The sequence below is a fragment of the Danio aesculapii genome, chromosome 4, assembly GCF_903798145.1.
Source record: "Danio aesculapii chromosome 4, fDanAes4.1, whole genome shotgun sequence".
Lineage (NCBI taxonomy): Eukaryota > Metazoa > Chordata > Actinopteri > Cypriniformes > Danionidae > Danio > Danio aesculapii.
The window spans coordinates 45,114,244-45,258,422 of NC_079438.1; the positions used below are offsets into that span (position 1 = coordinate 45,114,244).

The window sequence follows — 144,179 nt, forward strand, 5'->3', positions numbered from 1 at the left end:
ATCATGCTAGAACGAGCTTAGCAATGAGCTTAAATGTTAGCATTGTGCTAATTCTTGTTAGCGTGTTAAATAATACTAAAAACCTGCTATTAAACTTGCACAAGAAACTTGCACAAGAAATGTGCTATACATCTTTTAAAACATGCTAGCATCATGGCTGTGTGTTAAATCACACTCTAAACATGCTAGTAAAATGCTAAAACATGCTATGATTGTGCTAAATTATGCTAATAAGATCTTAGCAATGTGCTGAATTATGTTAGTGTTTTGAATCATAAAAAACATACTTGAAACATAAAACATGACAGCACTGTTCTAAAACATGCTAGAAAGATCTTAGCAATGTGCTAAAATCTTAGCAATGTGTTTAAATTTGTTAGTGTGTTAAATGATACTAAAAACATCCTAGCAACATGATAAAACATGCCAGCATTATGCTAAATAATGCTAGTGTGTTAAATCACACACAAAAAAACATGCTCGACACCTTATAAAACATACTAACATCACGGTAGTGTTTTGAATCACACTTTAAACGTGCTAGTAACCTGATAAAACATGCTAGCATTGTGCTGAATTGGGCTATTAAGATCTTAGCAATGTGCTGAATTATGATAGTGTGTTAAATAAAAGAAACATGCTGGAAACATGATAAAACATGTCAGCACTGTGCTAAATCATGCTAGAAATATCTTAGCAATGCGCTTAAATCTTAGCAATGTGTTTAAATATGTTATTGTGTTAAATATTATTAAAAACATCCTAGCAACCTGATAAAACATGCTAGAATTGTGCTAACTCAAGCGAGTGTGTTAAATCACACAAGAAACATACTGGACATCTTTTCAAAACATGCTAACATCATGGTAGTGTGTTAACTCGCATCCTAAACAAGCTGATTACCTGATAAAACATGCTAGGATTGTGCTAAGTTATGCTATTAAGATCTTTGCAATGTGCTGTATTATGTTAGTGTGTTAAAAATAAATTTAAATGCTAGAAACATGATAAAACATGCCCGTACTGTGCTAAATCAAGCTAGAAAGATATTAGCAATGTGCTAAAATCTTAGCAATGTACTTAAATATGTTAGTGTGTTGAATAATATTGAAAAAGTCCTAGCAACCTGATAAAACTTGCCAACATTGTGCTAAATCACACGAGAAACACGATAGACACCTTGTAACACATGCCACCATCATGGTAGTGTGTTAAATCACAATCAAAACATGCTAGTAAACTGTTAAAACATGCTAGAATTTAGTTAAATTATGCTGGAAAAGTCTTAGCATTGTGCTGAATTGTATTAGGGTTAAATACAAAAACATGCAGGAAATGTGATAAAACATGCCGGCACTGTGCTAAATCCAGCTAGAAAGATCTTAGCAATGTGCTGAAATCGTAGCAATGTGTTTAAATATGTTAGTGTGTTAAATAATATTAAAAACATCCTTGCAACCTGATAAAACAAGCAAGCATTGTGCTAAATCATATCCTAAACATGCTGATAACCTGAGAAAACATGCTAGGATTGTGATAAATTATGCTATTAAGATCTTAGCAATGCGCTGTATTATGTTAGTGTGTCAAATAAAAAAACATGCTAGAAACATGATAAAACATGCCAGCACTGTGCTAAATCATGCTAGAAAGACCTTAGCAATGTGCTAATATCTTAGCAAAGTGTTTAAATATGTTAGTGTGTTAACTAATATTAAAAACACGCTAGCAATCTTAACAATAAACATTGATATTACAGAACAAAATCCACTCTTCTGCATGGTTTATCATGTGTCATAAATACAAGCTAAGCCTATACCACTAAATAATTGAAGTCATTCAGAAAGAGCTAATTTGGGAGAATGTTGAGCATGTTATAAAGGCTATTGAATTATTAAAAAATGTGTTCCCCGCATGTTTCATACCTGAAAAGTAAATCACAGCTGGGAAATTATTTCATAATACACAATACACAGTCATAACATCCCATGTAAACACACATCAGCATGTCTCAAACTGAAAAAAAAATATTTAACTCCGTGGTTCTTTATACAAAATGCATAAACTCGCATTGTGAAATGAAATGTAGCAGCGGATGTGGTGCGGTGACCATAAATCTCTTACTCTGCCACTGAAGGTCATGAAATTTTTAGCACCAAAAGTTAGGGATGTCCATCTGGATATGAGCTATGAAGCAGCCAGCCGATGCCAGACCCGGAGCCCACTGACGGATGAAGAAAAGAACGTTTTCAGTAGCGATAAAACAAAACAACAACAAAGAAAATCATCCATTTCATGACCAATGCCTGTGTATTTTCCAGCAGATCATTCACACGCAGCTTAACATCTTTGAGGTGTAAATAGTTTTTTTGTTTGGGTAAGCAGATGAATGGTGGGGTTTTACTGTAGTGATGGTGTTCAGTAATGACATATGAAAGGTGCTAACAGTTTGGTCTATTATAGTTAAGAGAGGGCATACATACATAATTATGAACACTAATATCATAGTCTTGAACAGAAATATCTTTTCAGGCTCTATCTATTCTGCTCTCTACCTTTCTCTATCTGCCTCCCACGCACACAAATAAAAAAATAGAAGCCTACACATTTTCATTCTCTTTCACAGTCTATGCCTAAGACACACACACACACTCAAACAAATGAGACAGCTTGAGTTATGGGCTCTATATGTATTTTGATTTAACCGTTCAGTGCTGGACAAACACCTGATGGCAGCTTCGGATGGGTCTATTTATTTTCTCATTACTGGAAGACCAGGCAGTATCGGGGTTTTATGTGGGGGGGGTTTTCTCTCTCTCTCTCTCTCTCTCTCTCTCTCTCTCTCTCTCTCTCTCTCTATATATATATATATATATATATATATATATATATATATATATATATATATATATATATATATATATATATATATATATATATGTGTGTACTTGTATGAGAAGCTTGCTGACAGTCTGCTTATGAGTCTCGCGACAGCTTGTTAACTTTGTCCTGTGAATTTAAATCACATTTTGGTTTGTTGTCTTTTTTCAGAGGAGGCTTTCAGTGATTCATTTATTCCAGTAAGTCTGTTAAATGAGAACGTAAACATCTTGAGGAAAACAATAGTGTAAATATGCAACTGCTTTTCTGGATTTCATATTTAATTTAAACTTGTATAAAAATATATAAGTGAGGTCATGGTTAGAGGAGCTCCAAAAACTGTTATATAATGCTGCCATCTTGTGGTAAACTAGGACTCTTGCTTTCATAATAATAATAATAATATGTTAAATAATAATGTTGTCTTGAATTTTTTAGGTACTAATATACACCTTTGAGGTACCAAATTTATATGAACCCATTAAGTACAAATATGTACCACCCCAGTGACAGCTCTTGTACCTTTATTTGTGTGTGCACATTTTAACAAATATATTTCCCTTGCAAAAATTAACAATAGTTTACCACACATATACATTTATTTTTTTAATTAAAACGTTGTTGTTGTTGTTGTCGTCGTTGAATTAACCATGGTTGTGCAACACTGACCATAGTATTATAGTAAAACTGTTATACAAATGGTAATTTTGAGTTTACAAATATTTAAGCTCCCTGACAAAAGTCTTGTCGCCTATCCAAGTTTTAACTTGACTTCTAGTTAATCATTTGGTATCAGAAGTGGCTTATATGAAAGGCAAAGGCCTCTAGATTATGCTTATTTTACCAAAATAAAATATGATCATGCCTTGATTTTTTTGTTATTTAGTTAGGACAGTCAGGTCTGACTTTGCTTAGACAAAAGTCTTGATGCTTAACAGAAATAATGTACAGTATAGAATATAAAGTCATGGTGCAGTAGAAAAAGAATGAATAAGCTTGGAGGATCCATACATCTCTGCAATGACTCAAATAACTTATTAATAAAGTCATCTAGAATGGCAAAGAAACGTTCTTGCAGGACTCCCAGAGTTCATCAAGATTTTTTGGATTCATCTTCAATGCATCCTTTATCTTACCCCAGACATGCTCAATAATGGTTATGTCTGGTGAGTGGTCTGGCCAATCCTGGAGCACCTTGACCTTCTTTGCTTTCAGGAACTTTGATGTGGAGGCTGAAGTATGAGGAGCGCTATCCTGCTGAAGAATTTGCCCTTTCCTGTGGTTTGTAATGTAATGGGCAGCACAAATGTCTTGATTCCTCAGACTGTTGATGTTGCATCCTCTGCAGATCTCTCGCACACCCCCACACTGATTGTAACCCCAAACCATGATTTAGTCTTCATCAAACTTGACTGATTTCTGTAAGAATTTTGGGTCCATGCGGGTTCCATAAGGTCTTCTCTAGTATTTGTGATGATTGTGATACAGTTCAACAGATGATTCATCAGAAAAATCTACTGTACCCTGCTACTTTTCCAAATGATCAACTGAAAGTCAAGTTATTATTTGTTGCTCTTACAACTAGGATCGTCGACAAGACTTTTGTCAGGTAGTGTACATATTTACTGTAATAAAATCATGAATGCTTTTCTATGCAAAATGTTCATAAGGCCACAGTTTTATTATAGTGAAAAAGCAGTAAATGTTTTGGTGAAACCACATATATATGGTTAAACTATTACAGAGCATTACAAGACCATAGTTCATTTGTGATTACAAAGGGTTAATGATTGGTTATTTGCTTTAATATGTAGTTCAGCCATTGTTCATTACATAAATAACAGCTTTTGATTCATGTGTATTTGAATTCTTGAGCTTTTTGTCTTATTACTGGTATGTCCTCATTTACTTTGATTATAAATGATCCTCTAGAACATAATGAATGCAAGTAGTCCTGAAAATCCAGGCGCTCTGCATTTCACAGCTGTGACTTTCAGTTGCCCTTTGTGTGCTTAGCATAACCAGATAAACAGGAGCACAAAAACACAGTCACTTTCCCCATTATATGACAATATAACAAAATATGAGCATACCAAGGAATGCTAGTAAGAAGCAAAAGGGCTTTTAAGTAATTAACTGGCAGCTTATAATAATAGCAGTGTCTCCTTAAAATAGAGTACATTATTATACAGAGAACTGTTGCAGAGGATCTTGATTAAGGGTGTGTGGCCCGGTAACCTCTAATTCACAAAGAAGGTTTAGTCTACTTTTACTATGAACTGCTGTATTGCTGGCTCCTCCCTGCTGAGTCTGTGGTTAATTTAACACACATGCAGGCGCAGCAACTGAATCAACACTATAGTCGGAGAGTATATTTATATAGAATGTCTGTGGGATGTTCGCAACCCCACCCTGCATTTGAGAAATTCCACTGCTTCCAAGATTTGTCCCAAGTGCATGGAGCTTAATGCCAGTGGCCTGCTTCTCTCAGCGTAGACTGCGCAGGGCTTTTCTGTCTTTTGGATGCCGCAGAAGGACAGCATATTAACATTTAAATGTCTATCTATACTGTTTCTTATTAAGGATATGATATTACAAATTGTAAAAGCATAATAATGTTCAATTTAAATTGAATAATGTTCAATTTAATTTGTTTGTTTAATTTCAGCTCACATAAATTGTCATATATATATATATTGTATATATTGTCATAAATAATGGGGAAAGTCATTTTTAATGTGTATTATGTATTATAAATACACCATATGTATTTGTATTTCATTTTTTTTTCTGTATATGTATTTTATTCAACACCATATGTGCCCTGTTTAGTATTTTTTGAGCAAATAATAATAGCTATTGAACATTTTTAAAATGCTTTAAAGGTAAAATGCCCATTAAATGTTACCTTATAGCAATTATTGAACCACAAATAAATGACCACATAATATTATACCTAATTTAACTGGATATAGACATCAAAATGTCTTCGATCCATATAAAGTCCCAATTTATAGCATAAAAATTGTCACACGATTATTTGGAACATAATTAAGTAAGCTACCTCACTACATTGTTTTTCTACTGATCAATAGGCTTATTTATTTGTTATTTACTTGTTTCAACCAACTTTTCTTAATTATTATTATTATTATTATTGCTGCTTATTTATAAATTTATTATAGTTATCATTATTATTTTGTTAGTTTTTTATCTAAAAATTTTCACCGACTCCAAACTAATAAATAAATATCAATATAATATACATAAAAGTACAAAAATACAGGATATTTACATATATTTACATATTTTGAGTGTATATATATATATATATATATATATATATATATATATATATATATATATATATACACACACACATACATACATACATACATACATACATACATACATACATACACACACACACACACATATGGGCTGTGTATATAGGCTATCTATACACAATATATACACAATATATACACAACACAGTGCGCCGCAGTGGGCGGGGCCACGTAATGACATCGCATGACAGGCATCTCAAATGACTGTAGTTCGTTCTCCGACTTCCGTGTTCTTTCACTACTACCATCAACCAACCGGCCGACGCGAGAGAGCCAGAATGTCTCATCAAACCGGCATCCAAGGTAAAACCCTTCGCGATCTTTCCTACCGTCGATTCAAATACGCCAGACGAAGTCTGTCACGTCGCTTTATAGCCCGTTTGTATATATAGCGCTTGTTTGCAAACAGAATAACCTGTTGTTGTGGTGGTCGCCGCCGCTGAGACTGAATTACCTTATGGAGTTTTATTGAGCGCTTGCAGTAAACAAACCAGAGTCAGCCTGTGAATCTGTGTCAACTCTACTCTGCCTTTTGTTGCTCTAATATGGTCATGCAAATAAACTCCGATTAGTCTGTCACTATCAGTGTGTAGTCAGGCTGAGGGCTGTGCACTTATAAGGAAGGCAGCAGGTTTCAAAGGTCCATCTGTAATAACCGTGTCACCTTAATTCAAAGGTGTTGCTAAGCGTTATGCAATGAACGTCTGTTTACATTAAGCTTTTACTGCAGTGAGGTTGTTTTACTATGACAATAAGAGTATGAATCAATGCTGAAGTTTCAATTGAAGATGATGACTTTGCAGGGTGAATTTGCAACCTGCTGCAGGAATGGACTGCAGTCTTTAAAACAATGCCTCTTTAGACTTCTGGCTTTGGTTTATCAGCCAAATTTCAATTTCGTTGTCTGTAGATGGTCAGCTTTGTTTCGCATCAGAATAAATGGTCTCATTGTGTCCTGTGCTTTCTCTTCTCAGCTACCGGGGAAGTGAAAGAAATCTTTGCAAAGGCCCGGAACGGAGAATATCGGCTCATCAAAGTAGTGATTGAGAATGGTGAGATTTCATGCATCAGAGTGCAAAAGCGTGAAGATAAAACACTGATATCGTGTATAAACATCTCTGAAAACTTGGCATATTTGATTTGTTTTTAACCTAATTACTTTAATCAAAAGAAATCAAAGTTTATGGAATAAAAACAAATACTCTTTAATCAAACTAAATCATAAATCCAGATAAATTGCTAATTTTTAAGGTCTACTTTTTTAAAATCCGTATTTCACATCATGATTATTACAGTTAACTAAAATGATCGAATGCTATTTTAGTAGAAATAAACTGCGATTAAAATTAAATGTATATAAAAATCTAGCTAGTTCAGCTATTTGATTGCTGTCAAGGGAAAATGGCTTATTTATATTTTGTTAACCCTTAGTTAAAATAAAAATGAGTGACATTTAATTTAACAAGTATGTTGAATCTTCTCCATGTCATGTAATTTTTCTGAAGATATATTATAAACTTGAAATAATGTTTCGGCTAATTCAGTGATTTTTATTTAGATTTTTTTCATCAGTTATTCCTGACATATTCATTATGATCTAATTGGTTCGTTTCAATTCAATCCTACTAGCCTATTATTTAAACTTTGTTCAGACGAGGAAGCTGAGATTTTGAGAAGTATTTGTAATGCTCTAAATCATTAAATACATTTCCTTAATTGTTATGCTGTTATTACCATGTTGTTGCTTTTTTAGTTTTAAGTTTTATCTAATGTTGATCAATACTGTTTAATAGGGCTGCACAATGTATAATTTGAGCATCGATATCGCAATGTTTGCGTCCACATTGTCACATCGTAAGATATGCAACGTTGAGTTAGGATTATAGATGACCAGAAACCACAGGTCAAAACACACAAGATCTATGGATACACTGCAGAATTGAACTGTAATAGACAGAAAGTTTGTCATCTGCATGTCATGTTTTATAAATCAGGGTATCTTCTGTCCATTCCATATCCATTTTCAAACAAAAAAAGAAAAACTAAGAAACAACCGTTTTTCTTTGCTCACAAAAAAATTAAAAAAATAAAATAAATAAATAATTTTGTAAATAAATAAAAGATTTTGGCTTGATTTTCGTTTTTTGTTTTATGGTAGGAAAACATTTCAGGACGTTTCAGCACTGCTTACATGTGTATAATGAATTTTAAAGTCGTTTATTCGTTTTCCTACCCTAAACAAAAAAACGAAAATCCAGCCAAAATCTTTTTTTTTTTTGTGAGCAAAAGAAATAAAAAAACAGCCATTTTCTTAGTTTTCCTTTTTTTTTTTTTTGTTTAAAAACTGATATGGAATGGACAGAAGATTCCCTAATTTTTTTTAAAGGCCTGTGTGTGCATTTGAAGAGCTTAAAGCATTTTGTAGTGCATAAAGAAGTTTCATAACGATTAATTTTATTCAATTATTTATATGGTGAACACTATACAGTACTATTTTACATTTGATTAATGTCAATATCTGCAATCTCAATATCTGCATCTGATAACTGTTGTTCTCTCCTGAAAGCCAAAAAGCACGGTTTATTTCCCTTTAATATTTGATATCATTGTGTTTATTTATGATAATATCATATGTAGTTTATGTATATGAGAAATTACATAAAATTATATTTATATTTCACTCCCCTACAAAATTATCCCAAGTAATGACTTTGCAAATAGAGGTATTTAAGTCATCTGGTGAAATTATATCTCAGAGAGAGAAAAAAATCGCAATGTAAAATTTTTCCAATATCACGCAGCCCTAATGTTTATTGCATTAATTTCATGTTTTACTAAACGCCATTATGGTGTTTAGTAATTAGTTTAGTTTTTCCAATATCGCGCAGCCCTAATGTTTATTGTAATGCTTCTTGCATTAATTTCATGTTTTACTAAACGCCATTATGGCCATCATTGTGTGATTAAAATTACATACATATTAGTCAATTTCACTGCTTATTTAAAACAGTTTGTAATAAGCTTTAGTTCGTCATATGATATCCACATCACTAAATTCTTACAGTTGTGTTTTTGTCAGTATAACAAAGGTGACATTTTTAGATGTTAGTACTTAAGTCTACAAAATAATGAAATGAACAGTAGTTTACCGTAAAATTTGATTTCAAGGTCTATACCGTATTTTTAACAGTAATATTCCGGCTACCACCGTGACTACGTACGACTACACGTACGACTACAAGAATCTCATCCCCGCTTCCTCTTTTTTTTATTGTGTTTACTCAGAGAAGTTAGTTCTTGGAGGAAGCAAGCGAGCTGCTAAGAAATGGGACCAGGAATGGGACGGTTGCGTTCTACCCCTCGTGGAGGACGACATGCCCTCATACCTCCTCTACAGGCTGGACACCACCAACAACCAGGGCTATGAATGGGTCTTTCTAGCCTGGTCTCCGGATCACTCGCCGGTAAAATTTAGTTTGCATGCTTTCGTCTTCTTTCAGGCCAAAGGAAATCATTAGAAGGCGTCGCTCAGTGCATTTTAATCCATGCACTCCATATATAGTAGCTCTGGTTTAAAGCTCTTTAAAATATCTGCTTCCCAGTTAAGCCTGTCCATAGAAAAGCAGCCTATAATAAGAGGTTTTCGCAGCACTATGTGGATCTGCTCATTATTGTAGCATTGTTGTATTTCTGAAGTAAATGTGTATGATGATGATGATGATGATGATGGAGATCCAGCTTTGATGTGATCAATTACACACTGAAATGATATCAGGTAAGCTTGTATTGTGCGTTCTTGATGGTAATCTACTGTTCACTGTGCTTTTTTTGTTCTAAATAAAAAGCACGGTGACGATGCAGAAAGCAGACAGTTGTGGTCCTGTGCTACGGATTTGCAATTCTAATTTTCTCCCTCAATGTTCAACGACTAGAGGGAAACAAAAATGTGGACACCCAAATGTGTCGCTCTTTCATGCGGATCCAGACCAAGATCAAATTGCTCAGACCAAGAGCTTTACTATAACATTACTCTTAATTTAATTTTAGGACCATTGAGATGCTATTCTAATTTTAGTACTCTCTCATTTTTTGTTATGTTGGTTTCTATAGAGCGAATATACAAGGCAAGTCATGTCAAAGCAGCTTTTTGGGAATAAATCAGGAATTAACCCTTATGAACTGTTGGGGATGTTTTCATCCACTCTGGGGTGATTTTTGAGTCTTAATTTGGCCATCACTTTTTCTGTGTTTCAGCTAGTAGAATAATTTTTTGGTGCCAAATCTTATTTTGACACATATTTTGAGGAAATGCTTTGAATTAAAAACAAAAAAATCAATGACACGCAATATATGACAACATCCACTAAATAAAACCACTGTAAAAATGCATCAGATCAATATTTTTTAAATTTGTTTTTGCATAAATCTGTTAATCAACCTCAGTCCTGATCAAAACTACTAAATTGCTTGTAAAATTACAGGATTCAACTCTCTAATTGCCAAATTCATAAACGATGTCACCGATTGTCAAGTTGAAACACACAAAATGGCATATTCTCAATATAAAAAGTAATTGGGAACTGGATTGTTTATTTATTTTTTTACCTTCGAACAGCGCACAAGAGCTAATGAGGTTACATCAGTGGGAAACAAGTTCAGTTCATATGATACATTCAGTTCCACTAAATGCTGGTTTTGCTTTAGGTTCACAGAATGCTGCAGTATGTTCACCGATGATTCTGTTCATTTTCTTTTCGGCTTAGTCTCTTTATTAATCTGAGGTCGCCACAGAGGAATGAACCGCCAATTTATCCAGCATATGTTTTACGCAGTGGATGCCCTTACAGCTGCAACCCATCGCTGGGAAACACCCATAATGATTCAGTTCAGTTCAATATAAATATCATACCCTTTTTTCTGATTCACTCTAGGGCAAAAATAGCTAGTTTTGTTATTATTATTTATCTTTAATTATGTCCATCTATTTATTTTATTTTAAAATTGTGAGTATATTATTTATGGTGTTTAACAGTTTATATATTAGTCAGTAGTCCTAGTTTAATGTAATAATCATCATATTAAATTAACTGAAACTTTAAAAATATCTGGAACAGTTTTAGTGTCTTATTGTATGTTAACTATAATAATCTAGAAAAAAAAATAATTGTTGTTATTAATGTTATTGCCATATTTTGTCTTGCTTTATAATATATAATATTTAAATGTATCACTTTATATATATATATATATATATATATATATATATATATATATATATATATATATATATATATATATATATATATATATATATATATATATATATATATATATATATATATATATATAAACAGGGTATCCGCAGGGTCTTCAAAAGTCTTAATCTTAAATCTCAAAAACTGCATTTTAGGCCTTAAAAAGTCTTAAATTTACTGAAATATTGTGTTGTAGGTCTTAAATCTTTTTTGAACAGGTCTTAATTTTCCTTTGTTCATGTATAGCTACCCAATCTGGCCATTAACACCCATACAATCACCAACAATCCATCTCAGTAAAACTTTAGGAGTGTAATTTGAACTATTTACCATCATGTTTCAATTATTAGCCTTACAATAACACTTGTTTCAAAGTTCTTCATTTATTTACTGCTGAAGAAGCTGACTGTTGAGCATACGTTTAGTTTATTATAGATTTTAAAACCTTTAAAACATCCTTTATTTTTTTACAGAAAGATTATGTTGAAAAAAAATGTATGTATACAACTAGAGCTTGCTTGTTTTGACAACATTTAAAATATTTGTTAAATTATTCAAAAAAAGTTTGGTAGGGCAAATAAAACTTTTCCAACTGGGCAATCCGAAAAACTCAAAGCGTTTAGCCCTGTATGAGTCTAAAATTTAATTCAAAATGGTCTTAAAATGTCTTAAAGTGTTAAATGTAACTTGCTGACACCTGCATCAACCATGATAAAGCATTTATTTATTTCTGTTTGCTTGTTTTGAGGATAATATTATTATGTTATAGACCATTTCTATTTGGTCATGTCATTGGCCCATAAACATTTCCTGTTTATCAAACAATTTCATAACTGTAGCAAAAAGCAATTCAATCATAACTTCATGTTAAAACAGCTTTAAAAACATTATTCATCAATATATGGCTCTTTTTGTATTTTTGGAAGCTACAGAAATTAAAAATGTAAAACAGGAAATACGTTGGGACCATTGTTTTTGTTTACATCCCTCAAAATGGTCTATAACAACTACAGCTCATAAATGCAGTGATTCAGAAGCCTTGTTTGAAAGCAAACCTTTTTTCTTTTCAGGTTCGACAAAAGATGTTATATGCTGCTACGAGGGCCACGCTGAAGAAAGAATTTGGCGGCGGCCACATTAAAGAGGAGATTTTTGGCACAGTGAAGGTATGATATATTGCACTTGAGCTGCCAAATGCTCTCCTGAACAGATCTGAGCCACAGGTTTCTCTCTAATGCATCTCTGTCTGCCCTGCACAGGACGACGTCTCTCTAAATGGCTATAAAAAGTACCTGAGCTCGCAGGCGGCGCCGCTGCCTTTGACTGCAGCAGAGGAGGAGCTGAGGCAGATCAAACTCAATGAGGTAAAGCTGACTTCAGCACAAACACACACACTCAGACGCCGTGAGCATCAGTAACGTCATGAGCTGAAGCTTTCAGTACATTATGTGCAAAATCCTCTTTAAGCTGGCGAACACAATGATGGATCTTTATGAAATCAGAATAGTCTTTAGAACGCTGTTTAGTGATCTACGATAATTAAGCACTTTGAGCATTATTTATTCTATTTTTTTCTATATGAGCACATGGTATTTCTTTTTTTTTTACTTTTTAATTAAGGCTGGGCGATATTGCAAAAAAAATTATCACAATATCATGTTTCATATCAATTGATATTGATAATTATTGAATATTTTTATAATACATTTAGGATTATTAGGATTATTACCACCTTATTTTAATTTACCAACATTACTAAGGCAAATAGATTTAATAATCAAAACCAAAAATATTTCAACAAAATATCAGATTTCTTTATAATAAAATGCCCATAAGTGTTAAAGAGACTCTTAAACTTGATAAAAAAAAACTGTTACAAAGTGTGTGCAATGGTAAAGGTAGATCAACATCTGTAAGGTGTCACTAATAATGATACAGTAAACCTCAAACTCTGTAAACAAAACAAACTATGATAATCGGATCTCAGCTTTCAAGTAACGGAACCAACCATCATTATTCAAGTACATACTGCAACATTACAAATAGTGAAGTTGATGGACTATATTACCCCCTATGCTAAAAAGTCTTTCAGATGGGAAGCTAGTGACTGGGATGCACAAGAAAAGAAACCAAAAAGCCACTCTGGTGACATACTTTTTTATTTACAATCTCCTCACTGCTGCTATACGGCACTCATTTTCGTGTTATTCTGATCTGAAGTGACAAGCGTGAGCGTGTACTTTGTGTTTGTCTGAGGTAATTAGTCTGATGTTATAACTGAAATGTGTGAAGCAAATCAGGGCATTTGTAAAATTCTGACGTTTTTTTTTCAACTAGGGGTACCTGGAAAATGTGCGTTACGTGTACGCGCCTCCATTGGAAATTACTAACTGACACCCTGAGCTTATTGGCATTGCTTCCAAGGCGCACGCTCAGCAGCCACGTTTTAAAAAATCTATAGCCTTCATACTGAAACTACACACTGATCTTTTTTTTATTATCGATATTGACAATGATGTTTGGTCAGTAAATCCCGATATCCATTTTATCGCCCAGACCTAATTTTAATTAGATTTATTTGTGCGCACATTTTAGTTTTAATAATTGTTCATCATTTGAATGGATATATTTTGATATTTAATTGCATTATATTTATTAAATATTCATGTGCACATTTTGGGGAAATATATATTTGATTATTAATATATGGACCTAGAAAAAAGTGCATTTTTATCTGGCATTTAATAGCCAGTGAAGCTGGTGAGGGGAAAAACATTATTACTTATAATAATAAAAAAAAAAAACACTAACAATGTTTACTGTTTTGATATCTATATACAGTATTTAAATTTTCAATATAATATTATACTTTTTTAAAATTAAAAATATTATATAAAATCTAATGTAAATGCATGCTTTTGCTATATATATATATATGGGTCGTTTTGATAATTATACTTGGCTATTTAAATCACATACAGTATATAATAAACATAACTGCACAATACACTAATCACATTTATTTTCCCATATGCGTTATACGTTTAGAAAGAAATCACCATGCACACAACCTTTTGCCATCTTAATGCTAAAAGCCTACTGTATTAATGTGATTTATGGAAGAAAAGATTCTGCCAAAAACATAAGCGCATGTAATATTTAACATCAAACATACGCAGACTAAAAATAGAAAAGCTGAGTCGCGTGCGCTGCTCTCTCATTTAAGGCAGCTTCTGGAACCACTGGTACAGGATGCTGCCAGACCTGCCCTCTGCAGACTCTTGCTCTCTTTATTGGCTGTTTCTAAATGACAGGCCATTAAATGAACCAATCAAACGGCTCACGGCTCTCGCCCAGAGCAGAAGCAGCTGTGGGAGGAAGATAATGCTACACTAATCTACATGTATGAGTGGGAGGAAAGCAGCTTTGGAATGTTTTATTTTTATTAATTTGTTGAAAGGGAGATTTTTATTGAGTAGATGGCAGGATGAAACGCTGCTCCCAATCCTGGCAGAGCTGGAAGTTCATTCAGCGGGCGCTTTATAGAATGCAGCCTGCAGTTTTAAAATGTACACTGTATTATTTAATTTAAGTGTACTCCTCTATAAGCTTGTTTTTTATACGTGCATTTGATCAAATAACTTTTAAAAATTAAATAATTTCAAACATTATTACAATTTGACTACAATACAGAAACTTATTTTAATTTTCACCATCATTATTGCAGTCTTCAGTGTCACATGATCCTTCTGACGTCATTTTAAAATGCTAATTTGGAGACTTAATGAATGAAAATATAAATAATTTAATAAGAAAATGCATGTTTGTGGCATGAAGCAGCAAAATGAGCTGCTTTAAGGGTTAAAATCAATGGAAGTGAATGAGATTAGAAGTCTCGACGTTCCATTTATTAAATATAGTACTGAAGAGGATTATATATTGTAGTTATATGAGCAATATCACACTTGTAGCAGTGTGATATTGCATTTATTAGGGATGCAACAATACAGTTAGCTTACGGCTCAATACATACCTCGTTTTTTTTAAACATGGTGTTCGGTTCTGATGGCATTTCCCAGTATTTCTCTGCTGCAACCGGTATATCACAATAATTTTCCCTGAAAAAGCCAAAGCAGCACAATCACTATCAGATTACTGTTGTTAAAGGAAAAATGCTAAAAATGAACCTCGTCAACCGACACACTGTCTTTCAGAAATTATAAATATTTTAAATACTTTCCTTCTACAAAAAATTAAACTGCCTAGTTGCAATCTATTCTTTTAATGATTGGTTTGCTGATTACAGACCAGTGCATAGACCTTGTTTAAGGATGTCCTGTGTGTTTCAGTTGCAGACAGACGTCCATGTGGACACAAAGCAGCAGACTCTTCAGGGAGTGGCCTTCCCTATGCAGAGAGATGCTATTCAGGCTCTGGAGCAGTTCAGGGACAAGAGGATTAACTACGTTCAGCTGGTACTTCAGGCCTTTTTTTTATTGCCTCCACCGCTCCCAGCAGCTCTGAACAATAGCATATTATCCTGCCTTTAGAACTCATTTGCTCTGTATATTTGGAAATGCATCATATCCGGATCTGTATGTTTACTTTACAGACTGGTTGGGTTGACCTCCATGTGATGTGACAGAAAAAGAGCTGGTTAATTATTACTGAGCTACTATGCGATGTTAATTGATTATGTTCTATTAACAGGAAATAGATTTTCCTAACGAATCCATTAAATTATCTGGTACGGCTCCAACGGATCTGAAAGATCTGCCTAAAAGGATCCCAAAAGATGCTGCTAGGTATCACTTTTTCCTCTACAAACACTCTCATGAAGGAGACTACCTTGAGTCTACAGGTAAGAGACACACATTGAATAGTCTTTGGCTGCATTTATACTGCAGATCTTGATGGCCAATTCTGATTTTGTGATTATCCGATTATTATTATTTATTTTTTGATGATCTGTTTACATCGTCTTTTAAAAGTGACTCGTATCCGATTGTCTGCATTTACACTGCACATGGCAAAGTAGCAATGATCAGGAAAAACTGACGGACAACTGATAATAAAAGAGCGCCCTTTTCTCCATTCCTGGATTTAATCTGTTTGCAGGGTTTCATTTTTTTTACTATAGTTTAAGACAGAAAAGTTTTCACTCAGCCATCTTCTTTTAATCTAGGCCTTTTTAAATCAGTATGCATTTTAATGTCATGTCCTTGGCGTGATTTATGCACGTGATGATTTGCAAATGTTTTATATTAGTTTATATTGGTTACACTCTCTCTCTCTTGTTAACATGCTTAAATACTTGTGCTACATGACAATATAAAAGCTTTTTTTAGTCCTCGTGTATGAGATTTAAGGTTTGAGACTCTACTAAAGTCTGTTCTGAAATAAAAGCGCCAGAGTTGATGTCATTCGCTATGGTTTTTAATGATGCGTGACTTGCATTGGCAGGTGAAAATCTGATCTACCTGAAACACAAAGGCACGGATCCGATTCATATCGGATAAATTTCCACATATGAGCAAGGCCTGAATCTGATTTAAGTAAATCCATGTGTTTTTTCTTCCTGCTTGCACGTCCACGGGCCATTTCCGATCTGTGCCACATGACAGAAAAAACTGAGTCACTTGAACCATGCAGTGTAAATGCAGCCTTTGAAATGGGTTAAGATGTTTACAGGGATCAAAATATTAAATATAGCTTTACTGCTTTATGTCATACATCTATTGAATTGATTTTACATATATATGTCATGCTGAGTGATAATAGTGTGTGTGGCATGCGTGTGTGTCTGTGTGAGATCATAGGAGATCATTCTATTTATTTGAGCATTAATACTATAAAATAATAATTGTAAAGTAATAGTTTTATAATTTAAAACATAGTTAAATATAAATATTTTAAAATGTTATTTGTTCCTGTGGTTTAAAGCTGAATATATTGTGAGTCTACAGTGGCACATGATCAAAACAACAAACATTTCTGGGAAAAATAATTATATTTACACACATTTTAGAGTGGCCTTTTATTATGGCCAGCCTAAAGCACAACTGTGCAATAATCATGCTGCCTAATCAGCATCTTGATATGACATTCATGTCAAGTAGAAGGATTAGCTCTGCAAAGGATAATTTATATAAAATAATTGTCTTTTGTAAGCCTCAATTTAATGCATCTTCATGAAATAACTATTTATATTCATAGAATTATGTAATTTAAATATATTCCTGATTTATCTAAATTGGAATTCCTATCAAATGCTGAGTACAGCTTAGGCATAATAAATAAAGGTACATTACACAAAATAAACTTATTGATTAGGAACATCTGATGATAGTCTCTGAACGCAGCCAATGTGATTAATCTTTTTGTGTCTGCAGTGTTCATCTACTCTATGCCTGGTTATAAATGCAGCATCAAGGAGAGAATGCTGTATTCAAGCTGCAAGAACCCTCTCATAGACACAGTGGAGAGAAACTTGGGCATTGAAATTGCCAAAAAGGTATTACATGTTACTTTAGTATAAAGTACAGCGTACGCCATGCTGTTTAAAGGGATGGTTCACTCTAAAAATAGGTACATTTCCTCAACCTCAGGCTATTAGAAATGTACTTTTATTCTTTAGAAGAACATCAAATAATATTTTTAGCTGAAACTATAGTGCTTGGTGATTTCATAAAGTCAAGTCAATGGCTATCAGCACTTTGAAAGTAAAAATATATACAGGCAAAACAAAATTAATACTTGCTGCTTCTGATAATACATTGAGGTCTTATGAAGCGGAATGATTAATATGAGAATATTGTTTACTGTTATACTAAGAAAAAAACTCCTGAATGACCTGAGAGTGAATAAAAAAACAGCGGATTTTCATTTTGTGGTGAACTTCCCCTTTAATTCCTTGAAGCTTGAATGTGTATTTAATGTTATAGCTTTTCATTTCGTGCTTCTTCACCTTTTCAGCTGGAAATCGACAATGGTGACGAACTAACCAGTGACTTTATGTACGAAGAGGTTCACCCCAAACAACATGCGCACAAGCAAGCTTTTGCCAAACCCAAGGGGCCAACGGGGAAAAGAGGAGGCCGTCGAATCACACGGGCACCAGGGGACGGCGGCGACGACGATTAAAACCCTCTTCCTATTCCACGACTGACACTTAGTCTAATGAATCCCGTCCTCAAGCCAATCCTATTTTTACCTTGACTCATGTAGACCACAGCGCTTTAGACTGATCTATGCACAAAGTACAACACTAAAGCCTGTGAAATGACACTTTGTAGCTTGCAATATGAAACGCTAGGTTGAAGAAAACAGATTGATGTACACTAGAATGTATTTTAAGAAGCTCCTGGTAATAGTTTTGTTTTTACGCTATTACGCTGTTTACCTGCATATTAGCCAATAGAGTGCAATACGGATGGAGATCCTCCATTTAGTGCTTATATTTTCCACAAGATAATCTTCAAAAATGAAACGCGTGTAATCTAGTCCAGGTGCAAACCGCACTTTCAGTGGTAGATTTACATTTTAGCATTAATATTTGTCTGGGAAATTGGTTTTAGTGGGATTTGTGTTTGGAGAACATGGACAGAAGGGTTAAATCTTTCCTTGTGTTGAAGGTCAGATATGTTTTATAAGGCATTATTAATCAACTTTGTGATTGATTCCGGGTAAAAAAAAAATAAAAATAAATTAAAGGGACGGTTCATCCAAAAATTAAGGGTTTGTGACTTGCTCTTCATTTGTTTAATAGGTAATGGTTACTAAAATTATTCAAAATATCACGTTAATAAATAAATAAATATATATATATATATATATATATATATATATATATATATATATATATATATATATATATATATCTATATATCACGAAAAAGCTCACGTTTGGACCCACTTGAGTGCGAGCTCATTTTAATTTTAAGATGAACTATCCCTTTAAAGCATGACCAAAAAATTAAGTTCAACAGTATCAGTATTTTTGCAGCCACTGAAGCTTGTATGGATTATTTCAATGAAGGATTTGCCAAGAAAATTGTGCTGAAAATACCTTTTTTTATGTATTAATTCTTAATTGTTATTCGATTCTTTTTTTTTTTTTAAGTAAGATTTATTATAGACATTATTATGATAGAATCCGTCACAACACAAATCAATCGTATCTATTTTCCCACGTTCTTCAAGTGAAGACTGAACCTGCAGAGATGCTATTTTTCTAAGCTGTTTGTCCAGACAATATTGTTGTCGAACATCTTCAGGGGTTTATGACCATCCTGTCTGTCTGAACCAATGTTTTCCATGTCAACTAATGGCCAGTCTCCATTTCAAGCCATCCGCAACCACACTAATGCATGAGTTCAGTTCACTTGGGATGCTGTTGTAACCACTCATAAGGGAAGAGACTGTACGAACCTCCATACACTGATTCCCAACAGGCAAACCACTATTAATGTGTCTCCTAGGTAGGGGTCTTGTGAAGTCTGGAACAGAATCATTATAGTCTTAAATGTCTTTTTCTATGCATTGTATAAGAAAGAGAGGAGAGAGAAAAATAAAAAAGATTTGAAGATACCTTTACATTTGGAGTCATGTGTTATTGTTTGTCTTTAAGAATTTGGATTTTGTGATGAGCATAATGTAATATTATGAAGTCTAAATTACCATAATTATATGACAAATTGAATATTGATATGACACTGATATATATCAGACTATATTATTTTGGTTTCATTAAGGTGCTACTCTCCTTTTTAATGGATGTGAGTAATGTGTATTTATATAGCGCAATTATTGTGTATGGCCATACACCCAAAGCGCTTCACAATCATAAGGGGGGAGGGGGAGGTGCTATACTCCAGCTATAGGGGGAGTGAAAGGAGATACTGTGAATTAATTTTAGATTATTTTCAGTTTTGATTATTGGCTAATTTAATTTTTTATTAACTTTGTGTATTAAATAGTTTATTCATTATTTAACTTTTTTTTTACTTATCCAAGTAACAATATTTAGGTTTAATTGTTTTAGATAAGTACACATAGTTAAAAATAAATGTTGGTAAACTGAATCTGTAAAATAATTTAATTTTTTTTTTATTAATAGTACAATTGTTTTAATGTTTGAATTTTACTGTTTACTGTTTTTTTTACATAATAACCTATTACATGCCATTTTGTGTCTGGTTCTTATTATAATAGGAGAAATTAATCAATAATATATAAACAAACTAATAAACAAAACTAAGATAAGCAACATAAGCACTGCATATCACTGCACTTCGTCTTCTGCGCTACTGTGCCTTTAAGAACGGGACCACGTGTTGCGGAAACTACCGACAACAACAACAGCACGCGGGTGAGTAAAGAAATTCTGGAACAAAACTAGATTTTAGTTAAAAATCTGCTTTGTTTCTGTTTTTATGAAACACGAGCCAATGCAATAATATTTCGACTGTTTATTTAATATAATCATCGTAACGTTTACACCCTCAAATCAAAAGATTTCATTATATATGCAAACAACATGTATATCCAAGTTAATAGACCACTAAAATGGTCGAGTGCCTTAAACACTAAGGTTTTTTTTTTATCGTACAGGACTCAATAATGGAGAGAAACACTCTTTCCTGCTTTATATCAAACCATGTAGGCTTCCATGGAACCATAAAAAACTCACCTCAAGATTTTGTTGTTATTGAGATAGACACCAATGGACAACTTGTCAACAGTGTAAATACTAAAGAAGAAAGACCTTGTCAAGCTACCAAAAGGATTGATATGAAATTAATACCATCTAAACCAGATGACACTGACAGTTTAATTCAGGATTGCTTTGATCTGAATCTAATCTTGGGTCCAAGTGTGAACAGGGAATTGGAGCATTTTACTAATAAACTGAAAGTGAAACCCTGTTCAGATGATCAAGAAAAGGTGGAACTGTTGTTGGGAACTTTTCCTGATAAACACATGAGAGCTGTGGTCCACAGAGCGGTTCGATTCAACTTCCCCTTCCTCCAGACGCTGACCAACCAATCTGAGATCCGGGTCAGAGAAGATCCAGACTTCCAGGAGCTCGCCGGTTTGGCCTCTGAAGGAGAAGCTGAGGACTTTTTCAGGTTTATTGATGCCAAAACACCTGGTTCTGTGTTCACATTTCTGCCCGATGACAGCAAGGAGCACCGGACGTCAGTTCATCATTTTGTTAGCAGGCGTTTTGGGAAGCTTGTGGAAACCAAGAGCTTCGTAGACCAGCAGAAGACTTGCATTACGGCAAGACTGAGGGAGAGAGGCAAACAAGCCAAGAAGAGAACAATGACAGACTTTCATATGCAGGAGGAGAGTTTATACACAGGTGAGTGAAGAAGAAACATCTCGTTGACATGTAAAACCAAGGTTTAGATGACAATCCTCTTTTCCTATCAGCTTTTACGCTGCGCAAGGAGAACCTGGAGACTCTGGAGGCCATCAGCTACATGGCTGCAGTACTCGGAGTGCTTCCCTCTGATTTTACTTATGCAGGAATTAAAGACAAGAGAGCCATTACTTACCAGGCCATGGTGGTGAAAAAGATCTCTCCAGAGCGGTAAACAGACCCATCACCTGATGTCAATATTTCCCCAATATTTGTTATTTATTTCTTTAACTTCATCAAATTCTTTAGGGATTTTTAATGTGATTATGAAGTACTTGGGAAGAGCCACAAGATGGTGCCAGAAATTAATTTTTAAAAACTTGCAGCGTATATTTTGCAAAAATATTCATATATTGAGATGATGGCTTATATAAAGAGCCTCTGAGTACAAAGCTTTAAATTTTAGTCTAATAAAAATTAAAACAAAACTAAAAAACTAGTTTCATTCTCGGTGTATTATGTGTATGCATATGTACACTTTACGTTCACCAATTTGATAAAATATCTATTTGCTTTCTAAAACTTAAATCATCAAATGAATTTGTAGATATGCTTATAGAGATTTGCATATAAACACATTTCTCTGTCAGGTTGCTGGAGAAAGGCTCAGAGTTTGAGAGGAGGGGAATGCAGATCTCTCATGTCCGTCCTGCATTTGAAGCTCTTAAGCTTGGCAGACTGCAGGGAAATCACTTTGAGCTGGTCATCAGAGACCTGAAGCATCATGGGAAACATGGTCTTGCAGAGCTGCCACAGCTTATAGAGGAAGCAGTGGAAAATGTGAAGGTAAATGTGTGTATGTTCACCAGTGTTTCATGAAGAAATGTACACACAGAACTACTAAATATTAGTTTTATTTTCCAGAACAAAGGCTTTGTGAATTATTACGGTCCTCAGCGGTTTGGAAGTGGATCGTGTGTCCAAGCAGATCAAGTAGGGCTTGCGCTGTTGAAGGAGAATATGGTAATAGAGTCATTTCCCTTGATCAGTTATATGTGATGCTCCGGCTTTTGTTAGAAACACTGTGTTTGAGCAGGAGGCTTCAGTTAAGCTGTTCTTCACCCCAGAGGATGACGATGACCTCCAGAACAAGGCTAAACGTCATTTTCTTCACACAGGTGAGGGCTGGTGAACTAATGTTGAGCAATGTGCTGTACAAAATAGATGAACATTAAGCTAAAACATATTATTGGTGATTTTTTCAACACATGCTGATCATTGTTGCTTAATTTATTTCAGTTTCAGTGCATCCAAGAACTACTAACTGTTCTCTTTGTTCAGGAAATGCCAAGGAGAGCTTGGCACTGATGCCAGCTTATAAAGCCAGAGAGCGGCTCATGCTGCGGGCGCTCCACCGGTACGGCAGTGGACAGGAGGGTTGCACCCGTGGCTGGCTCAGTTTACCCCACAGCATGAGGGTCTTCTACCTTCACTCCTACTGCAGCAGAGTGTGGAACCAAGCAGCCAAATACCGGCTCCAAAATCTGGGCTTTAAGCCTGTTCAGGGTGATCTGGTTTGGGCTGAGTCTGTAAAAGGGCTCAAAGATGCCACAGAGGAGCTCAGCGCTCCACAGGTAAGGGCCTTGATTTAGTTACTGCTAAATAATAGCCAGGAATGGTGTGTGTTTTGTTTGAATTGGGTAAAATAACTCATAGAAATGATATAATTTTTTAAAATAAACACACACTATATTCAGTGTAAATTTAAGGCTAATAATATCCTAACATTTATCCTGAAATACAATTTTAAGAAACATTTGTTTTATTATTTGAGTCTACTTTGTAAAGAAGTATTTAAAAAAAGAATATATAAATTAAACATGCATAAATCTCTTTCAAATATTTTATTGAAGAAGAGTGGGTGTACATAAATGCATGTGTGTAGTATGTTTGTACATTTGTATCATTATTTCTTGTCCTTATTTGTGGAATTTCATTCATTTTCATTTGTTTTCTGTGCTGTAGATCCATGTTGTGACTTCAGATGAGGAGAAGAATGAGGTTTTCTCATTAGATCAGGTACTGTTTCAGATGTCTTTATTTGCTCTGTATGTCTACAGTAACTCTTACCCATCAGTCTCTTACTGTGTCTCTGTGGTTTTTCATCCAGGTGATTCTTCCTATGCCAGGAAATAGTGTCAAGTATCCAGAAAACCTTTTGGGTCAATGGTATCAAGACCGATTGGCTCAGGACGGTTTAGAGTGCTGCCGATTCAGAGTGACTCCCCTTAAACTCAACGTTCCTGGATGTTATCGACCGCTGCTCGCTAAGCCACTGAACATCACATATAGCCTGCAGACGAGTTCATCAGACGAGTCTAACACACACTGTCTGTCACTAAACTTTGACCTGGAGGCGTCCTGCTACGCTACTGTGTGTCTCGGAGAGATTATGAAGACTAATCTTTCATAGGTTACTCAATGGCACTGATTAAAAGTGTTTACAGACTAAAAAACATCAAATATGAGGAGCTGTATTCTTAATAAAAAGTTTATTTACAATTGTCATGATGATTGTGTTTTTTACCTTACCTGGGACAATATTCCACTCATTTGTTTGTGAATGAGCTGTAATTTCAGCATTGAGCACTAGATGTCTCTCTCAGGTCCAGCTCAGAAGCAGTTGATCAGACTGACATGAGGACTGATGAACCATAAAGGATCTGCCAGCTGTGTTCAATGAATCACAAGCTCATCTAGAAGTGATTGAAAAATTAGGACAGAAATATCAGCCTGTACATCTGTAAAGGCTTATGAGGCAATTCATGGTTCAAGAAATGAAAACAGATCCTAAAGTTACAACAAAAAGAACATTATTTTCATAATATTTCAAAGTCCTCATTCAAACGTCACGTTTAAATTCCACAATGTTTGTCTAAATGTAACGTCAAGCTCAATAATTCAACATAAAGTGATTAAAAGTGGTTCAAATCTACTTCTGCTCATCCACTAAATATTGTACATAAACTCCTAATAAACAAATGAATGAGAGGAGTTTCAAATGCAACAATAGTGGTCTATAAGGGGCAGCTGTGGCCTAATGGTTAGGGATTTGGACTTGTAATCGAAGGGTTGCATGCTCAATCCCGGCAGGGCTTAGATCAATCAAAAGCAGGTTTGAGTATGGGTAATCATACTTGATGATACTCCACTTCATATATGTGTGTTATAAAACAGACAAACACAAATAAAACAAAACTGTGTCCTAAACAACTCTTAGTCTCAATATCTCTGCAAGAGTGGGGTTTGAACCCGGGTCTCAAATATTTAAAGCTTGATGTGTTAATAGTTGAGCTACTGAAGCTGTGAGGTCAAAATCAGTTTATAATGAGCATTTGTTGTTAGTTTTATAAACCTGTAAATGCTGTTTCAGAAAGCTGTCTATAAAAGAGACGTTCAAAACATAGGGTGAAACTGAGACTTAGTGGCTTAGTGGTAAAATCTTTGAGCTTTCAACTTGGAGACCCATGTTCAAATCCCACTGATGCAAGTGCTTAACTAAAAACTAAAAGTTTTTGGTCAAATAAATTAAATCTTTCAACAAAACCCTGTCCAAAACCATATAAAGCCAACAGATTCAATAGTTTAGTGGTAAAATCTTTGACCTTTCCTCTTAGAGACCTGGGTTCAAATCTCACTATTGCAGGTATTTAACTTTGTAAACTAAACATTTTTGGCCTTACAAACTACATTTTTTAACAAAATCCTGTTCGAAACAGCTCTGGCTTAAAGTTTCAATGGCCCAGTGGTAAAAACTTTGAGTTTTCGTCTTGGAGACCCGGGTTCAAATCCCACTATTGCTTTTATTAAATTCCTAAACAGCTGATAAAACTGCAAAAAGAACGACTTAAAGCACCACTAAGCCTGTGGCTCAGTGGGAAACTACTCAGTTATTGCACTTAAGAGTATGGGTTCAAATCCCGCAGTTACTATCTTCTTTCTTTCTTATAAACTCAGAATAGTGTATCACTAAATTAACTGAAAAAGAAGTTTCAAACTCCGGAGCTTCAGTGGCTCAGGAGATAAAGCACTAGGCTTTCATCTTGGAGACCCGAGTTCAAACCTCACTATTGCTTTGGTTAAATTGCCATCATTAAACAAAACAAAATGAGCCAAAAAGCAGGTGTCAATGTGAAAGCCAGAATGGCACTACTGGCTATACCCGTTGGTTGCGGACAAGGTTACGGAGAGTTGTGGGTACGAAACCCACCTCAGGTGTGTGGAGTACACCAAAGAAAATACCTGGGGCGGTATAACAGAACAGAGGGCGGAGCAGAAGGCGGAAACCAAAGGCTCACGAGCACATGGTGAAACACGGACCAGATTACAAACATACCTGATGCGGTAAGGCAAAAGCACGGACAATCCTGGGGCAGTAAGACAAAGCAGTGACGACTCGGACACACCTGAAATGGTAAGACAGTAAAGTAGGCTGAACTGAGAGGCGGGACAAGGAGAGAAGGGCGGTACAAGGAGAGAGAGAGGCAGGACAAGGAGAGAGAGGCGGAGCAGAGGGAAGAGAAGGCGGAGCAAAAAGAAAAAGAGGAAAAAAGTTTTTTTTTTTTTGGAAAAACCTCTTTTTTTGGCAAAAATTCCTCAAACTACTATCAGCGTGGTGATTTGAACCCTGGTCTGCTGTGTCAGGCTTGGATCTCTAACCGAGAGCTCTGACCACTAGACCACCAGTTTCTCATACTAACAACTGTTCGTTTGTTTTATTTAAAGATACAACTCCTCCACAGGTTTATAAAAAAAAAAAAAAAAGTGAAAATTGGATAAAACATTCATGTTTAAAGTAAAACTACATATTTTCATTTTAAACCTGTTCAATTATTTAATGTAATTACAAATAAAGGGTCTAAACATAATTACAATTAATTGAACGACTTTATTAAAATATTATTATTATAATACTTAAATACTTAAAATTACTTAAAGACATATTCAGAATTTAAAAGTGTAAAACATGACAACTGACGAATTAATCTTACTATAGACTGTTAAAAGTTCTATACTGAATCATGGGAATAAATAGCATTATATAGAAAGTTATGTTATTATTTTAGATCTATTTCATTATTTCCACGTCTTTTTTGTTATTTTCATGCAGTGAAATCCATGTCAAGCATTCAAGGCTATATGCATTACATGATTTTATATCTATATAAATATTTACTTCTATATTTAGTTTTTTTAGTACCATTTATAAGATGATTTACAAGAAGAAGAGAGTATTGCCACATAACACAATCAAATGGTAACTAGTTTACAGTGCTTAGTTTAATTTTAACCAATGCAGTTGCGTAGATGAGGAAAAGTGTACAATATAAACATGTATCATTATATATATTAAAGTTTAAAACATGAAACTGGACACACAAATCATTAATTCTGGATGAATCATAACCGGAAGCTTAAAAAATAAAGATGTAATGATGCTGTCATGCAGATGAAAACATGAATTCATTAGACTGCATACAAAAACAAACAGCACTACTGCTTAATATTATAATTCTACATGAAAGACTTTACAGGAATCACCTCAATACAAACGCCATTAACGATTAAATGCTAATTAAGCATTGCTATATAATCTTTTAACGACAGAAGTGTAGAGTTACTTACAGGTGATGGAGTGTCCAGCATTCCTGCACTTCATCCGGGGATAGTCGCGTGTTTTTGCCTGAAGGGCTGAAATGTGTGCTGATAAATGACATTTAAAGGCTCTCACTGACTGTCACCTGCAGGAAATTTACTTTTATATCTTCAAAACGGTCAGAAAGCTTTGTTTTGACTGTGGTCAAGCGTCGTGTTGTTTACAGAGCCAAAGGTGAGTCTCGTGCTGAACGTGAGGTCTCTTGCGCCTCTAGCGGAGCGGAAGAAGAACTGCACATTTTCTACAGGACAGACTGAAAATAACTTCCTGTTATCGACTGTCATTAAATATCTAGCTTGAATAGGCCCTCCTGCATATGACTGAATGTGTTTAGTGATTAACATTTTTTTCTAAATAATTGATTAAATAAATAAACAAACATTCTATCACTCATTGTATCTGCAGGGTCCCTCTTGTGGTCATCAAGTGTATCAATCTTCAAGCAGAAGTGGTTGTCTGCTTTGCTCTGCTGCAGGTGAGTGTGCACCAATTATTTCTTCTTTATTTCTGAACGAATCTGTCAGTTTTTCGAGCATCTGAATTATTAGACGAAAGTAGAAAGTCGGTAAAATATTGGTTCAGTAATGAGCTCTCAGAGGAACTGGGGTAATGGAGGTCGCTAAATGGCCAGTGTTTAGAGAGTCATCTGGACAAACACAAACAACACGAGACACAAGATCTTCAACACTCCTTTTGGGTGGTTTGATTATTGTTGGAGTGTTGTGATTGACTTTTTTGTACCCACATAAACATTGTTTTGTTTGGTTTATTTATTTTTCGTTGTTTTGTTTTTGACGGCAAATGACATGACACCGCGAAATGAAGGTAAATAAATAACTTCTTTCATTGCTTTCGATTGACTCAAAGCGGCAAAATGTAGCAATAATCTTGACTGGGGCTCATCTGCTAAAATAAATAGAAAGAGAAGTGTTGAACACTGTTCTGTCATCAGCATGTGGTGTTTTGAGCACTTCTGTCTGTTTGCAAAGCAGCTTTTCAAGAAGAACATCATTCACACACATTATTATTTCTGTAAATTCTGTTTAACAGATGATATTTAAAAGTTTAATTATGTAAAATGTTATCATTAATTAATTTAGTTTATTTTATTATTCATTTTGTTTTATTGTCTATAAAAATGTAATATAAAAATGCTTAGACTTGAGTTAAAATGTCTATGACGTGTGTTTGTTTTAAAGGCCACCAATGTAAGTATCAGTGTAAGTGTAGTCTATATGCAAGAGTCAGCCATGGTCAAACACAGGTTAGTTGAAGTGAAGTCGTAATGGATAAACTCAAAGACCACAAGAGGGAACTGAAGCTCACCTACTGTTGATGTTAGTAGAAGATAAGTTAGATAGGAAGTAAGGTAATGTAGATTTTTTTGTGCTGGTCCTGACCAGCTTAAACCAGCAACAAAACCTAAACCTTGTCAACATATGATTTTTCAGCAGAGGTGATAGATAACATTGTTACATTATTTTCTCTCTCTCATAAATATATAATATTTATCACAAATAAATAAATAAATAAATAAATAAAATCACAGTCTAGATGAGATCTCATTGTAACGACAGGCCTGTAGCCAGGGGGTGTTTGAGTGGTTCGAAAGATCCACCCCCCACTGATAAAGGGTCCAGTATTGTAACATACATGAGCTCATTTGTCTTATTTTGACCCCTGTGCCATCTTAAATTGTAAAAATAACCCATCAACGAAGGCCTCCACTAAATGCAAACTATTATTTTAACATTAACATCCAGCTGTGCAAGAACACATATAATATGACAAAAGTGAAGTCATCTTTCACTATCTTTATATTTTATGCACTGCATAGGAGAAGACTTGATCATCCCAGTCAATCTAAATGAAAGAAATCTTTCCAAATAAAGCTGTTCAAATCATCCGCTGAAATTATATCATTATCGCAATATATATATCGCAGCAAAACAAAATATGACCATGTCAAATTTTCCCAATATCATGCAGCCCTAGTTTCTACTGTTGATAGAAATTCACACATAATAATATCTGCAGGTTGTATAATGCCGTTTGTCATAGAAACAAAACGACTATGCTAAAAATAATCAATCATAATTGCAACAATTATCAGAGTAAAAAATGTCATCTATGCCAGCATCTTGTGCATCAAAACAAACATTTTATATTGTTATTTTACTTTGACTGATATTGAGAGCAGATGAATGTATAGTGGGAGATGATGCAAGCGCTAACAGGACATTTTACAATGCTTAGAGGGATAGTTTATCCAAAAATGACAATTTACTCTACTTACTTTCCCTCAGGCTGTTCCAAACACAAAAGAAGGTATTTTGAGGAAAGTTGGAAACCTGTAACCATCGACTTCCATAGGAGGAAAAACAAATGAAGACGATGATTACAGGTTTTCAGCTTTCTTCAAAATATCTTCTTTTGTGTTTGAAACAAGTGAAGGGTGAGTAAATTGTAGGGATGGTTTACAGTTTAACCCAAAGAATGACCAGTCTGTCAGATGAAGAAGAGCCGGAGTCAGAGTTTCAAATAAATAAATAAAGTTTACTGAAGATAGTTGCAGTTTCATCAGCAGAAGCCAGCTTCAACACTCACAATGAGTTCCTATGGCGCTCTGCTTACAATCACCAATCAATAACAATTATACTCTCACATAACGTCATTAACTGCATCACACATATAGGTGTTCTAACCTGATTGGTTAAAACACAGATAGACTAGGAAAATTTCTAGCAAAATCACTTTAGACAATTTAGATAGTATCAACTAAATAACAATAGAGACAGTTGCTTCCAGTCTTCAGCCCTCAGTTCCACTCGAGGTCTCTGTGACCTCTGACCTAGTTTGGTGGCTCCTAAAAAAGTTACACAGAGACAGGCAAATGCACTGAACATTCTTACATAGAGCAGTGTGTTAACTTATTCATTAGTTCAAATCATTTCAAAGTTAAATACTCATTAAATAATCATATTTAATAAAGATAATGAGAAACAGGATGATGCAAAAAGGATCCGAATCCTTCAAAATGATGACAGATTCTTCAGTTTTAGCTGTGGTGTGGGTGATCTAAAACTGTTTCTATTCACTGTGGTGTGATTTATGAAGTTACTCCTGAAATATATGTGTCAGTGTGTGAAGATTTCTCACTTGTGTTTGTGTTGTTCAACATGTCGGTTACCATCATTTTCTTTTTGGAGGGTCACTCCTCTAGAAAGGGAAGAGTGAGAACCAAAACAACTGGGGAAGAGACGGCGGAGCGTTTTAATTTTTTTGCAGGCAAAAGCAGAAGCCCTTCTGGACACAGTTCTGGAGCTCAGGAGGAGACACCACCGTCCTGTTCTCAAACACACCACAGCATTCGCTCATTGTAGAGATGTGGAGCCTGTGCCATGAAGCCAGATTAGTGGCTAGCCAGTTCAGTTTCAGTTAATTTGCATAAAATCTGGGTTTTAGGTACCATGAAGGAGCTTAGCTCTGCTCGACTGCTCCATGATACCAACAAAGAGTGATTGAAGTCCAGCTACTTTCATGTTACCTAAAACTAGAACTGTACAATATCTTGTTTCAGCATCGATATCACAATCTGCAAATCTGCAATAGTCACATCACAGGATCTTCTATGTTGAGTCGGGATTGTGATTAACCAGAGAACAGAGTTCAGTTCAGAACAGTTTAACCCTCACTGAGTGAAAGATTTTTCAGGCCTGCATTAGACAATGTAAGATTTCAAGTGAATTTAAACCATTTGGGCACTAGAAATGATCAAATGTGTAGCTTCAACAAAGAATAATTGCATTGAATTATTTCTACAGTGAAGACTAAAGTAGTCAACATTTGAAGTGTATCAGAAAAGTGTTTCAAAATGTTTCTAAGACCAGACGAGATGTTGTTAAACAGTTTGAGGACCACTTTAATGAAAGGTTTTCACTTTATAAAGTGATATTTTACATTTGATCTTTTAATTTCTGTCCCTCAGTACTGTTAGACTCTCCAGAAAGCCATAAAGCACTGTTTATATCATTTGTATATTTCTTCTATTTTATTAATTTATGCTTGTTGTATGTTTATTATATTTTATGCAGATTCACTCTCGATAAAATCATCACAATCAACATTTCTCCAAATTCAAATTATTATTCATATTGTGAAATTATATTCCTATTGCAGTATATATCGCAGAAAAACTAAATATCGCAATGTCAGTTTTTCCCAATATCCTGCAGCCCTACATAAAACCCAGAACTTGTGCAAACTAAACTGAAAGTGAACCGTCTAACCAGCTAATCCAGCTTCACACTACAGGCCCCTGACTGGACTGCTGATGTGTTTATTTTAATGACTCTTAGGACAGTGGTTCAGTTCAGCTTTGATTTGAGAGACTAAACTGATGTGGCAAGAAAACATTATTCCATGTAGTAAAACAAGAGATCTGAGTTATACAGCATCATAAAAATGCTCAGTAAAATATATTATCAAAGTAAAAAATATCAATAATTCAATAGTTTAAAAAATTGTTGATGTTTTAATTATTATCTGTGTCACAAGCAATGCAGCACATCAGTCTGGAGCTTCTAGTGATGCTGAAGGCCTTGATTAGCTGCTGCTGCTGTTTTTAATCAGGGCTGAAGTATAAAGAAGAATTTCTGATACATTATAAGACATTCAGAGAGATGAAAAGTCAAAAAGCAAAATATTTATATACTTTATTAGAAGATTTAGGATCGATATTTAGAGAACTTCAAATCCCCTGATGCTTATTCATCATTTATTTGAGTTGTTTTTATTATTGTATTTATTAATATGTATATTTTTGTATTGTTTTAATTATTAATGTGAAAGATCAGACTGTGATTGTAAATTGATTGTTATTTCAGTCTTTTGGGTAATTTAATGTGTTATTAATGCCTTTCTGTTATTGTTCAGGCACTCTTATTGAATAAAAAATCAGGGTTGCAGCTAAACTCAGGAGAGCGGCTCAGCAGGATCCAAAATATTTCTGATAGCTAAAATAGTTATAGTTCAGCCACAAATGTATATTTAATCGATAGACACCAATAGACAACTTGTTAACAGTGTAAATATTCAAGAAGAAAGACCTTCTCAAGCTACAAGAAGGATTGATAAATTAATACCATCTAAACCAGATGACACTGATCTGAATCTAATCTTGGGTCCAAGTGTGAACAGGGAATTGGAGCATTTTACTAATAAACTGAAAGTGAAACCCTGTTCAGATGATCAAGAAAAGGTGGAACTGTTGTTGGGAACTTTTCCTGATAAACACATGAGAGCTGTGGTCCACAGAGCGGTTCGATTCAACTTCCCCTTCCTCCAGACGCTGACCAACCAATCTAAGATCCGGGTCAGAGAAGATCCAGACTTCCAGGGGCTCGCCGGTTTGGCCTCCGAAGAAAAGCTGAGGGGTTTTTCAGGTTTATTGATGCCAAAACACCTGGTTCTGTGTTCACATTTCTGCCCGATGACAGCAAGGAGCATCGGACGTCAGTTCATCATTTTGTTAGCAGGCGTTTTGGGAAGCTTGTGGAAACCAAGAGCTTTGTAGACCAGCAGAAGACTTGCATTACGGCAAGACTGAGGGAGAGAGTCAAAATTTCTCCAATATTTGTTATTTGTTTCTTTAACTTCATCGAATTCTTTAGGGATTTTTAATGTGATTATGAAGTACTTGGGAAGAGCCACAAGATGGTGCCAGAAATTAATTTTTAAAAACTTGCAGTGTATATATTGCAAAAATATTCATATATTGAGATGATGGCTTATATAAAGAGCCTCTGAGTACAAAGCTTTAAATGTTAGTCTAAAAAAATTAAAACAAAACTAAAAAACTAGTTTCATTCTCGGTGTATTATGTGTATGCATATGTACACTTTACGTTCACCAATTTGATAAAATATCTATTTGCTTTCTAAAACTTAAATCATCAAATGAATTTGTAGATATGCTTATAGAGATTTGCATATAAACACATTTCTCTGTCAGGTTGCTGGAGAAAGGCTCAGAGTTTGAGAGGAGGGGAATGCAGATCTCTCATGTCCGTCCTGCATTTGAAGCTCTTAAGCTTGGCAGACTGCAGGGAAATCACTTTGAGCTGGTCATCAGAGACCTAAAGCATCATGGGAAACATGGTCTGGAGCTGCCACAGCTTATAGAGGAAGCAGTGGAAAATGTGAAGGTAAATGTGTGTATGTTCACCAGTGTTTCATGAAGAAATGTACACACAGAACTACTAAATATTAGTTTTATTTTCCAGAACAAAGGCTTTGTGAATTATTACGGTCCTCAGCGGTTTGGAAGTGGATCGTGTGTCCAAGCAGATCAAGTAGGGCTTGCGCTGTTGAAGGAGAATATGGTAATAGAGTCATTTCCCTTGATCAGTTATATGTGATGCTCCGGCTTTTGTTAGAAACACTGTGTTTGAGCAGGAGGCTTCAGTTAAGCTGTTCTTCACCCCAGAGGATGACGATGACCTCCAGAACAAGGCTAAACGTCATTTTCTTCACACAGGTGAGGGCTGGTGAACTAATGTTGAGCAATGTGCTGTACAAAATAGATGAACATTAAGCTAAAACATATTATTGGTGATTTTTCAACACATGCTGATCATTGTTGCTTAATTTATTTCAGTTTCAGTGCATCCAAGAACTACTAACTGTTCTCTTTGTTCAGGAAATGCCAAGGAGAGCTTGGCACTGATGCCAGCGTATAAAGCCAGAGAGCGGCTCATGCTGCGGGCGCTCCACCGGTACGGCAGTGGACAGGAGGGTTGCACCCGTGGCTGGCTCAGTTTACCCCACAGCATGAGGGTCTTCTACCTTCACTCCTACTGCAGCAGAGTGTGGAACCAAGCAGCCAAATACCGGCTCCAAAATCTGGGCTTTAAGCCTGTTCAGGGTGATCTGGTTTGGGCTGAGTCTGTAAAAGGGCTCAAAGATGCCACAGAGGAGCTCAGCGCTCCACAGGTAAGGGCCTTGATTTAGTTACTGCTAAATAATAGCCAGGAATGGTTTGTGTTTTGTTTGAATTGGGTAAAATAACTCATAGAAATGATATAATTTTTTAAAATAAACACACACTATATTCAGTGTAAATTTAAGGCTAATAATATCCTAACATTTATCCTGAAATACAATTTTAAGAAACATTTGTTTTATTATTTGAATCTACTTTGTAAAGAAGTATTAAAAAAAGAATATATAAATTAAACATGCATAAATCTCATTCAAATATTTTATTGAAGAAGAGTGGGTGTACATAAATGCATGTGTGTAGTATGTTTGTACATTTGTATTATTATTTCTTGTTCTTATTTGTGGAATTTCATTCATTTTCATTTGTTTTCTGTGCTGTAGATCCATGTTGTGACTTCAGATGAGGAGAAGAATGAGGTTTTCTCATTAGACCAGGTACTGTTTCAGATGTCTTTATTTGCTCTGTATGTCTACAGTAACTCTTACCCATCAGTCTCTTACTGTGTCTCTGTGGTTTTTCATCCAGGTGATTCTTCCTATGCCAGGAAATAGTGTCAAGTATCCAGAAAACCTTTTGGGTCAATGGTATCAAGACCGATTGGCTCAGGACGGTTTAAAGTGCTGCCGATTCAGAGTGACTCCCCTTAAACTCAACGTTCCTGGATGTTATCGACCGCTGCTCGCTAAGCCACAGAACATCACATATAGCCTGCAGACGAGTTCATCAGACGAGTCTAACACACACTGTCTGTCACTAAACTTTGACCTGGAGGCGTCCTGCTACGCTACTGTGTGTCTCGGAGAGATTATGAAGACTAATCTTTCATAGGTTACTCAATGGCACTGATTAAAAGTGTTTACAGACTAAAAAACATCAAATATGAGGAGCTGTATTCTTAATAAAAAGTTTATTTACAATTGTCATGATGATTGTGTTTTTTACCTTACCTGGGACAATATTCCACTCATTTGTTTGTGAATGAGCTGTAATTTCAGCATTGAGCACTAGATGTCTCTCTCAGGTCCAGCTCAGAAGCAGTTGATCAGACTGACATGAGGACTGATGAACCATAAAGGATCTGCCAGCTGTGTTCAATGAATCACAAGCTCATCTAGAAGTGATTGAAAAATTAGGACAGAAATATCAGCCTGTACATCTGTAAAGGCTTATGAGGCAATTCATGGTTCAAGAAATGAAAACAGATCCTAAAGTTACAACAAAAAGAACATTATTTTTATAATATGTCAAAGTCCTCATTCAAACGTCACGTTTAAATTCCACAATGTTTGTCTAAATGTAACGTCAAGCTCAATAATTCAACATAAAGTGATTAAAAGTGGTTCAAATCCACTTCTGCTCATCCACTAAATATTGTACATAAACTCCTAATAAACAAATGAATGAGAGGAGTTTCAAATGCAACAATAGTGGTCTATAAGGGGCAGCTGTGGCCTAATGGTTAGGGATTTGGACTTGTAATCGAAGGGTTGCATGCTCAATCCCGGCAGGGCTTAGATCAATCAAAAGCAGGTTTGAGTATGGGTAATCATACTTGATGAAACTCCACTTCATATATGTGTGTTATAAAACAGACAAACACAAATAAAACAAAACTGTGTCCTAAACAACTCTTAGACTCAATATCTCTGCAAGAGTGGGATTTGAACCCGGGTCTCAAAGATTTAAAATTTGATGTGTTAATACTTGAGCTACTGAAGCTGTGAGCTTCATATATATTATAATGAGCATTTGTTGTTAGTTTTATAAACCTGTAAATGCTGTTTCAGAAAGCTGTCTATAAAAGAGACGTTCAAAACATAGGGTGAAACTGAGACTTAGTGGCTTAGTGGTAAAATCTTTGAGCTTTCAACTTGGAGACCCATGTTCAAATCCCACTGATGCAAGTGCTTAACTAAAAACTAAAAGTTTTTGGTCAAATAAATTAAATCTTTCAACAAAACCCTGTCCAAAACCACATAAAGCCAACAGATTCAATAGTTTAGTGGTAAAATCTTTGCTCTTTCCTCTTAAGAGTCCCGGTTTCAAATCCCACTATTGCAAATGTTTAACTCTGTAAGGTAAAACTTTTTAGTCATATAAACTAAAGCTTACAACAAAAAGCTGTCCAAACTCTTCCTGAGCTCACAGATTCAATGGCCCGATGGTAAAATCTTTAAGTTTTCATCTTGGAGATCCGGGTTCTAATCCCACTATTGCCAGTGTTTAATTCAGAAAACTAAAATTTTTTTAGTCAAATAAACAAATTTTTGATCAAAACCAGCTCCAGAAGCACTGCAAGACTCCAGATTCAATGGCTCAGTGTTAAGACCACTGAACTTTCATCTTGGAGACCCGGGTTCAATTCCCATTATTGCTTTTATAAAATTCCTATACAGCTGATAAAACTGCAAAAAGAACAACTTAAAACATCACTAAGCTTGTGGCTCAGTGGGAAAATACTCAGTTATTGCACTTAAGAGTATGGGTTCAAATCCCGCAGTTACTATCTTCTTTCTTTCTTATTCAAACTCAGAATAGTGTATCACTAAATTAACTGAAAAAGAAGTTTCAAACTCCAGAGCTTCGGTGGCTCAGGAGATAAAGCACTAGGCTTTCATCTTGGAGACCCGAGTTCAAACCTCACTATTGCTTTGGTTAAATTGCCATCATTAAACAAAACAAAATGAGCCAAAAAGCAGGTGTCAATGTGAAAGCCAGGATGGCACTACTGGCTATACCCGTTGGTTGCGGACAAGGTTACGGTGAGTCGTGGGTACGAAACCCACCTCAGGTGTGTGGAGTACACCAAAGGAAATACCTGGGGCGGTATGACAGAACAGAGGGCGGAGCAGAAGGCGGAAACCAAGAGCTCATGAGCACACAGTGAAACACGGACCAGATTACAAACATACCTGTGGCGGTAAGGCAAAAGCACGGACAATCCTGGGGCAGTAAGACAAAGCAGTGACGGCTCGGACACACCTGGAGCGGTAATACAGTAAAGTAGGCGGGACAAGGAGAGAGAGAGGCGGCACAAGGGGAGAGAGAGAGGTGGGGTGAGGAGAGAGAGGCGGAGCAGAGGGAAGAGAGGCGGAGCAGAGGGAAGAGAAGGCGGAGCAAAAATAGAAAAAGGTAAAAGTTTTTTTTTTTTTTTGGAAAAACCTCTTTTTTTGGCAAAAATTCCTCAAACTACTATCAGCGTGGTGATTTGATCCCTGGTCTGCTGTGTCAGGCTTGGATCTCTAACCGAGAGCTCTGACCACTAGACCACCAGTTTCTCATACTAACAACTGTTCGTTTGTTTTATTTAAAGATACAACTCCTCCACAGGTTTATAAAAAAAAAAAAAGTGAAAATTGGATAAAACATTCATGTTTAAAGTAAAACTACATATTTTCATTTTAAACCTGTTCAATTATTTAATGTAATTACAAATAAAGGGTCTAAAAATAATTACAATTAAATGAACGACTTTATTAAAATATTATTATTATTATACTTAAATACTTAAAATTACTTAAAGACATATTCAGAATTTAAAAGTGTAAAACATGACAACTGACGAATTAATCTTACTATAGACTGTTAAAAGTTCTATACTGAATCATGGGAATAAATAGCATTATATAGAAGGTTATGTTATTATTTTAGATCTATTTCAGTACTTGCATGTCTATTTGGTTATTTTCATGCAGTAAAATTCATGTCAAGGCTATGTATATTACATGATTTTATATCTATATAAATATTTATTTATATATTTAGTTTTTTAGTACCATTTATAAGATGATTTACAAGAAGAAGAGAGTATTGCCACATAACACAATCAAATGGTAACTAGTTTACAGTGCTTAGTTTAATTTTAGCCAATGCAGTTGCGTAGATGTGGAAAAGTGTACAATATAAACATGTATCATTATATATATTAAAGTTTAAAACATGAAACTGGACACACAAATCATTAATTCTGGATGAATCATAACCGGAAGCTTAAAAAATAAAGATGTAATGATGCTGTCATGCAGATGAAAACATGAATTCATTAGACTGCATACAAAAACAAACAGCACTACTGCTTAATATTATTATTCTACATGAAAGACTTTACAGGAATTACCTCAATACAAACGCCATTAGCGATTAAATGCTAATTAAGCATTGCTATATAATCTTTTAACGACAGAAGTGTAGAGTTACTTACAGGTGATGGAGTGTCCAGCATTCCTGCACTTCATCCGGGGATAGTCGCGTGTTTTTGCCTGAAGGGCTGAAATGTGTGCTGATAAATGACATTTAAAGACTCTCACTGACTGTCACCTGCAGGAAATTTACTTTTATATCTTTAAAACGGTCAGAAAGCTTTGTTTTGACTGTGGTCAAGCGTCGTGTTGTTTACAGAGCCAAAGGTGAGTCTCGTGCTGAACGTGAGGTCTCTTGCGCCTCTAGCGGAGTGGAAGAAGAACTGCACACTTTCTACAGAACAGACGGAAAATGACTTCCAGTTATCGACTGTCATTAAATATCAAGCTTGAATAGACCCTCCTGCATATGACTGAATGTGTTTAGTGATTACATTTTTTCTAAGTAAGTAATTAAATAAATAAACAAATATTCTATCACTCATTGTATCTGCAGGGTCCCTCTTGTGGTCATCAAGTGTATCGATCTTCAAGCAGAAGTGGCTGTCTGCTTTGCTCTGCTGCAGGTGAGTGTGCACCAATTATTTCTTCTTTATTTCTGAACGAATCTGTCAGTTTTTCGAGCATCTGAATTATTAGATGAACGTAGAAACTATCGGTAAAATATTGGTTCAGTAATGAGCTCTCAGAGGAACTGGGGTAATGGAGGTCGCTAAATGGCCAGTGTTTAGAGAGTCATCTGGACAAACACAAACAACACGAGACACAAGATCTTCAACACTCCTTTTGGGTGGTTTGATTATTGTTGGAGTGTTGTGATTGACTTTTTTGTACCCACATAAACATTGTTTTGTTTTATTTATTTATTTTTCGTTGTTTTGTTTCATTGCTTTCGATTGACTCAAAGCTGCAAAATGTTGTGGCAATAATCTTGACTGGGGCTCATCTGCTTAAATAAATAGAGAGAGAGAGAGGGAGAGAGGGAGAGAGAGAAAGAGAGTTGTTGAACACTGTTCTGTCACCAGCATGTGGTGTTTTGAGCACTTCTGTCTGTTTGCAAAGCAGCTTTTCAAGAAGAACATCATTCACACACATTATTATTTCTGTAAATTCTGTTTAACAGATGATATTTAAAAGTTTAATTATGTAAAATGTAATCATTAATTAATTTAGTTTATTTTATTATTCATTTTGTTTTATTGTCTATAAAAATGTAATATAAAAATGCTTAGACTTGAGTTAAAATGTCTATGACGTGTGTTTGTTTTAAAGGCCACCAATGTAAGTATCAGTGTAAGTGTAGTCTATATGCAAGAGTCAGCCATGGTCAAACAGGTTAGTTGAAGTGAAGTCGTAATGGATAAACTCAAAGACCACAAGAGGGAACTGAAGCTCACCTACTGTTGATGTTAGTGGAAGATAAGTTAGATAGGAAGTAAGGTAATGTAGATTTTTTTGTGCTGGTCCTGACCAGCTTAAACCAGCAACTAAACCTAAACCTTGTCAACATATGATTTTTCAGCAGAGGTGATAGATAACATTGTTACATTATTTTTTTCTCTCTCATAAATATAAAATATTTATCACAAATAAATAAATAAAATCACCGTCTGGATGAGATCTCATTGTAACAACAGGCCCGTAGCCAGGCAGTGTTCAAGTGGTTAGAAAGATCCACCCCCCACCGATAAAGGGTCCAGTATTGTAACATACATGAGCTCATTTGTCTTATTTTGACCGCTGTGCCATCTTAAATTGTAAAAATAACCCATCAACGAAGGCCTCCACTAAATGCAAACTATTATTTTAACATTAACATCCAGCTGTGCAAGAACACATATAATATGACAAAAGTGAAGTCATCTTTCACTATCTTTATATTTTATGCACTGCATAGGAGAAGACTTGATCATCCCAGTCAATCTAAATTAAAGAAATCTTTCCAAATAAAGCTGTTCAAATCATCTGCTGAAATTATATCATTATCGCAATATATATATCGCAGCAAAACAAAATATCACCATGTCAAATTTTCCCAATATCATGCAGCCCTAGTTTCTACTGTTGATAGAAATTCACACATAATAATATCTGCAGGTTGTATAATGCCGTTTGTCATAGAAACAAAACGACTATGCTAAAAATAATCAATCATAATTGCAACAATTATCAGAGTAAAAAATGTCATCTATGCCAGCATCTTGTGCATCAAAACAAACATTTTATATTGTTATTTTACTTTGACTGATATTGAGAGCAGATGAATGTATAGTGGGAGATGATGCAAGCGCTAACAGGACATTTTACAATGCTTAGAGGGATAGTTTATCCAAAAATGACAATTTACTCTACTTACTTTCCCTCAGGCTGTTCCAAACACAAAAGAAGGTATTTTGAGGAAAGTTGGAAACCTGTAACCATCGACTTCCATAGGAGGAACAACAAATGAAGACGATGATTACAGGTTTTCAGCTTTCTTCAAAATATCTTCTTTTGTGTTTGAAACAAGTGAAGGGTGAGTAAATTGTAGGGATGGTTTACAGTTTAACCCAAAGAATGACCAGTCTGTCAGATGAAGAAGAGCCGGAGTCAGAGTTTCAAATAAATAAATAAAGTTTACTGAAGATAGTTGCAGTTTCATCAGCAGAAGCCAGCTTCAACACTCACAATGAGTTCCTATGGCGCTCTGCTTACAATCACCAATCAATAACAATTATACTCTCACATAACGTCATTAACTGCATCACACATATTGGTGTTCTAACCTGATTGGTTAAAACACAGATAGACTAGGAAAATTTCTAGCAAAATCACTTTAGACATTTTAGATAGTATCAACTAAATAACAATAGAGACAGTTGCTTCCAGTCTTCAGCCCTCAGTTCCACTCGAGGTCTCTGTGACCTCTGACCTAGTTTGGTGGCTCCTAAAAAAGTTACACAGAGACAGGCAAATGCACTGAACATTCTTACATAGAGCAGTGTGTTAACTTATTCATTAGTTAAAATCATTTCAAAGTTAAATACTCATTAAATAATCATATTTAATAAAGATAATGAGAAACAGGATGATGCAAAAAGGATCCGAATCCTTCAAAATGATGACAGATTCTTCAGTTTTAGCTGTGGTGTGGGTGATCTAAAACTGTTTCTATTCACTGTGGTGTGATTTATGAAGTTACTCCTGAAATATATGTGTCAGTGTGTGAAGATTTCTCACTTGTGTTTGTGTTGTTCAACATGTCGGTTACCATCATTTTCTTTTTGGAGGGTCACTCCTCTAGAAAGGGAAGAGTGAGAACCAAAACAACTGGGGAAGAGACGGCGGAGCGTTTTAATTTTTTTGCAGGCAAAAGCAGAAGCCCTTCTGGACACAGTTCTGGAGCTCAGGAGGAGACACCACCGTCCTGTTCTCAAACACACCACAGCATTCGCTCATTGTAGAGATGTGGAGCCTGTGCCATGAAGCCAGATTAGTGGCTAGCCAGTTCAGTTTCAGTTAATTTGCATAAAATCTGGGTTTTAGGTACCATGAAGGAGCTTAGCTCTGCTCGACTGCTCCATGATACCAACAAAGAGTGATTGAAGTCCAGCTACTTTCATGTTACCTAAAACTAGAACTGTACAATATCTTGTTTCAGCATCGATATCACAATCTGCAAATCTGCAATAGTCACATCACAGGATCTTCTATGTTGAGTCGGGATTGTGATTAACCAGAGAACAGAGTTCAGTTCAGAACAGTTTAACCCTCACTGAGTGAAAGATTTTTCAGGCCTGCATTAGACAATGTAAGATTTCAAGTGAATTTAAACCATTTGGGCACTAGAAATGATCAAATGTGTAGCTTCAACAAAGAATAATTGCATTGAATTATTTCTACAGTGAAGACTAAAGTAGTCAACATTTGAAGTGTATCAGAAAAGTGTTTCAAAATGTTTCTAAGACCAGACGAGATGTTGTTAAACAGTTTGAGGACCACTTTAATGAAAGGTTTTCACTTTATAAAGTGATATTTTACATTTGATCTTTTAATTTCTGTCCCTCAGTACTGTTAGACTCTCCAGAAAGCCATAAAGCACTGTTTATATCATTTGTATATTTCTTCTATTTTATTAATTTATGCTTGTTGTATGTTTATTATATTTTATGCAGATTCACTCTCGATAAAATCATCACAATCAACATTTCTCCAAATTCAAATTATTATTCATATTGTGAAATGATATTCCTATTGCAGTATATATCGCAGAAAAACTAAATATCGCAATGTCAGTTTTTCCCAATATCCTGCAGCCCTACATAAAACCCAGAACTTGTGCAAACTAAACTGAAAGTGAACCGTCTAACCAGCTAATCCAGCTTCACACTACAGGCCCCCTGACTGGACTGCTGATGTGTTTATTTTAATGACTCTTAGGACAGTGGTTCAGTTCAGCTTTGATTTGAGAGACTAAACTGATGTGGCAAGAAAACATTATTCCATGTAGTAAAACAAGAGATCTGAGTTATACAGCATCATAAAAATGCTCAGTAAAATATATTATCAAAGTAAAAAATATCAATAATTCAATAGTTTAAAAAATTGTTGATGTTTTAATTATTATCTGTGTCACAAGCAATGCAGCACATCAGTCTGGAGCTTCTAGTGATGCTGAAGGCCTTGATTAGCTGCTGCTGCTGTTTTTAATCAGGGCTGAAGTATAAAGAAGAATTTCTGATACATTATAAGACATTCAGAGAGATGAAAAGTCAAAAAGCAAAATATTTATATACTTTATTAGAAGATTTAGGATCGATATTTAGAGAACTTCAAATCCCCTGATGCTTATTCATCATTTATTTGAGTTGTTTTTATTATTGTATTTATTAATATGTATATTTTTGTATTGTTTTAATTATTAATGTGAAAGATCAGACTGTGATTGTAAATTGATTGTTATTTCAGTCTTTTGGGTAATTTAATGTGTTATTAATGCCTTTCTGTTATTGTTCAGGCACTCTTATTGAATAAAAAATCAGGGTTGCAGCTAAACTCAGGAGAGCGGCTCAGCAGGATCCAAAATATTTCTGATAGCTAAAATAGTTATAGTTCAGCCACAAATGTATATTTAATCGATAGACACCAATAGACAACTTGTTAACAGTGTAAATATTCAAGAAGAAAGACCTTCTCAAGCTACAAGAAGGATTGATAAATTAATACCATCTAAACCAGATGACACTGATCTGAATCTAATCTTGGGTCCAAGTGTGAACAGGGAATTGGAGCATTTTACTAATAAACTGAAAGTGAAACCCTGTTCAGATGATCAAGAAAAGGTGGAACTGTTGTTGGGAACTTTTCCTGATAAACACATGAGAGCTGTGGTCCACAGAGCGGTTCGATTCAACTTCCCCTTCCTCCAGACGCTGACCAACCAATCTAAGATCCGGGTCAGAGAAGATCCAGACTTCCAGGGGCTCGCCGGTTTGGCCTCCGAAGAAAAGCTGAGGGGTTTTTCAGGTTTATTGATGCCAAAACACCTGGTTCTGTGTTCACATTTCTGCCCGATGACAGCAAGGAGCATCGGACGTCAGTTCATCATTTTGTTAGCAGGCGTTTTGGGAAGCTTGTGGAAACCAAGAGCTTTGTAGACCAGCAGAAGACTTGCATTACGGCAAGACTGAGGGAGAGAGTCAAAATTTCTCCAATATTTGTTATTTGTTTCTTTAACTTCATCGAATTCTTTAGGGATTTTTAATGTGATTATGAAGTACTTGGGAAGAGCCACAAGATGGTGCCAGAAATTAATTTTTAAAAACTTGCAGTGTATATATTGCAAAAATATTCATATATTGAGATGATGGCTTATATAAAGAGCCTCTGAGTACAAAGCTTTAAATGTTAGTCTAAAAAAATTAAAACAAAACTAAAAAACTAGTTTCATTCTCGGTGTATTATGTGTATGCATATGTACACTTTACGTTCACCAATTTGATAAAATATCTATTTGCTTTCTAAAACTTAAATCATCAAATGAATTTGTAGATATGCTTATAGAGATTTGCATATAAACACATTTCTCTGTCAGGTTGCTGGAGAAAGGCTCAGAGTTTGAGAGGAGGGGAATGCAGATCTCTCATGTCCGTCCTGCATTTGAAGCTCTTAAGCTTGGCAGACTGCAGGGAAATCACTTTGAGCTGGTCATCAGAGACCTAAAGCATCATGGGAAACATGGTCTGGAGCTGCCACAGCTTATAGAGGAAGCAGTGGAAAATGTGAAGGTAAATGTGTGTATGTTCACCAGTGTTTCATGAAGAAATGTACACACAGAACTACTAAATATTAGTTTTATTTTCCAGAACAAAGGCTTTGTGAATTATTACGGTCCTCAGCGGTTTGGAAGTGGATCGTGTGTCCAAGCAGATCAAGTAGGGCTTGCGCTGTTGAAGGAGAATATGGTAATAGAGTCATTTCCCTTGATCAGTTATATGTGATGCTCCGGCTTTTGTTAGAAACACTGTGTTTGAGCAGGAGGCTTCAGTTAAGCTGTTCTTCACCCCAGAGGATGACGATGACCTCCAGAACAAGGCTAAACGTCATTTTCTTCACACAGGTGAGGGCTGGTGAACTAATGTTGAGCAATGTGCTGTACAAAATAGATGAACATTAAGCTAAAACATATTATTGGTGATTTTTCAACACATGCTGATCATTGTTGCTTAATTTATTTCAGTTTCAGTGCATCCAAGAACTACTAACTGTTCTCTTTGTTCAGGAAATGCCAAGGAGAGCTTGGCACTGATGCCAGCGTATAAAGCCAGAGAGCGGCTCATGCTGCGGGCGCTCCACCGGTACGGCAGTGGACAGGAGGGTTGCACCCGTGGCTGGCTCAGTTTACCCCACAGCATGAGGGTCTTCTACCTTCACTCCTACTGCAGCAGAGTGTGGAACCAAGCAGCCAAATACCGGCTCCAAAATCTGGGCTTTAAGCCTGTTCAGGGTGATCTGGTTTGGGCTGAGTCTGTAAAAGGGCTCAAAGATGCCACAGAGGAGCTCAGCGCTCCACAGGTAAGGGCCTTGATTTAGTTACTGCTAAATAATAGCCAGGAATGGTTTGTGTTTTGTTTGAATTGGGTAAAATAACTCATAGAAATGATATAATTTTTTAAAATAAACACACACTATATTCAGTGTAAATTTAAGGCTAATAATATCCTAACATTTATCCTGAAATACAATTTTAAGAAACATTTGTTTTATTATTTGAATCTACTTTGTAAAGAAGTATTAAAAAAAGAATATATAAATTAAACATGCATAAATCTCATTCAAATATTTTATTGAAGAAGAGTGGGTGTACATAAATGCATGTGTGTAGTATGTTTGTACATTTGTATTATTATTTCTTGTTCTTATTTGTGGAATTTCATTCATTTTCATTTGTTTTCTGTGCTGTAGATCCATGTTGTGACTTCAGATGAGGAGAAGAATGAGGTTTTCTCATTAGACCAGGTACTGTTTCAGATGTCTTTATTTGCTCTGTATGTCTACAGTAACTCTTACCCATCAGTCTCTTACTGTGTCTCTGTGGTTTTTCATCCAGGTGATTCTTCCTATGCCAGGAAATAGTGTCAAGTATCCAGAAAACCTTTTGGGTCAATGGTATCAAGACCGATTGGCTCAGGACGGTTTAAAGTGCTGCCGATTCAGAGTGACTCCCCTTAAACTCAACGTTCCTGGATGTTATCGACCGCTGCTCGCTAAGCCACAGAACATCACATATAGCCTGCAGACGAGTTCATCAGACGAGTCTAACACACACTGTCTGTCACTAAACTTTGACCTGGAGGCGTCCTGCTACGCTACTGTGTGTCTCGGAGAGATTATGAAGACTAATCTTTCATAGGTTACTCAATGGCACTGATTAAAGCTGTTTACAGACTAAAAAACATCAAATATGAGGAGCTGTATTCTTAATAAAAAGTTTATTTACAATTGTCATGATGATTGTGTTTTTTACCTTACCTGGGACAATATTCCACTCATTTGTTTGTGAATGAGCTGTAATTTCAGCATTGAGCACTAGATGTCTCTCTCAGGTCCAGCTCAGAAGCAGTTGATCAGACTGACATGAGGACTGATGAACCATAAAGGATCTGCCAGCTGTGTTCAATGAATCACAAGCTCATCTAGAAGTGATTGAAAAATTAGGACAGAAATATCAGCCTGTACATCTGTAAAGGCTTATGAGGCAATTCATGGTTCAAGAAATGAAAACAGATCCTAAAGTTACAACAAAAAGAACATTATTTTTATAATATGTCAAAGTCCTCATTCAAACGTCACGTTTAAATTCCACAATGTTTGTCTAAATGTAACGTCAAGCTCAATAATTCAACATAAAGTGATTAAAAGTGGTTCAAATCCACTTCTGCTCATCCACTAAATATTGTACATAAACTCCTAATAAACAAATGAATGAGAGGAGTTTCAAATGCAACAATAGTGGTCTATAAGGGGCAGCTGTGGCCTAATGGTTAGGGATTTGGACTTGTAATCGAAGGGTTGCATGCTCAATCCCGGCAGGGCTTAGATCAATCAAAAGCAGGTTTGAGTATGGGTAATCATACTTGATGAAACTCCACTTCATATATGTGTGTTATAAAACAGACAAACACAAATAAAACAAAACTGTGTCCTAAACAACTCTTAGACTCAATATCTCTGCAAGAGTGGGATTTGAACCCGGGTCTCAAAGATTTAAAATTTGATGTGTTAATACTTGAGCTACTGAAGCTGTGAGCTTCATATATATTATAATGAGCATTTGTTGTTAGTTTTATAAACCTGTAAATGCTGTTTCAGAAAGCTGTCTATAAAAGAGACGTTCAAAACATAGGGTGAAACTGAGACTTAGTGGCTTAGTGGTAAAATCTTTGAGCTTTCAACTTGGAGACCCATGTTCAAATCCCACTGATGCAAGTGCTTAACTAAAAACTAAAAGTTTTTGGTCAAATAAATTAAATCTTTCAACAAAACCCTGTCCAAAACCACATAAAGCCAACAGATTCAATAGTTTAGTGGTAAAATCTTTGCTCTTTCCTCTTAAGAGTCCCGGTTTCAAATCCCACTATTGCAAATGTTTAACTCTGTAAGGTAAAACTTTTTAGTCATATAAACTAAAGCTTACAACAAAAAGCTGTCCAAACTCTTCCTGAGCTCACAGATTCAATGGCCCGATGGTAAAATCTTTAAGTTTTCATCTTGGAGATCCGGGTTCTAATCCCACTATTGCCAGTGTTTAATTCAGAAAACTAAAATTTTTTTAGTCAAATAAACAAATTTTTGATCAAAACCAGCTCCAGAAGCACTGCAAGACTCCAGATTCAATGGCTCAGTGTTAAGACCACTGAACTTTCATCTTGGAGACCCGGGTTCAATTCCCATTATTGCTTTTATAAAATTCCTATACAGCTGATAAAACTGCAAAAAGAACAACTTAAAACATCACTAAGCTTGTGGCTCAGTGGGAAAATACTCAGTTATTGCACTTAAGAGTATGGGTTCAAATCCCGCAGTTACTATCTTCTTTCTTTCTTATTCAAACTCAGAATAGTGTATCACTAAATTAACTGAAAAAGAAGTTTCAAACTCCAGAGCTTCGGTGGCTCAGGAGATAAAGCACTAGGCTTTCATCTTGGAGACCCGAGTTCAAACCTCACTATTGCTTTGGTTAAATTGCCATCATTAAACAAAACAAAATGAGCCAAAAAACAGGTGTCAATGTGAAAGCCAGGATGGCACTACTGGCTATACCCGTTGGTTGCGGACAAGGTTACGGTGAGTCGTGGGTACGAAACCCACCTCAGGTGTGTGGAGTACACCAAAGGAAATACCTGGGGCGGTATGACAGAACAGAGGGCGGAGCAGAAGGCGGAAACCAAGAGCTCATGAGCACACAGTGAAACACGGACCAGATTACAAACATACCTGTGGCGGTAAGGCAAAAGCACGGACAATCCTGGGGCAGTAAGACAAAGCAGTGACGGCTCGGACACACCTGGAGCGGTAATACAGTAAAGTAGGCGGGACAAGGAGAGAGAGAGGCGGCACAAGGGGAGAGAGAGAGGTGGGGTGAGGAGAGAGAGGCGGAGCAGAGGGAAGAGAAGGCGGAGCAAAAATAGAAAAAGGTAAAAGTTTTTTTTTTTTTTGGAAAAACCTCTTTTTTTGGCAAAAATTCCTCAAACTACTATCAGCGTGGTGATTTGATCCCTGGTCTGCTGTGTCAGGCTTGGATCTCTAACCGAGAGCTCTGACCACTAGACCACCAGTTTCTCATACTAACAACTGTTCGTTTGTTTTATTTAAAGATACAACTCCTCCACAGGTTTATAAAAAAAAAAAAAGTGAAAATTGGATAAAACATTCATGTTTAAAGTAAAACTACATATTTTCATTTTAAACCTGTTCAATTATTTAATGTAATTACAAATAAAGGGTCTAAAAATAATTACAATTAAATGAACGACTTTATTAAAATATTATTATTATTATACTTAAATACTTAAAATTACTTAAAGACATATTCAGAATTTAAAAGTGTAAAACATGACAACTGACGAATTAATCTCACTATAGACTGTTAAAAGTTCTATACTGAATCATGGGAATAAACAGCATTATATAGAAGGTTATGTTATTATTTTAGATCTATTTCAGTACTTGCATGTCTATTTGGTTATTTTCATGCAGTAAAATTCATGTCAAGGCTATGTATATTACATGATTTTATATCTATATAAATATTTATTTATATATTTAGTTTTTTAGTACCATTTATAAGATGATTTACAAGAAGAAGAGAGTATTGCCACATAACACAATCAAATGGTAACTAGTTTACAGTGCTTAGTTTAATTTTAGCCAATGCAGTTGCGTAGATGTGGAAAAGTGTACAATATAAACATGTATCATTATATATATTAAAGTTTAAAACATGAAACTGGACACACAAATCATTAATTCTGGATGAATCATAACCGGAAGCTTAAAAAATAAAGATGTAATGATGCTGTCATGCAGATGAAAACATGAATTCATTAGACTGCATACAAAAACAAACAGCACTACTGCTTAATATTATTATTCTACATGAAAGACTTTACAGGAATTACCTCAATACAAACGCCATTAGCGATTAAATGCTAATTAAGCATTGCTATATAATCTTTTAACGACAGAAGTGTAGAGTTACTTACAGGTGATGGAGTGTCCAGCATTCCTGCACTTCATCCGGGGATAGTCGCGTGTTTTTGCCTGAAGGGCTGAAATGTGTGCTGATAAATGACATTTAAAGACTCTCACTGACTGTCACCTGCAGGAAATTTACTTTTATATCTTTAAAACGGTCAGAAAGCTTTGTTTTGACTGTGGTCAAGCGTCGTGTTGTTTACAGAGCCAAAGGTGAGTCTCGTGCTGAACGTGAGGTCTCTTGCGCCTCTAGCGGAGTGGAAGAAGAACTGCACACTTTCTACAGAACAGACGGAAAATGACTTCCAGTTATCGACTGTCATTAAATATCAAGCTTGAATAGACCCTCCTGCATATGACTGAATGTGTTTAGTGATTACATTTTTTCTAAGTAAGTAATTAAATAAATAAACAAATATTCTATCACTCATTGTATCTGCAGGGTCCCTCTTGTGGTCATCAAGTGTATCGATCTTCAAGCAGAAGTGGCTGTCTGCTTTGCTCTGCTGCAGGTGAGTGTGCACCAATTATTTCTTCTTTATTTCTGAACGAATCTGTCAGTTTTTCGAGCATCTGAATTATTAGATGAACGTAGAAACTATCGGTAAAATATTGGTTCAGTAATGAGCTCTCAGAGGAACTGGGGTAATGGAGGTCGCTAAATGGCCAGTGTTTAGAGAGTCATCTGGACAAACACAAACAACACGAGACACAAGATCTTCAACACTCCTTTTGGGTGGTTTGATTATTGTTGGAGTGTTGTGATTGACTTTTTTGTACCCACATAAACATTGTTTTGTTTTATTTATTTATTTTTCGTTGTTTTGTTTCATTGCTTTCGATTGACTCAAAGCTGCAAAATGTTGTGGCAATAATCTTGACTGGGGCTCATCTGCTTAAATAAATAGAGAGAGAGAGAGAGAGAGGGAGAGAGGGAGAGAGAGAAAGAGAGTTGTTGAACACTGTTCTGTCACCAGCATGTGGTGTTTTGAGCACTTCTGTCTGTTTGCAAAGCAGCTTTTCAAGAAGAACATCATTCACACACATTATTATTTCTGTAAATTCTGTTTAACAGATGATATTTAAAAGTTTAATTATGTAAAATGTAATCATTAATTAATTTAGTTTATTTTATTATTCATTTTGTTTTATTGTCTATAAAAATGTAATATAAAAATGCTTAGACTTGAGTTAAAATGTCTATGACGTGTGTTTGTTTTAAAGGCCACCAATGTAAGTATCAGTGTAAGTGTAGTCTATATGCAAGAGTCAGCCATGGTCAAACAGGTTAGTTGAAGTGAAGTCGTAATGGATAAACTCAAAGACCACAAGAGGGAACTGAAGCTCACCTACTGTTGATGTTAGTGGAAGATAAGTTAGATAGGAAGTAAGGTAATGTAGATTTTTTTGTGCTGGTCCTGACCAGCTTAAACCAGCAACTAAACCTAAACCTTGTCAACATATGATTTTTCAGCAGAGGTGATAGATAACATTGTTACATTATTTTTTTCTCTCTCATAAATATAAAATATTTATCACAAATAAATAAATAAAATCACCGTCTGGATGAGATCTCATTGTAACAACAGGCCCGTAGCCAGGCAGTGTTCAAGTGGTTAGAAAGATCCACCCCCCACCGATAAAGGGTCCAGTATTGTAACATACATGAGCTCATTTGTCTTATTTTGACCGCTGTGCCATCTTAAATTGTAAAAATAACCCATCAACGAAGGCCTCCACTAAATGCAAACTATTATTTTAACATTAACATCCAGCTGTGCAAGAACACATATAATATGACAAAAGTGAAGTCATCTTTCACTATCTTTATATTTTATGCACTGCATAGGAGAAGACTTGATCATCCCAGTCAATCTAAATTAAAGAAATCTTTCCAAATAAAGCTGTTCAAATCATCTGCTGAAATTATATCATTATCGCAATATATATATCGCAGCAAAACAAAATATCACCATGTCAAATTTTCCCAATATCATGCAGCCCTAGTTTCTACTGTTGATAGAAATTCACACATAATAATATCTGCAGGTTGTATAATGCCGTTTGTCATAGAAACAAAACGACTATGCTAAAAATAATCAATCATAATTGCAACAATTATCAGAGTAAAAAATGTCATCTATGCCAGCATCTTGTGCATCAAAACAAACATTTTATATTGTTATTTTACTTTGACTGATATTGAGAGCAGATGAATGTATAGTGGGAGATGATGCAAGCGCTAACAGGACATTTTACAATGCTTAGAGGGATAGTTTATCCAAAAATGACAATTTACTCTACTTACTTTCCCTCAGGCTGTTCCAAACACAAAAGAAGGTATTTTGAGGAAAGTTGGAAACCTGTAACCATCGACTTCCATAGGAGGAACAACAAATGAAGACGATGATTACAGGTTTTCAGCTTTCTTCAAAATATCTTCTTTTGTGTTTGAAACAAGTGAAGGGTGAGTAAATTGTAGGGATGGTTTACAGTTTAACCCAAAGAATGACCAGTCTGTCAGATGAAGAAGAGCCGGAGTCAGAGTTTCAAATAAATAAATAAAGTTTACTGAAGATAGTTGCAGTTTCATCAGCAGAAGCCAGCTTCAACACTCACAATGAGTTCCTATGGCGCTCTGCTTACAATCACCAATCAATAACAATTATACTCTCACATAACGTCATTAACTGCATCACACATATAGGTGTTCTAACCTGATTGGTTAAAACACAGATAGACTAGGAAAATTTCTAGCAAAATCACTTTAGACATTTTAGATAGTATCAACTAAATAACAATAGAGACAGTTGCTTCCAGTCTTCAGCCCTCAGTTCCACTCGAGGTCTCTGTGACCTCTGACCTAGTTTGGTGGCTCCTAAAAAGTTACACAGAGACAGGCAAATGCACTGAACATTCTTACATAGAGCAGTGTGTTAACTTATTCATTAGTTAAAATCATTTCAAAGTTAAATACTCATTAAATAATCATATTTAATAAAGATAATGAGAAACAGGATGATGCAAAAAAGGATCCGAATCCTTCAAAATGATGACAGATTCTTCAGTTTTAGCTGTGGTGTGGGTGATCTAAAACTGTTTCTATTCACTGTGGTGTGATTTATGAAGTTACTCCTGAAATATATGTGTCAGTGTGTGAAGATTTCTCACTTGTGTTTGTGTTGTTCAACATGTCGGTTACCATCATTTTCTTTTTGGAGGGTCACTCCTCTAGAAAGGGAAGAGTGAGAACCAAAACAACTGGGGAAGAGACGGCGGAGCGTTTTAATTTTTTGCAGGCAAAAGCAGAAGCCCTTCTGGACACAGTTCTGGAGCTCAGGAGGAGACACCACCGTCCTGTTCTCAAACACACCACAGCATTCGCTCATTGTAGAGATGTGGAGCCTGTGCCATGAAGCCAGATTAGTGGCTAGCCAGTTCAGTTTCAGTTAATTTGCATAAAATCTGGGTTTTAGGTACCATGAAGGAGCTTAGCTCTGCTCGACTGCTCCATGATACCAACAAAGAGTGATTGAAGTCCAGCTACTTTCATGTTACCTAAAACTAGAACTGTACAATATCTTGTTTCAGCATCGATATCACAATCTGCAAATCTGCAATAGTCACATCACAGGATCTTCTATGTTGAGTCGGGATTGTGATTAACCAGAGAACAGAGTTCAGTTCAGAACAGTTTAACCCTCACTGAGTGAAAGATTTTTCAGGCCTGCATTAGACAATGTAAGATTTCAAGTGAATTTAAACCATTTGGGCACTAGAAATGATCAAATGTGTAGCTTCAACAAAGAATAATTGCATTGAATTATTTCTACAGTGAAGACTAAAGTAGTCAACATTTGAAGTGTATCAGAAAAGTGTTTCAAAATGTTTCTAAGACCAGACGAGATGTTGTTAAACAGTTTGAGGACCACTTTAATGAAAGGTTTTCACTTTATAAAGTGATATTTTACATTTGATCTTTTAATTTCTGTCCCTCAGTACTGTTAGACTCTCCAGAAAGCCATAAAGCACTGTTTATATCATTTGTATATTTCTTCTATTTTATTAATTTATGCTTGTTGTATGTTTATTATATTTTATGCAGATTCACTCTCGATAAAATCATCACAATCAACATTTCTCCAAATTCAAATTATTATTCATATTGTGAAATGATATTCCTATTGCAGTATATATCGCAGAAAAACTAAATATCGCAATGTCAGTTTTTCCCAATATCCTGCAGCCCTACATAAAACCCAGAACTTGTGCAAACTAAACTGAAAGTGAACCGTCTAACCAGCTAATCCAGCTTCACACTACAGGCCCCTGACTGGACTGCTGATGTGTTTATTTTAATGACTCTTAGGACAGTGGTTCAGTTCAGCTTTGATTTGAGAGACTAAACTGATGTGGCAAGAAAACATTATTCCATGTAGTAAAACAAGAGATCTGAGTTATACAGCATCATAAAAATGCTCAGTAAAATATATTATCAAAGTAAAAAATATCAATAATTCAATAGTTTAAAAAATTGTTGATGTTTTAATTATTATCTGTGTCACAAGCAATGCAGCACATCAGTCTGGAGCTTCTAGTGATGCTGAAGGCCTTGATTAGCTGCTGCTGCTGTTTTTAATCAGGGCTGAAGTATAAAGAAGAATTTCTGATACATTATAAGACATTCAGAGAGATGAAAAGTCAAAAAGCAAAATATTTATATACTTTATTAGAAGATTTAGGATCGATATTTAGAGAACTTCAAATCCCCTGATGCTTATTCATCATTTATTTGAGTTGTTTTTATTATTGTATTTATTAATATGTATATTTTTGTATTGTTTTAATTATTAATGTGAAAGATCAGACTGTGATTGTAAATTGATTGTTATTTCAGTCTTTTGGGTAATTTAATGTGTTATTAATGCCTTTCTGTTATTGTTCAGGCACTCTTATTGAATAAAAAATCAGGGTTGCAGCTAAACTCAGGAGAGCGGCTCAGCAGGATCCAAAATATTTCTGATAGCTAAAATAGTTATAGTTCAGCCACAAATGTATATTTAATCGATAGACACCAATAGACAACTTGTTAACAGTGTAAATATTCAAGAAGAAAGACCTTCTCAAGCTACAAGAAGGATTGATAAATTAATACCATCTAAACCAGATGACACTGATCTGAATCTAATCTTGGGTCCAAGTGTGAACAGGGAATTGGAGCATTTTACTAATAAACTGAAAGTGAAACCCTGTTCAGATGATCAAGAAAAGGTGGAACTGTTGTTGGGAACTTTTCCTGATAAACACATGAGAGCTGTGGTCCACAGAGCGGTTCGATTCAACTTCCCCTTCCTCCAGACGCTGACCAACCAATCTAAGATCCGGGTCAGAGAAGATCCAGACTTCCAGGGGCTCGCCGGTTTGGCCTCCGAAGAAAAGCTGAGGGGTTTTTCAGGTTTATTGATGCCAAAACACCTGGTTCTGTGTTCACATTTCTGCCCGATGACAGCAAGGAGCATCGGACGTCAGTTCATCATTTTGTTAGCAGGCGTTTTGGGAAGCTTGTGGAAACCAAGAGCTTCGTAGACCAGCAGAAGACTTGCTTTACGGCAAGACTGAGGGAGAGAGGCAAACAAGCCAAGAAGAGAACAATGACAGACTTTCATATGCAGGAGGAGAGTTTATACACAGGTGAGTGAAGAAGAAACATCTCGTTGACATGTAAAACCAAGGTTTAGATGACAATCCTCTTTTCCTATCAGCTTTTATGCTGCGCGAGGAGGACCTGGAGACTCTGGAGGCCATCAGCTACATGGCTGCAGTACTCGGAGTGCTTCCCTCTGATTTTACTTATGCAGGAATTAAAGACAAGAGAGCCATTACTTACCAGGCCATGGTGGTGAAAAAGATCTCTCCAGAGCGGTAAACAGACCCATCACCTGATGTCAATATTTCCCCAATATTTGTTATTTATTTCTTTAACTTCATCAAATTCTTTAGGGATTTTTAATGTGATTATGAAGTACTTGGGAAGAGCCACAAGATGGTGCCAGAAATTAATTTTTAAAAACTTGCAGCGTATATTTTGCAAAAATATTCATATATAGAGATGATGGCTTATATAAAGAGCCTCTGAGTACAAAGCTTTAAATTTTAGTCTAATAAAAATTAAAACAAAACTAAAAAACTAGTTTCATTCTCGGTGTATTATGTGTATGCATATGTACACTTTACGTTCACCAATTTGATAAAATATCTATTTGCTTTCTAAAACTTAAATCATCAAATGAATTTGTAGATATGCTTATAGAGATTTGCATATAAACACATTTCTCTGTCAGGTTGCTGGAGAAAGGCTCAGAGTTTGAGAGGAGGGGAATGCAGATCTCTCATGTCCGTCCTGCATTTGAAGCTCTTAAGCTTGGCAGACTGCAGGGAAATCACTTTGAGCTGGTCATCAGGGACCTGAAGCATCATGGGAAACATGGTCTTGCAGAGCTGCCACAGCTTATAGAGGAAGCAGTGGAAAATGTGAAGGTAAATGTGTGTATGTTCACCAGTGTTTCATGAAGAAATGTACACACAGAACTACTAAATACTAGTTTTATTTTCCAGAACAAAGGCTTTGTGAATTATTATGGTCCTCAGCGGTTTGGAAGTGGATCGTGTGTCCAAGCAGATCAAGTAGGGCTTGCGCTGTTGAAGGAGAATATGGTAATAGAGTCATTTCCCTTGATCAGTTATATGTGATGCTCCGGCTTTTGTTAGAAACACTGTGTTTGAGCAGGAGGCTTCAGTTAAGCTGTTCTTCACCCCAGAGGATGACGATGACCTCCAGAACAAGGCTAAACGTCATTTTCTTCACACAGGTGAGGGCTGGTGAACTAATGTTGAGCTGTACAATGTGCTGTACAAAATAGATGAACATTAAGCTAAAACATATTATTGGTGATTTTTCAACACCTGCTGATCATTGTTGCTTAATTTATTTCAGTTTCAGTGCATCCAAGAACTACTAACTGTTCTCTTTGTTCAGGAAATGCCAAGGAGAGCTTGGCACTGATGCCAGCGTATAAAGCCAGAGAGCGGCTCATGCTGCGGGCTCTCCACCGGTACGGCAGTGGACAGGAGGGTTGCACCCGTGGCTGGCTCAGTTTACCCCACAGCATGAGGGTCTTCTACCTTCACTCCTACTGCAGCAGAGTGTGGAACCAAGCAGCCAAATACCGGCTCCAAAATCTGGGCTTTAAGCCTGTTCAGGGTGATCTGGTTTGGGCTGAGTCTGTAAAAGGGCTCAAAGATGCCACAGAGGAGCTCAGCGCTCCACAGGTAAGGGCCTTGATTTAGTTACTGCTAAATAATAGCCAGGAATGGTGTGTGTTTTGTTTGAATTGGGTAAAATAACTCATAGAAATGATATAATTTTTTAAAATAAACACACACTATATTCAGTGTAAATTTAAGGCTAATAATATCCTAACATTTATCCTGAAATACAATTTTAAGAAACATTTGTTTTATTATTTGAGTCTACTTTGTAAAGAAGTATTTAAAAAAAGAATATATAAATTAAACATGCATAAATCTCTTTCAAATATTTTATTAAAGAAGAGTGGGTGTACATAAATGCATGTGTGTAGTATGTTTGTACATTTGTATCATTATTTCTTGTCCTTATTTGTGGAATTTCATTCATTTTCATTTGTTTTCTGTGCTGTAGATCCATGTTGTGACTTCAGATGAGGAGAAGAATGAGGTTTTCTCATTAGATCAGGTACTGTTTCAGATGTCTTTATTTGCTCTGTATGTCTACAGTAACTCTTACCCATCAGTCTCTTACTGTGTCTCTGTGGTTTTTCATCCAGGTGATTCTTCCTATGCCAGGAAATAGTGTCAAGTATCCAGAAAACCTTTTGGGTCAATGGTATCAAGACCGATTGGCTCAGGACGGTTTAGAGTGCTGCCGATTCAGAGTGACTCCCCTTAAACTCAACGTTCCTGGATGTTATCGACCGCTGCTCGCTAAGCCACTGAACATCACATATAGCCTGCAGACGAGTTCATCAGACGAGTCTAACACACACTGTCTGTCACTAAACTTTGACCTGGAGGCGTCCTGCTACGCTACTGTGTGTCTCGGAGAGATTATGAAGACTAATCTTTCATAGGTTACTCAATGGCACTGATTAAAAGTGTTTACAGACTAAAAAACATCAAATATGAGGAGCTGTATTCTTAATTCTCAACAAAAAGAACATTATTTTTATAATATTTCAAAGTCCTCATTCAAACGTCACGTTTAAATTCCACAATGTTTGTCTAAATGTAACGTCAAGCTCAATAATTCAACATAAAGTGATTAAAAGTTATTCAAATCCACTTCTGCTCATCCACTAAATATTGTACATAAACTCCTAATAAACAAATGAATGAGAGGAGTTTCAAATGCAACAATAGTGGTCTATAAGAGGCAGCTGTGGCCTAATGGTTAGGGATTTGGACTTGTAATCGAAGGGTTGCATGCTCAATCCCGGCAGGGCTTAGATCAATCAAAAGCAGGTTTGAGTATGGGTAATCATACTTGATGATACTCCACTTCATAAATGTGTGTTATAAAACAGACAAACACAAATAAAACAAAACTGTGTCCTAAACAACTCTTAGTCTCAATATCTATGCAAGAGTGGGGTTTGAACCCGGGTCTCAAAGATTTAAAATTTGATGTGTTAATAGTTGAGCTACTGAAGCTGTGAGCTTCATATATATTATAATGAGCATTTGTTGTTAGTTTTATAAACCTGTAAATGCTGTTTCAGAAAGCTGTCTATAAAAGAGACGTTCAAAACATAGGGTGAAACTGAGACTTAGTGGCTTAGTGGTAAAATATTTGAGCTTTCAATTTGGAGACCCATGTTCAAATCCCACTGATGCAAGTGCTTAACTAAAAACTAAAAGTTTTTGGTCAAATAAATTAAATCTTTCAACAAAACCCTGTCCAAAACCATATAAAGCCAACAGATTCAATAGTTTAGTGGTAAAATCTTTGACCTTTCTTCTTAAAGACCTGGGTTCAAATGCCACTATTGCAGGTATTTAACTCTGTAAACTAAAAATTTTTGGCCTTACAAACTACATTTTTTAACAAAACCCTGTTTAAAACAATTCTTGCTCACAGATTCAATGGCCCAGTGGTAAAATATTAGAGGTTTTATTTTTGAGACCCGGGTTCAAATCCCACTATTGCAAATGTTTAAGTCTGTAAACTAAAAATTTTTGGTCATATAAACTAAAGCTTTCAACAAAAAGCTGTCCAAAAACTTCCTGAGCTCACAGATTTAGTGGCCCAGGGGTAAAATCTTTGAGTTTTCATCTTGGAGATCCGGGTTCTAATCCCACTATTGCGTGTTTAATTCTATAAATTAAAATTTTTCTGTCATATAAACTAATTTTTGATAAAAACCAGCTCCAATTGCACAGCAAGACTCCAGATTCAATGGCTCAGTGTTAAACCACAGAGCTTTCATCTTGGAGACCCGGGTTCAAATCCCACTTTTGCTTTCATAAAATTCCTATACAGCTGATAAAACTGCAAAAAGAAACATTTAAAACATCACTAAGCCTGTGGCTCAGTGGGAGAATACTCAGTTAGTGCACTTAACAGTATGGGTTCAAATCCCGCAGTTACTATCTTCTTTCTTTCTTATTCAAACTCAGAATAGTGTATCACTAAATATACTGAAAAAGAAGCTTCAAACTCCAGAGCTTCGGTGGCTTAGGAGATAAAGCACTAAACTTTCATCTTGGAGACCCGAGTTCAAACCTCACTATTGTTTTGGTTAAATTGCCATCATTAAACAAAACAAAATGAGCAAAAAAGCAGGTGTCAATGTGAAAGCCAGGATGGCACTACTGGCTATACCCGTTGGTTGCGGACAAGGTTACGGAGAATTGTGGGTACGAAACCCACCTTAGGTGTGAAGTACACCGAAAGAAATACCTGGGGCGGTATGACAGGACAGAGGGCCGAGCAGAAGGCGGAAACCAAAGGCTCACGAGCACACGGTGAAACACGGACCAGATTACAGGCATACCTGCGGCGGTAAGGCAAAAGCACGGATAATCCTGGGACAGTAAGACAAAGCAGTGACGGCTCGGACATACCTGAAGCGGTAAGACGAAGTAGGCTGAACTGAATGGCGGGACAAGGAGAGAGAGGGGCGGTACCAGGAGAGAGAGAGGCAGGACAAGGAGAGAGAGGTGGCGCAGAGAGAGGAGAAGGCGGAGCAAAAAAAAGAAATAGAGAAAGGTTTTTTTTTTTGGAAAAACCTCTTTTTTTTGCAAAAATTCCTCAAACTACTATCAGCGTGGTGATTTGATCCCTGGTCTGCTGTGTCAGGCTTGGATCTCTAACCGAGAGCTCTGACCACTAGACCACCAGTTTCTCATACTAACAACTGTTCGTTTGTTTTATTTAAAGATACAACTCCTCCACAGGTTTATAAAAAAAAAAAAGTGAAAATTGGATAAAACATTTATGTTTAAAGTAAAACTACATATTTTCATTATAAACCTGTTCAATTATTTAATGTAATTACAAATAAAGGGTCTAAAAATAATTACAATTAATTGAACGACTTTAAATAATATTTAAGTACTCTAATAAAAATATTTTAATAATTTAAAGACATTTTCAGAGTTTAAAAGAGTAAAAAATGACAACTGACAAATTAATCTCACTATAGATAAATTCAATACTAAATGACGGGAATAAATAACAATAAAATATATAATAAAATAGCAACCATCCTGACAAATACAAATGTTTCAATTGCTACAATGTAAAAAGAGCAGAAGAGTAAATTATATTAATGAATATGTGAAAAGATGAACGTACAGCTACTGAAAAGAGCTGTTCACCGGTATGTCTTTATAAGCCTGAATGACAGGGAAATCAAAAATAAATAAATAAAATAACTTGATGCTAAATATTTTTCCATGTTCCAATAAGAATGACATGAGTTTGAGAAAGTTATTATCTATATTTGTCCTACAACACACATTCATTAAGTCTACTGGCCTTTTAATAACAAAGAAAAAATAAGAGAAAAGTACAGACAAATTACCTTAGCATGATGAGCAGATGAGCATAATTACAGCGACCGTCTGTCCATGTGTCCAAACACAAACTCTGCAAGATAAAAAAACATTAATAAATACATTATTCCACCATATATTTAAAGTTAGGATGGAATACATGAATCAATAAATAAAACTAAAAATCTCTTTATTTTTATATTGCATATCATTACTATTAGATTTAAAGTTATATTATTATTTTAGATCTATTTCATTACTTGCATGTCTATTTGGTTATTTTCATGCAGTAAAATCCATGTCAAGCATTCAAGGCTATATGCATTACATAATTTTATCTATATAAATATTTATTTCTATATTTAGTTGTTTTAGTACAATTTATAAGATGATTTACAAGAAGAAGAGAGTATTGCCACATAACACAATCAAATGGTAACTAGTTTATAGTGCTTAGTTTAATTTTAGCCAATGCAGTTGCGTAGATGTGGAAAAGTGTACAATATAAACATGTATCATTATATATATTAAAGTTTAAAACATGAAACTGGACGCACAAATCATTAATTCTGGATTAATCATAACCGGAAGCTTAAAAAATAAAGATGTAATGATGCTGTCATGCAGATGAAAACATGAATTCATTAGACTGCATACAAAAACAAACAGCACTACTGCTTAATATTATTATTCTACATGATAAACTTTACAGGAATCACCTCAATCCAAACGCCATTAACGATTAAATGCAAATTAAGCATTGCTATATAATCTTTTAACGACAGAAGTGTAGAGTTACTTACAGGTGATGGAGTGTCCAGCATTCCTGCACCTCATCCGGGGATAGTCGCGTGTTTTTGCCTGAAGGGCTGAAATGTGTGCTGATAAGTGGCATTTAAAGGCTCTCACTGACTGTCACCTGCAGTAAATTTATTTTTATATCTTCAAAACGGTCAGAAAGCTTTGTTTTGACTGTGGTCAAGCGTCGTGTTGTTTACAGAGCCAAAGGTGAGTCTCGTGCGGAACGTGAGGTCTCTTGCGCCTCTAGCGGAGCGGAAGAAGAACAGCACACTTTCTACAGGACAGACGGAAAATGACTTCCAGTTATCGACTGTCATTAAATATCTAGCTTGAATAGGCCCTCCTGCATATGACTGAATGGGTTTAGTGATTACATTTTTTCTAAGTAAGTAATTAAATAAATAAACAAATATTCTATCACTCATTGTATCTGCAGGGTCCCTCTTGTGGTCATCAAGTGTATCGATCTTCAAGCAGAAGTGGCTGTCTGCTTTGCTCTGCTGCAGGTGAGTGTGCACCAATTATTTCTTCTTTATTTCTGAACGAATCTGTCAGTTTTTCGAGCATCTGAATTATAAGATAAACGTAGAAACTATCGGTAAAATATTGGTTCAGTAATGAGCTCTCAGAGGAACTGGGGTAATGGAGGTCGCTAAATGGCCAGTGTTTAGAGAGTCATCTGGACAAACACAAACAAACAACACGAGATACAAGATCTTCAACACTGCTTTTGGGTGGTTTGATTATTGTTGGAGTGTTGTGATTGACTTTTTTGTACCCACATAAACATTGTTTTGTTTGGTTTGTTTATTTATTTTTGTTGTTTTGTTTTTGATGTCAAATGACATGACACCGCGAAATGAAGGTAAATAAATAACTTCTTTCATTGTTTTCGATTGACTCAAAGCGGCAAAATGTTGTAGCAATAATCTTGACTGGGGCTCATCTGCTAAAATAAATAGAGAGAGAAGTGTTGAACACTGTTGTCACCAGCATGTGGTGTTTTGAGCACTTCTGTCTGTTTGCAAAGCAGCTTTTCAAGAAGAACATCATTCACACACATTATTATTTCTGTAAATTCTGTTGAACAGATGATATTTAAAAGTTTAATAATGTTTTTATTGAACATTGTTTTGTTTAATAATATTATTATTAATTAATTTCGTTTATTTTATTATTTAATAGTTTTATTGTCTATAAAATGTAATATAAAAATGCTTAGACTTGAGTTAAAATGTCTATGACGTGTGTTTGTTTTAAAGGTCACCAATGTAAGTATCAGTGTAAGTGTAGTCTATATGCAAGAGTCAGCCATAGTCAAACACAGGTTAGTTGAAGTGAAGTCGTAATGGATAAACTCAAAGACCACAAGAGGGAACTGAAGCTCACCTGCTGTTGATGTTAGTGGAAGATAAGTTAGATAGGAAGTAAGGTAATGTAGATTTTTTTGTGCTGGTCCTGACTAGCTTAAACCAGCAACAAAACCTAAACCTTATCAACATATGATTTTTCAGCAGAGGTGATAGATAATATTGTTACATTATTATTTCACACATATATAATATTTATCACACAAAAACATCTAAAAATAAAATCACTGTCTGGATGAGATCTCATTGAAACAACAGGCCTGTAGCCAGGGGGTGTTCGAGTGTCCCATACACGAGCTCATTTGTCTTATTTTTACCGCTATGCCATCATAAATTGTGAAAATAACCCATCAAAGAAGGCCTCCATTTAATGCAAACTATTATTTTTCGTGAGCCCAACATCCATCTGTGCAGGAAAACATACAATATGACAAAAGTGAAGTCTTCTTTCACTACACGTAGCCCAGCTTTTATTCTGAATCTTGGATCTTATTCTTGAAAGAAAAAAAAACTATAAAAAGGTTTGAAGCACCAAAATCAGCCCTTATTAAAGTTCATTTGTATACTATTTAGGCTATTTTTGTTTTCCATGAACTTTCAAAACATACTTTTCTTTTACAAAAACTTTAACTTCAACTCTTTTTTTTCTAATGATATATGATGTAACAAATTTGTGTTTAAAATAAGTATTATTTTCATATTTCTTTATTTTATATATTTAACAAATGTTTTTGGTACATGAAAAAGTGTGGTTATGATGACCATCCGACAAGCTAATCCAGCTAAAAATAGTGTTTAAAATGTCATTAAAATGCAATATTTTAACCTCATAATTAAATAGAACATAAGGCGAATAACTGCAAAAGGTCCACTTTCTGAGAAAGAAGAACCACCCTTTTAACCAGACCGGCTACAGGCCTGAATGATGATGATTAATGTCCAGGTCATGCTGGATTACCACATTATTGGTCACAGTCACACCACTATTTATTCAGCAATCAATCATAAATCTCTATTGTAACATGTCTGTTTTTCTCTATGAAAGCTTAAAATGTTGATAGTTAGTGCACATCGACAAGAACACTTAATTGGAGCAAAAAATGAATCAAAAAGAGAGAATTGTGTGAGAGAATCGCAGTCTCAGTTCCCATTGAGAATAAATGTGATTCACATCTGAGAAAGAATGGTGCTGCCCTCATGGTTATTATTATTATTTCTGTGACAAACGGCATTATCAACACTTAAGAGCAACGCTCAGACTCTTGTGTGAGCTCTTAACTCTTCATTTATATCAGCCCCTCATATTTTTTCTCCTTATTAGGATGAATAGGTTATTCTCCTCACTTTTGAAAATGTTTTGGATGAAAGGAACTGCTATATGATTATTTACTGTTTATTTATTATTATCTGCTACATAATTATTTTACCCGGCATGTGAAAGCATGACATTGACATGTGGGTTATTTCCAAACTAATCTAAATCATCTGATTAATTTGTGTTTATTTTTAAATTAAATATTTTATATAATTATTATTGAAATTTTATATTTATTTATTCATTTTCCTTCGGCTTAGTCCCTTTATTCATCAGAGGTCGCCACAGCAGAATGAACCCTTTATTGGATTTATTGGAGGGTCAGTCCTCCAGAAAGAGAATAATGTGAACCTAAACATCTGGTGAATAGACGGTGGAGCAATATTTACTTAATTAATGCACTTTTTGTTTTTTTGTTTTTTTTTTGCAGGCAAAAGCAGAAGCCCGTCTGGACACAGTTCTAGTGCTCAGGGGAGACACCCGTCCCGTTCTCAAACACACCACAGCATTCACTCATTGTAGAGATGGGAAGTCTGTACCGTAAAGCCAGATTAGTGGCTAGCCAGTTCAGTTTTAGTTTAGTTTGCACTAATTCTTGGTTTTAGGTTCCATAAAGGAGCTCAGCTCATCTCGGCTGCTCCCTGATATCATGACAATAAAGAGTGATTGAAGTCCAGCTGCCTTCATGTTACTTAAATCTATATTGTTTCAGCATCGATATCACAATCTGCAAATCTGCAATAGTCACATCACAGGATCTTCTATGTTGAGTCGGGATTGTGATTAACCAGAGAACAGAGTTCAGTTCAGAACAGTTTAACCCTCACTGAGTGAAAGATTTTTCAGGCCTGCATTAGACAATGTAAGATTTCAAGTGAATTTAAACCATTTGGGCGCTAGAAATGATCAAATGTGTAGCTTCAACAAAGAATAATTGCATTGAATTATTTCTACAGTGAAGACTAAAGTAGTCAACATTTGAAGTGTATCAGAAAAGTGTTTCAAAATGTTCCTAAAACCAGACGAGATGTTGTTAAACAGTTTGAGGACCACTTTAATGAAAGGTTTTCACCTTATAAAGTGATATTTTACATTTGATCTTTTAATTTCTGTCCCTCAGTACTGTTAGACTCTCCAGAAAGTCATAAAGCACTGTTTATATCATTTGTATATTTCTTCTATTTTATTAATTTATGCTTGTTGTATGTTTATTATATTTTATGCAGATTCACTCTCGATAAAATCATCACAATCAACATTTGTCCAAATTCAAATTATTATTCATATTGTGAAATTATATTCCTATTGCAGTATATATCGCAGAAAAACTAAATATCGCAATGTCAGTTTTTCCCAATATCCTGCAGCCCTACATAAAACCCAGAACTTGTGCAAACTAAACTGAAAGTTAACCGTCTAACCAGCTAATCCAGCTTCACACTACAGGCCCCTGACTGGACTGCTGATGTGTTTATTTTAATGACTCTTAGGACAGTGGTTCAGTTCAGCTTTGATTTGAGAGACTAAACTGATGTGGCAAGAAAACATTATTCCATGTAGTAAAACAAGAGATCTGAGTTATACAGCATCATAAAAATGGTCAGTAAAATATATTATCAAACTCAAAATGATAACACATACATGTGTAAATGACAATTCATACAAAAAAAATCAATAATTCAACAGTTGTTCAACAGTAAATTGTTGTTTTAATTATTATCTGTGTCATAAACAATGCAGCACATCAGTCTGGATGTTTCTAAAGATGCTGAAGGCCTTGATTAGCTGCTGCTGCTGTTTTTAATCAGGGCTGAAGTATAAAGAAGAATTTCTGATACATTATAAGACATTCAGAGAGATGAAAAGTCAAAAAGCAAGATATTTATATACTTTATTAAAAGATTTAGGATCGATATTTAGAGAACTTCAAATCCCCTGATGCTTATTCATCATTTATTTGAGTTGTTTTTATTATTGTATTTATTAATATGTATATTTGTGTATTGTTTTAATTATTAATGTGAAAGGACAGACTGTGATTGTAAATTGATTGTTATTTCAGTCTTTTGGGTAATTTAATGTGTTATTAATGCCTTTCTGTTATTGTTCAGGCACTCTTATTGAATAAAAAATCAGGGTTGCAGCTAAACTCAGGAGAGCGGCTCAGCAGGATCAGGATCACACAGCTGTTTTTAAAAGTCCTGCTGATGTTTTTATGTATGAATGCAGATAGACCTATTGTCCACAAGGTGACGCTCATCAACACACTGATCTGCTCTCGTGTGTTCCTGTTATTCATGTGTTTTATCAGTCTTTCAGCTGCTCTTCAATGTAGTCTCATGACCAAACTTAAACCTGAGTCTAAAACATCTGAAAGCCTCAATCTCAGTGGCGCAGCAGGAAAGTCAACAAGACCAGAGTTCAGCTCTCAATATTGCTGATGCTGAATTATTATCAGTGTTAGCTAAACTAGACTTACTAACAATAATAAAGAAATAGCTTATAGAAATGTCTGTGGCTCAGTGGATGACCTGCATTTTCACATTGTTGTTTATCACAACAAATCTCAGGATAAAACTGAGACAGAAAATCAGCAGAATGTGTCAGACTCAGTGGCTCAGCTGATAAAAGTGTTGTGTGTTTATCACAGAGTTCAAGTCCTGCTGTTGCTCATGTTAAATTATTATAAGTGTTGAAGCTGAACTAAACATTTAAACATCAAAATATAAAACATCTTCACATCCTCTATGGTGTGTGCGATAAAGAGATTGCTTTACAATGCTCATGTCCCATTAAAGCCCATGAGCTGCATTACATGCAACAAAGTTTGTCAAACAGCAGCAGCAAGTGTGAAAGTCAGTGTGGCTCCACTAGATAAGCACACCTTACTAGAACAAGAGGCTGTGGTGGAATTGAGGGTTCAAACACCCTCTCTACATTATTGTTTTGCTCTGTTTTTGTGAGACAGAATTTAATGCTTTAGTGTGAAAATGTTTAAGCATGTGATGTGAGACTAAATACATATAGTTAATGACCCAATCTGAAGCATCTTTGAGCGCACAATGATAATCAGTAAACTGCAGTTCTCCATCCGCTCCACTAGGCGGCGCGAGCGGCTTCTGCTTCAGTCTGACTCACAGCTTCAGGTGTTTGTTTGACAACAAGGAAGAAGCGTGTGATGACAGATGACAGTCACCAAAACAAAACACCTGCAGTTTGTTTTAAATACATAATTTACAGATGACAGCTTAGCGACAGACTCTTAATGTGTTTAAACAGCACATATTCCAGCTCAACAGCAGATTAAAGCAGCAGAATCTGCGATCAAGTGCAGGAATCGACTGAAGAGACTCACCTGTAAGTATCAGTTCCTATAAAGTTCTCTTTCTGCTTGTAAAATGACTGACACGGGCTCTAGAAACAGCTTTTGCGCTTTATAAAGAGCGTTGATTAATAGTTTCTGCTGTTATGAATACAGCTCGTCTGTCAGTTGATGGATATTTCTGTTGTGATGGATGAAATGAGGTGAACACTGTAAGAATCAGAGCTGATGTTGATGCTGTCTTTAATCTTCAACATGTTCAACAGTGGAGTCTGACAAACAAGCATGACTGAAGCTTTCCTCAGCTTAATGAAGTATTATCTGATTGTTTACATGTCTCTTGCTAATGTCGCTGATAGAGTTTATGTTTATAGTTTATTTGAGAGAGAATATTGTGATATTTATATTATAAAGCAGCATAAATCTGCACTTATCCTTGTTTAAAAGTCAATTACTGCGCTTTTGTAGAGCTGCAGTCTTCAATATTGTACCTGTCAAATAGACACTATACTGTATGTCATCTTATGTTGATGAAGGATAATGTTGGTGAACTCTGATAAATTCTGCTGTTTCAGATGTGCTTTTGTAGTAAAGTCTTTATTTGTGTGTTTCCAGAATGAAGGTTGTGTTTGGACTGTACAGCCAAGAGAAACGGAGCTCTGGGACACTTGACAGCCATGGACTGTAAGGACGGACGTCTGCTGCTGGACAGGTGAGACCCGCACCTTGTGTTTGAGGTTTGGTGTATCGGTTACTATCCTTTTCTTTCTGGAGGGTCGTCCCTCTGGAAAGGAAATGATAGTAACCGAAACGGGAGGAGAAGGGACGAGGGTCCAAAATTTCATACAGCTAAATTTAATTTTGTAGTAAAAAGCAGCATAACCCCTGCTGTACATGGCCCCGTAGGTCAGGGTGGGACCCGACCCATCCCACCCCTTCTTTCACACCACATTCACACATATCGCAGTGATCTGGCTGGGATTGAACCAGCGACCTCTTAACCCATGAGGCATTGCTCTACCACTGAGCCACAGATCACATATAGAGTGATGTGCTGGAACTTATATTTGACTATTCAAGTGAACATGAAAACATTTAAAGCTTGAGTGGGGTTTGAACCCAGATCTCTTTGATGATAGCACAGTGCTCTACCACTGAGCCACATTTCTCATGATAAATCACATGCTGGAACTCATATTTGACTATTATTTCACTGCTCTCTGTGCAATAATAGAGCAGAGCTGGGTTTGAACCCAAGTCTGTACAACAGCCTTCCACACAGAGATCATGTGTTCATCCAATAGCACCACTGTGGCACTTACATTTGAATGAGGAGTTCAGCAAAGTTTGTCAAATATGTTATTTATTTCATGTTTGCAATAGTGAGATTTGAACTCAGGTCTTCTTTATTAAAACACAACGCTTTTACCACTGAGCCACAGATCTCCTGATTTAACACCTGCTAGAACTTAAATTTCAACCAGATTTTACTAATATCCTGATTAAACGTCAACCAAAGTGGGATTTGAGCCCACAACTCCATCATGAGAGCACGTGTATAACCACTGAGGCTTTCACAACTTTGTTCTGTGTTTTAGACACTTTGTTGGATTTATTTGTGTTTATCCAACAGCAGAATTCGACCCGTGACTCCATTATCAGAGAACATGTGATTAACAGCATGCACCACTGTGACTTTCATGTTAAGCTTTGTGTTTTAGACACTTATTGGGATTTGAACCCATGAATTCATTAACACTGAACAATAGATAAGCACATGTGCCACTTAGACTTTCACACTCAGTGCAGATGTTTCAGACAATTTATTGGATTTAAGAACATCTATTTATCACATTTTAAAATGAGATTTAAACCCAGGACTATCAAGAGTTTGGACTCTCAGGTGTTTCTAATCAGGTTGCAGGTGAACTGGAAAGTGGCTCTTCAGGATCAGGATTTTCCTAAAGGAAAGCTCTTTGTGTTTCAGTCTTCATGTGTTGATGCAGATCCACTGATTGTCCACAAGAGGGAACTGAAACACTGATCTGATCTACCAGCTTTTCATTTTAGTTCAGTTCAGTCTTTTAAAACTGAGACCCTCCTTTGGTAAGTTATTAAACTGGATGATGTGCCATTGAAGAACCCCACAGAAAACAAAGATGTTAAAATAAAATATATATACAGTCATTTTTAAACATTTTCAATAGTAATATTGTTTTGTGTTGCACCACTCCAAACAAGCTTTAAAATACTTATCAAATCTAAAATGAAATCAGTGTTTCAGTTCCCTCTTGTGGACAATCAGTGGATCTGCATCAACACATGAAGACTGAAACACAAAGAGCTTTCCTTTAGGAAAATCCTGATCCTGAAGAGCCACTTTCCAGTTCACCTGCAACCTGATTAGAAACATCTGAGAGGGGTAATTAAGGACTTTCAGCAAACAAGAAGCTTCAAGGCAAATGACAGGATAAATAGATGTTCTTAAATCCAACAGAATGTCAGAAACACCAGCTTTCACTGTGGAACTCACAGTGGTGCATGTGGTTAAACACTTGTTCTTTGTTAATGGGTTCAAATCCCACTTTTAATTGTTATAAATGGGTTAACCCTAACCCTAAGTGTCTGAAACACCAGATCTGAGCAAATAAGTCACAGTTGTGTAAGCTGTTAAACACATGCTTGTTAATCATGGAGTTGTTGGATCTCATCCCCCTTTTCATTTTAATAAACAGATAAAAAAAATCCAACATGATATCTAAAACACCAGATATGTGTATGGGAGTCACAGTGGCACAAGTGGTTAAACACATAGTCTCTGATGATGGATTTGTGGGTTCAAATCCCACTTCAGTTGATGTTTTAACAGGATAGTAGTAAAATCAGGTTGAAATATAAGTTCCAGCAAATGTACTGTTTGGAAATCTGTGGCTCAGTGGTTAGAGTGTTGAACTGTAATAAAGAATACCTGGGTTCAAATCTCACTATTGCAAACATGTAATAAATAACAAAATATTTGACAAACTTTGCTAAACTATATAAAACACACACAAATAAAACAAAACCGTGTCCTAAACAAGTCTCTGACTCAATAGCTCTGCAAGAGTGGGGTTTGAACCCTGGTCTCAAAGATTTAAAGCTTGATGTGTTAATACTTGGGCTACTGAAGCTGTGAAGCCAAAAGCAGTTTTGAATGAGCATTTGTTGTTAGTTTTATAAACCTGTAAATGCTGTTTCTGAAAGCTGTCTATAAAAGAGAAGTCCAAAACATAAAGCAAATCTGAGACTTAGTGGCTCAGTGATAAAATCTTTGAGCTTTCAACTTGGAGACCCATGTTCAAATCCCACTGAAGCAAGTGTTTAACCCTATAAACTAACACTTTTTTAACGAAATAAATTAAAGCTTTCAACAAAACCCTGAACAAAACATCATCAAACCCTTCAATTCAATGGCTCAGTGGTAAAATCTTTATCCTTTCAACTTGGAGACCCCAGTTCAATTCCCACTGATTCAAGTGTTTAACAAAAGAACAATTTTGGTAAAATAAATTAAAGTTTTCAACAAAACCCTGACCAAAACCATATAAAGCCAACAGATTTAATAGTTTAGTGGTAAAACTTTGATTTTTCTTCTTAGAGACCTGTGTTCAAATCCCATTTTATTTAACTCTGTAAACTAAACATTTTTGGCCTTACAAATTACATTTTTAATAAAATCATGTTCAAAACAGCTTTAGTCCACAGCTTCAATGGCCTAGTGGTAAAATATTTGAGGTTTAGTCGTTTAGACCTGGGTACAAATCCCACTATTGCAAATGTTTAACTCTGTAAAGTAAAAAATTTTAGTCATATAAACTAAAGCTTTCATCAAAACACTGTCCAAAAGCTTCCTGAACTCACAGATACAATGGCCCATTAGTTAAATCTTTGAGTTTTCATCTTGAAGATCCGGGTTCTAATCCCACTATTGCCATTGTTTAAATCTGAAAACTAAACTCTTTTGTCACATAAACAAATTTTTGATCAAAACCAGCTCCAGAAGCACAGCAAGACTTCAGATTCAATGGCTTAGTGTTAAGACCACTGAGCTTTCATCTTGGAGACCCGGGTTCAAATCCCATTATTACTTTTATAAAATTCCTAAACAGCTGATAAAACTGCAAAAAGAACGACTAAAAACATCACTAAGCCTGTGGCTCAGTGGGAGAATATTCAGTTATTGCACTTAACAGTATGGGTTCAAATCCCGCAGTTACTATCTTCTTTCTTTTTGATTCAAACTCAGAATAATGTATCACTAAATTAACTGAAAAAGAAGATTCAAACTCCAGAGCTTCAGTGGCTCAGGAGATAAAGCACTAGGCTTTCATCTTGGAGACCCGAGTTCAAACCTCACTATTGCTTTGGTTAAATTGCCATCATTAAACAAAACAAAATGAGCCAAAAAGCAGGTGTCAATGTGAAAGCCAGAATGGCACTACTGGCTATACCCGTTGGTTGCGGACAAGGTTACGGAGAGTTGTGGGTACGAAACCCACCTCAGGTGTGTGGAGTACACCAAAGAAAATACCTGGGGCGGTATAACAGAACGGAGGGCGGAGAAGAAGGCGGAAACCAAAGGCTCACGAGCACATGGTGAAACACGGACCAGATTACAAACATACCTGATGCGGTAAGGCAAAAGCACGGACAATCCTGGGGCAGTAAGACAAAACAGTGACGGCTCGGACACACCTGAAGCGGTAAGACAGTGAAGTAGGCTGAACTGAGAGGCGGGACAAGGAGAGAAGGGCAGTACAAGGAGAGAGAGAGGCAGGACAAGGAGAGAGAGGCGGAGCAAAGAGAAGAGAAGGCGGAGCAAAAAAAGAAATAGAGAAAAGCTTTTTTTTTTTTTGGAAAAACCTCTTTTTTTTGCAAAAATTCCTCAAACTACTATCAGCGTGGTGATTTGAACCCTGGTCTGCTATGTCAGGCTTGGATCTCTAACCGAGAGCTCTGACCACTAGACCACCAGTTTCTCATACTAACAACTGTTCGTTTGTTTTATTTAAAGATACAACTCCTCCACAGGTTTATAAAAAAAAAATAAGTGAAAATTGGATAAAACATTCATGTTTAAAGTAAAACTACATATTTTCATTTTAAACCTGTTCAATTATTTTATGTAATTACAAATAAAGGGTCTGAAATAATTACAGTTAATTGAACGACTTTATTAAAATATTATTATTATAATACTTAAATACTTAAAATTACTTAAAAACATATTCAGAATTTAAAAGTGTAAAACATGACAACTGACAAATTAATCTCACTATAGACTGTTAAAAGTTCTATACTGAATCATGGGAATAAATAGCATTATATAGAAGGTTATGTTATTATTTTAGATCTATTTCATTACTTGCATGTCTATTTGGTTATTTTCATGCAGTAAAATCCATGTCAAGCATTCAAGGCTATATGCATTACATGATTTTATATCTATATAAATATTTATTTCTATATTTAGTTTTTTAGTACCATTTATATGATTTACAGGAAGAAGAGAGTATTGCCACAACACAATCAAATGGTAACTAGTTTATAGTGCTTAGTTTAATTTTAGCCAATGCAGTTGCGTTGATGAGGAAAAGTGTACAATATAAACATGTATCATTATATATATTAAAGTTTAAAATATGAAACTGGACACACAAATCATTAATTCTGGATGAATCATAACCGGAAGCTTAAAAATTAAAGATGTAATGATGCTGTCATGCAGATGAAAACATGAATTCATTAGACTGCATACAAAAACAAACAGCACTACTGCTTAATATTATTATTCTACATGATAAACTTTACAGGAATCACCTCAATACAAACGCCATTAGCGATTAAATGCAAATTAAGCATCGCTACATAATCTTTTAAGGGTCTAAAAATAATTACAATTAGTTGAACGACTTTAAATTATTAAAATATTATTATTAAAGTACTTAAATATTATTTAAAGACATTTTCAGAATTTAAAAGAGTAAAAAATGACAACTGACAAATTACTCTCACTATAGATAAATTCAATACTAAATGACGGGAATAAATAACAATAAAATATATAATAAAATAGCAACCATCCTGACAAATACAAATGTTTCAATTGCTACAATGTAAAAAGAGCAGAAGAGTAAATTATATTAATGAATATGTGAAAAGATGAACGTACAGCTACTGAAAAGAGCTGTTCACCGGTATGTCTTTATAAGCCTGAATGACAGAGAAATCAAAAATAAATAAATAAAATAACTTGATGCTAAATATTTTTCCATGTTCCAATAAGAATGACATGAGGTTGAGAAAGTTATTATCTATATTTGTCCTACAACACACATTCATTAAGTCTACAGGCCTTTTAATAAAAAAGAAAAAATAAGAGAAAAGTACAGACAAATTACCTTAGCATGATGAGCAGATGAGCTTAATTACAGCGACCGTCTGTCCATGTGTCCAAACACAAACTCTGCAAGATAAAACAAACATTAATAAATACATTATTCCACCATATATTTAAAGTTAGGATGGAATACATGAATCAATAAATAAAACTAAAAATCTCTTTATTTTTATATTGCATATCATTACTATTAGATTTAAAGTTATATTATTATTTTAGATCTATTTCATTACTTGCATGTCTATTTGGTTATTTTCATGCAGTAAAATCCATGTCAAGCATTCAAGGCTATATGCATTACATAATTTTATATCTATATAAATATTTACTTCTATATTTAGTTTTTTAGTACCATTTATATGATTTACAGGAAGAAGAGAGTATTGCCACAACACAATCAAATGGTAACTAGTTTACAGTGCTTAGTTTAATTTTAGCCAATGCAGTTGCGTAGATGTGGAAAAGTGTACAATATAAACATGTATCATTATATATATTAAAGTTTAAAACATGAAACTGGACACACAAATCATTAATTCTGGATGAATCATAACCGGAAGCTTAAAAAATAAAGATGTAATGATGCTGTCATGCAGATGAAAACATGAATTCATTAGACTGCATACAAAAACAAACAGCACTACTGCTTAATATTATTATTCTACATGATAAACTTTACAGGAATCACCTCAATACAAACGCAATTAACGATTAAATGCAAATTAAGCATTGCTATATAATCTTTTAACGACAGAAGTGTAGAGTTACTTACAGGTGATGGAGTGTCCAGCATTCCTGCACTTCATCCGGGGATAGTCGCCTGTTTTTGCCTGAAGGGCTGAAATGTGTGCTGATAAATGACATTTAAAGGCTCTCACTGACTGTCACCTGCAGTAAATTTACTTTTATATCTTCAAAACGGTCAGAAAGCTTTGTTTTGACTGTGGTCAAGCGTCGTGTTGTTTACAGAGCCAAAGGTGAGTCTCGTGCTGAACGTGAGGTCTCTTGCGCCTCTAGCGGAGCGGAAGAAGAACTGCACACTTTCTACAGGACAGACTGAAAATAACTTCCTGTTATCGACTGTCATTAAATATCTAGCTTGAATAGGCCCTCCTGCATATGACTCAATGTGTTTAGTGATTAACCTTTTTTTTCTTAATAAGTAATTAAATAAACAAACAAACATTCTATCACTCATTGTATCTGCAGGGTTCCTCTTGTGGTCATCAAGTGTATCGATCTTTAAGCAGAAGTGGCTGTCTGCTTTGCTCTGCTGCAGGTGAGTGTGCACCAATTATTTCTTCTTTATTTCTCAACGAATCTGTCAGTTTGGATTACCACATTATTGGTCACAATCACACCACTATTTATTCAGCAATCAATCATAAATCTCTATTGTAACATGTCTGTGTTTCTCTATGAAAGCTTCAAATGTTGATAGTTAGTGTACATGGACAAGAACACTTAATTGGAGCAAAACATGAAACAAAAAGAGAGAATTGTGTGAGAGAATCGCAGTCTCAGTTCCCATTGAGAATAAATGTGATTCACATCTGAGAAAGAATTGTGCTGCCCTCATGGTTATTATTATTATTTCTGTGACAAACGGCATTATCAACACTTAAGAGCAACGCTCAGACTCTTGTGTGAGCTCTTAACTCTTCATTTATATCAGCCCCTCATATTTTTTCTCCTTATTAGGATGAATAGGTTATTCTCCTCACTTTTGAAAATGTTTTGGATGAAAGGAACTGCTATATGATTATTTACTGTTTATTTATTATTATCTGCTACATAATTATTTTACCCGGCATGTGAAAGCATGACATTAACATGTGGGTTATTTCCAAACTAATCTAAATCATCTGATTAATTTGTGTTTATTTTTAAATTAAATATTTTATATAATTATTATTGAAATTTTATATTTATTTATTCATTTTCCTTCGGCTTAGTCCCTTTATTCATCAGAGGTCCCCACAGCAGAATGAACCCTTTATTGGATTTATTGGAGGGTCAGTCCTCCAGAAAGAGAATAATGTGAACCTAAACATCTGGTGAATAGACGGTGGAGCAATTTTTACTTAATTAATGCACTTTTTGCTTTGTTTTTTTTTTTTGCAGGCAAAAGCAGAAGCCCGTCTGGACACAGTTCTAGTGCTCAGGGGAGACACCCGTCCCGTTCTCAAACACACCACAGCATTCACTCATTTTAGAGATGGGAAGTCTGTACCGTAAAGCCAGATTAGTGGCTAGCCAGTTCAGTTTTAGTTTAGTTTGCACCAATTCTTGGTTTTAGGTTCCATAACGGAGCTCAGCTCATCTCGGCTGCTCCCTGATATCATGACAATAAAGAGTGATTGAAGTCCAGCTGCCTTCATGTTACTTAAATCTATATTGTTTCAGCATCGATATCACAATCTGCAAATCTGCAATAGTCACATCACAGGATCTTCTATGTTGAGTCAGGATTGTGATTAACCAGAGAACAGAGTTCAGTTCAGAACAGTTTAACCCTCACTGAGTGAAAGATTTTTCAGGCCTGCATTAGACAATGTAAGATTTCAAGTGAATTTAAACCATTTGGGCTCTAGAAATGATCAAATGTGTAGCTTCAACAAAGAATAATTGCATTGAATTATTTCTACAGTGAAGACTAAAGTAGTCAACATTTGAAGTGTATCAGAAAAGTGTTTCAAAATGTTTCTAAGACCAGACGAGATGTTGTTAAACAGTTTGAGGACCACTTTAATGAAAGGTTTTCACCTTATAAAGTGATATTTTACATTTGATCTTTTAATTTCTGTCCCTCAGTACTGTTAGACTCTCCAGAAAGCCATAAAGCACTGTTTATATCATTTGTATATTTCTTCTATTTTATTAATTTATGCTTGTTGTATGTTTATTATATTTTATGCAGATTCACTCTCGATAAAATCATCACAATCAACATTTCTCCAAATTCAAATTATTATTCATATTGTGAAATTATATTCCTATTGCAGTATATATCGCAGAAAAACTAAATATCGCAATGTCAGTTTTTCCCAATATCCTGCAGCCCTACATAAAACCCAGAACTTGTGCAAACTAAACTGAAAGTGAACCGTCTAACCTGCTAATCCAGCTTCACACTACAGGCCCCTGACTGGACTGCTGATGTGTTTATTTTAATGACTCTTAGGACAGTGGTTCAGTTCAGCTTTGATTTGAGAGACTAAACTGATGTGGCAAGAAAACATTATTCCATGTAGTAAAACAAGAGATCTGAGTTATACAGCATCATAAAAATGGTCAATAAAATATATTATCAAACTCAAAATGATAACACATACATGTGTAAATAATAATTAATACCAAAGTCAATAATTAAGCAGTTCATTATTCACTGACATGATTTTAAAGTAAATATATAATTAATATTATCTGTGTCATAAACAATGCAGCACATCAGTCTGGAGCTTCTAGTGATGCTGAAGGCCTTGATTAGCTGCTGCTGCTGTTTTTAATCAGGGTTGCAGCTAAACTCAGGAGAGCGGCTCAGCAGGATCAGGATCACACAGCTGTTTTTAAAAGTCTTGATGATGTTTTCATGTATGAATGCAGATAGACTTATTGTCCACAAGGTGGCGCTCATCAACACACTGATCTGCTCTCGTGTGTTCCTGTTATTCATGTGTTTAATCAGTCTTTCAGCTGCTCTTCAATGTAGTCTCATGACCAAACTTAAACCAGAGTCTAAAACATCTGAGAGCCTCAATCTCAGTGGCGCAGCAGGAAAGTCAACAAGACCAGAGTTCAGCTCTCAATATTGCTGATGCTGAATTATTATCAGTGTTAGCTAAACTAGACTTACTAACAATAATAAATAAATAGCTCATAGAAATGTCTGTGGCTCAGTGGATGATCGCTCGTCTGCAGATCATCAAAGTCTGATTTACAATCCTGCATTTTCACATTATAGTTTATTACAACAAAATCTCAGGATAAAACTGAGACAGAAAAACAGCAGAATGTGTCAGACTCAGTGGCTCAGCTGATAAAAGTGTTGTGTGTTTATCACAGAGTCCTGAGTTCAAGTCCTGCTGTTGCTCATGTTAAATTATTATCAGTGTTGAAGCTGAACTAAACATTTAAACATCAAAATATAAAACATCTTCACATCCTCTGTGATGCGTGAGATAAGAGTTCGTTTAACACTTTGGAGTCTTGTGTTCAAGTTACATCATAGCTTATGTTAAAGCCAACAAGCTGCATTACATCCAGCAAAGTGTGTTAAACTGCGTCAGTGAATGTTAAAGTCAGTGTGGCTCCACTGGATAAACACACCTTAGTTGAAGATGAGGCTCTGATGGAGTTGTTGGTTCAAAAACTGCCTCTATATTATTGTTTTGCTCTTTTTTTGTGAGAGAGAATTTAATAGTTCAGTGTGAAAATGTTTAAGCATGTGATGTGAGACTAAATATATATAGTTAGTGACCCAATCTGAAGCATCTTAAGTTTAACAATTCTAAATTCCGTTCTTCAACCGCTCCACTAGGCGGCGCGAGCGGCTTCACGTTCAGTCTGACTCACAGCTTCAGGTGTTTGTTTGACAACAAGGAAGAAGCGTGTGATGACAGATGACAGTCACCAAAACAAAACATCTGCAGTTTGTTTTAAATACATCATTTACAGATGACAGCTTAGCGACAGACTCTTAATGTGTTTAAACAGCACATATTCCAGCTCAACAGCAGATTAAAGCAGCAGAATCTGCGATCAAGTGCAGGAATCGACTGAAGAGACTCACCTGTAAGTATCAGTTCCTATAAAGTTCTCTTTCTGCTTGTAAAATGACTGACACGGGCTCTAGAAACAGCTTTTGCGCTTTATAAAGAGCGTTGATTAATAGTTTCTGCTGTTATGAATACAGCTCGTCTGTCAGTTGATGGATATTTCTGTTGTGATGGATGAAATGAGTTGAACACTGTAAGAATCAGAGCTGATGTTGATGCTGTCTTTAACCCACAGAACTCAAAAAGGGATATTTGTTGTTTAACAGTTAAGCATGTATAAAGGTTTTCTCCGCTTTTATGGAGGATTTTCAGACTTTGTTTACATGTTTTTTTTTGCTGAATTCACTGTCAGACATTTAGAAGTAATTAATTGTTGGTTTTTGCTTTATGTTTAGTTTTTGAGCTAGTAGCATTCTGATATATTAATAATAAGCATGAAAAAACGTGTTAAACGGCACTGTTATTTTATTGCACTGAATATTTTATTAAATTAACTGTAGATGTGTCATCTTATGTTGATGAAGGATAATGTTGGTGAACTCTGATGAATTCTGCTGTTTCAGATGTGCTTTTGTAGTAAAGTCTTTATTTGTGTGTTTCCTCTCCAGAATGAAGGTTGTGTTTGGACTGTACAGCCAGGACAAACGGAGCTCTGGGACATTTGGGACTGTAAGGACGGACGTCTGCTGCTGGACAGGTGAGACCCGCACCTTGTGTTTGAGGTTTGGTGTATCGGTTACTATCCTTTTCTTTCTGGAGGGTCGTCCCTCTGGAAAGGTAATGATAGTAACCGAAACGGGAGGAGAAGGGACGGGGGTCCAAAATTTTATACAGCTAAATTTAATTTTGTCGTAAAAAGCAGCATAACCCCTGCTGTACATGGCCCCGTAGGTCAGGGTGGGACCCGACCCATCCCACCCCTTCTTTCACACCACATTCACACATATCGCAGTGATCTGGCTGGGATTGAACCAGCAACCTCTTACCCCATGAGGCATTGCTCTACCACTGAGCCACAGATCACATATAGAGTGACGTGCTGGAACTCATATTTGACTATTCAAGTGAACATGAAAACATCTAAAGCTTGAGTGGGATTTGAACCCAGATCGCTTTGATGAGAGGACAGTACTCTACCACTGAGCAACATTTCTCATGATAAATCACATGCTGGAACTCATATTTGACTATTATTTCACTGCTCTCTGTGCTATAATAGAGTAGAGCTGGGTTTGAACCCAAGTCTGTGTAACAACTTTCCCCACAGAGAGCATGTGTTTTATCTAGCAGAACCACTGTGGCTCTCACGTTACATGGCAAAGTTTGTCAAATATTATGTTATTTATTGCATGTTTGCAATAGTGAGATTTGATCCCAGGTCTTCTTTGTTACAGTTCAACGCTCTAACCACTGAGCCACAGATCCCCTGACTGAACACTGTCTGGAACTTCTATTTTAACCTGATTTTACTAATATCCTGTTAAAACATCAACTGAAGTGGGATTTGAACCCACAAATCCATCATCGGAGACTATCTGTTTAACCACTTGTGCCACTGTGACTCCCATACACATATCTGGTGTTTTAGATATCATGTTGGACTTTTTTAAACAGTTTATTAAAATGAAAAGGGGGATGAGATCCAACAACTCCATGATTAACAAGCATGTGTTTAACAGCTTACACAACTGTGACTTATTTGCTCAGATCTGGTGTTTCTGACATTTTGTTGGATTTAAGAACATCTATTTATCTTGTCATTTGTCTTGAAGCTTCTTGTTTGCTGAAAGTCCTTAATTACCCCTCTCAGGTGTTTCTAATCAGGTTGCAGGTGAACTGGAAAGTGGCTCTTCAGGATCAGGATTTTCCTAAAGGAAAGCTCTTTGTGTTTCAGTCTTCATGTGTTGATGCAGATCCACTGATTGTCCACAAGAGGGAACTGAAACACTGATTTCATTTGAGATTTGATAAGTATTTTAAAGCTTGTTTGGAGTGGTGCAACACAAAACAATATTACTATTGAAAATGTTTAAAAATGACTGTAAATATATTTTATTTTAACATCTTTGTTTTTTGTGGGGTTATTCAGTGGCACATCATCCAGTGTAATAACTTACCAAAGGAGGGTCTCAGTTTTAAAAGACTGAACTGAACTAAAATGAAAAGCTGGTAGATCAGATCAGTGTTTCAGTTCCCTCTTGTGGACAATCAGTGGATCTGCATCAACACATGAAGACTGAAACACAAAGAGCTTTCCTTTAGGAAAATCCTGATCCTGAAGAGCCACTTTCCAGTTCACCTGCAACCTGATTAGAAACACCTGAGGATGTTAATTAAGGACTTTCAGCAAACAAGAAGCTTCAAGGCAAATGACAAACTCTGTGATTCAGATAATAATACAACATTTATTTGACTAAACTAAAGCTGAAATAAAGAATTATTAAGATGCAGAAAGACAAACTGAATAAAAAAAGAGTATTAAAGTCTCCCACACCGTCTTTACTGAAGTCTGGAAATTGAACTACACCTTTAAATCCAACTCTTTATAGTCCTGGGTTTAAATCTCACTTTTAAGTAAAGAAACATGTCAATAAATACAATAAAATGTCCAAAACTCCTGCTTTTATTGTGAAAGTCACAGTGGCGCATGTGTTTAAACTTGTTTTCTAAAGTTGTGGGTTCAAATCTTGCTTTTAGATGTGATAAATAGATGTTCTTAAATCCAACAAAGTATATAAAACACCAAAAGAAGTTGCGGAATCACTGTGGTGCATGTGGTTAAACACATGTTCTCTCATGATGGTGTTGTGGGTTCAAATCCCACTTCTGTTGATGTTTTAACACGATATTAGTAATATCAGGTTGAAATATAAGTTCCTGCAGGTGTTATGTCAGGAGATCTGTGGCTCAGTGTTAGAGCGCTGCACTGTAATAAAGAAGACCTGAGCTCAAATCTCACTATTGCAAACATGAAATAAATAACATAATATTTGACAAACTTTCCTAAACACCTTAGGCAGGCATGACTGCCACAGTGGTGCTATTGGATGAACACATGATCTCTGTGTGGAAGGTTGTTGTACAGGCTTGGGTTCAACCCCAGCTCTGCTGTCTTATTTCACAGAGAGCAGTGAAATAATAGTCAAATATGAGTTCCAGCATGTGATTTATCATGAGAAATGTGGCTCAGTGGTAGAGTACTGTCCTCTCATCAAAGCGATCTGGGTTCAAACCCCACTCAAGCTTTAAATGTTTTCATGTTCACTTGAATAGTCAAATATAAGTTCCAGCACATCACTATTTATGTGATTTGTGGCTCAGTGGTAGAGCAATGCCTCATGGGTTAAGAGGTCGCTGGTTCAATCCCAGCCAGATCACTGCGATATGTGTGAATGTGGTGTGAAAGAAGGGGTGGGATGGGTCGGGTCCCACCCTGACCTACGGGGCCATGTACAGCAGGGGTTATGCTGCTTTTTACGACAAAATTAAATTTAGCTGTATAAAATTTTGGACCCTCGTCCCTTCTCCTCCCGTTTCGGTTACTATCATTTCCTTTCCAGAGGGACGACCCTCCAGAAAGAAAAGGATAGTAACCGATACACCAAACCTCAAACACAAGGTGCGGGTCTCACCTGTCCAGCAGCAGACGTCCGTCCTTACAGTCCCAAATGTCCCAGAGCTCCGTTTCTCTTGGCTGTACAGTCCAAACACAACCTTCATTCTGGAGAGGAAACACACAAATAAAGACTTTACTACAAAAGCACATCTGAAACAGCAGAATTCATCAGAGTTCACCAACATTATCCTTCATCAACATAAGATGACACATCTACAGTTAATTTAATAAAATATTCAGTGCAATAAAATAACAGTGCCGTTTAACACGTTTTTTCATGCTTATTATTAATACATCAGAATGCTACTAGCTCAAAAACTAAACATAAAGCAAAAACCAACAATTAATTACTTCTAAATGTCTGACAGTGAATTCAGCAAAGAAACATGTAAACAAAGTCTGAAAATCCTCCATAAAAGCGGAGAAAACCTTCATACATGCTCAACTGTTAAACAACAAATATCCCTTTTTGAGTTCTGTGGGTTAAAGACAGCATCAACATCATCTCTGATTCTTACAGTGTTCAACTCATTTCATCCATCACAACAGAAATATCCATCAACTGACAGACGAGCTGTATTCATAACAGCAGAAACTATTAATCAACGCTCTTTATAAAGCGCAAAAGCTGTTTCTAGAGCCCGTGTCAGTCATTTTACAAGCAGAAAGAGAACTTTATAGAAACTGATACTTACAGGTGAGTCTCTTCAGTCGATTCCTGCACTTGATCACAGATTCTGCTGCTTTAATCTGCTGTTGAGCTGGAATATGTGTTTAAACACATTAAGAGTCTGTCGCTAAGCTGTCATCTGTAAATGATGTATTTAAAACAAACTGCAGATGTTTTGTTTTGGTGACTGTCATCTGTCATCACACGCTTCTTCCTTGTTGTCAAACAAACACCTGAAGCTGTGAGTCAGACTGAACGTGAAGCCGCTCGCGCCGCCTAGTGGAGCGGATGAAGAACTGCACTTCTTTTTCTGCGATCGGTCCTCTACGTCTTTTATTTCACTGGCGGGTTGGTGTCATAAGCACATGTCGGCACCAAGAGCTTGTATTTATAGTTTATGCTGTATACTATTTCTGTTATTTTTCTTATTATATATGCTGAACATTTTACAATCAAAAGCACGTCAAGTCTTAAGAGAAAACTAACATATACATAATAATTATATTATTATATAGTATATTCACAGTTCTGGTTGATTTTCGATTAGAAAGTCTTTTAAGAGTTTTAAAATACTATTGTGTTTATCTAAAATCATTCCATCAGGATTTGTGAGTTCCCCAGACACTTCCTCCAGATCCTCCATGGGCCAAGGCGTTCCCAGGCAAGCCTGAGAGACATAGTGCCTCCAGTGAGTCCTGGGTCTTCCCTGAGACCCTCCCAGTAAGACAAGCCTCGAACACATCCCTCGGTAGGCATCCAGGTCCATAACATATATATTTTTAGATATTACTAAAGATATTTCTATCTTTCTGTCCATTATTATTTAAATATGTAATTATTTATATAAGTACAAGTATTAATTATATATAAATACAAATATAAGATGTTTCCTATTTCTCTAACTCTACAGTGTTCACATAAATCATTTCTTTGACTCTCATTATTGTCAATGTTGAATGTGGTCTAGTGTGTCCTAACCTCAGTCTTCTTATTATAACTTCTTCCTTTGTTTACCACACACATTTTTATTTGTCTCCACTAGTATTTTAATTTGATATGAATGTCGTCCCTTCTTATCTTAATCCCAAACTCCTAGCCATTCTTTCTTTTTATTTGTCCTTTTCCTAAAAGTACCCAAACATCAATCCTGTTACTTCATAACGCCTTTTCTGCCCATTGATCAGCAGTTTCATTTCCATGTACTCATTCATCTTCAGGTATCCAGCAAAACTCAACTGTTCCTCCATTTTTTCTGATACAGTAGTGTGAACACCTCATGAATTACAGTAAATCTTCTCAATGATGAGTCTGAACACATAACTACACTATCAGCACATCCTCCACCCATGTTAGTCCTATTATTAATGCAGCCATTTATACAAAACAATATTGTTTTATACATTTTAAAGGCCTCAAGTGATGAAATCTTAACTTAGTATGTATTACATTAGTAATGTATTGCACTTAATGCACTTTTTGTCTTGCTTTGTTTTGTTTTTTGCAGGCAAAAGCAAAAGCTCTTTTTAACTGAGTTCTCGGAGGTCAGGGAGGCCCCTTCTCAAACACACCACAGCATTCACTCGTATTGTGGAGATGTGGAGCCTGTGCTATAAAGCCAGATTAGTGGCTAGCCAGTTTAGTTTAGTTTGCATCAATTCTTGGTTTAGGTGCCATGAAAGGAGCTCAGCTCAGCTCGGCTGCTCTGTGATACTATGACAATAAAGAATGATTAAATTGAAGATGCTTACATGTTACTTAAAGCCCAAAAATTGTGCAAACTAAACTGAAAGTTAACCGTCTAACCAGCTAATCCAGCTTCACACTACAGGCCCCTGACTGGACTGCTGATGTGTTTATTTTAATGACTCTTAGGACAGTGGTTCAGTTCAGCTTTGATTTGAGAGACTAAACTGATGTGGCAAAAAAACATTATTCCATGTAGTAAAACAAGAGATCTGAGTTATACAGCATCATAAAAATGGTCAGTAAAATATATTATCAAACTCAAAATGATAACACATACATGTGTAAATGACAATTAATACCAAAGTCAATAATTAAGCAGTTCATTATTCACTGAAATGATTTTAAAGTAAATATATAATCAATATTATCTGTGTCATAAACAATGCAGCACATCAGTCTGGAGCTTCTAGTGATGCTGAAGGCCTTGATTAGCTGCTGCTGCTGTTTTTAATCTGGGCTGCAGCTAAACTCAGGAGAGCGGCTCAGCAGGATCAGGATCACACAGCTGTTTTTAAAAGTCCTGCTGATGTTTTCATGTATGAATGCAGATAGACTTATTGTCCACAAGGTGGCGCTCATCAACACACTGATCTGCTCTCGTGTGTTCCTGTTATTCATGCGTTTAATCAGTCTTTCAGCTGCTCTTCAATGTAGTCTCATGACCAAACTTAAACCTGAGTCTAAAACATCTGAGAGCCTCAATCTCAGTGGCGCAGCAGGAAAGTCAACAAGACCAGAGTTCAGCTCTCAATATTGCTGATGCTGAATTATTATCAGTGTTAGCTAAACTGCACTTACTAACATTAATAAAGAAGGACATCATAGAAATGTCTGTGGCTCAGTGGATGATCGCTCGTCTGCAGATCATCAAAGTCTGATTTACAATCCTGCATTTTCACATTATAGTTTATTACAACAAAATCTCAGGATAAAACTGAGACAGAAAATCAGCAGAATGTGTCAGACTCAGTGGCTCAGCTGATAAAAGTGTTGTGTGTTTATCACAGAGTCCTGAGTTCAAATCCTGCTGTTGCTCATGTTGAATTATTATAAGTGTTGAAGCTGAACTAAACATTTAAACATCAAAATATAAAACATCTTCACATCCTCTGTGGTGCGTGAGATAAGAGTTCGTTTAAGACTTTGGAGTCTTGGGTTCAAGTCACATTATAGCTGATGTTAAAGCCAACAAGCTGCATTACATCCAGCAAAGTGTGTTAAACTGCATCAGTGAATGTGAAAGTCAGTGTGGCTCCACTGGATAAACACACCTTACTGGAAGATGAAGTTGTGGTAGAGTCATGGGTTCAAACACCATGTCTCTACAATTTTTTGCTGTTTTTGTGATAGGGATTTTAATATTTTGTGTGAAAATGTTAAAGTATTTATGACAAAAAATATAGCTAGTGATCCAATCTGAAGCATCTTTGAGCGCACAATGATAATCAGTAAACTGCAGTTCTTCATCCGCTCCACTAGGCGGCGCAAGCGGCTTCTGGTTCAGTCTGACTCACAGCTTCAGGTGTTTGTTTGACAACAAGGAAGAAGCGTGTGATGACAGATGACAGTCACCAAAACAAAACATCTGCAGTTTGTTTTAAATACATCATTTACAGATGACAGCTTAGCGACAGACTCTTAATGTGTTTAAACAGCACATATCCCAGCTCAACAGCAGATTAAAGCAGCAGAATCTGCGATCAAGTGCAGGAATCTACTGAAGAGACTCACCTGTAAGTATCAGTTCCTATAAAGTTCTCTTTCTGCTTGTAAAATGACTGACACGGGCTCTAGAAACAGCTTTTGCGCTTTATAAAGAGCGTTGATTAATAGTTTCTGCTGTTATGTATACAGCTCGTCTGTCAGTTGATGGATATTTCTATTGTGATGGATGAAATGAGTTGAACACTGTAAGAATCAAAGCTGATGTTGATGCTGTCATTAATCTTCAACATGTTCAACAGTGGAGTCTGACAAACAAGCATGACTGAAGCTTTCCTCAGCTTAATGAAGTATTATCTGATTGTTTACATGTCTCTTGCTAATGTCGCTGATAGAGTTTATGTTTATAGTTTATTTGAGAGAGAATATTGTGATATTTATATGATAAAGCAGCATAAATCTGCACTTATCCTTGTTTAAAAGTCAATTAGTGAGCTTTTGTAGAGCTGCAGTCTTCAATATTGTACCTGTCAAATAGACACTATACTGTATGTCATCTTATGTTGATGTAGGATAATGTTGGTGAACTCTGATGAATTCTGCTGTTTCAGATGTGCTTTTGTAGTAAAGTCTTTATTTGTGTGTTTCCTCTCCAGAATGAAGGTTGTGTTTGGACTGTACAGCCAAGAGAAACGGAGCTCTGGGACATTTGACAGCCATGGACTGTAAGGACGGACGTCTGCTGCTGGACAGGTGAGACCCGCACCTTGTGTTTGAGGTTTGGTGTATCGGTTACTATCCTTTTCTTTCTGGAGGGTCGTCCCTCTGGAAAGGAAATGATAGTAACCGAAACGGGTGGAGAAGGGACGAGGGTCCAAAATTTTATACAGCTAAATTTAATTTTGTAGTAAAAAGCAGCATAACCCCTGCTGTACATGGCCCCGTAGGTCAGGGTGGGACCCGACCCATCCCACCCCTTCTTTCACACCACATTCACACATATCGCAGTGATCTGGCTGGGATTGAACCAGCGACCTCTTAACCCATGAGGCATTGCTCTACCACTGAGCCACAGATCACATAAATAATAATGTGCTGGAACTTATATTTGACTATTCAAGTGAACATGAAAACATTTAAAGCTTGAGTGGGGTTTGAACCCAGATCTCTTTGATGAGAGCACAGTGCTCTACCACTGAGCCACATTTCTCATGATAAATCACATGCTGGAACTCATATTTGACTATTATTTCACTGCTCTCTGTGCTATGATAGAGCAGAGCTGGGTTTGAACCCAAGTCTGTCTAACAACTTTCCCCACAGAGAGCATGTGTTTTATCTAGCAGCACCACTGTGGCTCTCACGGTTACCTGGCAAAGTTCGTCAAATATTATATTATTTATTTATTTATTTCATGTTTGCAATAGTGAGATTTGATCCCAGGTCTTCTTTGTTACAGTTCAACGCTCTAACCACTGAGCCACAGATTTCCTCACAATACACTCGCTGGAACTTCTATTTTAACCTGATTTTACTAATATCCTGTTAAAACATCAACTGAAGTGGGATTTGAACCCACAAATCCATCATCGGAGACTATGTGTTTAACCACTTGTGCCACTGTGACTCCCATACACATATCTGGTGTTTTAGATATCATGTTGGACTTTTTTAAACAGTTTATTAAAATGAAAAGGGGGATGAGATCCAACAACTCCATGATTAACAAGCATGTGTTTAACAGCTTACACAACTGTGACTTATTTGCTCAGATCTGGTGTTTCTGACATTTTGTTGGATTTAAGAACATCTATTTATCTTGTCATTTGTCTTGAAGCTTCTTGTTTGCTGAAAGTCCTTAATTACCCCTCTCAGGTGTTTCTAATCAGGTTGCAGGTGAACTGGAAAGTGGCTCTTCAGGATCAGGATTTTCCTAAAGGAAAGCTCTTTGTGTTTCAGTCTTCATGTGTTGATGCAGATCCACTGATTGTCCACAAGAGGGAACTGAAACACTGATTTCATTTTAGATTTGATAAGTATTTTAAAGCTTGTTTGGAGTGGTGCAACACAAAACAATATTACTATTGAAAATGTTTAAAATGACTGTAAATATATTTTATTTTAACATCTTTGTTTTCTGTGGGGTTCTTCAATGGCACATCATCCAGTTTAATAACTTACCAAAGGAGGGTCTCAGTTTTAAAAGACTGAACTGAACTAAAATGAAAAGCTGGTAGATCAGATCAGCGTTTCAGTTCCCTCTTGTGGACAATCAGTGGATCTGCATCAACACATGAAGACTGAAACACAAAGAGCTTTCCTTTAGGAAAATCCTGATCCTGAAGAGCCACTTTCCAGTTCACCTGCAACCTGATTAGAAACACCTGAGAGTGTTAATTAAGGACTTTCAGCAAACAAGAAGCTTCAAGGCAAATGACAAACTCTGTGATTCAGATAATAATACAACATTTATTTGACTAAACTAAAGCTGAAATAAAGAATTATTAAGATGCAGAAACACAAACTGAATAAAAAAAGAGTATTAAAGTCTCCCACACCGTCTTTACTGAAGTCTGGAAATTGAACTACACTTTTAAATTCAACTCTTGATAGTCCTGGGTTTAAATCTCACTTTTAAGTAAAGAAACATGTCAATAAACACAATAAAATGTCCAAAACTCCTGCTTTTAGTGTTAAAGTCACAGTGGTACATGTTGGTAAACACATGTTCTCTCTCTCTAAAGTTGTAGGTTCTTATCTGACTTCTAAATGTGATAAACAGATGTTCTTAAAACCAACTAAATATCTGAAATAACATACTTGAATGTGAAAGTCACAGTGGTGCAAGTGGTTAAACGTGTTCTTTGACGATAGAGTTGTGGGTTCCAACCCCACTTTTGATTTTGATAAACAGATGTAAATAAATCCAACAAAGAGTCTGAAACACCAGATATGAACGTGAAAGTCACAGTGGTGCATGTGATTAAACATATGTTCTCTGACGATGAAGTTGTGGATTCAAAGCCAACTGTAGCTTGTTGAAGTTTAAATAGGATCTTAGTATAATCAGGGTAAAATATAAGCTCCAGCATATGTTCAGTTGAGAGAGCTGTGGCTCAGTTGTTAAAGCACTGCACTGTAATAAAAAAGACCTGGGTTCAAATCTCACTGTTGCAAACATGAAATAAATGCCGTTTTATCTGACGAACTTTGCTAAACTCCTCTGTTAATTGTAAGAGCCACAGTGGCGCTTCTGGTCAAACACATGCTCTGTGTGGGGAGAATGTCATGAAGACTTGAGTTCAAACCCAGCTCTACTGTTTTTTGAGTATTGCACAGAGAGCAGTGAAATAATAGTCAAATATGAGTTCCAGCATGTGATTTATCATGAGAAATGTGGCTCAGTGGTAGAGTACTGTGCTCTCATCAAAGCAATCTGGGTTCAAACCCCACTCAAGCTTTAAATGTTTTCATGTTCACTTGAATAGTCAAATATAAGTTCCAGCACGTCACTCTATATGTGATCTGTGGCTCAGTGGTAGAGCAATGCCTCATGGGTTAAGAGGTCGCTGGTTCAATCCCAGCCAGATCACTGCGATATGTGTGAATGTGGTGTGAAAGAAGGGGTGGGATGGGTCGGGTCCCACCCTGACCTACGGGGCTATGTACAGCAGGGGTTATGCTGCTTTTTACTACAAAATTAAATTTAGCTGTATAAAATTTTGGACCCTCGTCCCTTCTCCTCCCGTTTCGGTTACTATCATTTCCTTTCCAGAGGGACGACCCTCCAGAAAGAAAAGGATAGTAACCGATACACCAAACCTCAAACATAAGGTGCGGGTCTCACCTGTCCAGCAGCAGACGTCCGTCCTTACAGTCCATGGCTGTCAAATGTCCCAGAGCTCCGTTTCTCTTGGCTGTACAGTCCAAACACAACCTTCATTCTGGAGAGGAAACACACAAATAAAGACTTTACTACAAAAGCACATCTGAAACAGCAGAATTCATCAGAGTTCACCAACATTATCCTTCATCAACATAAGATGACATACAGTATAGTGTCTATTTGACAGGTACAATATTGAAGACTGCAGCTCTACAAAAGCTCACTAATGGACTTTTAAACAAGGATAAGTGCAGATTTATGCTGCTTTATCATATAAATATCACAATATTCTCTCTCAAATAAACTATAAACATAAACTCTATCAGCGACATTAGCAAGAGACATGTAAACAATCAGATAATACTTCATTAAACTGAGGAAAGCTTCATTCATGCTTGTTTGTCAGACTCCACTGTTGAACATGTTGAAGATTAAAGACAGCATCAACATCATCTCTGATTCTTACAGTGTTCACCTCATTTCATCCATCACAACAGAAATATCCATCAACTGACAGACGAGCTGTATTCATAACAGCAGAAACTATTAATCAACGCTCTTTATAAAGCGCAAAAGCTGTTTCTAGAGCCCGTGTCAGTCATTTTACAAGCAGAAAGAGAACTTTATAGGAACTGATACTTACAGGTGAGTCTCTTCAGTCGATTCCTGCACTTGATCGCAGATTCTGCTGCTTTAATCTGCTGTTGAGCTGGAATATGTGCTGTTTAAACACATTAAGAGTCTGTCGCTAAGCTGTCATCTGTAAATGATGTATTTAAAACAAACTGCAGGTGTTTTGTTTTGGTGACTGTCATCTGTCATCACACGCTCCTTCCTTGTTGTCAAACAAACACCTGAAGCTGTGAGTCAGACTGAACCAGAAGCCGCTCGCGCCGCCTAGTGGAGCGGATGGAGAACTGCAGTTTACTGATTATCATTGTGCGCTCAAAGATGCTTCAGATTGGGTCACTAACTATATATATTTAGTCTCACATCACATGCTTAAACATTGTCACACTAAAGCATTAAATTCTGTATCACAAAACAGATCAAAACACTATGTAGAGGGGGTGTTTGAACCCACAATTCCACCAAAGCCTCTTCTAGTAAGGTGTGTTTATCTAGTGGAGCCACACTGACTTTCACACTTGCTGTTGCTGTTTGACAAACTTTGTTGTATGTAATGCAGCTCATTGTTTTCAACAGGTTTTGAAATCTGGACTTGAGCATTGTAAACCAATCTCTTTATCGCACGCACCACAGAGGATGTGAAGATGTTTTATATTTTGATGTTTAAATGTTTAGTTCAGCTTCAACACTGATAATAATTCAACATGAGCAACAGCAGGACTTGAACTCAGGACTCTGTAATAAACACACAACACTTTTATCAGCTGAGCCACTGAGTCTGACACATTCTGCTGATTTTCTGTCTCAGTTTTATCCTGAGATTTGTTGTAATAAACAATCATGTGAAAATGCAGGATTGTAAATCAGACTTTGATGAGCCACAGACATTTCTATGATGTCCTCCTTTATTATTGTTAGTAAGTCTAGTTTAGCTAACACTGATAATAATTCAGCATCAGCAATATTGAGAGCTGAACTCTGGTCTTGTTGAGTTTCCGATGAGTTTCTGATTAAACACATGAATAACAGGAACACACGAGAGCAGATCAGTGTGTTGATGAGCGCCACCTTGTGGACAATAAGTCTATCTGCATTCATACATGAAAACATCAGCAGGACTTTTAAAAACAGCTGTGTGATCCTGATCCTGCTGAGCCGCTCTCCTGAGTTTAGCTGCAACCCTGATTAAAAACAGCAGCAGCAGCTAATCAAGGCCTTCAGCATCACTAGAAGCTCCAGACTGATGTGCTGCATTGTTTATGACACAGATAATATTAATTATATATTTACTTCAAAATCATTTCAATAAATAATGAACTGCTTAATTATTGACTTTGGTATGAATTGTTATTTACACATGTATGTGTTATCATTTTGAGTTTGATAATATATTTTATTGACCATTTTTATGATGCTGTATAACTCAGATCTCTTGTTTTAATACATGGAATAATGTTTTCTTGCCACATCAGTTTAGTCTCTCAAATCAAAGCTGAACTGAACCACTGTCCTAAGAGTCATTAAAATAAACACATCAGCAGTCCAGTCAGGGGCCTGTAGTGTGAAGCTGGATTAGCTGGCTCGATGGTTAACTTTCAGTTTAGTTTGCACAAATTTTAGGTAACATGAAGGGAGCTTGACCTTATTTTACTTTTTCAAAACAAACAAAACAGAACAACATCAAAACTAAGCAACAAACAAACTAAAGTAAAACACACAGTTTATAAAAATGCATACATAAAATAATAATGAATAAACATATAAGAAAACAAAGACAATCTTTTAGATGCAAATAACTAAAGAATTCCTAATTGGTCATGTTATATTTAGGCAGCTCGACTTCAATCACTCTTTATTGTCATGACATCATGAAGCAGCTGAGCTGAACTCCCTTCATTGCACCTAAAACCCAGAATTAGTGCAAACTAAACTGAAACTGAACTGGCTAGCCACTCATCTGGCTTCACGGTACAGGCTCCACATCTCCACAATATGAGTGAATGCTGTGGTGTGTTTAAGATGGGGATGATGGTGTCTCTCCCTGAGCTCCAGAACCGTGTCCAGAAGGGCTTCTGCTTTTGCCTGCAAAAATAAACAAAACCAAAAATGTATTAAAATATTGCTCCACCGTCCCTTCCCCAGATGTTTAGGTTCTCATTAATCCCTTTCTAGAGGAGTGACCCTCCAAAAAGTAAATGATAGTAACGACATGTTGAACAACACAAACACAAGTGAGAAATGTTAGCTGTCCATCATTGCAGTGAATGTCTGTCCACATGCTTCTGAGTGAGATGCTCCAAACACATTGTTTATTCTGCAGAGAAAACACAGGAGGAAATCAGATCATTACTTCAATTTACTGTAGAGAAAATGACTAGAAAAATAGACTGAATATAAAAAGGTGAGGGTTAGTAAAAGATTAATTAGTAATTATTAGCTGAAAATAAAACTGAACCCTTAACACAGCACAACAGTGAAAAGTGTCTATTCCTATCAAAGCATTCGTTTTCTATAAAGTGGTTAAATTAGATCTCATGTCTTGTTTTCTGCAGAGTTTATAGAGAACCGTCTGCACATGTTGTCAAACAGGATGCGTGTCAAACAGGATATTTTGTCCTCTGAAGGGTACTTAAATAAATCAATCATGGTCCCCATACTGAAGTATTTTCCTAAATGGAAGTGCTCCAAACAGGCCACTTCAGAACTGATGGGCCAACATGATCCCGTGCACAGGCTCGTACCTTACCTATAGATGTATCTAGAGTGACAATGTTATCCATCACCCCTGCTGAAAGAAAGCATATGCAGATGAGGTAAAGGTTTTGAAGCTTGGTCATGCTGGATCTTTGCTGGACAGGACCAGCAGATGAACAAGCTAAAATCTACCTGACCTATCTTGCACTAACATCAACAGAAGGTGCGAATAGCTGAGAATCAGTTCCCTCTTGTGGTCAATAAGGTTATCCACAATAATAGCCTACTGACAAAAGCAAATCTGTGGCTTAAACCCCATGACTCCTTTACAACTTTTCTTCTTCAGCTAACCCGTGTTTAACCATGACAGTCACGTTACTTGCATATAGTTAAATGTAATGTAACTCATACTGAACTACCAGATGATTTCAGCATTTGTGGCCTTCTCTCTTTTGACAGATCCTAATTATTCAAATAACTGTCAACTTTTAACTCAAGACTAAGCAGTTTTTTCTATTTGACAATTACATTTCTCCAACAGGACTTAAAGCACTAAAAAGGAGTGTTAGAAGATCTTGTGTCTCGTGTTGTTTGTCCAGATGACTCTAAACACTGGCCATTTCAGCAACCTGTGTAGTTCATCTGAGAGCTGATTATTAAATATTTTACAGATAGTTTCTACGTTCAACTAATAATTCAGATGCTCGAAAAACTGACAGAGTCGTACAGAAATAAAGAAGAAATAATTGGTGCACACTCACCTGCAGCAGAGCAAAGCAGACAGCCACTTCTGCTTGAAGATCGATACACTTGATGACCACAAGAGGGAACCTGCAGATAGACTTTCAGAAAGAAAGGTACATGGTGGTACAAATAACGTTCCTTAAGGAATGGTTTTATACCTTTGCAAAAGTTGTACCTTATATGGTACAGAAAAGGCATCTTATAATACTTAATACCAAATAATAATTTAGTAAAATTGAAATTAAGGTACACAATTGTTCTCATAAAAAAAGGTACATGAGTGTTGGAAAGATCCGTTATTACAATATCTATGAAAATAAATATGACTGGAAAGGCAAAGTGATACTATGAATAATTTCCATATTAAAACATGAATCATCATTTAAAAGCATGTTTAAAGAAACGCTTTAGTTCTATTAAAATAACTATAGATATTGTAAACTAAACACTTAAGGCAGTTTTAATAAACATTTGGTAAGAATTTTCTGATAAACACAGAATTATTACTGATATCCGCACCATTTGGCATTTGCTTTTCAATTTGCGCATAATCTGGTAAAAGTTCTGCATATGCAAAGCTTTCATGCAGACATTTTACCATTGTAAAACTAATCGAACATTTCATTACAATACTTTTGCATATCTCTATTCCTATTTTAAAATTAAGTAAATAAACATTTAAGTGATTGCAAAAGATATTGTGCGAAAACTGGAGAACAATACCTGTTTTTTGTACATGTGAGACTAAATTTGTTAAAAAAAAAATAAAATTTACCAAAATAAATCAGACTCATGGTACAGTAATTTTTATTGCAAGTGGAAAAGGTCCATTTACACAAATAAACGGTTTCAAAAAAACAAAACATGGTTTATTAAATGTATTTTAAGCATGAGGTTTACTGGGGGAAAAGGGAAAAAAAAAAATTAAAAAATAAAAACGTTTTAGATAAACAGCAGCAAAATGCCTTTAGTTCTTAAAGTAATCATTTGACACTTAAGGTACAAAGCATCTTGTCTCCGTAGTGGTGTCACGGCCACACAAAGACAGAAATTCTCTTTAAAATATTTATTCAAGTGGAGCAACAACAGCAGAGCATGAAGCAAATGAGTGGTGAAGCAGGTGATCTCACACACAGTTCAACATGACAAGTACAGTTCTTCACTTCAGTAACACACTATATAGACTTCCCTTAAGCAGATTGAAGTGCATCCACAGGAGAAAGGGGACTACCACAGAAAAGCAGGCGAGACCAAGAGAGCCGTTGAAGACAACTATCCACCGTTGACTCCAGCCGGTGAGTGACTGGATGAGGTGAGGTTTTATGGTGTGTTGGTGATTGGGAGTGCAGGTGCCGGCTGTTAGTAATCTGGTGATGGTTCACGTGTGGGTGGTGACTGGTGATTGGCTGAAGTGATTTGGAATGCGGGAACGAGCTGAGGGTGTGACAAGTGGTACCTTCATGGATCAGATTTGTACCTTTGGTGAGAGTACAATATTGTGTCTGCGGGTTTTAAAAACCAAAGGTAAATTTTGGTTTGCCATAATACAAATCATGTCCTTAAAGGTACAAACTGCAGAGGTACAAATTAGTTTATTTGTCTTAAGGTACAATTCTGTCCATAAACATGTACTGCCCCAGTGACAAGGGTTTGTACCTTCCTTGGTACAACACTGTACCTTTTTTTTCCCTGAGAGTGTACAATCAATGATAGAATGTTTATTAATTAATTAATTCATTCATTCATTCATTTATCAATTCACATAAACTCAATAATATACAGTAAGGATAGACCCATGTTAACTCTCTTTAAAAAATACAGATAGTCTATTTTTCATATACATTTTTAAGTTTGTATATCATCTGGAAAAAATGCAATAAAAATATTGAAAATAAAATACACAGTAATGTAAACGCGAATAAAAAAACATGCAGATAGGCCTGCAGTCATAACTTTAATACCCTTTCATTCTGTATTTCAAATAATCTTAGATTTGAGTAAATAAATACAATTAATTCAATATGTACATAATAATGGACTTAAAGAGAAAAACGTCAATTATATATGAGGGAAAAATGTTAATAGGGATAAATTAGGGTGCAAGTGTGTAATGCAATATAGATATAACACAGGACTGAGCGAAATAATTAAACAAAATGTAATAAAAGGACCCAGAGGGGCTCAGTTTGGATTCAGGAGGAGCTGAACACACAACTGAGCCGGGATGGAATGATTTTAGATAAACACAATCGTGTTTTAAAACTCTTAAATGACTTTCTAATCGAAAAGCAACCAGGAGTGTGAATTTTTCTTTTTTAGTTTAACTTTATTTACATATTATTGTCTTTTTCAGCTATAATATGAATATTGCAAGTGTAAGATTTGATATGCTCTTGATTGCAAAATCTTTAATATGCTTTTGATTGTAAAATGTTTAGCATATGTAATTTAAAAAATGAGCACAAAAGTATACAGCATATAAATACGAACAGTAGGTGGCGACATTTACCAACCCGGCAGTGAAATAAAAGAAGTAGAGGACCGATCGCAGAAAAAGAAGTGCAATTCTTCATCCGCTCCACTAGGTGGTAGGAGCGGCTTCACGTTCAGTCTGACTTACAGCTTCAGGTGTTTGTTTGACAACAAGGAAGAAGCGTGTGATGACAGATGACAGTCACCAAAACAAAACACCTGCAGTTTGTTTTAAATACATCATTTACTGATGACAGCTTAGCGACAGACTCTTAATGTGTTTAAACAGCACATATTCCAGCTCAACAGCAGATTAAAGCAGCAGAATCTGCGATCAAGTGCAGGAATCGACTGAAGAGACTCACCTGTAAGTATCAGTTCCTATAAAGTTCTCTTTCTGCTTGTAAAATGACTGACACGAGCTCTAGAAACAGCTTTTGCGCTTTATAAAGAGCGTTGATTAATAGTTTCTGCTGTTATGAATACAGCTCGTCTGTCAGTTGATGGATATTTCTGTTGTGATGGATGAAATGAGTTGAACACTGTAAGAATCAGAGCTGATGTTGATGCTGTCTTTAATCTTCAACATGTTCAACAGTGGAGTCTGACAAACAAGCATGACTGAAGCTTTCCTCAGCTTAATGAAGTATTATCTGATTGTTTACATGTCTCTTGTTAATGTCGCTGATAGAGTTTATGTTTATAGTTTATTTGAGAGAGAATATTGTGTTATTTATATTATAAAGCAGCATAAATCTGCACTTATCCTTGTTTAAAAGTCAATTAGTGAGCTTTTGTAGAGCTGCAGTCTTCAATATTGTACCTGTCAAATAGACACTATACTGTATGTCATCTTATGTTGATGAAGGATAATGTTGGTGAACTCTGATGAATTCTGCTGTTTCAGATGTGCTTTTGTAGTAAAGTCTTTATTTGTGTGTTTCCTCTCCAGAATGAAGGTTGTGTTTGGACTGTACAGCCAAGAGAAACGGAGCTCTGGGACATGTGACAGCCATGGACTGTAAGGACGGACGTCTGCTGCTGGACAGGTGAGACCCGCACCTTGTGTTTGAGGTTTGGTGTATCGGTTACTATCCTTTTCTTTCTGGAGGGTCGTCCCTCTGGAAAGGAAATGATAGTAACCGAAACGGGAGGAGAAGGGACGAGGGTCCAAAATTTTATACAGCTAAATTTAATTTTGTCGTAAAAAGCAGCATAACCCCTGCTATACATGGCCCCGTAGGTCAGGGTGGGACCCAACCCATCCCATCCCACCCCTTCTTTCACACCACATTCACACATATCGCAGTGATCTGGCTGGGATTGAACCAGCAACCTCTTACCCCATGAGGCATTGCTCTACCACTGAGCCACAGATCACATAAAGAATAATGTGCTGGAACTTATATTTGACTATTCAAGTGAACATGAAAACATCTAAAGCTTGAGTGGGGTTTGAACCCAGATCTCTTTGATGAGAGCACAGTGCTCTACCACTGAGCCACATTTCTCATGATAAATCACATGCTGGAACTCATATTTGACTATTATTTCACTGCTCTCTGTGCTATAATAGAGTAGAGCTGGGTTTGAACCCAAGTCTGTATAACAACTTTCCCCACAGAGAGCATGTGTTTTATCTAGCAGCACCACTGTGGCACTTACATTTGTATGAGGAGTTCAGCAAAGTTTGTCAAATATTATATTATTTATTTATTTATTTATCTTTTTATTTCATGTTTGCAATAGTGAGATTTGATCCCAGGTCTTCTTTGTTACAGTTCAACGCTCTAACCACTGAGCCACAGATTTCCTCACAATACACTCGCTGGAACTTATATTTTAACCTGATTTTACTATTATCCTGTTAAAACATAAACTGAAGTGGGATTTGAACCCACAAATCTATCATCAGAGACTATGTGTTTAACCACTTGTGCCACTGTGACTCCCATACACATCTCTGGTGTTTTAGATATCATGTTGGACTTTTTTTAAACAGTTTATTAAAATGAAAAGGGGGATGAGATCCAACAACTCCATGATTAACAAGCATGTGTTTAACAGCTTACACAACTGTGACTTATTTGCTCAGATCTGGTGTTTCTGACATTTTGTTGGATTTAAGAACATCTATTTATCTTGTCATTTGCCTTGAAGCTTCTTGTTTGCTGAAAGTCCTTAATTACCACTCTCAGGTGTTTCTAATCAGGTTGCAGGTGAACTGGAAAGTGGCTCTTCAGGATCAGGATTTTCCTAAAGGAAAGCTCTTTGTGTTTCAGTCTTCATTTGTTGATGCAGATCCACTGATTGTCCACAAGAGGGAACTGAAACACTGATTTCATTTTAGATTTGATAAGTATTTTAAAGCTTGTTTGGAGTGGTGCAACACAAAACAATATTATTATTGAAAATGTTTAAAAATGACTGTATATATATTTTATTTTAACATCTTTGTTTTCTGTGGGGTTCTTCAATGGCACATCATCCAGTTTAATAACTTACCAAAGGAGGGTCTCAGTTTTAAAAGACTGAACTGAACTAAAATGAAAAGTTGGTAGATCAGATCAGTGTTTCAGTTCCCTCTTGTGGACAATCAGTGGATCTGCATCAACACATGAAGACTGAAACACAAAGAGCTTTCCTTTAGGAAAATCCTGATCCTGAAGAGCCACTTTCCAGTTCACCTGCAACCTGATTAGAAACACCTGAGGCTGTTCATTAAGGACTTTCAGCAAACAAGAAGCTTCAAGACAAATGACAAACTCTGTGATTCAGATAATAATACAACATTTATTTGACTAAACTAAAGCTGAAATAAAGAATTATTAAGATGCAGAAAGACAAACTGAATAAAAAAAGAGTATTAAAGTCTCCCACACTGTCTTTACTGAAGTCTGGAAATTGAACTACAATTTAAAATCCAACTCTTGATAGTCCTGGGTTTAAATCTCACTTTTAAGTAAAGAAACATATCAATAAATACAATAAAATGTCCAAAACTCCTGCTTTTATTGTGAAAGTCACAGTGGCGCATGTGTTTAAACATGTTTTCTAAAGTTGTGGGTTCAAATCTTGCTTTTAGATGTGATAAATAGATGTTCTTAAATCCAACAAAGTATATAAAACACCAAAAAAAGGTGTGGAAGTCACTGTGGTGCATGTGGTTAAACGCATGTTCTCTCATGATGGTGTTGTGGGTTCAAATCCCACTTCTGTTGATGTTTTAACACGATATTAGTAATATCAGGTTGAAATATAAGTTCCTGCAGGTGTTATGTCAGGAGATCTGTAGCTCAGTGTTAGAGCGCTGCACTGTAATAAAGAAGACCTGAGCTCAAATCTCACTATTGCAAACATGAAATAAATAACATAATATTTGACAAACTTTCCTAAACACCTTAGGCAGGCATGACTGCTACAGTGGTGCTATTGGATGAACACATGATCTCTGTGTGAAAGGATGTTGTACAGGCTTGGGTTCAAACCCAGCTCTGCTCTCCTATGGCACAAAGAGCGGTGAAATAATAGTCAAATATGAGTTCCAGCATGTGATTTATCATGAGAAATGTGGCTCAGTGGTAGAGCACTGTTCTCACATCAAAGAGATCTGGGTTCAAACCCCACTCAAGCTTTAAATGTTTTCTTGTTCACTTGAATAGTCAAATATAAGTTCCAGCACATTATTCTATATGTGATCTGTGGCTCAGTGGTAGAGCAATGCCTCATGGGTTAAGAGGTCGCTGGTTCAATCCCAGCCAGATCACTGCGATATGTGTGAATGTGGTGTGAAAGAAGGGGTGGGATGGGTCGGGTCCCACCCTGACCTACGGGGCCATGTACAGCAGGGGTTATGCTGCTTTTTACGACAAAATTAAATTTAGCTGTATAAAATTTTGGACCCCCGTCCCTTCTCCTCCCGTTTCGGTTACTATCATTTCCTTTCCAGAGGGACGACCCTCCAGAAAGAAAAGGATAGTAACCGATACACCTAACCTCAAACACAAGGTGCGGGTCTCACCTGTCCAGCAGCAGACGTCCGTCCTTACAGTCCATGGCTGTCAAGTGTCCCAGAGCTCCGTTTCTCTTGGCTGTACAGTCCAAACACAACCTTCATTCTGGAGAGGAAACACACAAATAAAGACTTTACTACAAAAGCACATCTGAAACAGCAGAATTCATCAGAGTTCACCAACATTATCCTTCATCAACATAAGATGACACATCTACAGTTAATTTAATAAAATATTCAGTGCAATAAAATAACAGTGCCGTTTAACAAGTTTTTTCATGCTTATTATTAATACATCAGAATGTTACTAGCTCAAAAACTAAACATAAAGCAAAAACCAACAATTAATTACTTCTAAATGTCTGACAGTGAATTCTGCAAGAAACATGTAAACAAAGTCTGAAAATCCTCCATAGAAGCGGAGAAAACCTTCATACATGCTCAACTGTTAAACAACAAATATCCCTTTTTGAGTTCTGTGGGTTAAAGACAGCATCAACATCAGCTCTGATTCTTACAGTGTTCAACTCATTTCATCCATCACAACAGAAATATCCATCAACTGACAGACGAGCTGTATTCATAACAGCAGAAACTATTAATCAACGCTCTTTATAAAGCGCAAAAGCTGTTTCTAGAGCTCGTGTCAGTCATTTTACAAGCAGAAAGAGAACTTTATAGGAACTGATACTTACAGGTGAGTCTCTTCAGTCGATTCCTGCACTTGATCGCAGATTCTGCTGCTTTAATCTGCTGTTGAGCTGGAATATGTGCTGTTTAAACACATTAAGAGTCTGTCGCTAAGCTGTCATCTCTAAATGATGTATTTAAAACAAACTGCAGATGTTTTGTTTTGGTGACTGTCATGTGTCATCACACGCTTCTTCCTTGTTGTCAAACAAACACCTGAAGCTGTGAGTCAGACTGAACCAGAAGCCGCTCGCGCCCCCTAGTGGAGCGGATGAAGAACTGAATTTAGAATTGTTAAACTTAAAGATGCTTCAGATTGGGTCACTAACTATATATATTTAGTCTCACATCACATGCTTAAACATTTTCACACTAAAATATGAAATTCTCTCTCACAAAAACAGAGCAAAACAATAATATAGAGGCAGTTTTTGAACCCACAACTCCATCACAGCCTCATCTTCAACTAAGGTGTGTTTATCCAGTGGAGCCACACTGACTTCCACATTCACAGATGCAGTTTAACACACTTTGCTGGATGTAATGCAGCTTGTTGGCTTTAAAATAAGCTATAATGTAACTTGAACACAAGACTCCAAAGTCTTAAACGAACTCTTATCTCACGCACCACAGAGGATGTGAAGATGTTTTATATTTTGATGTTTAAATGTTTAGTTCAGCTTCAACACTGATAATAATTCAACATGAGCAACAGCAGGACTTGACCTCAGGACTCTGTGATAAACACACAACACTTTTATCAGCTGAGCCACTGAGTCTGACACATCCTGCTGATTTTCTGTCTCAGTTTTATCCTGAGATTTGTTGTGATAAACAATAATGTGAAAATGCAGGATTGTAAATCAGACTTTGATGATCTGCAGACGAGCGATCATCCACTGAGCCACAGACATTTCTATGAGCTATTTATTTATTATTGTTAGTAAGTCTAGTTTAGCTAACACTGATAATAATTCAGCATCAGCAATATTGAGAGCTGAACTCTGGTCTTGTTGACTTTCCTGCTGCGCCACTGAGATTGAGGCTCTCAGATGTTTTAGACTCTGGTTTAAGTTTGGTCATGAGACTACATTGAAGAGCAGCTGAAAGACTGATTAAACACATGAATAACAGGAACACACGAGAGCAGATCAGTGTGTTGATGAGCGCCACCTTGTGGACAATAAGTCTATCTGCATTCATACATGAAAACATCAGCAGGACTTTTAAAAACAGCTGTGTGATCCTGATCCTGCTGAGCCGCTCTCCTGAGTTTAGCTGCAACCCTGATTAAAAACAGCAGCAGCAGCTAATCAAGGCCTTCAGCATCACTAGAAGCTCCAGACTGATGTGCTGCATTGTTTGTGACACAGATAATAATTAAAAACAACAACAATTTATTTCAACTGTTGAATTATAGATTTTTTTGTATGAATTGTCATTTACACATGTATGTTTTATCATTTTGAGTTTGATAATATATTTTACTGACCATTTTTATGATCCTGTATAACTCAGATCTCTTGTTTTAATACATGGAATAATGTTTTCTTGCCACATCAGTTTAGTCTCTCAAATCAAAGCTGAACTGAACCACTGTCCTAAGAGTCATTAAAATAAACACATCAGCAGTCCAGTCAGGGGCCTGTAGTGTGAAGCTGGATTAGCTGGTTAGACGGTTCACTTTCAGTTTAGTTTGCACAAGTTCTGGGTTTTATGTAGGGCTGCAGGATATTGGGAAAAACTGACATTGCGATATTTAGTTTTTCTGCGATATATACTGCAATAGGAATAAAATTTCACAATATGAATAATAATTTGAATTTGGAGAAATGTTGATTGTGATGATTTTATCGAGAGTGAATCTGCAGAAAATATAATAAACATACAACAAGCATAAATTAATAAAATAGAAGAAATATACAAATGATATAAACAGTGCTTTATGGCTTTCTGGAGAGTCTAACAGTACTGAGGGACAGAAATTAAAAGATCAAATGTAAAATATCACTTTATAAGGTGAAAACCTTTCATTAAAGTGGTCCTCAAACTGTTTAACAACATCTCGTCTGGTTTTAGGAACTTTTTGAAACACTTTTCTGATACACTTCAAATGTTGACTACTTTAGTCTTCACTGTAGAAATAATTCAATGCAATTATTCTTTGTTGAAGCTACACATTTGATCATTTCTAGAGCCCAAATGGTTTAAATTCACTTGAAATCTTACATTGTCTAATGCAGGCCTGAAAAATCTTTCACTCAGTGAGGGTTAAACTGTTCTGAACTGAACTCTGCTCTCTGGTTAATCACAATCCCGACTCAACATAGAAGATCCTGTGATGTGACTATTGCAGATTTGCAGATTGTGATATCGATGCTGAAACAAGATAGATTTAAGTAACATGAAGGCAGCTGGACTTCAATCACTCTTTATTGTCTTGATATCATGGAGCAGCCGAGATGAGCTGAGCTCCTTTATGGAACCTAAAACCAAGAATTGGTGCAAACTAAACTGAAACTGAACTGGCTAGCCACTAATCTGGCTTTACGGTACAGACTTCCCATCTCCACAATGAGTGAATGCTGTGGTGTGTTTGAGAACGAGACGGGTGTCTCCCCTGAGCACTAGAACTGTGTCCAGACGGGCTTCTGCTTTTGCCTGCAAAAAAAAAAACAAAGCAAAAAGTGCATTAATTAAGTAAAAATTGCTCCACCGTCTATTCACCAGATGTTTAGGTTCACATTATTCCCTTTCTGGAGGACTGACCCTCCAATAAATCCAATAAAGGGTTCATTCTGCTGTGGCAACCTCTGATGAATAAAGGGACTAAGCCGAAGGAAAATGAATGAATAAATATAAAATTTCAATAATAATTATATAAAATATTTAATTTTAAAATAAACACAAATTAATCAGATGATTTAGATTAGTTTGGAAATAACCCACATGTCAATGTCATGCTTTCACATGCCGGGTAAAATAATTATGTAGCAGATAATAATAAATAAACAGTAAATAATCATATAGCAGTTCCTTTCATCCAAAACATTTTCAAAAGTGAGGAGAATAACCTATTCATCCTAATAAGGAGAAAAAATATGAGGGGCTGATATAAATGAAGAGTTAAGAGCTCACACAAGAGTCTGAGCGTTGCTCTTAAGTGTTGATAATGCTGTTTGTCACAGAAATAATAATAATAACCATGAGGGCAGCACCATTCTTTCTCAGATGTGAATCACATTTATTCTCAATGGGAACTGAGACTGCGATTCTCTCACACAATTCTCTCTTTTTGTTTCATGTTTTGCTCCAATTAAGTGTTCTTGTCCATGTACACTAACTATCAACATTTGAAGCTTTCATAGAGAAACACAGACATGTTACAATAGAGATTTATGATTGATTGCTGAATAAATAGTGGTGTGACTGTGACCAATAATGTGGTAATCCAGCATGACCTGGACATTAATCACCATCATTCAGGCCTGTAGCCAGTCTGGTTAAAAGGGTGGTTCTTCTTTCTCAGAAAGTGGACCTTTTGCAGTTATTCGCCTTATGTTCTATTTAATTATGAGGTTAAAATATTGCATTTTAATGACATTTTAAACACTATTTTTAGCTGGATTAGCTTGTCGGATGGTCATCATAACCACACTTTTTCATGTACCAAAAACATTTGCTAAATATATAAAATAAAGAAATATGAAAATAATACTTATTTTAAACACAAATTTGTTACATCATATATCATTAGAAAAAAAAGAGTTGAAGTTTAAGTTTTTGTAAAAGAAAAGTATGTTTTGAAAGTTCATGGAAAACAAAAATAGCCTAAACAGTATAAAAATGAACTTTAATAAGGGCTGATTTTGGTGCTTCAAACCTTTTTATAGTTTTTTTTTCTTTCAAGAATAAGATCCAAGATTCAGAATAAAAGCTGGGCTACGTGTAGTGAAAGAAGACTTCACTTTTGTCATATTGTATGTTTTCCTGCACAGCTGGATGTTGGGCTCACGATAAATAATAGTTTGCATTAAATGGAGGCCTTCTATGATGGGTTATTTTCACAATTTATGATGGCATAGCGGTAAAAATAAGACAAATGAGCAAATGAGACAGTGATTTTATTTTTAGATGTTTTTTTTGTGATAAATATTATATATGTGTGAAATAATAATGTAACAATGTTATCTATCACCTCTGCTGAAAAATCATATGTTGATAAGGTTTAGGTTTTGTTGCTGGTTTAAGCTAGTCAGGACCAGCAAAAAAAAATTCTACATTACCTTACTTCCTATCTAACTTATCTTCCACTAACATCAACAGCAGGTGAGCTTCAGTTCCCTCTTGTGGTCTTTGAGTTTATCCATTACGACTTCACTTCAACTAACCTGTGTTTGACCATGGCTGACTCTTGCATATAGACTACACTTACACTGATACTTACATTGGTGACCTTTAAAACAAACACACGTCATAGACATTTTAACTCAAGTCTAAGCATTTTTATATTACATTTTATAGACAATAAAACTATTAAATAATAAAATAAACGAAATTAATTAATAATAACATTATTAAACAAAACAATGTTCAATAAAAACATTATTAAACTTTTAAATATTATCTGTTAAACAGAATTTACAGAAATAATAATGTGTGTGAATGATGTTCTTCTTGAAAAGCTGCTTTGCAAACAGACAGAAGTGCTCAAAACACCACATGCTGATGACAGAACAGTGTTCAACACTTCTCTCTCTCTCTCTCTCTCTCTCTCTCTCTCTCTCTCTCTCTCTCTCTCTCTCTCTCTCTCTCTATTTTAATAGATCAGCCCCAGTCAAGATTATTGCCACAACAGTTTGCAGCTTTGAGTCAATCGAAAGCAATGAAACAAAACAACGAAAAATAAATAAACAAATAAAACAAAACAATGTTTAAATGGGTACAAAAAATTACCTCTGAGAGCTCATTACTGAGCCAATATATTACCGATAGTTTCTACGTTCATCTAATAATTCAGATGATCGAAAAACTGACAGATTCGTTCAGAAATAAAGAAGAAATAATTGGTGCACACTCACCTGCAGCAGAGCAAAGCAGACAGCCACTTCTGCTTGAAGATCGATACACTTGATGACCACAAGAGGGACCCTGCAGATACAATGACTGATAGAATGTTTGTTTATTTATTTAATTACTTATTAAGAAAAAAAAGGTTAATCACTAAACACATTCAGTCATATGCAGGAGGGCCTATTCAAGCTAGATATTTAATGACAGTCGATAACAGGAAGTTATTTTCAGTCTGTCCTGTAGAAAGTGTGCTGTTCTTCTTCCGCTCCGCTAGAGGCGCAAGAGACCTCACGTTCAGCACGAGACTCACCTTTGGCTCTGTAAACAAAACGACGCTTGAGCACAGTCAAAACAAAGCTTTCTGACCGTTTTGAAGATATAAAAGTAAATTTCCTGCAGGTGACAGTCAGTGAGAGCCTTTAAATGTCATTTATCAGCACACATTTCAGCCCTTCGTGCAAAAACACGCGACTATCCCCGGATGAAGTGCAGGAATGCTGGACACTCCATCACCTGTAAGTAACTCTACACTTCTGTCGTTAAAAGATTATATAGCAATGCTTAATTTCCATTTAATCGTTAATGGCGTTTGTATTGAGGTGATTCCTGTAAAGTTTATCATGTAGAATAATAATATTAAGCAGTAGTGCTGTTTGTTTTTGTATGCAGTCTAATGAATTCATGTTTTCATCTGCATGACAGCATCATTACATCTTTATTTTTTAAGCTTCCGGTTATGATTCATCCAGAATTAATGATTTGTGTGTCCAGTTTCATGTTTTAAACTTTAATATATATAATGATACATGTTTATATTGTACACTTTTCCTCATCTACGCAACTGCATTGGCTAAAATTAAACTAAGCACTGTAAACTAGTTACCATTTGATTGTGTTGTGGCAATACTCTCTTCTTCTTGTAAATCATCTTATAAATGGTACTAAAAAACTAAATATAGAAGTAAATATTTATATAGATATAAAATCATGTAATGCATATAGCCTTGAATGCTTGACATGGATTTTACTGCATGAAAATAACCAAATAGACATGCAAGTAATGAAATAGATCTAAAATAATAATATAACTTTAAATCTAATAGTAATGATATGCAATATAAAAATAAAGAGATTTTTAGTTTTATTTATTGATTCATGTATTCCATCCTAACTTTAAATATATGGTGGAATAATGTATTTATTAATGTTTGTTTTATCTTGCAGAGTTTGTGTTTGGACACATGGACAGACGGTGGCTGTAATTATGCTCATCTGCTCATCATGCTAAGGTAATTTGTCTGTACTTTTCTCTTATTTTTTCTTTGTTATTAAAAGGCCTGTAGACTTAATGAATGTGTGTTGTAGGAAAGTTCATACAAATATAGATAATAACTTTCTCAACCTCATGTCATTCTTATTGAAACATGGAAAAATATTTAGCATCAAATTATTTTATTTATTTATTTTTGATTTCTCTGTCATTCAGGCTTATAAAGACATACCGGTGAACAGCTCTTTTCAGTAGCTGTACGTTCATCTTTTCACATATTCATTAATATAATTTACTCTTCTGCTCTTTTTACATTGTAGCAATTGAAACATTTGTATTTGTCAGGATGATTGCTATTTTATTATATATTTTATTGTTATTTATTCCCGTCATTTAGTATTGAATTTATCTATAGTGAGATTAATTTGTCAGTTGTCATTTTTTACTCTTTTAAATTCTGAAAATGTCTTTAAATTATTAAAATATTATTATTAAAGTACTTAAATATTATTTAAAGTCGTTCAACTAATTGTAATTATTTTTAGACCCTTAAAAGATTATATAGCAATGCTTAATTTGCATTTAATCGCTAATGGCGTTTGTATTGAGGTGATTCCTGTGAAGTTTATCATGTAGAATAATAATATTAAGCAGTAGTGCTGTTTGTTTTTGTATGCAGTCTAATGAATTCATGTTTTCATCTGCATGACAGCATCATTACATCTTTATTTTTTAAGCTTCCGGTTATGATTCATCCAGAATTAATGATTTGTGTGTCCAGTTTCATGTTTTAAACTTTAATATATATAATGATACATGTTTATATTGTACACTTTTCCTCATCTACGCAACTGCATTGGTTAAAATTAAACTAAGCACTGTAAACTAGTTACCATTTGATTGTGTTGTGGCAATACTCTCTTCTTCCTGTAAATCATATAAATGGTACTAAAAAACAAAATATAGAAATAAATATTTATATAGATATAAAATCATGTAATATACATAGCCTTGAATGCTTGACATGGATTTTACTACATGAAAATAACAAAATAGGCATGCAAGTAATGAAATAGATCTAAAATAATAACATAACTTTCTATATAATGCTGTTTATTCCCATGATTCAGTATAGAACTTTTTTAACAGTCTATAGTGAGATTAATTCGTCAGTTGTCATGTTTTACACTTTTAAATTCTGAATATGTCTTTAAGTAATTTTAAGTATTTAAGTATTATAATAATAATATTTTAATAAAGTCGTTCAATTAATTGTAATTATTTTTAGACCCTTTATTTGTAATTACATTAAATAATTAAACAGGTTTATAATGAAAATATGTAGTTTTACTTTAAACATGAATGTTTTATCCAATTTTCACTTTTTTTTTTTTATAAACCTGTGGAGGAGTTGTATCTTTAAATAAAACAAACGAACAGTTGTTAGTATGAGAAACTGGTGGTCTAGTGGTCAGAGCTCTCGGTTAGAGATCCAAGCCTGACACAGCAGACCAGGGATCAAATCACCACGCTGATAGTAGTTTGAGGAATTTTTGCCAAAAAAAGAGTTTTTTTCCAAAAAAAAAAAAAAACTTTTCTCTTTTTCTTTTTTTGCTCCGCCTTCTCTTCTCCACCTCTCTCTCCTTGTCCCGCCACTCTTTCCCCTTGTGCCACCTCTGTCTCTTCTTGTGCCGCCTCTCTCTCTCCTTGTCTCGCCTCTCAGTTCAGCTTACTTTACTGTATTACCGCTTCAGGTGTGTCCGAGCCATCACTGCTTTGTCTTACTGCCCCAGGATTGTCCGTGCTTTTGCCTTACCACCACAGGTATGTTTGTAATCTGGTCCGTGTTTCACTGTGTGCTTGTGAGCCTTTCGTTTCCGCCTTCTGCTCCGCCCTCAGTTCTGTCATACCGCCTCAGGTATTTCCTTTGGTGTATTCCACACACCTGAGGTGGGTTTCGTACCCACGACTCACCGTAACCTTGTCCGCAACCAACGGGTATAGCCAGTAGTGCCATCCTGGCTTTCACATTGGCACCTGCTTTTTGGCTCATTTTGTTTTGTTTAATGATGGCAATTTAACCAAAGCAATAGTGAGGTTTGAACTCGGGTCTCCAAGATGAAAGCCTAGTGCTTTATCTCCTGAGCCACTGAAGCTCTGGAGTTTGAATCTTCTTTTTCAGTTAATTTAGTGATACACTATTCTGAGTTTATAAGAAAGAAAGAAGATAGTAACTGTGGGGTTTGAACCCATACTGTTAAGTGCAATAACTGAGTAATTTCCCACTGAGCCACAGGCTTAGTGATGTTTTAAGTCGTTCTTTTTGCAGTTTTATCAGCTGTATAGGAATTTTATAAAAGCAATAGTGGGATTTGAACCCGGGTCTCCAAGATGAGAGCTCAGTGGTCTTAACACTGAGCCATTGAATCTGGAGTCTTGCTGTGCTTCTGGAGCTGGTTTTGATCAAAAATTTGTTTATGTGACAAAAGAGTTTAGTTTTCAGAATTAAACAATGGCAATAGTGGGATTAGAACCCGGGTCTAAACGACTAAACCTCAAATATTTTACCACTAGGCCATTGAAGCTGTGGACTAGAACAGTTTTGAACAGGATTTTGTAAAAAAAATTATTTTGTGAGGCCAAAAATTTTTAGTTTACAGAGTTAAATAAAATGGGATTTGAACCCAGGTCTCTAAGAAGAAAGGTCAAAGTTTTACCACTAAACTATTAAATCTGTTGGCTTTATGTGGTTTTGGTCAGGGTTTTGTTGAAAACTTTAATTTATTTTACCAAAATTGTTCTTTTGTTAAACACTTGAATCAGTGGGAATTGAACTGGGGTCTCCAAGTTGAAAGCTTAAAGATTTTACCACTGAGCCATTGAAATGAAGGGTTTGATGATGTTTTGTTCAGGGTTTTGTTGAAAGCTTTAATTTATTTGGTTAAAAAAGTGTTAGTTTATAGGGTTAAACACTTGCTTTAGTGGGATTTGAACATGGGTCTCCAAGTTAAAAGCTCAAACATTTTATCACTGAGCCACTAAGTCTCAGATTTGCTTTATGTTTTGGACTTCTCTTTTATAGACAGCTTTCAGAAACAGCATTTACAGGTTTATAAAACTAACAACAAATGCTCATTCAAAACTGGTTTTGGCTTCACAGCTTCAGTAGCCCAAGTATTAACACATCAAGCTTTAAATCTTTGAGACCCGGGTTCAAATCCCACTCTTGCAGAGCTATTGAGTCAGAGACTTGTTTAGGACACGGTTTTGTTTTATTTGTGTGTGTTTTATATAGTTTAGCAAAGTTTGTCAAATATTATGTTATTTATTACATGTTTGCAATAGTGAGATTTGAACCCAGGTATTCTTTATTACAGTTCAACACTCTAACCACTGAGCCACAGATTTCCAAACAGTACATTCGCTGGAACTTATATTTCAACCTGATTTTACTAATATCCTGTTAAAACATCAACTGAAGTGGGATTTGAACCCACAAATCTATCATCAGAGACTATGTGTTTAACCACTTGTGCCACTGTGACTCCCATACACATATCTGGTGTTTTATATATCATGTTGGATTTTTTTTTTATCTGTTTATTAAAATGAAAAGGGGGATGAGATCCAACAACTCCATGATTAACAAGCATGTGTTTAACAGCTTACACAACTGTGACTTATTTGCTCAGATCTGGTGTTTTAGACACTTAGGGTTAGGGTTAACCCATTTATAACAATTAAAAGTGGGATTTGAACCCATTAACAAAGAACAAGTGTTTAACCACATGCACCACTGTGAGTTCCACAGTGAAAGCTGGTGTTTCTGACATTTTGTTGGATTTAAGAACATCTATTTATCCTGTCATTTGCCTTGAAGCTTCTTGTTTGCTGAAAGTCCTTAATTACCACTCTCAGGTGTTTCTAATCAGGTTGCAGGTGAACTGGAAAGTGGCTCTTCAGGATCAGGATTTTCCTAAAGGAAAGCTCTTTGTGTTTCAGTCTTCATGTGTTGATGCAGATCCACTGATTGTCCACAAGAGGGAACTGAAACACTGATTTCATTTTAGATTTGATAAGTATTTTAAAGCTTGTTTGGAGAGGTGCAACACAAAACAATATTATTATTGAAAATGTTTAAAATGACTGTAAATATATTTTATTTTAACATCTTTGTTTTCTGTGGGGTTCTTCAATGGCACATCATCCAGTTTAATAACTTACCAAAGGAGGGTCTCAGTTTTAAAAGACTGAACTGAACTAAAATGAAAAGCTGGTAGATCAGATCAGTGTTTCAGTTCCCTCTTGTGGACAATCAATGGATCTGCATCAACACATGAAGACTGAAACACAAAGAGCTTTCCTTTAGGAAAATCCTGATCCTGAAGAGCCACTTTCCAGTTCACCTGCAACCTGATTAGAAACACCTGAGAGTCCAAACTCTTGATAGTCCTGGGTTTAAGTCTCATTTTTAGATGTGATAGATAGATGTTCTTAAATCCAATAAATTGTCTGAAACATCTGCTCTGAGTGTGAAAGTCTAAGTGGCACATGTGCTTAACTCATGCTCAGTGTTAATGAATTCATGGGTTCAAATCCCAATAAGTGTCTAAAACACAAAGCTTAACATGAAAGTCACAGTGGTGCATGCTGTTAATCACATGTTCTCTGATAATGGAGTCACGGGTCGAATTCTGCTGTTGGATAAACACAAATAAATCCAACAAAGTGTCTAAAACACAGAACAAAGTTGTGAAAGCCTCAGTGGTTATACACGTGCTCTCATGATGGAGTTGTGGGCTCAAATCCCACTTTGGTTGACGTTTAATCAGGATATTAGTAAAATCTGGTTGAAATTTAAGTTCTAGCAGGTGTTAAATCAGGAGATCTGTGGCTCAGTGGTAAAAGCGTTGTGTTTTAATAAAGAAGACCTGAGTTCAAATCTCACTATTGCAAACATGAAATAAATTACATATTTGACAAACTTTGCTGAACTCCTCATTCAAATGTAAGTGCCACAGTGGTGCTATTGGATGAACACATGATCTCTGTGTGGAAGGCTGTTGTACAGACTTGGGTTCAAACCCAGCTCTGCTCTATTATTGCACAAAGAGCAATGAAATAATAGTCAAATATGAGTTCCAGCATGTGATTTATCATGAGAAATGTGGCTCAGTGGTAGAGCACTGTGCTCTCATCAAAGAGATCTGGGTTCAAACCCCACTCAAGCTTTAAATGTTTTCATGTTCACTTGAATAGTCAAATATAAGCTCCAGCACATCACTCTATATGTGATCTGTGGCTCAGTGGTAGAGCAATGCCTCATGGATTAAGAGGTCGCTGGTTCAATCCCAGCCAGATCACTGCGATATGTGTGAATGTGGTGTGAAAGAAGGGGTGGGATGGGTCGGGTCCCACCCTGACCTACGGGGCCATGTATAGCAGGGGTTATGCTGCTTTTTACGACAAAATTAAATTTAGCTGTATAAAATTTTGGACCCTCGTCCCTTCTCCTCCCGTTTCGGTTACTATCATTTCCTTTCCAGAGGGACGACCCTCCAGAAAGAAAAGGATAGTAACCGATACACCAAACCTCAAACACAAGGTGCGGGTCTCACCTGTCCAGCAGCAGACGTCCGTCCTTACAGTCCATGGCTGTCAAATGTCCCAGAGCTCCGTTTCTCTTGGCTGTACAGTCCAAACACAACCTTCATTCTGGAGAGGAAACACACAAATAAAGACTTTACTACAAAAGCACATCTGAAACAGCAGAATTCATCAGAGTTCACCAACATTATCCTTCATCAACATAAGATGACATACAGTATAGTGTCTATTTGACAGGTACAATATTGAAGACTGCAGCTCTACAAAAGCTCACTAATTGACTTTTAAACAAGGATAAGTGCAGATTTATGCTGCTTTATAATATAAATATCACAATATTCTCTCTCAAATAAACTATAAACATAAACTCTATCAGCGACATTAGCAAGAGACATGTAAACAATCAGATAATACTTCATTAAGCTGAGGAAAGCTTCAGTCATGCTTGTTTGTCAGACTCCACTGTTAAACATGTTGAAGATTAAAGACAGCATCAACATCAGCTCTGATTCTTACAGTGTTCAACTCATTTCATCCATCACAACAGAAATATCCATCAACTGACAGACGAGCTGTGTTCATAACAGCAGAAACTATTAATCAACAGCGCAAAAGCTGTTTCTAGAGCCCGTGTCAGTCATTTTACAAGCAGAAAGAGAACTTTATAGGAACTGATACTTACAGGTGAGTCTCTTCAGTCGATTCCTGCACTTGATCGCAGATTCTGCTGCTTTAATCTGCTGTTGAGCTGGAATATGTGCTGTTTAAACACATTAAGAGTCTGTCGCTAAGCTGTCATCTGTAAATTATGTATTTAAAACAAACTGCAGATGTTTTGTTTTGGTGACTGTCATCTGTCATCACACGCTTCTTCCTTGTTGTCAAACAAACACCTGAAGCTGTAAGTCAGACTGAACGTGAAGCCGCTCGCGCCGCCTAGTGGAGCGGATGAAGAACTGCAGTTTACTGATTATCATTGTGCGCTCAAAGATGCTTCAGATTGGGTCACTAACTATATATATTTAGTCTCACATCACATGCTTAAACATTTTCACACTAAAGCATTAAATTCTGTATCACAAAAACAGCAAAACAATAATGTAGAGAGGGTGTTTGAACTCTCAATTCCACCACAGCCTCTTGTTCTAGTAAGCTGTGTTTATCCAGTGGAGCCACACTGACTTTCACACTTGCTGTTGCTGTTTGACACACTTTGCTGCATGTAATGCAGCTCATGGGCTTTAATGGGTCTTGAACTCGAGCATTGTAAACCAATCTCTTTATCTCATGCACCACAGAGGATTTGAAGATGTTTTATATTTTGATGTTTAAATGTTTAGTTCAGCTTCAACACTTATAATAATTCAACATGAGCAACAGCACGACTTGAACTCAGGACTCTGTGATAAACACACAACACTTTTATCAGCTGAGCCACTGAGTCTGACACATTCTGCTGATTTTCTGTCTCAGTTTTATCCTGAGATTTGTTGTGATAAACAACAACGTGAAAATGCAGGTCATCCACTGAGCCACAGACATTTCTTTGAGCTATTTATTTATTATTGTTAGTAAGTCTAGTTTAGCTAACACTGATAATAATTCAGCATCAGCAATATTGAGAGCTGAACTCTGGTCTTGTTGACTTTCCTGCTGCGCCACTGAGATTGAGGCTCTCAGATGTTTTAGACTCAAGTTTAAGTTTGGTCATGAGACTACATTGAAGAGCAGCTGAAAGACTGATAAAACACATGAATAACAGGAACACACGAGAGCAGATCAGTGTGTTGATGAGCGCCACCTTGTGGACAATAAGTCTATCTGCATTCATACATGAAAACATCAGCAGGACTTTTAAAAACAGCTGTGTGATCCTGATCCTGCTGAGCCGCTCTCCTGAGTTTAGCTGCAACCCTGATTTTTTATTCAATAAGAGTGCTTGAACAATAACAGAAAGGCATTAATAACACATTAAATTACCCAAAAGACTGAAATAACAATCAATTTACAATCACAGTCTGTCCTTTCACATTAATAATTAAAACAATACAAAAATATACATATTAATAAATACAATAATAAAAACAACTGAAATAAATGATGAATAAGCATCAGGGGATTTGAAGTTCTCTAAATATCGATCCTAAATCTTCTAATAAAGTATATAAATATCTTGCTTCTTGACTTTTCATCTCTCTGAATGTCTTATAATGTATCAGAAATTCTTCTTTATACTTCAGCCCTGATTAAAAACAGCAGCAGCAGCTAATCAAGGCCTTCAGCATCACTAGAAGCTCCAGACTGATGTGCTGCATTGTTTATGACACAGATAATAATTAAAACAACAATTTACTGTTGAACAACTGTTGAATTATTGATTTTTTTGTATGAACTGTCATTTACACATGTATGTGTTATCATTTAGAGTTTGATAATATATTTTACTGACCATTTTTATGATCCTGTATAACTCAGATCTCTTGTTTTAATACATGGAATAATGTTTTCTTGCCACATCAGTTTAGTCTCTCAAATCAAAGCTGAACTGAACCACTGTCCTAAGAGTCATTAAAATAAACACATCAGCAGTCCAGTCAGGGGCCTGTAGTGTGAAGCTGGATTAGCTGGTTAGACGGTTAACTTTCAGTTTAGTTTGCACAAGTTCTGGGTTTTATGTAGGGCTGCAGGATATTGGGAAAAACTGACATTGCGATATTTAGTTTTTCTGCGATATATACTGCAATAGGAATATAATTTCACAATAAGAATAATAATTTGAATTTGGAGAAATGTTGATTGTGATGATTTTATCGAGAGTGAATCTGCAGAAAATATAATAAACATACAACTAGCATAAATTAATAAAATAGAAGAAATATACAAATGATATAAACAGTGCTTTATGGCTTTCTGGAGAGTCTAACAGTACTGAGGGACAGAAATTAAAAGATCAAATGTAAAATATCACTTTATAAGGTGAAAACCTTTCATTAAAGTGGTCCTCAAACTGTTTAACAACATCTCGTCTGGTCTTAGGAACATTTTGAAACACTTTTCTGATACACTTCAAATGTTGACTACTTTAGTCTTCACTGTAGAAATAATTCAATGCAATTATTCTTTGTTAAAGCTACACATTTGATCATTTCTAGAGCCCAAATGGTTTAAATTCACTTGAAATCTTACATTGTCTAATGCAGGCCTGAAAAATCTTTCACTCAGTGAGGGTTAAACTGTTCTGAACTGAACTCTGTTCTCTGGTTAATCACAATCCCGACTCAACATAGAAGATCCTGTGATGTGACTATTGCAGATTTGCACATTGTGATATCGATGCTGAAACAAGATAGATTTAAGTAACATGAAGGCAGCTGGACTTCAATCACTCTTTATTGTCATGATATCATGGAGCAGCCGAGATGAGCTGAGCTGAGCTCCTTTATGGAACCTAAAACCAAGAATTGGTGCAAACTAAACTGAAACTGAACTGGCTAGCCACTAATCTGGCTTTACGGTACAGACTTCCCATCTCCACAATGAGTGAATGCTGTGGTGTGTTTGAGAACGAGACGGGTGTCTCCCCTGAGCACTAGAACTGTGTCCAGACGGGCTTCTGCTTTTGCCTGCAAAAAAAAAACAAAGCAAAAAGTGCATTAATTAAGTAAAAATTGCTCCACCGTCTATTCACCAGATGTTTAGGTTCACATTATTCTCTTTCTGGAGGACTGACCCTCCAATAAATCCAATAAAGGGTTCATTCTGCTGTGGCGACCTCTGATGAATAAAGGGACTAAGCCGAAGGAAAATGAATAAATAAATATAAAATTTCAATAATAATTATATAAAATATTTAATTTTAAAATAAACACAAATTAATCAGATGATTTAGATTAGTTTGGAAATAACCCACATGTCAATGTCATGCTTTCACATGCCGGGTAAAATAATTATGTAGCAGATAATAATAAATAAACAGTAAATAATCATATAGCAGTTCCTTTCATCCAAAACATTTTCAAAAGTGAGGAGAATAACCTATTCATCCTAATAAGGAGAAAAAATATGAGGGGCTGATATAAATGAAGAGTTAAGAGCTCACACAAGAGTCTGAGCGTTGCTCTTAAGTGTTGATAATGCCGTTTGTCACAGAAATAATAATAACCATGAGGGCAGCACCATTCTTTCTCAGATGTGAATCACATTTATTCTCAATGGGAACTGAGACTGCGATTCTCTCACACAATTCTCTCTTTTTGTTTCATGTTTTGCTCCAATTAAGTGTTCTTGTCCATGTACACTAACTATCAACATTTGAAGCTTTCATAGAGAAACACAGACATGTTACAATAGAGATTTATGATTGATTGCTGAATAAATAGTGTTTTGTTATTGGGCTATTCTTCAACTACGGCCATTTTGAGCCTTGTGAAGTTCAGTAAAAAAACTTGTTCAAAATTAAAGTAACAGCCTCCTAAGTTTAAACAATTGGTCTAGTTTTAAGATCTGTATGAGGACAAACTTAGATAAGAAGAGAAACATTTTTTCCATGGTGAACTGAACAAATGTCAATTCCACCACATCTCAATATACAGCTTATTTCAAAATGAAATAAATGATGGCAGTCAAACATTGTCTAAGATCATTTTTGTATCTAGTTTAACCAATCTTTCCACAATATATATAATAATTATACATTTGTCAATGAAATAAATTCGTTGTATGCTGAATTGTACACCTGACACACGTAATATTCATTTGGTTAAGAGTTTATTAGAAAATAAATAAACTGAATTTGTATATTAAATAAATCATGAACTTAAACATTGTGAATACACTTTTAATGTGTGATGAGAACTTTTAAAATATTTTTATAATGTGTGTGGTGATGGAAATGTCAGTGGTGGACATGACATTTCAACAGTTTATTGTGACAAAATGAAAAATAGCACCACCGATTAGCTTTGAATTGATACCTTTCATGTATACAAAACACTCTTATTTACCTTAATTTTGTTTGGCTTTTAAAAACATCTTTGAAGGTTTACAGCATGTTTGGAAAGACATAGAATAAATGTATTTCCTTATCAAGCAATATTTATCTTGATTTTTCTTTAAGTGTTGTTGATCTTGAGCTGAACAAATGTCGCTATTCATTTTTATAGAAAGCACCTAAATAATCTTTCACACAAACCTTTTAAAGCAACATTACAGTGTTGTGGTGGAAATGACACTGAGACTATATGACACTGATCTATATTTTGCATAAAAAATAATATTGATAAAAGTCTCACATTAATAATTATAAAATATTGAAATTATTTCACTTGTGCTTAAGTAAGATACATTAATAGATACCAGATAAATCATATTTTAAAATGTTATTTTCATTGTTGAAGTTTAAAAATCTGGGTGTGCGACAAGGTGAAAACAGTGATTTTGACACCTAAAAGGAGGTTGAATAAAATGAAAAATATATAGTAGAAAGGTAGTCAATTTTTTTAAAGTAGGTTTTATTGTTAGTTTGACAAAGAAAGATTTGAACAAAATTATTTACGTTTTTGGATAAATGATCAAAGGGCATAAAAGTGCCCGTAGTTGAAGAATTACCGTATTGTGTGATTGTGACCAATAATGTGGTAATCCAGCATGACCTGGACATTAATCACCATCATTCAGGCCTGTAGCCGGTCTGGTTAAAAGGGTGGTTCTTCTTTCTCAGAAAGTGGACCTTTTGCAGTTATTCGCCTTATGTTCTATTTAATTATGAGGTTAAAATATTGCATTTTAATGACATTTTAAACACTATTTTTAGCTGGATTAGCTTGTCGGATGGTCATCTTAACCACACTTTTTCATGTACCAAAAACATTTGCTAAATATATAAAATAAAGAAATATGAAAATAATACTTATTTTAAACACAAATTTGTTACATCATATATCATTAGAAAAAAAAGAGTTGAAGTTTAAGTTTTTGTAAAAGAAAAGTATGTTTTGAAAGTTCATGGATAACAAAAATAGCCTAAATAGTATAAAAATGAACTTTAATAAGGGCTGATTTTGGTGCTTCAAACCTTTTTATAGTTTTTTTTTCTTTCAAGAATAAGATCCAAGATTCAGAATAAAAGCTGGGCTACGTGTAGTGAAAGAAGACTTCACTTTTGTCATATTGTATGTTTTCCTGCACAGATGGATGTTGGACCCACGAAAAATAATAGTTTGCATTTAATAAAGGCCTTCTTTGATGGGTTATTTTCACAATTTATGATGGCATAGCGGTAAAAATAAGACAAATGAGCTCGTGTATGGGACACTTGAACACCCCCTGGCTACAGGCCTGTTGTTTCAATGAGATCTCATCCAGACAGTGATTTTATTTTTAGATGGTTTTTTTGTGATAAATATTATATATGTGTGAAATAATAATGTAACAATGTTATCTATCACCTCTGCTGAAAAATCATATGTTGATAAGGTTTAGGTTTTGTTGCTGGTTTAAGCTAGTCAGGACCAGCACAAAAAATCTACATTACCTTACTTCCTATCTAACTTATCTTCCACTAACATCAACAGCAGGTGAGCTTCAGTTCCCTCTTGTGGTCTTTGAGTTTATCCATTACGACTTCACTTCAACTAACCTGTGTTTGACCATGGCTGACTCTTGCATATAGACTACACTTACACTGATACTTACATTGGTGACCTTTAAAACAAACACACGTCATAAACATTTTAACTCAAGTCTAAGCATTTTTATATTACATTTTATAGACAATAAAACTATTAAATAAGAAAATAAACGAAATTAATTAATAATAACATTATTAAACAAAACAATGTTCAATAAAAACATTATTAAACTTTTAAATATCATCTGTTCAACAGAATTTACAGAAATAATAATGTGTGTGAATGATGTTCTTCTTGAAAATCTGCTTTGCAAACAGACAGAAGTGCTCAAAACACCACATGCTGGTGACAGAACAGTGTTCAACACTTCTCTTTCTATTTATTTTAGCAGATGAGGCCCAGTCAAGATTATTGCTACAACATTTTGCCGCTTTGAGTCAATCGAAAGCAATGAAAGAAATCTATTTATTTACCTTCATTTCGCGGTGTCATGTCATTTGGCGTCAAAAACAAAACAAAAAAAATAAATAAACAAACCAAACAAAACAATGTTTATGTGGGTACAAAAAAGTCAATCACAACACTCCAACAATAATCAAACCACCCAAAAGGAGTGTTGAAGATCTTGTGCCTCGTGTTGTTTGTCTGTGTTTGTCCAGATGACTCTCTAAACACTGGCCATTTAGCGACCTCCATTACCCCAGTTCCTCTGAGAACTCATTACTGAACCAATATTTTACCGATAGTTTCTACGTTCATCTAATAATTCAGATGCTCGAAAAACTGACAGATTCGTTCAGAAATAAAGAAGAAATAATTGGTGTTCACTCACCTGCAGCAGAGCAAAGCAGACAGCCACTTCTGCTTGAAGATCGATACACTTGATGACCACAAGAGGGACCCTGCAGATACAAGGAGTGATAGAATGTTTGTTTATTTATTTAATTACTTACTTAGAAAAAATGTAATCACTAAACACATTCAGTCATATGCAGGAGGGCCTATTCAAGCTAGATATTTAATGACAGTCGATAACTGGAAGTCATTTTCAGTCTGTCCTGTAGAAAGTGTGCTGTTCTTCTTCCGCTCCGCTAGAGGCGCAAGAGACCTCACGTTCAGCACGAGACTCACCTTTGGCTTTTTAAACAACACGACGCTTGAGCACAGTCAAAACAAAGCTTTCTGACCGTTTTGAAGATATAAAAGTAAATTTACTGCAGGTGACAGTCAGTGAGAGCCTTTAAATGTCATTTAACAGCACACATTTCAGCCCTTCAGGCAAAAACACGCGACTATCCCCGGATGAAGTGCAGGAATGCTGAACACTCCATCACCTGTAAGTAACTCTACACTTCTGTCGTTAAAAGATTATATAGCAATGCTTAATTTGCATTTAATCGTTAATGGCGTTTGTATTGAGGTGATTCCTGTAAAGTTTATCATGTAGAATAATAATATTAAGCAGTAGTGCTGTTTGTTTTTGTATGCAGTCTAATGAATTCATGTTTTCATCTGCATGACAGCATCATTACATCTTTATTTTTTAAGCTTCCGGTTATGATTAATCCAGAATTAATGATTTGTGTGTCCAGTTTCATGTTTTAAACTTTAATATATATAATGATACATGTTTATATTGTACACTTTTCCACATCTACGCAACTGCATTGGCTAAAATTAAACTAAGCACTGTAAACTAGTTACCATTTGATTGTGTTATGTGGCATTACTCTCTTCTTCTTGTAAATCATCTTATAAATGGTACTAAAAAACTAAATATAGAAATAAATATTTATATAGATATAAAATCATGTAATGCATATAGCCTTGAATGCTTGACATGGATTTTACTGCATGAAAATAACCAAATAGACATGCAAACAATGAACTAGATCTAAAATAATAACATAACTTTATTTTTAATATTGCATATCATTACTATTACATTTAAAGAGTTTCTTAGTTTTATTTATTGATTCATGTATTCCGTCCTAACTTTAAATATATGGTGGAATAATGTATTTATTAATGTTTTTTTATCTTGCAGATTTTGTGTTTGGACACATGGACAGACGGTCGCTGTAATTAAGCTCATCTGCTCATCATCCTAAGGTAATTTGTCTGTACTTTTCTCTTATTTTTTCTTTGTTATTAAAAGGCCTGTAGACTTAATGAATGTGTGTTGTAGGAAAGTTCATACAAATATAGATAATAACTTTCTCAATCTCATGTCATTCTTATTGGAACATGGAAAAATATTTAGCACCAAATTATTTTATTTATTTATTTTTTCTGCACAGTGGATCTTTTTTCTCCACTGATTTCTCTGTCATTTAGGCTCGTAAAGACATAATGGTGAACAGCTCTTTTCAGTAGCTGTCCGTTCATCTTTTCACATATTCATTAATATAATTTACTCTTCTGCTCGTTTTACATTGTAGCAATTGAAACATTTGTATTTGTCAGGATGGTTGCTATTTTATTATATTTATATATTTTATTGTTATTTATTCCCGTCATTTAGTATTGAATTTATCTATAGTGAGATTAATTTGTCAGTTGTCATTTTTTACTCTTTTAAATTCTGAAAATGTCTTTAAATTATTAAAATATTTTTATTAGAGTACTTAAATATTATTTAAAGCCGTTTAATTAATTGTAATTATTTTTAGACCCTTTATTTGTAATTACATTAAATAATTGAACAGGTTTATAATGAAAATATGTAGTTTTACTTTAAACATGAATGTTTTATCCAATTTTCACTTTTTTTTTTTTATAAACCTGTGGAGGAGTTGTATCTTTAAATAAAATAAACGAACAGTTGTTAGTATGAGAAACTGGTGGTCTAGTGGTCAGAGCTCTCGGTTAGAGATCCAAGCCTGACACAGCAGACCAGGGATCAAATCACCACGCTGATAGTAGTTTGAGGAATTTTTGCAAAAAAAAGAGGTTTTTCCACCAAAAAAAAAAAATGTTCTCTTTTTCTTTTTTTGCTCCGCCTTCTCCTCTCTCTGCTCCGCCTTTCTCTCCTTGTCCTGCCTCTCTCTCTCCTTGTACTGCCCCTCTCTCTCCTTGTCCCGCCTCTCAGTTCAGCTTACTTTACTGTATTACCGCTCCAGGTGTGTCCGAGCCGTCACTGCTTTGTCTTACTGCCCCAGGATTGTCTGTTCTTTTGCCTTACCGCAGCAGGTATGTCTGTAATCTGGTCCGTGTTTCACCGTGTGCTCGTGAGCCTTTGGTTTCCGCCTTCTGCTCCGCCCTCTGTTCTGTCATACCGCCCCAGGTATTTCTTTCGGTGTACTTCACACCTGAGGTGGGTTTCGTACCCACAACTCTCCGTAACCTTGTCCGCAACCAACGGGTATAGCCAGTAGTGCCATCCTGGCTTTCACATTGGCACTTGTTTTTTTCTCATTTTGTTTTGTTTAATGATGGCAATTTAACCAAAGCAATAGTGAGGTTTGAACTCGGGTCTCCAAGATGAAAGTCTAGTGCTTTATCTCCTGAGCCACTGAATCCGGAGTTTCAAAGTTGTTTTTCAGTTAATTTAGTGATACATTATTCTGAGTTTGAAAAAGAAAGAAAGAAGATAGTAATTGCGGGATTTGAACCCATACTGTTAGGTGCAATAACTGAGTATTCTCCCACTGAGCCACAGGCTTAGTGATGTCTTAAATCTTTCTTTTTGCAGTTTTATCAGCTGTATAGGAATTTTATAAAAGCAAAAGTGGGATTTGAACCCGGGTCTTCAAGATGAAAGCTCAGTGGTTTTAACACTGAGCCATTGATGCTGGAGTCTTGCTGTGCAATTGGAGCTGGTTTTTATAAAAAATTAGTTTATATGACAGAAAATTTTTAATTTATAGAATTAAACACTGGCAATAGTGGGATTAGAACCCGGATCTCCAAGATGAAAACTCAAAGATTTTACCCTTCGGCCATTAAATCTGTGAGCTCAGAAAGTTTTTGGACAGCTTTTTGTTGAAAGCTTTAGTTTATATGACCAAAAATTTTTAGTTTACAGAGTTAAACATTTGCAATAGTGGGATTTGAACCCGGGTCTCAAAAATAAAACCTCTAATATTTTACCACTGGGCCATTGAATATGTGAGCAAGAATTGTTTTAAACAGGGTTTTGTTAAAAAAATGTAGTTTGTGAGGCCAAAAATGTTTAGTTTACAGAGTTAAATACCTGCAATAGTGGCATTTGAACCCAGGTCTTTAAGAAGAAAGGTCAAAGATTTTACCACTAAACTATTGAATCTGTTGGCTTTATATGGTTTTGGACAGGGTTTTGTTGAAAGATTTAATTTATTTGACCAAAAACTTTTAGCTTTTAGTTAAGCACTTGCATCAGTGGGATTTGAACATGGGTCTCCAAGTTGAAAACTCAAAGATTTTACCACTAAGCCACTAAGTCTCAGTTTCACCCTATGTTTTGAACGTCTCTTTTATAGACAGCTTTCTGAAACAGCATTTACAAGTTTATAAAACTAACAACAAATGCTCATTATAATATATATGAAGCTCACAGCTTCAGTAGCTCAAGTATTAACACATCAAATTTTAAATCTTTGAGACCCGGGTTCAAATCCCACTCTTGCAGAGATATTGAGACTAAGAGTTGTTTAGGACACAGTTTTGTTTTATTTGTGTTTGTCTGTTTTATAACACACATTTATGAAGTGGAGTTTCATCAAGTATGATTAACCATACTCAAACCTGCTTTTGATTGATCTAAGCCCTGCTGGGATTGAGCATGCAACCCTTCGATTACAAGTCCAAATCCCTAACCATTAGGCCACAGCTGCCCCTTATAGGCCACTATTGTTGCATTTGAAACTCCTCTCATTCATTTGTTTATTAGGAGTTTATGTACAATATTTAGTGGATGAGCAGAAGTGGATTTGAACCACTTTTAATCACTTTATGTTGAATTATTGAGCTTGCCGTTACATTTAGACAAACATTGTGGAATTTAAACGTGACGTTTGAATGAGGACTTTGAAATATTATAAAAATAATGTTCTTTTTGTTGTAACTTTAGGATCTGTTTTCATTTCTTGAACCATGAATTGCCTCATAAGCCTTTACAGATGTACAGGCTGATATTTCTGTCCTAATTTTTCAATCACTTCTAGATGAGCTTGTGATTCATTGAACACAGCTGGCAGATCCTTTATGGTTCATCAGTCCTCATGTCAGTCTGATCAACTGCTTCTGAGCTGGACCTGAGAGAGACATCTAGTGCTCAATGCTGAAATTACAGCTCATTCACAAACAAATGAGTGGAATATTGTCCCAGGTAAGGTAAAAAACACAATCATCATGACAATTGTAAATAAACTTTTTATTAAGAATACAGCTCCTCATATTTGATGTTTTTTAGTCTGTAAACAGCTTTAATCAGTGCCATTGAGTAACCTATGAAAGATTAGTCTTCATAATCTCTCCGAGACACACAGTAGCGTAGCAGGACGCCTCCAGGTCAAAGTTTAGTGACAGACCGTGTGTGTTAGACTCGTCTGATGAACTCGTCTGCAGGCTATATGTGATGTTCTGTGGCTTAGCGAGCAGCGGTCGATAACATCCAGGAACGTTGAGTTTAAGGGGAGTCACTCTGAATCGGCAGCACTCTAAACCGCCCTGAGCCAATCGGTCTTGATACCATTGACCCAAAAGGTTTTCTAGATACTTGACACTATTTCCTGGCATAGGAAGAATCACCTGGATGAAAAACCACAGAGACACAGTAAGAGACTTATGGGTAAGAGTTACTGTAGACATACAGAGCAAATAAAGACATCTGAAACAGTACCTGGTCTAATGAGAAAACCTCATTCTTCTCCTCATCTGAAGTCACAACATGGATCTACAGCACAGAAAACAAATGAAAATGACATTTATGCATGTTTAATTTCTATATTCTTTTTTTAAATACTTCTTTACTCAAATAATAAAACAAATGTTTCTTAAAATTGTATTTCAGGATAAATGTTAGGATATTATTAGCCTTAAATTTACACTGAATATAGTGTGTGTTTATTTTAAAAAATTATATCATTTCTATGATTTATTTTACCCAATTCAAACAAAACACAAACCATTCCTGGCTATTATTTAGCAGTAACTAAATCAAGGCCCTTACCTGTGACCTCACCTTTGTGGCATCTTTGAGACCCTTTTCAGACTCAGCCAAAACCAGATCGCCCTGAACAGTATATAATTGGTCTATATAATTGGTTCCACACTCTGCTGCAGTAGGAGTGAAGGTAGAAGACCCTCATGCTGTGGGGTAAACTGAGCCAGCCACGGGTGCAACCCTCCTGTCCACTGCCGTACCGGTGGAGCGCCCGCAGCATGAGACGCTCTCTGGCTTTATAAGCTGGCATCAGTGCCAAGCTCTCCTTGGCATTTCCTGAACAAAGAGAACAGTTAGTAGTTCTTGGATGCACTGAAACTGAAATAAATTAAGCAACAATGATCAGCATGTGTTGAGAAATCACCAATAATATGTTTTAGCTTAATGTTCATCTATTTTGTACAGCACATTGCTCAACATCAGTTCACCAGCCCTCACCTGTGTGAAGAAAATGACGTTTAGCCTTGTTCTGGAGGTCATCGTCATCCTCTGGGTTGAAGAACAGCTTAACTGAAGCCTCCTGCTCAAACACAGTGTTTCTAACAAAAGCCGGAGCATCACATATAACTGATCAAGGGAAATGACTCTATTACCATATTCTCCTTCAACAGCGCAAGCCCTACTTGATCTGCTTGGACACACGATCCACTTCCAAACCGCTGAGGACCGTAATAATTCACAAAGCCTTTGTTCTGGAAAATAAAAAGTCATATTTTTGTAGTTCTGTTTGTACATTTCTTCATGAAATGCTGGTGAACATGTGCACATTCTAACTTTACACACTCCAATTTTAGGATCCCACATCCCCATCTTATCTTTCAGGCACTGTTGTTCACATCCTTTTTCTCCACATTGCTTCTTGTTGATGAGACAGAATAAATACTTTGCAATAAATTTGATGATTTAAGTTTTAGAAAGCAAATTGATATTTTACCAAATTGGTCAAAGTGAATGTAAAGTGTACAAATGCATACACACAATACACATAGAATGAAACTAGTTTTTTATTTTGTTCAAATTGTTAGACTAATATTTAAAGCTTTGTACTCAGAGGCTCTTTAAGTAAACCCTCATCACTATGAATATTTTGCAATATACACTCTGCAATTAAAAAAATAATAAGTTCTGGCACCATCTTGTGGCTCTTTCCAAGTACTTCATAATCACATTAAAATACCGAAATAATTAGATGAAGTAAAAGAAAAAAATAACAAATATTGGGAAAATCATTTACCGCTCAGGAGAGATCTTGGACCACAGCACTCATGTGTTTATCAGGAAAAGTTCCCAAGAACAGTTCCACCTTTTCCTGATCATCTGAACAGGGTTTCACTTTCAGTTTATTAGTAAAATGCTCCAATTCCCTAATCCTGCTGAGCCGCTCTCCTGAGTTTAACTGCAACCCTGATTTTTTATTTAATAAGAGTGCTTGAACAATAACAGAAAGGCATTAATACTGTTAAATTACCCAAAAGACTGAAATAACAATCAATTTACAATCACAGTCTGTCCTTTCACATTAATAATAATAACAATACACAAATATACATATTAATAAATACAATAATAAAAACAACTGAAATAAATGATGAATAAGCATCAGGGGATTTGAAGTTCTCTAAATATCGATCCTAAATCTTCTAATAAAGTATATAAATATCTTGCTTTTTGACCTTTCATCTCTCTGAATGTCTTATAATGTATCAGAAATTCTTCTTTATACTTCAGCCCTGATTAAAAACAGCAGCAGCAGCTAATCAAGGCCTTCAGCATCACTAGAAGCTCCAGACATGTATGTGTTATCATTAGGAGTTTGATAAAATATTTTACTGATCATTTTTATGAAGCTGTATAACTCAGATCTCTTGTTTTAATACATGGAATATTTATTGGAGTCTAACAGTACTGAGGGACAGAAATTAAAAGATCAAATGTAAAATATCACTTTATAAGGTGAAAACCTTTCATTAAAGTGGTCCTCAAACTGTTTAACAACATCTCGTCTGGTTTTAGGAACATTTTGAAACACTTTTCTGATACACTTCAAATGTTGACTACTTTAGTCTTCACTGTAGAAATAATTCAATGCAATTATTCTTTGTTGAAGCTACACATTTGATCATTTCTAGAGCCCAAATGGTTTAAATTCACTTGAAATCTTACATTGTCTAATTTGGCCTGAAAAATCTTTCACTCAGTGAGGGTTAAACTGTTCTGAACTGAACTCTGTTCTCTGGTTAATCACAATCCCGACTCAACATAGAAGATCCTGTGATGTGACTATTGCAGATTTGCAGATTGTGATATCGATGCTGAAACAAGATATTGTACAGTTCTAGTTTTAGGTAACATGAAAGTAGCTGGACTTCAATCACTCTTTGTTGGTATCATGGAGCAGTCGAGCAGAGCTAAGCTCCTTCATGGTACCTAAAACCCAGATTTTATGCAAATTAACTGAAACTGAACTGGCTAGCCACTAATCTGGCTTCATGGCACAGGCTCTACATCTCTACAATGAGCGAATGCTGTGGTGTGTTTGAGAACAGGACGGTGGTGTCTCTCCCTGAGCTCCAGAACTGTGTCCAGAAGGGCTTCTGCTTTTGCCTGCAAAAAAAATAAAAACGCTCCGCCGTCTCTTCCCCAGTTGTTTTGGTTCTCACTCTTCCCTTTCTAGAGGAGTGACCCTCCAAAAAGAAAATGATGGTAACCGACATGTTGAACAACACAAACACAAGTGAGAAATCTTCACACACTGACACATATATTTCAGGAGTAACTTCATAAATCACAACACAGTGAATAGAAACAGTTTTAGATCACCCACACCACAGCTAAAACTGAAGAATCTGTCATCATTTTGAAGGATTCGGATCCTTTTTGCATCATCCTGTTTCTCATTATCTTTATTAAATATGATTATTTAATGAGTATTTAACTTTGAAATGATTTTAACTAATGAATAAGTTAACACACTGCTCTATGTAAGAATGTTCAGTGCATTTGCCTGTCTCTGTGTAACTTTTTTAGGAGCCACCAAACTAGGTCAGAGGTCACAGAGACCTCGAGTGGAACTGAGGGCTGAAGACTGGAAGCAACTGTCTCTATTGTTATTTAGTTGATACTATCTAAAATGTCTAAAGTGATTTTGCTAGAAATTTTCCTAGTCTATCTGTGTTTTAACCAATCAGGTTAGAACACCAATATGTGTGATGCAGTTAATGACGTTATGTGAGAGTATAATTGTTATTGATTGGTGATTGTAAGCAGAGCGCCATAGGAACTCATTGTGAGTGTTGAAGCTGGCTTCTGCTGATGAAACTGCAACTATCTTCAGTAAACTTTATTTATTTATTTGAAACTCTGACTCCGGCTCTTTTTCATCTGACAGACTGGTCATTCTTTGGGTTAAACTGCAAACCATCTCTACAATTTACTCACCCTTCACTTGTTTCAAACACAAAAGAAGATATTTTGTAGAAAGCTGAAAACCTGTAATCATCGACTTCATTTGTTTTTCCTCCTATGGAAGTCGATGGTTACAGGTTTCCAACTTTCCTCAAAATACCTTCTTTTGTGTTTGGAACAGCCTGAGGGAAAGTAAGTAGAGTAAATGTTCATTTTTGGATAAACTATCCCTCTAAGCATTGTAAAATGTCCTGTTAGCGCTTGCATCATCTCCCACTATACATTCATCTGCTCTCAATATCAGTCAAAGTAAAATAACAATATAAAATGTTTGTTTTGATGCACAAGATGCTGGCATAGATGACATTTTTTACTCTGATAATTGTTGCAATTATGATTGATTATTTTTAGCATAGTCGTTTTGTTTCTATGACAAACGGCATTATACAACCTGCAGATATTATTATGTGTGAATTTCTATCAACAGTAGAAACTAGGGCTGCATGATATTGGGAAAATTTGACATGGTGATATTTTGTTTAGCTGCGATATATATATTGCGATAATGATATAATTTCAGCGGATGATTTGAACAGCTTTATTTGGAAAGATTTCTTTAATTTAGATTGACTGGGATGATCAAGTCTTCTCCTATGCAGTGCATAAAATATAAAGATAGTGAAAGATGACTTCACTTTTGTCATATTATATGTGTTCTTGCACAGCTGGATGTTAATGTTAAAATAATAGTTTGCATTTAGTGGAGGCCTTCGTTGATGGGTTATTTTTACAATTTAAGATGGCACAGCGGTCAAAATAAGACAAATGAGCTCATGTATGTTACAATACTGGACCCTTTATCAGTGGGGGGTGGATCTTTCGAACCACTTGAACACCGCCTGGCTACGGGCCTGTTGTTACAATGAGATCTCATCCAGGCGGTGATTTTATTTATTTATTTGTGATAAATATTATATATTTATGAGAGAGAAATAATAATGTAACAATGTTATCTATCACCTCTGCTGAAAAATCATATGTTGACAAGGTTTAGGTTTTGTTGCTGGTTTAAGCTGGTCAGGACCAGCACAAAAAAATCTACATTACCTTACTTCCTATCTAACTTATCTTCCACTAACATCAACAGCAGGTGAGCTTCAGTTCCCTCTTGTGGTCTTTGAGTTTATCCATTACGACTTCACTTCAACTAACCTGTGTTTGACTATGGCTGACTATTGCATATAGACTACACTTACACTGATACTTACATTGGTGACCTTTAAAACAAACACACGTCATAGACATTTTAACTCAAGTCTAAGCATTTTTATATTACATTTTTATAGACAATAAAACAAAACGAATAATAAAATAAACTAAATTAATTAATGATAACATTTTACATAATTAAACTTTTAAATATCATCTGTTCAACAGAATTTACAGAAATAATAATGTGTGTGAATGATGTTCTTCTTGAAAAGCTGCTTTGCAAACAGACAGAAGTGCTCAAAACACCACATGCTGGTGACAGAACAGTGTTCAACAACTCTCTTTCTCTCTCTCTCTCTCTCTCTCCCTCTCTCTCTCTATTTATTTAAGCAGATGAGCCCCAGTCAAGATTATTGCCACAACATTTTTCAGCTTTGAGTCAATCGAAAGCAATGAAACAAAACAACGAAAAATAAATAAACCAAACAAAACAATGTTTATGTGGGTACAAAAAAGTCAATCACAACACTCCAACAATAATCAAACCACCCAAAAGGAGTGCTGAAGATCTTGTGTCTCGTGTTGTTTGTGTTTGTCCAGATGACTTTCTAAACACTGGCCATTTAGCGACCTCCATTACCCCAGTTCCTCTGAGAGCTCATTACTGAACCAATATTTTACCGATAGTTTCTACGTTCATCTATTAATTCAGATGCTCGAAAAACTGACAGATTCGTTCAGAAATAAAGAAGAAATAATTGGTGCACACTCACCTGCAGCAGAGCAAAGCAGACAGCCACTTCTGCTTGAAGATTGATACACTTGATGACCACAAGAGGGACCCTGCAGAAACAATGAGTGATAGAATATTTGTTTGTTTATTTATTTATTTACGTACTAAGCAAAAAAAAATGTTATTCACTAAACACATTTACTCATATGCAGGAGGGCCAAGCTAGATATTTAATGACAGTCGATAACAGGAAGTTATTTTCAGTCTGTCCTGTAGAAAGTGTGCTGTTCTTCTTCCGCTCCGCTAGAGGCGCAAGAGACCTCACGTTCAGCACGAGACTCACCTTTGGCTCTGTAAACAACACGACGCTTGACCACAATCAAAACAAAGCTTTCTGACCGTTTTGAAGATATAAAAGTAAATTTCCTGCAGGTGACAGTCAGTGAGAGCCTTTAAATGTCATTTATCAGCACACATTTCAGCCCTTCAGGCAAAAACACGCGACTATCCCCGGATGAAGTGCAGGAATGCTGGACACTCCATCACCTGTAAGTAACTCTACACTTCTGTCGTTAAAAGATTATATAGCAATGCTTAATTTGCATTTAATCGTTAATGGCGTTTGTATTGAGGTGATTCCTGTAAAGTTTATCACGTAGAATAATAATATTAAGCAATAGTGCTGTTTGTTTTTGTATGCAGTCTAATGAATTCATGTTTTCATCTGCATGACAGCATCATTACATCTTTATTTTTTAAGCTTCCGGTTATGATTCATCCAGAATTAATGATTTGTGTGTCCAGTTTCATGTTTTAAACTTTAATATATATAATGATACATGTTTATATTGTACACTTTTCCTCATCTACGCAACTGCATTGGTTAAAATTAAACTAAGCACTGTAAACTAGTTACCATTTGATTGTGTTATGTGGTAATACTCTCTTCTTCTTGTAAATCATCTTATAAATGGTACTAAAAAACTAAATATAGAAATAAATATTTATATAGATATAAAATCATGTAATATACATAGCCTTGAATGCTTGACATGGATTTCACTGCATGAAAATAACAAAATAGACATGCAAGTACTGAAATAGATCTAAAATAATAATATAACTTTCTATATAATGCTATTTATTCCCATGATTCAGTATAGAACTTTTAACAGTCTATAGTGAGATTAATTCGTCAGTTGTCATGTTTTACACTTTTAAATTCTGAATATGTCTTTAAGTAATTTTAAGTATTTAAGTATTATAATAATAATATTTTATTAAAGTCGTTCAATTAACTGTAATTATTTTTAGACCCTTTATTTGTAATTACATTAAATAATTGAACAGGTTTAAAATGAAAATATGTAGTTTTACTTTAAACATGAATGTTTTATCCAATTTTCCCTTTTTTTTTTTTATAAACCTGTGGAGGAGTTGTATCTTTAAATAAAACAAACGAACAGTTGTTAGTATGAGAAACTGGTGGTCTAGTGGTCAGACCTCTCGGTTAGAGATCCAAGCCTGACACAGCAGACCAGGGATCAAATCACCACGCTGATAGTAGTTTGAGGAATTTTTGCAAAAAAAGAGGTTTTTCCAAAAAAAAAAAAACTTTTCTCTTTTTCTTTTTCTTGCTCCGCCTTCTCTTCTCTCTGCTCCGCCTCTCTCTCTCCTTGTCCCGCCACTCTTTCCCCTTGTGCCGCCTCTCTCTCTCCTTGTCCCGCCTCTCAGTTCAGCCTACTTTACTGTATTACCGCTCCAGGTGTGTCCGAGCCGTCACTGCTTTGTCTTACTGCCCCAGGATTGTCCGTGCGTTTGCCTTACCGCCACAGGTATGTTTGTAATCTGGTCCGTGTTTCACTGTGTGCTCGTGAGCCTTTGGTTTCCGCCTTCTGCTCCGCCCTCTGTTCTGTCATACCGCCCCAGGTATTTCCTTTGGTGTACTCCACACACCTGAGGTGGGTTTCGAACCCACGACTCACCGTAACCTTGTCCGCAACCAACGGGTATAGCCAGTAGTGCCATCCTGGCTTTCACATTGACACCTGCTTTTTGGCTCATTTTGTTTTGTTTAATGATGGCAATTTAACCAAAGTAATAGTGAGGTTTGAACTCGGGTCTCCAAGATGAAAGTCTAGTGCTTTATCTCCTGAGCCACCGAAGCTCTGGAGTTTGAAACTTCTTTTTCAGTTAATTTAGTGATACACTATTCTGAGTTTATAAGAAAGAAAGAAGATAGTAACTGCGGGATTTGAACCCATACTCTTAAGTGCAATAACTGAGTATTCTCCCACTGAGCCACAGGCTTAATGATGTTTTTAGTTGTTCTTTTTGCAGTTTTATCAGCTGTATAGGAATTTTATAAAAGCAATAGTGGGATTTGAACCCGGGTCTCCAAGATGAAAGTTCAGTTGTCTTAACACTGAGCCATTGAATCTGGAGTCTTGCAGTGCTTCTGGAGCTGGTTTTGATCAAAAATTTGTTTATTTGACTAAAAAATTTTAGTTTTCTGAATCAAACACTGGCAATAGTGGGATTAGAACCCGGATCTCCAAGATGAAAACTTAAAGATTTTACCATCGGGCCATTGAATCTGTGAGCTCAGGAAGAGTTTGGACAGCTTTTTGTTGTAAGCTTTAGTTTATATGACTAAAAATTTTTACCTCACAGAGTTAAACATTTGCAATAGTGGGATTTGAAACCGGGACTCTTAAGAGAAAAGATCAAAGATTTTACCACTAAACTATTGAATCTGTTGGCTTTATGTGGTTTTGGACAGGATTTTGTTGAAAGATTTAATTTTTTTGACCAAAAACTTTTAGTTTTTAGTTAAGCACTTGCATCAGTGGGATTTGAACATGGGTCTCCAAGTTGAAAGCTCAAATATTTTACCACTAAGCCACTAAGTCTCAGTTTCACCCTATGTTTTGAACGTCTCTTTTATAGACAGCTTTCTGAAACAGCATTTACAGGTTTATAAAACTAACAACAAATGCTCATTATAATATATATGAAGCTCACAGCTTCAGTAGCTCAAGTATTAACACATCAAATTTTAAATCTTTGAGACCCGGGTTCAAATCCCACTCTTGCATAGATATTGAGACTAAGAGTTGTTTAGGGCACAGTTTTGTTTTATTTGTGTTTGTCTGTTTTATAACACACATATATGAAGTGGAGTTTCATCAAGTATGATTAACCATACTCAAACCTGCTTTTGATTGATCTAAGCCGGGATTGAGCATGCAACCCTTCGATTACAAGTCCAAATCCCTAACCATTAGGCCACAGCTGCCCCTTATAGACCACTATTGTTGCATTTGAAACTCCTCTCATTCATTTGTTTATTAGGAGTTTATGTACAATATTTAGTGGATGAGCAGAAGTGGATTTGAACCACTTTTAATCACTTTATGTTGAATTATTGAGCTTGACGTTACATTTAGACAAACATTGTGGAATTTAAACGTGACGTTTGAATGAGGACTTTGAAATATTATAAAAATAATGTTCTTTTTGTTGTAACTTTAGGATCTGTTTTCATTTCTTGAACCATGAATTGCCTCATAAGCCTTTACAGATGTACAGGCTGATATTTCTGTCCTAATTTTTCAATCACTTCTAGATGAGCTTGTGATTCATTGAACACAGCTGGCAGATCCTTTATGGTTCATCAGTCCTCATGTCAGTCTGATCAACTGCTTCTGAGCTGGACCTGAGAGAGACATCTAGTGCTCAATGCTGAAATTACAGCTCATTCACAAACAAATGAGTGGAATATTGTCCCAGGTAAGGTAAAAAACACAATCATCATGACAATTGTAAATAAACTTTTTATTAAGAATACAGCTCCTCATATTTGATGTTTTTTAGTCTGTAAACAGCTTTAATCAGTGCCATTGAGTAACCTATGAAAGATTAGTCTTCATAATCTCTCCGAGACACACAGTAGCGTAGCAGGACGCCTCCAGGTCAAAGTTTAGTGACAGACCGTGTGTGTTAGACTCGTCTGATGAACTCGTCTGCAGGCTATATGTGATGTTCTGTGGCTTAGCGAGCAGCGGTCGATAACATCCAGGAACGTTGAGTTTAAGGGGAGTCACTCTGAATCGGCAGCACTCTAAACCGTCCTGAGCCAATCGGTCTTGATACCATTGACCCAAAAGGTTTTCTAGATACTTGACACTATTTCCTGGCATAGGAAGAATCACCTGGATGAAAAACCACAGAGACACAGTAAGAGACTGATGGGTAAGAGTTACTGTAGACATACAGAGCAAATAAAGACATCTGAAACAGTACCTGATCTAATGAGAAAACCTCATTCTCCTCCTCATCTGAAGTCACAACATGGATCTACAGCACAGAAAACAAATGAAAATTAATGAAATTCCACAAATAAGAACAAGAAATAATAATACAAATGTACAAACATACTACATGCATGCATTTATGTACACCCACTCTTCTTTAATAAAATATTTGAAAGAGATTTATGCATGTTTAATTTATATATTCTTTTTTTAAATACTTCTTTATAAAGTAGACTTAAATAATAAAACAAATGTTTCTTAAAATTGTATTTCAGGATAAATGTTAGGATATTATTAGCCTTAAATTTACACTGAATATAGTGTGTGTTTATTTAAAAAAATTATATCATTTCTATGATTTATTTTACCCAATTCAAACAAAACACAAACCATTCCTGGCTATTATTTAGCAGTAACTAAATCAAGGCCCTTACCTGTGACCTCACCTTTGTGGCATCTTTGAGACCCTTTTCAGACTCAGCCAAAACCAGATCGCCCTGAACAGTATATAATTGGTCTATATAATTGGTTCCACACTCTGCTGCAGTAGGAGTGAAGGTAGAAGACCCTCATGCTGTGGGGTAAACTGAGCCAGCCACGGGTGCAACCCTCCCGTCCACTGCCGCACCGGTGGAGCGCCCGCAGCATGAGACGCTCTCTGGCTTTATACGCTGGCATCAGTGCCAAGCTCTCCTTGGCATTCCCTGAACAAAGAGAACAGTTAGTAGTTCTTGGATGCACTGAAACTGAAATAAATTAAGCAACAATGATCAGCATGTGTTGAGAAATCACCAATAATATGTTTTAGCTTAATGTTCATCTATTTTGTACAGCACATTGCTCAACATCAGTTGTGTTTAATTGTGCTTTATAAATAAAGGTTTGATGATCAAATATACATCTATGGCTGAACTACAACTATTTTAGCTATCAGAAATCCCAGCCCTCACCTGTGTGAAGAAAATGACGTTTAGCCTTGTTCTGGAGGTCATCGTCATCCTCTGGGGTGAAGAACAGCTTAACTGAAGCCTCCTGCTCAAACACAGTGTTTCTAACAAAAGCCGGAGCATCACATATAACTGATCAAGGGAAATGACTCTATTACCATATTCTCCTTCAACAGCGCAAGCCCTACTTGATCTGCTTGGACACACGATCCACTTCCAAACCGCTGAGGACCGTAATAATTCACAAAGCCATTGTTCTGGAAAATAAAGTCATATTTTTGTAGTTCTGTGTGTACATTTCTTCATGAAATGCTGCTGAACATGCGCACATTCTAACTTTACACACTCCAATTTTAGGATCCCACAACGACTCCATCCCCATCTTATCTTTCAGGCACTGTTGTTCACATCCTTTTCTCCACATTGCTTCTCATTGATGAGACAGAATAAATACTTTGCAATAAATTTGATGATTTAAGTTTTAGAAAGCAAATTGATATTTTACCAAATTGGTCAAAGTGAATGTAAAGTGTACAAATGCATACACACAATACACATAGAATGAAACTAGTTTTTTATTTTGTTGAAATTGTTAGACTAATATTTAAAGCTTTGTACTCAAAGGCTCTTTAAGTAAACCCTCATCACTATGAATATTTTGCAATATACACTCTGCTATTAAAAAAATAAGTTCTGGCACCATCTTGTGGCTCTTTCCAAGTACTTCATAATCACATTAAAATACCGAAATAATTAGATGAAGTAAAAGAAAAAAATAACAAATATTGGGAAAATCATTTACCGCTTAGGAGAGATCTTGGACCACAGCACTCATGTGTTTATCAGGAAAAGTTCCCAACAACAGTTCCACCTTTTCCTGATCATCTGAAGAGGGTTTCACTTCCAGTTTATTAGTAAAATACTCCAATTCCCTGATCCTGCTGAGCCGCTCTCCTGAGTTTAGCTGCAACCCTGATTTTTTATTCAATAAGTGTGCTTGAACAATAACAGAAAGGCGTCAATACTTCAGCCCTGATTAAAAACGCAGCAGCAGCTAATCAAGGCCTTCAGCATCACTTGAAACATCCAGACTGATGTGCTGCATTGCTTGTGACACAGATAATAATTAAAACATCAACATTTTTTTAAACTATTGAATTATTGATATTTTTTACTTTGATAATATATTTTACTGACCATTTTTATGATGCTGTATAACTCAGATCTCTTGTTTTACTACATGGAATAATGTTTTCTTGCCACATCAGTTTAGTCTCTCAAATCAAAGCTGAACTGAACCACTGTCCTAAGAGTCATTAAAATAAACACATCAGCAGTCCAGTCAGGGGCCTGTAGTGTGAAGCTGGATTAGCTGGTTAGACGGTTCACTTTCAGTTTAGTTTGCACAAGTTCTGGGTTTTATGTAGGGCTGCAGGATATTGGGAAAAACTGACATTGCGATATTTAGTTTTTCTGCGATATATACTGCAATAGGAATATAATTTCACAATATGAATAATAATTTGAATTTGGAGAAATGTTGATTGTGATGATTTTATCGAGAGTGAATCTGCATAAAATATAATAAACATACAACAAGCAGAAATTAATAAAATAGAAGAAATATACAAATGATATAAACAGTGCTTTATGGCTTTCTGGAGAGTCTAACAGTACTGAGGGACAGAAATTAAAAGATCAAATGTAAAATATCACTTTATAAGGTGAAAACCTTTCATTAAAGTGGTCCTCAAACTGTTTAACAACATCTCGTCTGGTCTTAGGAACATTTTGAAACACTTTTCTGATACACTTCAAATGTTGACTACTTTAGTCTTCACTGTAGAAATAATTCAATGCAATTATTCTTTGTTGAAGCTACACATTTGATCATTTCTAGCGCCCAAATGGTTTAAATTCACTTGAAATCTTACATTGTCTAATGCAGGCCTGAAAAATCTTTCACTCAGTGAGGGTTAAACTGTTCTGAACTGAACTCTGTTCTCTGGTTAATCACAATCCCGACTCAACATAGAAGATCCTGTGATGTGACTATTGCAGATTTGCAGATTGTGATAACGATGCTGAAACAAGATATTGTACAGTTCTAGTTTTAGGTAACATGAAAGTAGCTGGACTTCAATCACTCTTTGTTGGTATCATGGAGCAGCCGAGCAGAGCTAAGCTCCTTCATGGTACCTAAAACCCAGATTTTATGCAAATTAACTGAAACTGAACTGGCTAGCCACTAATCTGGCTTCATGGCACAGGCTCCACATCTCTACAATGAGCGAATGCTGTGGTGTGTTTGAGAACAGGACGGTGGTGTCTCTCCCTGAGCTCCAGAACTGTGTCCAGAAGGGCTTCTGCTTTTGCCTGCAAAAAAATTAAAACACTCCGCCGTCTCTTTCCCAGTTGTTTTGGTTCTCACTCTTCCCTTTCTAGAGGAGTGACCCTCCAAAAAGAAAATGATGGTAACCGACATGTTGAACAACACAAACACAAGTGAGAAATCTTCACACACTGACACATATATTTCAGGAGTAACTTCATAAATCACAACACAGTGAATAGAAACAGTTTTAGATCACCCACACCACAGCTAAAACTGAAGAATCTGTCATCATTTTGAAGGATTCGGATCCTTTTTGCATCATCCTGTTTCTCATTATCTTTATTAAATATGATTATTTAATGAGTATTTAACTTTGAAATGATTTTAACTAATGAATAAGTTAACACACTGCTCTATGTAAGAATGTTCAGTGCATTTGCCTGTCTCTATTGTTATTTCTATAAGTTGATACTATCTAAAATGTCTAAAGTGATTTTGCTCTTTTTATGTTTAATTCTTTTAAAGTGATTCTACTTTTTATTCAAGATAGACTTTGTGTAGTAAGGATATCACTGCCTGAATGTAGATTATACCGGTTTTTAACCAGTTTTGATACAGACGGCTGAGAATACACTCATGCTTGGGTAAGAAACAGATTATACTTTAAGTGTGTGTGTTCTATTTGAATGTGGATCCGTTTCACAGGTCTGGAGTCAGCTCTAAACAGTCTAGTGGATGTCTGACGTTTATGCTTAAGATATTGTTCAGAATTGTACGCACGAACCCCACGTGGAAATTTTCCTAGTCTATCTGTGTTTTAACCAATCAGGTTAGAACACCAATATGTGTGATGCAGTTAATGACGTTATGTGAGAGTATAATTGTTATTGATTGGTGATTGTAAGCAGAGCGGCATAGGAACTCATTGTGAGTGTTGAAGCTGGCTTCTGCTGATGAAACTGCAACTATCTTCAGTAAACTTTATTTATTTATTTGAAACTCTGACTCCGGCTCTTCTTCATCTGACAGACTGGTCATTCTTTGGGTTAAATTGTAAACCATCCCTACAATTTACTCACCCTTCACTTGTTTCAAACACAAAAGAAGATATTTTGAAGAAAGCTGAAAACCTGTAATCATCGTCTTCATTTGTTTTTCCTCCTATGGAAGTCGATGGTTACAGGTTTCCAACTTTCCTCAAAATACCTTCTTTTGTGTTTGTAAAATAACAATATAAAATGTTTGTTTTGATGCACAAGATGCTGGCATAGATGACATTTTTTACTCTGATAATTGTTGCAATTATGATTGATTATTTTTAGCATAGTCGTTTTGTTTCTATGACAAACGGCATTATACAACCTGCAGATATTATTATGTGTGAATTTCTATCAACAGTAGAAACATGGGCTGCATGATATTGGGAAAATTTGACATGGTGATATTTTGTTTTGCTGCGATATATATATATTGCGATAATGATATAATTTCAGCAGATGATTTGAACAGCTTTATTTGGAAAGATTTCTTTCATTTAGATTGACTGGGATGATCAAGTCTTCTCCTATGCAGTGCATAAAATATAAAGATAGTGAAAGATGACTTCACTTTTGTCATATTATATGTGTTCTTGCACAGCTGGATGTTAATGTTAAAATAATAGTTTGCATTTAGTGGAGGCCTTCGTTGATGATTTATTTTTACAATTTAAGATGGCGTAGCGGTCAAAATAAGACAAATGAGCTCATGTATGTTACAATACTGGACCCTTTATCAGTGGGGGGTGGATCTTTCGAACCACTTGAACACTGCCTGGCTACGGGCCTGTTGTTACAATGAGATCTCATCCAGACGGTGATTTTATTTATTTATTTATTTATTTGTGATAAATATTATATATTTATGAGAGAGAAAAAAATAATGTAACAATGTTATCTATCACCTCTGCTGAAAAATCATATGTTGATAAGGTTTAGGTTTTGTTGCTGGTTTAAGCTGGTCAGGACCAGCACAAAAAAAAAAATCGACATTACCTTACTTCCTATCTAACTTATCTTCCACTAACATCAACAGCAGGTGAGCTTCAGTTCTCTCTTGTGGTCTTTGAGTTTATCCATTACGACTTCACTTCAACTAACCTGTGTTTGACCATGGCTGACTCTTGCATATAGACTACACTTACACTGATACTTACATTGGTGACCTTTAAAACAAACACACGTCATAGACATTTTAACTCAAGTCTAAGCATTTTTATATTACATTTTTATAGACAATAAAACAAAATGAATAATAAAATAAACTAAATTAATTAATGATAACATTTTACATAATTAAACTTTTAAATATCATCTGTTATACAGAATTTACAGAAATAATAATGTGTGTGAATGATGTTCTTCTTGAAAAGCTGCTTTGCAAACAGACAGAAGTGCTCAAAACACCACATGCTGATGACAGAACAGTGTTCAACAACTCTCTTTCTCTCTCTCTCTCTCTCTCTCTCTCTCTCCCTCTATTTATTTTAGCAGATGAGCCCCAGTCAAGATTATTGCCACAACATTTTGCCGCTTTGAGTCAATCGAAAGCAATGAAACAAAACAACGAAAAATAAATAAACCAAACAAAACAATGTTTATGTGGGTATAAAAAAGTCAATCACAACACTCCAACAATAATCAAACCACCCAAAAGGAGTGTTGAAGATCTTGTGTCTCGTGTTGTTTGTGTTTGTCCAGATGACTTTCTAAACACTGGCCATTTAGCGACCTCCATTACCCCAGTTCCTCTGAGAGCTCATTACTGAACCAATATTTTACCGATAGTTTCTACGTTCATCTATTAATTCAGATGCTCGAAAAACTGACAGATTCGTTCAGAAATAAAGAAGAAATAATTGGTGCACACTCACCTGCAGCAGAGCAAAGCAGACAGCCACTTCTGCTTGAAGATCGATACACTTGATGACCACAAGAGGGACCCTGCAGATACAATAACTGATAGAATGTTTGTTTATTTATTTATTTATTTATTTACGTACTAAGCAAAAAAATGTTAGTCACTAAACACATTTAGTCATATGCAGGAGGGCCTATTCAAGCTAGATATTTAATGACAGTCGATAACAGGAAGTTATTTTCAGTCTGTCCTGTAGAAAGTGTGCAGTTCTTCTTCCGCTCCGCTAGAGGCGCAAGAGACCTCACGTTCAGCACGAGACTCACCTTTTGCTCTGTAAACAACACGACGCTTGACCACAGTCAAAACAAAGCTTTCTGACCGTTTTGAAGATATAAAAGTAAATTTCCTGCAGGTGACAGTCAGTGAGAGCCTTTAAATGTCATTTATCAGCACACATTTCAGCCCTTCAGGCAAAAACACGCGACTATCCCCGGATGAAGTGCAGGAATGCTGGACACTCCATCACCTGTAAGTAACTCTACACTTCTGTCGTTAAAAGATTATATAGCAATGCTTAATTTGCATTTAATCGCTAATTGCGTTTGTATTGAGGTGATTCCTGTAAAGTTTATCATGTAGAATAATAATATTAAGCAGTAGTGCTGTTTGTTTTTGAATGCAGTCTAATGAATTCATGTTTTCATCTGCATGACAGCATCATTACATCTTTATTTTTTAAGCTTCCGGTTATGATTCATCCAGAATTAATGATTTGTGCGTCCAGTTTCATGTTTTAAACTTTAATATATATAATGATACATGTTTATATTGTACACTTTTCCTCATCTACGCAACTGCATTGGTTAAAATTAAACTAAGCACTGTAAACTAGTTACCATTTGATTGTGTTATGTGGTAATACTCTCTTCTTCTTGTAAATCATCTTATAAATGGTACTAAAAAAAACTAAATATAGAAGTAAATATTTATATAGATATAAAATCATGTAATATACATAGCCTTGAATGCTTGACATGGATTTTACTGCATGAAAATAACCAAATAGACATGCAAGTACTGAAATAGATCTAAAATAATAATATAACTTTCTATATAATGCTATTTATTCCCATGATTCAGTATAGAACTTTTAACAGTCTATAGTGAGATTAATTCGTCAGTTGTCATGTTTTACACTTTTAAATTCTGAATATGTCTTTAAGTAATTTTAAGTATTTAAGTATTATAATAATAATATTTTAATAAAGTCGTTCAATTAATTGTAATTATTTTAGACCCTTTATTTGTAATTACATTAAATAATTGAACAGGTTTAAAATGAAAATATGTAGTTTTACTTTAAACATGAATGTTTTATCCAATTTTCCCTTTTTTTTTTTTAATAAACCTGTGGAGGAGTTGTATCTTTAAATAAAACAAACGAACAGTTGTTAGTATGAGAAACTGGTGGTCTAGTGGTCAGAGCTCTCGGTTAGAGATCCAAGCCTGACACAGCAGACCAGGGATCAAATCACCACGCTGATAGTAGTTTGAGGAATTTTTGCCAAAAAAAGAGGTTTTTCCAAAAAAAAAAAAAAAACTTTCCTCTTTTTCATTTTTTGCTCCGCCTTCTCTTCCCTCTGCTCCACCTCTCTCTCCCCTCTGCTCCGCCTCTCTCTCCTTGTGCCGCCTCTCTCTCTCCTTGTCCCGCCTCTCAGTTCAGCCTAC

At 35.8% G+C, this 144,179-nt stretch overlaps 5 protein-coding genes, 7 long non-coding RNA genes and 1 pseudogene across 16 annotated transcripts in view; 10 read left to right on the forward strand and 3 right to left on the reverse strand.

The window, feature by feature from the left end:
* The first annotated feature begins 6,445 nt into the window (after window positions 1-6,445).
* On the forward strand, window positions 6,446-19,310 carry twf1b (twinfilin actin-binding protein 1b). The gene is made up of 9 exons (XM_056455790.1): window positions 6,446-6,530; window positions 7,202-7,279; window positions 9,513-9,691; window positions 12,553-12,648; window positions 12,742-12,846; window positions 15,832-15,957; window positions 16,193-16,343; window positions 17,875-17,996; window positions 18,458-19,310. The coding sequence occupies exons 1-9, from the start codon at window positions 6,506-6,508 to the stop codon at window positions 18,623-18,625; spliced, it is 1,050 nt and encodes a 349-aa protein (XP_056311765.1). The 5' UTR covers window positions 6,446-6,505; the 3' UTR covers window positions 18,626-19,310.
* A 1,510-nt stretch (window positions 19,311-20,820) lies between these two features.
* pus7l (pseudouridine synthase 7 like) lies at window positions 20,821-24,410 on the forward strand. Of its 2 annotated transcripts, XM_056455787.1 has the most exons (9): window positions 20,821-20,852; window positions 21,095-21,848; window positions 21,920-22,079; window positions 22,499-22,694; window positions 22,773-22,871; window positions 22,945-23,026; window positions 23,190-23,482; window positions 23,874-23,927; window positions 24,019-24,410. In XM_056455787.1, exons 2-9 carry the CDS (start codon window positions 21,104-21,106, stop codon window positions 24,319-24,321), a joined length of 1,932 nt encoding a protein of 643 aa, XP_056311762.1. In that variant the 5' UTR covers window positions 20,821-20,852; window positions 21,095-21,103; the 3' UTR covers window positions 24,322-24,410. The 2 variants fall into 2 exon arrangements, with proteins under 2 accessions (XP_056311762.1, XP_056311763.1); XM_056455788.1 differs by lacking the exon at window positions 23,874-23,927.
* Window positions 24,411-26,051: 1,641 nt separating this feature from the next.
* Window positions 26,052-35,483, forward strand: LOC130223532 (pseudouridylate synthase PUS7L-like). The gene is made up of 8 exons (XM_056456372.1): window positions 26,052-26,123; window positions 27,945-28,039; window positions 33,577-33,769; window positions 33,848-33,946; window positions 34,020-34,101; window positions 34,264-34,556; window positions 34,947-35,000; window positions 35,092-35,483. Exons 1-8 carry the CDS (start codon window positions 26,052-26,054, stop codon window positions 35,392-35,394), a joined length of 1,191 nt encoding a protein of 396 aa, XP_056312347.1. The 3' UTR covers window positions 35,395-35,483.
* A 1,802-nt stretch (window positions 35,484-37,285) lies between these two features.
* LOC130223533 (pseudouridylate synthase PUS7L-like) lies at window positions 37,286-46,678 on the forward strand. Its single transcript, XM_056456373.1, has 8 exons — window positions 37,286-37,449; window positions 39,182-39,271; window positions 44,779-44,971; window positions 45,050-45,148; window positions 45,222-45,303; window positions 45,466-45,758; window positions 46,149-46,202; window positions 46,294-46,678. Exons 1-8 carry the CDS (start codon window positions 37,286-37,288, stop codon window positions 46,594-46,596), a joined length of 1,278 nt encoding a protein of 425 aa, XP_056312348.1. The 3' UTR covers window positions 46,597-46,678.
* Window positions 46,679-55,007: 8,329 nt separating this feature from the next.
* Window positions 55,008-58,164, forward strand: LOC130223534 (pseudouridylate synthase PUS7L-like; the record flags this gene model as incomplete). The annotated part of the gene is given in 9 exon segments (XM_056456374.1): window positions 55,008-55,374; window positions 55,377-55,631; window positions 55,703-55,862; window positions 56,282-56,477; window positions 56,556-56,654; window positions 56,728-56,809; window positions 56,977-57,269; window positions 57,661-57,714; window positions 57,806-58,164. Coding segments are annotated over 9 exon segments (1,809 nt in total), but the record flags the coding sequence as incomplete, so codon positions are not given.
* Window positions 58,165-62,233: 4,069 nt separating this feature from the next.
* Window positions 62,234-65,196, forward strand: LOC130223092 (uncharacterized). The gene is made up of 2 exons (XR_008836576.1): window positions 62,234-62,341; window positions 64,951-65,196. It is a non-coding gene; the product is annotated as an uncharacterized LOC130223092 (long non-coding RNA).
* Window positions 65,197-67,647: 2,451 nt separating this feature from the next.
* On the forward strand, window positions 67,648-77,571 carry LOC130223090 (uncharacterized). Of its 2 annotated transcripts, none has more exons than XR_008836574.1 (4): window positions 67,648-67,877; window positions 68,465-68,554; window positions 75,491-75,560; window positions 76,406-77,571. It is a non-coding gene; the product is annotated as an uncharacterized LOC130223090 (long non-coding RNA). The 2 variants fall into 2 exon arrangements; XR_008836573.1 differs by having other exon boundaries at window positions 67,649-67,877; window positions 68,458-68,554.
* Window positions 72,129-75,411, reverse strand: LOC130223091 (uncharacterized). The gene is made up of 3 exons (XR_008836575.1): window positions 75,054-75,411; window positions 74,283-74,347; window positions 72,129-72,607 (listed from the first exon to the last, which is right to left on the reverse strand). It is a non-coding gene; the product is annotated as an uncharacterized LOC130223091 (long non-coding RNA).
* A 5,927-nt stretch (window positions 77,572-83,498) lies between the features above and the next one.
* Window positions 83,499-96,412, forward strand: LOC130223093 (uncharacterized). Its single transcript, XR_008836577.1, has 3 exons — window positions 83,499-83,693; window positions 83,949-84,093; window positions 95,924-96,412. It is a non-coding gene; the product is annotated as an uncharacterized LOC130223093 (long non-coding RNA).
* A 7,884-nt stretch (window positions 96,413-104,296) lies between these two features.
* On the reverse strand, window positions 104,297-114,706 carry LOC130223089 (uncharacterized). The gene is made up of 4 exons (XR_008836572.1): window positions 114,514-114,706; window positions 113,843-113,932; window positions 106,963-107,032; window positions 104,297-104,542 (listed from the first exon to the last, which is right to left on the reverse strand). It is a non-coding gene; the product is annotated as an uncharacterized LOC130223089 (long non-coding RNA).
* An 11,101-nt stretch (window positions 114,707-125,807) lies between these two features.
* The window catches only part of LOC130223085 (pseudouridylate synthase PUS7L-like), a 23,074-nt pseudogene continuing 4,702 nt past the window's right edge, over window positions 125,808-144,179 (reverse strand).
* Window positions 132,265-140,552, forward strand: LOC130223087 (uncharacterized). Of its 3 annotated transcripts, none has more exons than XR_008836568.1 (4): window positions 132,265-132,503; window positions 133,690-133,790; window positions 135,584-135,747; window positions 137,105-140,552. It is a non-coding gene; the product is annotated as an uncharacterized LOC130223087 (long non-coding RNA). The 3 variants fall into 3 exon arrangements; XR_008836570.1 differs by having other exon boundaries at window positions 132,267-132,503; window positions 137,395-140,552; XR_008836569.1 differs by lacking the exon at window positions 133,690-133,790 and having other exon boundaries at window positions 132,275-132,503.
* LOC130223088 (uncharacterized) overlaps window positions 142,541-144,179 on the forward strand; it is a 3,583-nt gene continuing 1,944 nt past the window's right edge. Inside the window, exon 1 of the long non-coding RNA XR_008836571.1 lies at window positions 142,541-142,979. This is a non-coding gene — a long non-coding RNA (uncharacterized LOC130223088). The remainder of the gene's footprint in view (window positions 142,980-144,179) is intronic.

Coding starts and splice junctions, on each gene's coding strand:
- twf1b (XM_056455790.1), top strand. CDS start 6,506: ATGTCTCATCAAACCGGCATCCAAG. Junction 9,692..12,552: donor GGTCTCCGGATCACTCGCCG/GTAAAATTTAGT, acceptor TTTTCTTTTCAG/GTTCGACAAAAGATGTTATA. Junction 17,997..18,457: donor GCATTGAAATTGCCAAAAAG/GTATTACATGTT, acceptor TCACCTTTTCAG/CTGGAAATCGACAATGGTGA.
- pus7l (XM_056455787.1), top strand. CDS start 21,104: ATGGAGAGAAACACTCTTTCCTGCTTTATATCAAACCATGTAGGCTTC. Junction 22,080..22,498: donor AAAAAGATCTCTCCAGAGCG/GTAAACAGACCC, acceptor TTTCTCTGTCAG/GTTGCTGGAGAAAGGCTCAG. Junction 22,695..22,772: donor AAGCAGTGGAAAATGTGAAG/GTAAATGTGTGT, acceptor TTTATTTTCCAG/AACAAAGGCTTTGTGAATTA.
- LOC130223532 (XM_056456372.1), top strand. CDS start 26,052: ATGGCACTACTGGCTATACCCGTTGGTTGCGGACAAGGTTACGGAGAG. Junction 26,124..27,944: donor GGGTACGAAACCCACCTCAG/GTGTGTGGAGTA, acceptor AAATAAACAAAC/ATTCTATCACTCATTGTATC. Junction 33,947..34,019: donor CGCTGTTGAAGGAGAATATG/GTAATAGAGTCA, acceptor GTGTTTGAGCAG/GAGGCTTCAGTTAAGCTGTT.
- LOC130223533 (XM_056456373.1), top strand. CDS start 37,286: ATGGCACTACTGGCTATACCCGTTGGTTGCGGACAAGGTTACGGTGAG. Junction 44,972..45,049: donor AAGCAGTGGAAAATGTGAAG/GTAAATGTGTGT, acceptor TTTATTTTCCAG/AACAAAGGCTTTGTGAATTA. Junction 45,304..45,465: donor ACGTCATTTTCTTCACACAG/GTGAGGGCTGGT, acceptor CTCTTTGTTCAG/GAAATGCCAAGGAGAGCTTG.